Source organism: Carcharodon carcharias, chromosome 5 (assembly GCF_017639515.1).
Source record: "Carcharodon carcharias isolate sCarCar2 chromosome 5, sCarCar2.pri, whole genome shotgun sequence".
Taxonomy (NCBI): Eukaryota; Metazoa; Chordata; class Chondrichthyes; order Lamniformes; family Lamnidae; genus Carcharodon; species Carcharodon carcharias.
This window is the reverse complement of record NC_054471.1, coordinates 97,443,977-97,584,255: the sequence shown is the minus strand read 5'-3', so window position 1 is coordinate 97,584,255 and position 140,279 is coordinate 97,443,977. Positions and strand designations below refer to the sequence as shown.

Below are 140,279 nucleotides of genomic sequence, written 5' to 3'. Positions count from 1 at the left end.
AAATAAATGTTGACTGCCTGAATATTGAAATAAACAACACCAATACTGAAGTTATTCTATCCTTACTTAATTGATGGGTTTTGCAGAACAGAAGTTGCTGCTTTAATTTAAACCAATTGGGGAAAAATAAAAGTGGATGAATGTGAGAATTGTCGCTTTGTGATTTATAGAATCAATGAGATGGCTTGTAAAATCAGTACTACATGAGATTACTCATGATTGCTTAAGGACAGTATTCTATATATTAGCTAGAATATGAGCAAATGAACATCCTACTGTATCCTGGATTTCACAAAGAAAATAGTTTGTAACTTGTCCAATAATAGGTTTAGATATTAAAGTTATAAACTAATTGGAGAAGCTGCTTTATAAATATGCTACATGGGCCACTCTTAAATCCATTATTGGTGACAAGAGTTTTAAAAGCTGGGGGAATATCATTTATAAGCAACAGATGCAGAACCGCTGCACACTGATTCCACCCATTGTGGCAAAAAAAAATCTGGGTGTAAATATGTGGAGCTCTTTTGCAATTCGGACCATTAATTATACCAGCTATGTGGAATTTGATATTTGTCGGTAAGAACTCTCTAATTCTAATGTAAAATGTAGCACAATCTAAACAACTCACAGCTTTCAGATATGAAACAGCAGAAAGCCGATAGCTTGTTGAAGTTCAATGGTATCAAGTTATGTCTAGATATAGGAGTTGAGAAAATGTATGTAATATATGGTGGTACATTTTGGTACTAAAAATAAAAAATACAAAACTGAAGCAAGCAACACATTGCTAGATGACATGAGGGGGAAAATAGATGCAATAGTTGAGAGGTAGTTTAAGTAAGTTATATGTGTATTTGGGTATATTAGGAATAAGGTATATCTTTAAGTTTAAGTTTAATTTATATTTTTTCTATATTGGGTTAAAAAGATGAAACCTGGGATCTAGTTTCATTTTTGAATGGAGACAGTGGGCCCCAGGCTTTGTTTGTGTCCCTGCCTTTTAAAGAAGGTTTTACGACTCTTGAAGGGGAGGTAAACAAACACAAGGTAGAAAAATAACTGTGCTGTTGCCTAGCAACAAGAGGCCCCACAGAGACAGAAAAGTAATTTCAGTTCAGTTTTAGTGCATTGGTCAGTGGGCTCCAAAGTTGAAAGGGATTGCCAGCAGAAGCAGCATAAGAGAGGGACAGCAAGCAAGTCCATGAATAAAGTTGGAAGCAGTGGCCAGCGGAAGCAGTTTGCAAGGAGCAGATTCCAAAAACCAAAGAAGAAAGTCCCCAAAACCATGGAGTGGAACAGGAAAGGCCCCAAGAGGACATTAAGTCAAAGGACAAGGACAAGAACCAGGAAAAAGTCCTCTTAAGTGAAGTTAAGAATGAGGATCAGGGAAAGGCTCCAAGCTTAAAGGGAGAAGCTGCAGGACACAGGTTTTAAAGCAATATAGGCTTCTGAGAAGCCAGAAGATCCAAGGAGACAGCTGAAGGCATGTAACTATTTATTATGGGCATGTGTAGCTCTGGTGTTCTATTGGCATGGCTGAGCATTTAATAGAAAGTGCGGGGAAGGCAAAGCTTGAATGCACGTAGTGATCCAGGGCAGAGGGACATTGGAAGGAGAGTTTGAAAACCCTAGAGGTGGACCCTTCTGGAAGGCATCTGAGAGAAAGTTGTTTGGGAAAAGATTCCAAAAGTGGGTTCTTTGAGAGCAGAGATTGGAAACCCTCGAATGAAATATGGAGCCCAAAGTGAACAGTTGGCTCATGATGTGACAAGCATCTGGCGGGAGTTGATGAGAGATCCATAGCATCTATTTGGGGTGCCATCTGTCGCTTGGTTTCAGAGTGTGGTGTGCCTGACCATAGTCACCTATTGGTTTACATGGACTGTGTAGTTACTGTGAACATTAGAGCATAAGATAGTTCCTGTAACGTGTGTTATCCTTGCAAATCTGTATATTTCTGTAAAGATATAGTTGTGGGTGAAGGAGTATTACAATATAGTTCATATTTTAAGCAAAAATAGCTGAAAAAACTCAGCAGGTCTGACAGCATCTGTGGAGAGGAATACAGGTAACGTTTCGAGTCCGTATGATTCTTCATCAGAACTAAGAAATATAGAAATGAGGTGAAATATAAGATGGTTGTGGGGGGGTGGGACAGGTAGAGCTGGAAAGAGGGCCAGTGAGGCAAAGAAGAGATTGCCAAAGATGCCATAGACAAAAGGACAAAGGGGTGTTGACGGTGGTGATATTAGCTGAGGAATGTGCTAATGATGACATTAAAGGTAGAAAGCAGGACGAGCAAGGCACAGATAGCCCTAGTGGGGGTGGGGTGGGGGGAAGGAATCGAAATAGGCTAAAAGGTAGAGATAAAACAATGGATGGAAATACATTTTAAAATAATGGAAATAGGTGAGAAAAGAAAAATATTAAAATATTAAAAATTATAAATTATTGGAAAAGGGGGGATCAGAAAGGGGGTGGGGATGGAGGAGAGAGTTCATGATCTGAAGTTGTTGAACTCAATATTAAGTCCGGAAGGCTGTAAAGTGCCTAGTCGGAAGATGAGGTGCTGTTCCTCCAGTTTGCGTTGAGCTTCACTAGAACATTGCAGCAGGCCAAGGACGGGCATGAGAGCAGGGTGGTGTGTTGAAATGGCAAGCGACAGGGAGCTCTGGGTCATGCTTGCGGACAGACCAAAGGTGTTCCACAAAGCGGTCACCCAGTCTGTGTTTGGTCTCTCCAGTGTAGAGGAGACCGCATTGGGAGCAGCGAATGCAGTAGACTAAATTGAGGGAAGTACAAGTGAAGTGCTGCTTCACTTGAAAGGAGTATTTGGGCCCTTGGATGGTGAGGAGGGGGGAAGTAAAGGGGCAGGTATTGCACCTTCTGCGGTTGCATGGGAAGGTGCCGTGGGAGGGGGTTGAGGTGTAGGGGTGATGGAGGAGTGGACCAGGGTGTCCTGGAGGGAACAATCTCTGTGGAATGCCGCCGGAGGGTGAAGGGAAGATGTGTTTGGTGGTGGCATCATGCTGGAGTTGTTGGAAATGGCGGAGGATGATCCTTTGAATGTGGAGGCTGGTGGGATGATAAGTGAGGACAAGGGGGACCTTATCATGGTTCATATTTTCTTGTTTAATAAATGTTTTATTCTTTTATTAAAAGTTTATCAGCTGACTCCTGTGACTCTGTTCAGTAACCACTCTCCACATATCTAAACAAAAAATAAAAGCTAAATCTATTAAGTTGGTTTCCACCCTGGGATCTGGCTTGTCCAGTAGTAACATCAGCTGGAATCATAACAGTGTCACCATAGTGTTGGACAGCATTCAGAAGTGATAATGTGTACTGAGGTATACTTATGGTAGGAAGGTTGATTTGTGATGTGTGCTAAATTAGCTGATCTTAGTCAAAGCAGCAAAGCAATGCTATGGATGAGATAAATCAACAAAGGAGGCCAGAAACTCCAGTTAGAAATGCACAAAATGAAGTGAACTAGGATCAGCAATGAACAATCTGCTGGCAGTCACCGTGTAATTGCAACTTATGCGGTTCCTTAGCTGAGGTACTAAGTGAGCTTGCACTGCCCACAGAACTGTACCCAGTGTGAGTCTCTCAGGACAGGAAGGCTAAAGCCATTTTCACTGGAAAACTGATCAAAGTTTTCAATTAAGGAAAGGAATTGATGCAGAAGCATTTTGTTTTCAACAAGAATAGAAGGACACAGGATAAGAGTGAACTAATTTCTAGAGATAATTTTGGGTTTCGGATTTTTGGCTTACAGAATAGCATTTAGTTGAAACTTGAAAAAGGAAATTGGACCATATATCAAAATTGGTGAATTATTGGGGAAAGCCTGATTTTTTTAATCATCCCTGCATATATGATTATTCTGTTCGATTCTGTGGCAAGCACATAGATTTACATGTAAGGGGCGCATGAATACCAGGGATTTGTTAAATGTCATAATCCTGTGGCAAGCTTGTCGGTATCGATTCAATGTACAACTTCCAAAACAGCATTTGTGAATTCAACGTAAACTGGCAGGTGTGTGAAGCAAGTCAGGACCACTGCAAAGCAGACTAGGAGGATTGTGAAGCAGGTCAGGATCACTGTGAAGCAGACCAGGAGGAGTGTGCAGCAGGTCAGGATTACTGTGAAGCAGACAGGGAGGAGTGTGCAGCAGGTCGGGATCACTGAAGTGTGAGAGAGAAAAAAAATCAAACTGTGACATCATAGGAAATCGTGAGTTTATTAGCTGTTGAGTATTGCAACTTTATTTCCCTAGGAAGGGACTGGGATATTAAACTTTTTTTTTGATAAGGGTTATGTAAGGCATTTCAATTAACCTCCTATATTTCAGTGACAACAGTAGAAGAGGTGAGTAGCTGGTGAGTTTTTTTTAAAGTAGTCACTATTATTTTCTAATGGATAGAGGAATGGAAGGGCAGCTCTGTCTCTTGGAATACGTGTCCCATTCCTTGTGGGAACTGCAGGACATTTCCTCTGTCCTGGACAACCATATGTGCAGGATGTATCATTAGCTGCAGCAGCTCAAGCTCTGGGTTTCAGAGCATGAGCAACACCTGACGTCACTGCGACAGATCTGCAAGGTTGAAAGCTTTATAGATCTGGTTACCTGACAGATAAAGGGTATTCAGGGAAAGAGGGAATGGCAGTCAAGAAGAAATAGGCAGGTTGTGGAGGAGTCCCCTGAGTGTATCTCACTCTTCAACCAGTATTCAGTTCTGAATACAGATGAAAGTGATGGTTCATCTGGGCAGTGCAGCCAGAGCCAAGACCATGGCACCATGGCTGGCTCAGCTGTAACAGGGGGCACAAAGAAGAGCAATAGTAATAGGAGATTCAATAGTATGGGGAACAGATAGGTGTTTCTGTGACTGCAGACATGAATCCAGGATGGTATGTTGCCTCCCTGGTGCCAGGGTCAAGGATGTCACTGAACAGCTGCAGAGTACGTTGTGGGGGAGGGTAAAGAGCCAGTGGTCGTGGTCCACATTGGTACCAATGGCATAGGTAGAAAGAGGGATGTGGTCCTGTAGTTAGAATTTCGGGAGCTAGGAAGGAAATTAGCAAGCAAGATCTCAAAAGTGCTAATCTCCATATTACTCCCTGTGCCATGCACAAGTGAGTATAGATCCCTGTCCAGGTTTAACTCCTTCCCCACTGATCCCAGTCCAGTCTAACTCCCTCCCCTCTGATCCCAGTCCAGTCTAACTCCTTTCCCTCTGATCCCAGTCCAGTCTAACTCCTTCCCCTCTGATACCAGTCCAGCTCTCACTCCTTCCCCTAATCTTAATCCAGCTCTCACTCCCTCCCCTCTGATACCAGTCCAGCTCTCACTCCCTCCCCTCTGATCCCAGTCCAATCTAACTCCTTCCCCTCTGATCCCAGTCCAATTTAACTCCTTCTCCTTTGATCCCAGTCCAGCTGTCACTCCCTCCCCTCTGATCCCAATCCAGTCTAACTCCTTCCCCTCTGATCCCAGTCCAGCTCCCACTCCCTCCCCTCTGATCCCAATCCAGTCTAACTCCTTCCCCTCTGATCCCAGTCCAGTCTAACTCCTTCCCCTCTGATCCCAGTCCAGTCTAACTCCTTCCCCTCTGAGCCCAGTCCAGTCTAACTCCTTCCCCTCTGATCCCAGTCCAGCTCTCACTCCCCCTTTGATCCCAGCTCTCTCTCTCAGGCCGTCTCTCACCAGGTGTCTGCTCATTCTCTCTCTTATCCCTTTCCTGATCAGGGTGCACACTTCCTGCCCTCTGGTGGTTGACGGTAAAGGCAGAGGCAAAGGCAGAAGTATAGTATAATTTAAAATACAAATTAAATTCGACCTGAGGGGGAAAAAAGCAGCAGCATACAGAAATAAACCAAGCGGAAGAATAACCAAAAGAAAGTAAGACCGGGTGCAAAAATACCACTTTCAAAATAATGAATTTGTTGCCAATATGGCGCCGAACATGCGCTGAGATGTGGAAATGTTTATGTAATTTGAGGAAAAGATAGAATCAAACAGTGGATATCGGAAAAAGAGCGACTGTTTACCGGTGGTTGCTGCGGGTCGAAGGTGGGAATCTCAGACAGCGGAAAGCGGGAGATCAATCCAGGCTCAGGTTTGTCTTCTGCAGCAAGTAGGGGAGGTTTTCAAATTTAAACCCATCGTTGTGTTTGATGTAAACATTTATAAGAGGGAGAGAGTTAGAGAAAAATGTATAGGTTGCCTGCTGGCCCGCTCACCATATCTAATGTCCATATCAAATCTAACAAGATTGTTTTCAATGCATAATTCCATTGCCTGTCAAGGGTGAGGCTGCATTTTTAAAATATTTTGCCGTGCATTAGCGATGCTGCTGCCAGGGCATGTTGTGAATACAGTGAACTTGGCACCCGGAGTAAAGTTAACACCAGGGGCTGCAAACTGTTTCCCCTGTTCCTGCAACTGATTTTAAATCTGCTCAATTCAGCCTCTTTTTAACACCACTGCTGTATAAAAGTAGGGATGTGCTGCTGAGGCTTTATAAGGTTCTAGTCAGACCACATTTAGAATATTGTGAGCAATTTTGGGCCCCGTATCTCAGGAAGGATGTGCTGGTCCTGGAGAGGGTCCGGAGGAGGTTCAGGGGAATGATCCCAGGAATGTAAGGCTTAACGTTTGAGGACTCTGGGTCTATACTCGATGGAGTTTAGAAGGATGAGGGGGGGTCTGATTGAAACTTACAGAATACTGAAAGGCCTGGATAGAGTGGACGTGGGGAAGATGTTTCCATTAGTAGGAGAGACTAGGACCCGAGGGCACAGCCTCAGAGTAAAGGGAAGACCTTTTAGAACAGAGTTGAGGAGAAACTTCTTTAGCCAGAGAGTGGTGAATCTATGGCATTTATTGCCACAGGTTACTGTGGAGGCCAGGTCATTGAGTGTATTTAAGACCGAGATAGATAGGTTCTTGATTGGTAAGGGGATCAAAGGTTACAGGGAGAATGGGGTTGAGAAACTTATCAGCCTTGAATGACGGAGCAGATTCGATGAGCCGAATGGCCTAATTTCTGCTTCCATGTCTTATGGTCTTTGTCTGCTCCTGTCTTTTGGAAGGTGAACCTCCCTGCCAATTTTCTTTTATTCTCCCCTTAAGTTTAATGATTTCTGTCATCTGTGCTTGTAGCTGGTTGAATGTCGAAATGCCATGTTTCAATAGCAAGCCTCAGAAACATGATTGAAACCTGGTTGGCCCCCCGACATGGATTTTGAAGGCTCTGCATAAATGTGAAATGTCGCTGACTGATATGCTAGCCATGCTATAAGTTACTTGATAATCGGTGTGTTCTTCAGGTAGAGCATGGGCAGAGGCCCCCATATCTCTAAATTGTATTGTGAAGTTCCTTTGTAACAATTTTGAACTGAGTGTAGCTGATTGGAAATAGTATCTGTGCTGTGCTTCTTCTGATTGTTGCCTCTTCACAATAGTTCCTAAATGAGCCTTTTGAGTTCTTTACTGTGGCTATATTACAAAATGTAGGTGGGATGTTGGGTATATAACTCATGGTCACTGGGAACTCCTGGAATTTGTTTGATGGCCTTGGGGGCTCAAAAGGGACTTTTCCAGATTCTTTATCCCTGAATTTGCCTTTCCCAGAAGATTACAAAGCTACAGAGGGAAGAATACACTGAGATGCATGATGCTTATTTGTGTCATGACTGTTTGGAACAGGTTTGATGGACCACTACCTGGTCTTTTCCAGACTGTACTTTGACATGTTCTGAGACCCGGCTTTAAATATAACTCATGTCAGTGAGATGAAAGTGAGTTGACTGGACTAGTCTAATTTCAGCTCACAGTGAGTGAGAAACTAGCAGACTTCCTGATTCATGTCCTTCTGGGCTTCCCTGCATAGCTTGCACAGCTGTGGGATGTAAACAGAAGTTGGATTCTGTGCTGCTCCTGCTCTTTTACCTGGCTGTCCAATAAAAGAAAGCAATGAAATGCTGCCAGGAGGCAGGATTATCCAGTTCAGCAATTGAAAGGTCTACAATCTTGGACTGCCACAAAATACTCGATACAGTGGTATCAAACTAGTCTGAGCTTTTTAGTTTTGTAGAAATTGATGCATGTGGCTCCATAAATACTGATGCAATATTAGGACCCAGAGGTATAATGATAGTCATGTGATCTGAGCTGAATATTTGTGTTTTTCATACATGTACTTCCAAGGCAGACTAAGAAAACAGTTGATTATAGGGGATCAGGTACAAATTGTTAAGCTGCTCCATTTTGGGTGAGCATGTAAAACCATTATTATGAGCAGACTCTCAATTTATAGAGCTGAATCCATAGAGCTTAACTTCGTCTAAAATAATAAAGCAAACATCATACTAGCTCCAGTAAGTGGATTTTCTTAGTTGACAGAAACTATCATGTTTAAATGTACCCTTTGGCATTTCAGATTTGTTCTTTGCAACAAAAGCTGCCACAGCTTTCCCTTGAACATAAGTTGATTGCCCTCTCAGTCTTCCTATTTCAGTTAAGCTTGGCTGTCAGCCTGTGTTCCAGGCTCCAGCATTTTTAAAAAATCTCTTACTGTTTAGAAACAGACTGGCATCAAAGTGAGGGGTGTGAGGTGTTTCTCAATTACCCAGACAAGCTAGCAAATGGCTTATTTGATTTATGGAGCATATTTTCTACCTTTTGTTTAGGTGCCTTTCCGTAAAAAAAGGCACTTAAAAATATTAGAAGTAACTCCCTTTATCAGTCCTTTCTGAATAATAACAAATCTCAAATGCAGCAGGCCTTAATAAAGAATGTCCACTGTGCTATAATGTTGCTTCATCTTCCTGTAGGAAATACCTTTCCCCCAGTAACACTGACCACAGTGGCATGTCTGAAATCAGGAACTGACCTTCCACAGAACTGCTGATGAAATTCAGCCCCGTGTCGCACTCCTCTGGTGCAGCACATTGCAGCATTTTTGACAGGAACCGTTGAATACGATATTATTTGGAACGGTCTTGACAAAAAAATATCAAGTGCCATTTAAGGTTTCCAGCCCTCTAGGATTGTTCTGAAGTCTCTCGGAAATAAAGATTAATCTCCTGAATACCATTGCGAGGAACCCAGAAGAAAAATTGTAATCTTTTTTTCATTGAGCACTTGCTTTTATTAGTTAGAAAAATATTGGGGATGAGAAAAATTGTTGTTTGATTGGGTGAGATTGTTGGAAGCAGGAGGTCATGTAACTCACCTCCCAAGAATATATTCAACTAGATTTTGTAAACTTAATGTCATTGAACAAGATGCTGTCTGAGCTATAATTAGTTGCTGTGAGACTACAGAAAATTGCAGCCGTCTCCACAATATCTGTTCAGTCTGCCAGTCATGCACTGGCTAATTGAAGCAGTATGAATATACCATCCCACAGGATGATGGAGCTTGGGTGTCTTATCCGATTCCCGACACAGTATGTCCTTGGACCATTGATGGGGAGGTATTAAGCATTCCTGATACTTTCCCACAGAAAAAGTAAGGAAACTTTCTCCAGGCCATGTTTGTGCATCTCTAGTGATTGAGTGACATTGGCAGAGGCCTGGGAACAGGCCACCCAGCTGCCCTCTTGGGGAGACCTAAATAGAAAAGGAAGTAAAAACAGAATGCTGCTGTTTTCTGCTGCATTTAATCTTTTGTTTGCGTTTCTTTTTCAAAGTAAAAACTGCTATCAAAGATAAGATTTTTCTTTCTCTTCCCCCTCCCTCTTCCCCTGGCAGAATTGAAGAATGCCAGTCGATTGGATAAGCTATTCCTATGCTGCTATTGTGACAGTGGGTGGCATCCTAGGATACACTCGGAGAGGTAACACACTTATATGGATGTTGTTAACAATTCTTGGTGTTAGATATTTCCTAAGATGAGTACAGATAAGTAAGACCTTGCATTCTAGTTCATCCGCCCAAAAAGAACTACCTGCAGAATCTTTTGATTCTTGAATGACCACCTTTATAAGATTTTCACCTCTCATGCACTATTACCCTCAGCACTCTTCATGTGAGGAATTTCCTTCCGTGTCCCTAATTTGCCCTTTGCTGGTTTGATTTCTTGTCCAACTGTTGTCACTCAATTTAAAGCAGTACTCTGGATTTAGTTTATCTGTACCACTTATATCTCAAATACTTTGAAATTTCCCATCAGTAACCTTCTTTCAAGGGTAACAAACCCTAGTTCCTCTAGTCTTTGCAATTGTTTTTTTAACTGCCCTGCTCCATGTTATTTTGGACTGGGCTAAAGGGCCAGCCGCACCCTTACCCATCCTCAGAAAAGCATCAGTGTTCATTTTCCCATTGCTCATCAGTCGTTGTTACAAGCTCAGAGATTTGTCAGTCCACTACTGTTCGCTGCTGCATTAAAGAAACCTTTGTTTGATGCACTAGTTCCCACACAAAAAAACAATTTGAACTTAAGTTTACTCCAGAAATTGTGAAACCAGGAGAAGAGGTGGCTTGGTACTCATGTGTCAGAGGTGGAAGATTCTGATTAACCCACTGCACTATGCTAATGTTGCAAATACTGTGACAACTGCGTGCATGCTCTAGTTGCGATTAAGAGCAGCTGATACTAATTGAGGAAAGATTAGGGTATATAAGAACCAGTTTCACCTGTGATGAAGAGAAAAGTTGTCTACACTTCTGTGATAGTGGATTTCGTGAATAAACCTAGTTTGAAGGCAGACTGGCTCCAGCTTCTTCCTTTGTTGGATGGATGTTCAGTGACCTAACACACCATCCTGTTTTGTTTGGTTTCAAATTTATTTCACTTAATTTGTAAACTTCATAATCTTCATTCTGATTGTATTCCACATGCCCTCACTGCCGAATAAAGTACCAGTGTAACTTTGAGCAAAAGGCAATCTGAGTTTTACTATTGGTGAGAATAATCTTGTACTTCCAGTTAATTTAGTAGTGAGCTATCATGGAACAGCATTTGCCTGCTCTTGTATGACTGACTTGGATGCCTGGAGCCAAAGGCTTTGGGGTGGGGAGGGGAGGGGAGGGGTTGGAAAAAGGTAAAAGAAATAATTTGTACTTTTTTTTTCCCAGGGAGTGTGATGTCTTTAATTTCTGGACTGCTTTTTGGATCTCTAGCAGGATACGGTGCTTATCAAGTTTCAAATGACCCGCAAAATGTGAAGATTTCCTTGAGTAAGTTCCTGAGCTTAATTTTTATACATAAAAAGAATAGAAATTGCATATCTAAACTAAAGTTAATTGATAACATTTTTAGATAACTATTTATCAATGTTTTGCGGGGGCATTTGTTTCTGCATCCTCCTGTTTTTCCTGAATTTTGATGCAGAGCACTTACACTGAGTCCTTGTCTGAGTGACCATTTTGTATGTGAGAGCTGTTTGGTCTGATTTTGGGGCTTGCATCAGAACTGAGCTGAATCCTGGCCTCACCGAACTTCTGCTTACAAACTTTACTACACTGGATTGTGCACAGGAGCAGGAATCCACTGAATGGCATTGAGAATTGGAATAGGATAGAATCCTAACAGATGGATGAGTTAAAAATCACCTTCCTTGGCACCAAGCAGGGATTAAGACTGGCTCGTTCCCTGGTATTTAGGTCTTTATGACACAGTCCACACTGGAAAATGCATCTTCCAACTGTGCTGCAAAATAAATTTTCTTTTTTGCTTGAAATATAAATTCGTAGTCAATCCTAAGGAAAAACAAACCGGTTTCTGCTGTTTTTAATTGTCTCATACAGTGTATGTGTTTGATGTAGAATGGTGGTTTATATTTTCACAAAAATAAATTTAAGAATGGGATAACTCTGGTTTAAGTTCCTAGCGAGTGAGATTTTCATTTTGTTCCACTTTTCATGATGTCTCTGTTACTCTCTGGCCTCGTATAAAGCTTAAAGCTGAAATTAAAGTCAAATATAAATTTGAGTTCAAGCTTAGTTGTGTACATGCAGTGCCCATTAGGACTGATGGTTTGTTGAGAATAAAGCATGAGTCATAGCCAATATTAATCATTTGCCTCTGCAGTATTTCGTATTTATATAGCTGGCACAACTTAGAGCCCTTAAGTTTATCATCACCAGGAAGTTATTTGTAGTAATCAACACTCAAGACTTCTTCGAGTAAAGCAATTTGACTTGATTTTGTTAACTATCCCTGCATCTCAATAAATTGTCCAACTGGAAATTGAATTGCTCCATGCTGTATAATTTTTATTCTGGCTTAGTTAAAAAGTGATATACTTTATCCTGCTTAATGCAGACCATCAACAACAGTCTGCATTAGACCTAGCTTCAGATCATTACTCTCTACTGCATCAGTGTGACGATTTCAATTCCTTACAGTGGCACCTGGCAGCTTCACTCGATGAGCTTTCTGATTAGGGTCATATTAAGGGTAGTTGTTTTTTTTTTTGGCTCTAAGGAAATCGAGGGATATGGGGGGTAGGGCAGAAAAGTCAAGTTGAAGTAGAAGCTCTTATTTGAATGGCAGAGCAGGCTTGAGGGGGCATAAGGCTCTATTCCTGTGCTTATTTATTGTGCATTATTCCTGATGGGAACTAGATTGAGGCTGAGATTCATTTTGTGCTCGCAGCTCGCATTCAGAGGAGCCTTGCATACCAACAGTCTGGGACGGAATTAAGAGCAATTCCAAAGGTGCAAGTCCAGAGTCTAAGTGACTGCACCACCCATTATGCAGCAACCCTTCCCTTCTCCCCCGCCCAGCTTACTAAAGTAGTTACACATTTAAGGGAATGCTCAAAGTAAAATGTCATTTTAGCAAATATTTGAAAACTACTTTTAGGGTCGTGTGTGTTTTTTAAAAAGGGAAATGCTTTTGCTGGTGCTTTATATAGAGCATATACTTCTGAGAATGACACCATAACCAAAAGGAATCACAATGCAATGCAGTGCTTGAATTACCACAGCTGCTTTAGCCACTGTTTCTTTGTGCTTCTGTGTCCGTGGGAAAATGTGTTTGATATTTTTAAAAAACTTGTATGCAACTGGCTACAAACCAGAAAACAGGGTAAGTAGGGGTTAAGGGAAGTTACTCAGACTGGTGAAAAGTGAAGTTCCAGAGGGATTGATGCTGCGACCGTTTCAGATTCGGACTCTAAAATCAGGTGCACACTTTCAAAATTTGCCAGTTATACCAAATTTGTTGGTCTAGTTAAAACAAAGGAACAAAGTATCAAAACGCCAGAAGAAAATGAATAAGACAGAATGAACATGTAGTTGGAAAATAAATTCCATTATGGTGTAAGGTGGTGCATTTTAATAGAATAAGCAGACCAAATATCCCTTAGATAATAAGAGCCTAAATGGGATAGAGGAGCAAAGGAATACATGGGTTCAAAAACAAAAATCACAAAGTAGTGACACAGGTTAGTAAGGACATTTTTCTTTAAGAAAAGCAGATCAAGCCCTGGGGTTCATTTCTAGAGGGATAGAATTGAAATTTTGTTTAAATTCATATTGTTTCCACTTAGGGTGGGGAGAGGGGAGGCAGTCCAAAACTAGAGACAATAACTTTAAGGGTAGTCATCAATAAATCTAGCAGGAAATTCAGTAGATTCTACTTCACCTATGAAATGATTAGAATGTGGAATATGTAGGAAGTAACTGAAGCAAATAGCATAGATGCATTTAAGGGCAAGCAAGATAAGCACATGAGGGAGACAGGGATAGTAGGATAAGTTGATAGATGAAATAGGGCAAGAGGAAATTTATGGAACATGAATTCCAGAATGGACCAGGTGTGTTGATTGGCCTCTTTGCAGTACGGTTGATGTAACTTGGTGTAATTCATACTGTGTTTTTGCTGATTCTTCAGACAGAATCATCGTTGCAGTTGTGAGGCTATGGAATGGAAATGCATAAAAATGTTGTCAAGTAATCCAAAATCATCAAAAAGAAAGCAAATAATGTATGTCTATGAGCAGTGTGCAAAACAATCACACCACTCCTGCTTTGACTGAGCTGGGAGGAAGATTATAGTACTGTTATAAGCTGCTGTTACGAGAAACTGTGGAATTAGCCAATGAATATTCCAACTCAAGTCAACATGTTAACAGCATTTCTGACAAGTAGTGCTTCCAGAGTGTTGCTTTCTGTGTGGTGATGTCCTTTATGACAGGAAGATTTCTAATCATCAAAATTAGTATTTTTGGATAGAACTTGTAGATGAACAAATCAGTTGCTGCTTCTAGTTGCTTAAATAATCTTTTTTTCTATAACAGTAACTGCAGGAATTTTGACCACAGTAATGGGTGTGCGCTATAGAAGGTCTGGAAAGTTAATACCCGCCGGTCTCATCGCTGGTATCAGGTAATACTTCTAACCTTGTTTCGGACTTCAATGTAATGTGCAACAAATCAGCTGAAACTTAAACTATCTCATACCTAAGAATTTGCTGGTGACACAAAACTAGAAGGTTTAGCAAACAACAAGGAGTATTTATAAAACATAAAACTAACTTCAGGAGAACATAGGCATGTTAGAGAATGGGCAGACAGTTAATAAATGTAAATTTAATATAGAGAAGTGTTAAATAATGCACTTTGAGGAAGCAAAAATATTAAAAAATGGGAGTATAACTCGTGTGGCAAGATGCTGAGGGGTGTGAAAGAAGTGAGACTGTTGGATACAAATAGTTAATTCCTTGATCAGAGACTCGGTGCTTGGGAATTGTTGACTTTGATGTGATGTAACCCATCTCCCACCCTGTGAGTGGCTGAGGTACAAAGTCGAAATCTTTGGAAATAGATGTAGTTTACATTTGTTGCCCTTATCGCCATGCTATCCAACTTTATATGCAGTAAAATCTCTAAAATACTTTTCTTCCTTGCAGCTTGTTTATGGTTCTACGATTGGTAATTGTGATGCTTTAAATCTACAATCAACTCACTACAACGTAATACAGAATTGCTATAAATGTTTTTACTCTAGGATCATCTTTAGATGGTAACTACTCTGCAAAATAATTCTAGAGAAGTCAAAACTTGATACAAAGTAACAGTTCAATCAGAGATATCTACTGTAGCAATAATTGTTTGTATTTATATTACTTTGTGTACTAATGAAGTTGGGCCAAAGTTGTAACAAGCTGGCATGCATCCCCTTTTCAGATGGCATCACTGACAAAGTAATTCTTAGACTAATGTATAAAACAAATTTATGAACATTATTACCAGATGTGTAGGTGTACAGATATTAGGGGACCTTAATATGTTTTGCCCTTTCTAAATGTTTGAATCACTGTAATACATCCCACATGCAGTTGATTAAACTTTTGGACTTATTGGTTTATTTCAGACTTTGATTTTAAATCATAGTTGTGTTCTTTTGGTGATGAGTCTAAGTTAAAAGTTTAAGGTGAATCTTAAAAGGATTTATAGCCACAAGCTGTCTGGTCAGTAATCTATCAGTGGATGACAGAATTGCATTCACTTTTTTCACCAAATGCATGTGCCTGACCAAATGCTGTGTCCATGGGTAAGTGAAGTATCTTAAGCCCTGTCAGCAAATGTAGGATGAAGAAAAGATTAGAGCCTTTATCATGGCAACATATCTTGACTAGAACATTAATTACATCATGACAATTATTAAAAATAGAGATTTATTTAAAAATGGAAAATGAATGCAATGGTCTTTTATAAGTAGTTACTAATCCTAATCTCAGTTACAGCACACAAATCTCAATTATTTCACTTGGTTCAGGGAAGTGCATCAGGTTTCACCTTTGCGACTTGGCCAGACCCTGCTTCTGTATAGTACTCAGTTTTGGGTTTACACTCTCTGCAGGAGTTCACACACGCAGTGACCTAACACTTACTGTTGTATAATCAATAAATGGGACATGCAGGGAGTGAGGGGTGCAACACAATGCCACCTATGCTCTTCAACAAGATTGTTCCTACTCTTGGCAGTGCCCTGAAGCATGTGCACTGGGAAGTCACCTATAGAGGGTGCTGTGCATACATGCTCATGTAGAAAGATTGGGGCTCTAGTTATTGAAGAAAACTACATCATCTGGTGGTTGCAGTCAGCCAAATAAACTTGACCACAGTGTCCAACTGACCGAGAAGTTTGAGTTTACAATGCCCATACTTAAGACTAATTTCTGCATCCCAGACATTCTGAAGCACTTCAGGTTGTTGTATTGGTTGTAGCAGTCATAATGCAGTTGGAATGCAATTTCATAAACCTCCCAGATGTGGTGATTTACGATTTGGTGATGGTGTATGAATTTTACACTGACATAATTTCACTCCTTCATTTAAACCACTAAATGTAACTGAATAAATGATTCCTTCCAATGCAATTACTTCTCCTTGAAAGTCATACTCTGATAGCTTCTGAGAAATAAGCCTATTTTTTTTTTTCAATAAGAAACCACCACCTGTGTTTTCCTATCTGGATTGTTACTTGATCAGTAGTTGCATTGAACACAATTAAGTTTGGACTGGGACTGCAAACAAAATTAAGACCCTCAGGAGTTTTTAAAAATTCATTTATGGGATGTGGGCTTCGCTGGCTGAGCCAGCATTTTTATTGCCCTTCCCTAATTGCCCTTGAGAAGGTGGTGGCAAGCTGCCTTCTTGAACCGCTGCAGCCCGTGATGCAGGTACACCCATTGTGCTGTTGGAGAGGGTGTTCCAGGATTTTGACTTGGCGACAGTGAAGGAACGGTGATATATTTCGAAGTCAGGATGGTGAGTGACTTAGAGGGGAACTTCCAGGTGGTGGTGTTCCCATCTATCTGCTGCCCTTCTCCTCCTAGATGGTAGTGGCCTTCGTTTTGGAAGATGTTGTTGAAGAAGCCTTGGTGAATTCCTGTAGTGCATCTTGTAGATGGCACACACTGCTGCTACAGTGCCTCTGGTGGAGGGTGTGAATGTTTGTGGATGTGCCAATCAAGTGGGCTGCTTTGTCCTGGACAGTGTCAAGCTTCTTGAGTATTGTGGGAGCTGCACCCGTGCAGGCAAGTCGGGAGTATTCCATCACACTCCTGACTTGTGCTTTGTAGATGATGGACAGGCTTTGGGGAGTCAGGAGGTGGGTTACTCGTCACACAATTCCTAACTTCTGACCTGCTCTTGTAGCCATAGTATTTATAAGGCTAGCCCAGTTCAGTTTCTGCTCAATGGTGACCCTCAGTATGTTGATAGTGGGGATTCAGTGATGGTAATGCCATTGAACATCATGGGGTGATGGTTGGATATTCTCTCTTGTTGGAGATGGTCATTGTCTGGCATTTGTGTGGTGTGAATGTTACTTGCCACTTGTCAGCCCAAGTCTGGATATTATTCAGGTCTTGCTGCATTTGGACATGGACTGTTTCAGTATCTGAGGAGTCACAAATGGTGCTGAACATTGTGCAATTATCAGCGATCATCCCCACTTCTGACCTTATGATGTAAGGAAGGTCATTGAAGCAGCTGAAGATGGTTGGGCCAAGGACACTATCCTGAGGAACTCTGGCAGTGATATCCTGGAGCTGAGATGACTGACCTCCAACAACCACAACCATCTTCCTTTGTGTTAGGTATGACTCCAACCAGTTAGCTTTTTAAATTCTTGCATTTAATCCCTCCAAACAGCATGAGGACCAGAAGACAGATATTGCCTTTTAAAAAATTACTGAATGGGGAAAAAATAAATACTTGCATTTATTTAGTATCTTTTACAACCAAGGAATTTACATTTCAAAGTACGTCAATGTGACAAAATGTAGGAAATACAGCAGCTAAAGCAAACTCACACAAACAGCAATGGTGTAATGACCAGATTTGTTTGTTTTGAGGAATAAATATTGATCAGGACCCCAGGGCTAACTCCCCTACTCTTCGAAATAGATATCTTTTACACTTATCTGATAGGGCAGGTGGGGCCTCAGTTTAAAATCTGTTTTGGTGGACCAAGACAGAAGTGAAAGGGGTGACTGGTCTGTCTTTGGAATTGCCTGCTGTATAATCCTAACCATTTTATTGTCATTCAGCATTAGCCTGGGTATCGGTGCACAAATTGGGCACTCCCAACTTTCAGCTGAAGCTTTGCAACATGCTAAGTGTGAGTAAAGTGATCCTGTTTGCATATTACACCGCTCATCTTTGCTTTAGGGTTACTGAAAATTCAAAATACACTCAGGTAATTGTTAAAACATGAAGTCTGAATATAGCTGCAATGATATAACCATCAGCCACTCCTTGATTTGTATGACCCGCTCAGCATTTTATTGCACAAAGTACGTATAAGCTGCTGCTTTGTACGAAGCTGAAGTATTTGTGCTAGTATTTAGAATCATTGTATAGTACAGAACAGGAGGGCATCCAACCTATCTTGCCTGCACCCTCTTTTTCTAAGAGCCACCCCGTTAATCCCACTTCTCTACTTTTTCTCCATCAAGGATTTATTTAATCCCTTTTGATGGCTATTATTGAATCTGTCCACCACCCTATCAGGCAATGCATTTGTGGAAAAAAGACCTCATTTCACCTCTGCTCCTTTTGCCAGTAACCTTAAATCTGTGATCTCTGGTTATGGACCCTTCAGTCATTGGAAATGTTCTCTTTATTTATTCTATCTAAACCCTTCATGATTTTGAACTCTTCAATCAAATCTCTTCTTCGCTTTCTCTGCTGCAAGGAGAACAATCCTGGCTTTTCCAATCTATCAACATAACTTTAATTCCTCAGCTGGGGAACCTTCCTAGTATACTTCCCCTACCCTCTTCAAAGCCTTCACATCATTCTTGACGTGTGATGCCCATAATTGGACACAATACTCCAGTGGGGCCCAAAGTAATGTTTTATAGAGATTTGGCAAACTCTATACTATTTGTAAATCCCAGGATCCCATAGGCTTCTGTTAACCTGTCCTGTCACCTTCAAAGGTTTGTCCATGTCCCTCATTTCTTGCACCCTTTGTTAAAATTGTACCATTTACCAATCATTCTTGGGATGTGGGCATCGTTAACAAGGGCAACGTTTATTGTCCATCCCCAATGTGATGGTTGGGCAGCTCCCTGAAGTGCTGCAGTCTGTGCATTGAGGTACATAGCTCTCATTTAGCTGCATCAGCATCACTGTCAAGCACCAAGCGGAGTGGGGAGTGGGAAAATTAGCAGGGTTCAGACAGCACAGTTTGCTTACAAGTCACAATTGCCAGTGCCTGCTGATGTGAACTGTGCATGCAGGACTGTTTCTGCCAAGCCATGGCAGCAGAGCTTCGGAGATCAATCACTGGCCCAAATTTTCTGATCAGAATTGGAACCACCGAGTCCTGTACTGATCTGACAGAAAACAACCCATTTACTTGGATGCACTGAAAAAAGCCAGACTTGCGATTCATGATGCAGAAGAACTCCCTTAGTGCAGGAATCCATTCAGAGAGCATTGAGGGGAATCAGTGCAAAAGCCACACCCCTTTTTTATGGCACTAGCTTTTGTAAGGTAAGTTTAAATGTCAGTGTGAATGGGCAGTTAGGTGAGTTAAGTGGATAGGGTGGCAGGTTGGTAGTGTGAGAAGTGGATAGGGTGTTAGTTGGTAGGGTGAGATGTGGATAGGGTGGTAGGTGGGTAGGGTGGATAGTGGGTGAGTGGGTAGGTGGATTTAGGGGTAGACAGGTGGGGTTGGGAGTGGCTGGCAGATTGGGGGCTGGTCAGGTTGGGTCTGAGTTGTAGTCGGATGGTGGGAGCTAGTCAAGTTGGGTTGGGGGAAGTTGGGGCTCAGTTTGAGTGATTGGGGTATCTGTGGTATAGTTACCCAGAAGTTAGACTAGGCTTTTTCTGTCTAACATTTCCCAGGTAACTATCTAGGTAAGTAAATTGCAACTGCCCGAAGTCTCTGCCTCTAACTAGATGTTGGAGACATTCACGGAGAGAGAGAGAGGGGAATTGCCCATTGGAAGTTCAAACTTATCAGGAAATTTCCAAGGAGTCAACACATTGTGACTTCTGCAGGGCTCTGAAGTGCATCTTAGATCCTATGTTAGGTCGATCCGACAATCCATCAAGTTCTTGCCATTAATTCTGGTGGGCTCCTGCACAAACCTGGAGGGTTTGGGAACTGAATTCCAGAAACCTACTCATGGGAGGATCTGTGGGGCTTCTAGAGAGAGTCTGAAGAATTCCAGGAGATAAGCTCACTCTTCCAGTTTGGCGATAAGGCATTTAGCAACAAGCAACCTCAGAAAATCTAGACATCCATTCAATAGAACACAAATGAGTTTTATTTTACATTAAAATGACAATAGGCTGCACAGTCCTCTTTATACCATAACCTTTTGGACTTCTGTTTATTTTGGTATTTTTCTTTCTCATGTCCTTTTTATTCTATCACATGTAAACTTCTGGACTTAATCTATAAACTATCTACAGCTGGGGGAACTCTGACAGAATGAAGGGATCATTTTCTTCAAATATCAAGACAATCTCTAGCTCACTGAGATCAGCAATCCTGAGCTGGTTACCAACCAGATATTCACTTTGTTGAATAAGGGCCTACAAAAGTAAAACGCTGTTAGGATTTTATATTAGGTTTACAAATAAAACCTTGAAACTTACTTAATCTTATTCAAACTAAAACATCAGACTTCTCAGCAACCTGATTTGCTAAATTAATTTGTGACCTTGGCATCTGGAACAGAATTTGGTAGAACAGTGACAGAACCTAAGAAAATTTCCCCAGTTAATACCAGCTAAAGAACATTGCATCCCTCAATGGTATTAATCCTAGAATAGATTGTTGTGCACATATTCCTTAGAATAACGGAAGTGGCAATGGAACATGCATCCTCTAATGAAGCTGTAGTAGAGGGTTACACTGTCAATGTGTGCATCATATCAACTCAGGAAAGTCCAAAATTCAATGCCCGAGTTAGACTCATAGAATGATACAGCAGAGAAGGAGGCTATTTGGCTTCACATACATGTGCTGACTCTTTAGTAGAGCTATTCAATTTGGCCAGCGTTACTGCTGTTTTTCCATGTAAACTTTTTCCTTTCAGGAATTTTTAAAATTCCATTTTGAAAGCTACTATGGAATCTGCTTCCACCATCCCTTTTAGACTACAACAAACTGCTGTGCAAAACAATGTTTTCTCATCTCACCTCTGGACCTTTTGCCAATCACCTTGGATTTGTGCCCTCTGGTTACCGACCCTCTGCTAGTGGAATGTTTCACTGTATCAAAACCATTGATGAATTTGAGCACCTTGATCAAAATTACTCTTATCCTTCGGTGCTCTAAGGGCAGCAAACACAGCTTCCCCAATCTCTCAACATAACTAAAGTCCCTCGTCCCTGGTACCACTCGGGTAGATCTCTGCACCCTCTTCATGTACTTAATTGGTATCCTTCCTAAAGTGCAATGCCTAGAATTGAACAGGATGGGTGGAATTTTATCATTTTAATTGCTGCTGAAATGATGGGACATTTTCAGGCCTGGAAGCTGACTCTCTAAATGGTGCGCCCAGCAGTTGCTCTTTATCAAACAAACCAATTGTCATCCTGCCTCCAGGCTCTGCAAACTAATTATGTTGGGTGGTTGTGGAGGGGAAATGACCGTTCCATTCTGTCAAAGGACTTCTAATTAATAGCAGTAAAGACCCCATGGCCTGAGTACGAGGGCTCAGCAACACTTGGATTTTTGTGGCTGAAGCAACCACAAGAATGGAGAGGAGACCTTGGGAAATGGTTCCTTGGGTCTCTCAATCTTACCTGGAGATCCTGCTGTGGAATCTGAGGAGCTGCAGTGAGGTGAGCTCTACCAAGGATGGGAGGAAGAGGACAATGAAGGCAAAGATACATGGATGGAAGTGGCTGAGGAAACCAGCAGCAGGAGTGTGATCCCCCAACCAGGAGACAGAGCACCAAGAGGATCTAGGACCTTAGCTGAGTGGCATAACACTTTCAGGTGACCAGCCCCATACTACGGCCTCCTATTGGCCATCCAGCTTTGAGTGCTCGCTCACTGTCCTTATTTGGACATTAATTGGCCAGATGTTATACCTCAAACAAAACATTAAACTCTTGCTGCAATGCTACAGTATGATTCAGTCAGTGAAAAATGGAATTAATCATGCTGTCAAACTTCAGTAGTCAAATGATCATAGCTCTGATGTTAGCCTGCAGAAATCTCGTCAATCATTTAAATAAACAACCAACTTAATATCAGACTTACAGTATTAGATTGGGATGGAATAGAAATTAAAGCATTTAATAGACAAAAATATACAAACATCTTTATAGTCAAGTGCTACATAATATCACACAGGTGAACAATAATTACATTATGAAGCACCTTGGAAACTAGCAAATCTGGGATAATTCTTGGACAGACCACAATGAAATGAAATTATGCTAATAACACCACACAGGATAGAACATAGTGAGTTTAAATGTCTTGCAGCCAGAATGCCCAGCAATCAGAAAATATAAAACAACATGCAGGATAAGATCATCTATTTAAAAGGTATAATGATAGGAAATTATTGTACACAAAACCATCCAGATTTGTGAGAATTGGCATGCACAGATAACATTAAGTGGAGAATGCAGCATACTGAGAGATCATTACATGAAGAAGGCAGCAATTATTAAACAGGAATTAAACCTTGCAGTGATTCTACCATGCTCATACTGTATATCTTTCTGAACAGCAAGTGAGCTGACAGCTGCATCATGTTAGAGCAAACACTAACAGATGCACAGTCTGGGAATGTGATGAAGATAAAATACATTCTAATCATTCTTTCCTGAGGATTGCCACACGTTCAAACTGAATTACCTCATTAGTTATGTTAAAAATATGGTGACACCGATTCCACTGAGCTGACAAGTGCTGCGTTCCTCAGGATAGACAAATTGTTGCCAAGCTGCTATCTTGCACTTCCCACGGATTTTCTTTTCTTTTGTTTCTCTGCAAGTAGAGAATGATAGACATGAATATTGTCATAATAATGAGGGAAAAAAACACTGAGTTGCATCTGGAAATATTGGACTTTAAAAACTCAGGTTTTATTTTTTAAAAATGCACACAAGTCACTGGCTGGAATGCTGTAGGGTGGCTCCCAAAGAGATAATGGAACCCACCCTGTTGCCAGACAAGGTACTTCTAAAGACATCCAGAAACTAATTGCTCCCTCTGGTAGAGACAATGAGACATAATGGCAGGTGAATATTATCTCATCAAGAAATCCTGTGAGCAATGCCCAGTCAGATTCGTGAATTCGCTTCCCACTTGGAATATACAAAGAGGGGGTTAAAAGTGAGCTGAAAAGCTGCTGTGGTGTCTGTCTGTTGATGGGTGTTCTGAGAGAGAGCAAGTGCTGGATGTTTGACACAGAAGCAACAGCCACACACAGTACCCCTGCAAATCACCACTTTCTCTCTCCCTCTCCACCGAATTCAACACTACTGGAACTTCAAAATTGACTATTCATCTACTGCAGTCAACCCTACTGGAACCTTGAAACTGATTATTCATCTGCTGGAGACAGCTCTACTGGAACCTTGAACCTGACTATTCGTTTACCAGAGTCAGTTCTACTGGAATCTCAAATCGCAATGGCTGCAGCACTCAAACACCTACTTCCCCATATACCCTTTATATATATTCACTTACTTCAAGCTAAATTCTTACTTTCAATCTCTATGACCGTATATGCATGTGTTTTATCCTTTCTTGCCTTTAGTAGTTAATAAACTTCCTTTTACCTTTAACTCAAGAAATTCTGATCAAATTAGCTCCTTCAAAACCAGAATGATTGGGTCTGGGAAAAAGGTATTCACAAAAGGGATCCTTTTTAGTTTAAATCTTGTTGTGACCAGCAGAAAGTGGGGTTCTGAATAAAGACAGGGAGCCAGTTCATCCCTCTACACCTGGGGCATAACAACTTGGGGGTCTCCCAGCCATACTGAAAAATTGAGGGGCCTTGCCTGGATCAGCAACTTTGGGGAACCTCACCTGAGGGTGGGTCATAACAAACTGGAGTGCTCGTCCAGGATGTGAAAAAATTGGAGGCTCGGAGTCGGGAATATTTTTTCCCACAGACAAAAAAAACAAATTAGAATGGGAAAAGTAAATTTTCCTTTTGAAATCAATTTTTTAGAAACTGCAAAACAACGTTATTGATTCTGTACTACTGAAGCATTAAAATGTCTACTTTAATGCCAGTACCTTTCTAGCAGAACCAGAAGCAGTTACTTTTGAGGATCTAAAAATTCAGACCCTCGAACAGTTAAAAGAGCTAGCAAAGCATTTAAGATTAGAATTTTGGCCAAAAGCCAGAAAACCTGAAATTTTAAAAGGTTGGCTAATGGTCTACAGGTGGAAATTGACGACAATGAAATAGTAGCAGATAGCATAGCAGTAGAGAGATTAAAGTTGGAGAAGTGGAAATTAGAATTTCAGGAGAAAGAAAAGGAAAGGGAATTTCAGGAAAGGGCATGAAGGGAAGAGAGAGAATTTCAGGAGAGGAAAAGGAGTTTCAATTAAAACAGTTTGAACTGAGGAGCAGGCATCCTGCTAGGTCCCTTGAAGACACCACTAGCTCGGACTTAAAGATTGAGGTAACCTGGTTTGTTCCTTTAATCCCTAAGTTTGATGAAGCAGAGGTGGAAACCTTCTTTATATCTTTTGAGCCATTAGCACATCAGTTAAAGTGGCCAGTCCAAAAGTGGTCTCTATTACTGCAAAGTAAACTTTCAGGGAAAGCTCACGAGGTTTACTCCCTCCTGCCTGAGGAAAGTGTCACTGACTGTGAGGCAGTAAAAAGGACTATTTTAAGTGCGTACTAGTTAGTGCCAGAGGGGTACCATCAGAAATTCCTTACCCTCAGGAAATGGCCTGACCAGACGTACCTGGAATTTAAAAGGCTTAAGCAACTTGCTTTTGACCAATGGGTTTAGGCATTTGCAACAGAAGCCCCTTACAAAAGCTCTGTGAAATAATTCTCCTTGAGGAGTTTAAAAAGTCCATACCCTCCCCAATAAAAACACACCTGAAGGAACAGAGGGTAACAGGGGCCAGGCAGGCAGCCACACTGGCTGGTGATTATGAGTGATCCGCAAACCCTTGCCCCAGAAGAGACCTTCCTCTAGTCACCCCCAACCAACTGGAAAGGATAGTGGTGGAGAGAGTGATAGGAAACTGAGCACCCATGGGAGAGAGGGAAATGCTGGGGCTCTCCTCAGGACAGAAAGGGTGGTGCTGAGATGAAAAGTGAGGCCAAGAAGCCTGTGTTTTAATTGTCGAAAGGCAGGGCATCTCTGGGCAAATTGCTGGAGATTATGGGAAAACCAGGGGGATTTATTGGGGCATAAACCCTCCCATGCAGAGAATGGGAGTCAGTCAGAGAGTATGGCAGACCAGGCTATGGCTCTGGCTGCAGCTGTGAATCCCTGTAGAGGCACTCCTGAGAGTGCGGATGAGGTTAAATGAATCTCTGACATTACTGGGATTTTGTTTTTGTAGAAGGGGCGACCACATTTCCCCAGGGTAAGACAAGTAAACCTACAGTGATATTGAGGGATACAGGGGCCAGCCAGACTCTACTGCTGGGAAAAGGCACCAGAGAGTGCCATGAGTGCCAAGGTGTTGGTAAAGGGGATTGAAGGAGGGTACATGCCCATCCCCTATCTGCATCTGGAGTGTGACCTTGTGTCAGGACCAGTGACCGTGGGCGTTGTATCCAGTTTGCCTGTGGATGGGGTCGACCTGCTCCTTGGCAATGACCTGGTGGGATCAAAGGTAACAGCATCCTCAGTGGTTTCAGAGAAGCCCACTGAGGTCAGGGGGACAGAACAGCTGCAGGAGAAAGTGCCTGGCATTATCCCTGACTGTGTGGTAACACGGTCTGTGGTCTAACAAACTCCACCAGTGGAGGCTGAAGTGGCATTGCCGTCAGAAGACCCTCTGGTCTGGTTATCTGAAACCTTTTTGCAGGTGTCTGTAAGACCATAAGTGGGTAATAAATAGATCTTCCTTGGTAGCGGCCCAGCAAGCTGACCCACAGTTAATAACATTCGCTCAGACTGCCCACACTGAAGCAGAAACAGTCCCTGAATGATTCTACATTAAAAATGAGGTGCTGATGAGGAAATGGAGACCCCACCACAGACCTGCAAATGAGAAATGGACAGGTAGTGGTACCGCTGAGGTACTGTGGGGAAATATTGCAGTTAGCTCATGAAATTCCGATGGCTAGGCATGTTGGTATACGCAAAACCCAAGCCCGCATCAGCCAGCATTTTTAAAGGCCACATCTCCACAGGGATGTAGTAAGGTTTTGCAGAACCTGCCACACCTGCCGGGTTGTGGGAAAACCCCAACCTGCAATAAGACCTGTACCTATGATTGCCGAGCCAGCTTTTGGGGAACCGTTCAACAAGGTGTTAGTGGACTGTGTGGGGCCCCTTCCCAAAACAAAATGGGGGAAGGTATATCCTTACCATCATGGGCGTGGCTACCTATTTCCCAGAGGCTGTTCCCCTGAGAACCATATCTGCCAAGTGGTGAAGGAATTGACACAATTCTTTACCAGATATGGTCTACCCACTGAGATCCAGTCGGATCAGGGCTCAAATTTCATGTCCGCTATTTCCAGGAAGTCATGGGTAACCTGGGTGTGAGCCAGCTGAAGTCTTCAGGGTATCATTCGCTGTCTCAGGGTGCAGTGGTACGGTACCACCAGACCCTAAAAACAATGATCAGGACATACTGCCACGAGTACCCCCAAGACTGGGATAAAGGACTAGGAGCGGGATTTTCCACACCCGCCTGCTGCTGCAATCTTCTGGTCCCGCTGCCAGTTAATGGATTTCTGGCTGGGGCATGGCCTCGCCTGCAGTGGGTCCCACCTGTGACGGGGTCGGAAAATCCCGGCCTAGGTCTCCTGCTGGCTATCAGGTACTCACCCAATGAGTCCACCAAGTTTATGCCATTTGAATTAGTTCACGGACACCGAGTATGAGGGCCTCTGAAACTAATCAAGGAGAGGTTTTAAGAGCAGAAGGAGCAACTCTCCATGTTAGATTATGTAACCATGTTCTGGGAGCAGCTCATGAGAACCTGCAAGGTGGCCCAAGAGCGCTTGAAAATCTCCCAGACAGCTATGAAAAAACAGGCCGACAGACATGCCTAGACCTGAACTTTTCAGCCAGGAGACTACATATCAGTGCTCCTACCAATACCAGGCGAAACGGTACAGGCCCGGTTCAGTGGCCCGTACATAGTAGCAAAACAACTCAACTATCTAATTGAGACCCCCAGAACGGGGGGAAAAAGCAAAGGCTGTGTCACGTCAACATGATAAAGCAATGCCACAGCCAAAGGGGGGTCAATCAGGCAACGCTCTGTTCATTGCCACCGACCTGGAGGAGGAAGGTAGCAGTGGGGATGAATTGGAGGAAGATGTGCATGAGGCCCACACTGAGCCCCCTATTACCCAGCTAACCAACACAAAAATACTAGTGAACTTAGACTCCCTATTCATGCAAATAGGTGCAGAACATCGAGCAGACTTGAAAAGGCTGTTCACTATGTTTAAAGGCTTCTGCAGAGACAAGCCAGGCTGCACCACCCTAGCCCAACATGACGCTGATGCGGGAGAGGCCCCTCCCATAAGACAACATCCCTATCGTCTAGGCCCAGAAAAGCTGGCCCAGGTTCGGGAGGAGATTAACTACATGCTGGAGAACCAACTAATAGAGCCTAGCAGCAGTAACTGGAGCTCCCCAGTTGCACTCGTGCCCGAGCCGGATGGCCCCACAAGGTACTGTATTGACCACCGAAAAGTTAATGCAGTGACCCGAGCTGATTCCTACCCGATACCCTGGCTCGAAGACTGCTTAGATACAGTGCGTAAAACAGCCTGCAATACAAAGATAGATTTACTCAAGGGATAAAAACAAAAAAACTGCAGATGCTGGAAATCCAAAACAAAAACAGAATTACCTGGAAAAACTCAGCAGGTCTGGCAGCATCGGCGGAGAAGAAAAGAGTTGATGTTTCGAGTCCTCATGACCCTTCGACAGAACTTGCGTTCGAGTCCAAGAAAGAGTTGAAATATAAGCTGGTTTAAGGTGTGTGTGTGGGGGGCGGAGAGATAGAGAGACAAAGAGGTGGAGGGGGGGTGTTGGGGGGGTGTGGTTGTAGGGACAAACAAGCAGTGATAGAAGCAGATCATCAAAAGATGTCAACGACAATAGTACAATAGAACACATAGGTGTTAAAATTAAAGTTGGTGATATTATCTAAACGAATGTACTAATTAAGAATGGATGGTAGGGCACTCAAGGTATAGCTCTAGTGGGTTTTTTTTATATAATGGAAATAGGTGGGAAAAGGAAAATCTTTATAATTTATTGGAAAAAAAAAGGGGAAGGGGGAAACAGAAAGGGGGTGGGGATGGGGGAGGGAGCTTATGACCTAAAGTTGTTGAATTCAATATTCAGTCCAGAAGGCTGTAAAGTCCCTAGTCGGAAGATGAGGTGTTGTTCCTCCAGTTTGCGTTGGGCTTCACTGGAACAATGCAGCAAGCCAAGGACAGACATGTGGGCAAGAGAGCAGGGTGGAGTGTTGAAATGGCAAGCGACAGGGAGGTTTGGGTCATTCTTGCGGACAGACCGCAGGTGTTCTGCAAAGCGGTCGCCCAGTTTACGTTTGGTCTCTCCAATGTAGAGGAGACCACGTTGGGAGCAACGGATGCAGTAGACTAAGTTGGGGGAAATGCAAGTGAAATGCTGCTTCACTTGAAAGGAGTGTTTGGGTCCTTGGACGGTGAGGAGAGAGGAAGTGAAGGGGCAGGTATTGCATTTTTTGCGTGGGCATGGGGTGGTGCCATAGGAGGGGGTTGAGGAGTAGGGGGTGATGGAGGAGTGGACCAGGGTGTCCCGGAGGGAGCGATCCCTACGGAATGCCGATAAGGGGGGTGAAGGGAAGATGTGTTTGGTGGTGGCATCATGCTGGAGTTGGCGGAAATGGTGGAGGATGATCCTTTGAATGCGGAGGCTGGTGGGGTGATAAGTGACGACAAGGGGGACCCTATCATGTTTCTGGGAGGGAGGAGAAGGCATGAGGGCGGATGCGCGGGAGATGGGCCGGACACGGTTGAGGGCCCTGTCAACGACCGTGGGTGGAAAACCTCGGTTAAGGAAGAAGGAGGACATGTCAGAGGAGCTGTTTTTGAATGTAGCATCATCGGAACAGATGCGACGGAGGCGAAGGAACTGAGAGAATGGGATGGAGTCCTTACAGGAAGCAGGGTGTGAGAAGCTGTAGTCGAGATAGCTGTGGGAGTCGGTGGGTTTGTAATGGATATTGGTGGACAGTCTATCACCAGAGATTGAGACAGAGAGGTCAAGGAAGGGAAGGGAAGTGTCAGAGATGGACCATGTGAAAATGATGGAGGGGTGGAGATTGGAAGCAAAATTAATAAATTTTTCCAAGTCCTGACGAGAGCATGAAGCGGCACCGAAGTAATCATCGATGTACCGGAGAAAGAGTTGTGGAAGGGGGCCGGAGTAGGACTGCAACAAGGAATGTTCCACATACCCCATAAAGAGACAGGCATAGCTGGGGCCCATGCGGGTACCCATAGCCACACCTTTTATTTGGAGGAAGTGAGAGGAGTTGAAGGAGAAATTGTTCAGTGTGAGAACAAGTTCAGCCAGACGGAGGAGAGTAGTGGTGGATGGGGATTGTTCGGGCCTCTGTTCGAGGAAGAAGCTAAGGGCCCTCAGACCATCCTGGTGGGGGATGGAGGTGTAGAGGGATTGGACGTCCATGGTGAAGAGTAAGCGGTTGGGGCCAGGGAACTGGAAATTGTTGATGTGACGTAAGGTGTCAGAGGAATCACGGATGTAGGTGGGAAGGGACTGGACAAGGGGAGAGAGGAGGGAGTCAAGATAACGAGAAAAATTATAAAGATTTTCCTTTTCCCACCTATTTCCATTATATAAAAAAAAACCCACTAGAGCTATACCTTGAGTGCCCTACCATCCATTCTTAATTAGCACATTCGTTTAGATAATATCACCAACTTTAATTTTAACACCTATGTGTTCTATTGTACTATTGTCGTTGACATCTTTTGATGATCTGCTTCTATCACTGCTTGTTTGTCCCTACAACCACACCCCCCCAACCCCCCCCCCCCCCCCCCCCCCCCCCCCCCCCCCCCCCCCACCTCTTTGTCTCTCTATCTCTCCGCCCCCCACACACACACCTTAAACCAGCTTATATTTCAACTCTTTCTTGGACTCGAACGCAAGTTCTGTCGAAGGGTCATGAGGACTCGAAACGTCAACTCTTTTCTTCTCCGCCGATGCTGCCAGACCTGCTGAGTTTTTCCAGGTAATTGTTTTTGTTTACTCAAGGGATACTGGCAGGTTCCCTAGACAACCCGCGCGAAGGAAATCTCCACCTTCATAACTCTGGAAGGTTTATATCAGTGTCAAGTCATGCCCTTCAGACTCCGAAATGCCCTAGCTGCCTTTCAAAGGCCGATGAACCAGGTAATGGCGGGCTTATCCAATTCTATCATGTACCTGGATGACCTCCTAGTATACCTGGGAAAACCATGTAGAGCAACTAGAAGCCCTCTTCCAGAGAGTACAGTCAGCTGTCCTAATGGTCAATTTTGCAAAGAGCAAGTTCGCTAAGGCTAAAGTGACCTAAAGTGACCTATGCGGTCAAGGACAGACACTGCCCAGGGCTGCAAAGATACGAGCCATTGCCCAGTTTCCCATTCCCATCACAAGACGGGAAATCATGAGGTTCTGCCACAAGCTTGTCCCAAACTTCAGCACAGTAGCCTCCCCGCTGACAGACCCACTACAGAAAAAATCAAAGGTAATATGGACTGAGAAATGCCAGGCAGCTTTCGAAAAGCTGATGGCCATTTTAATAGGCGAGCCTGTGCTTGCAACCCTGGATTTTAATCAGGCATTTAAAGTAGCCATTGGTGTGAGTGACATCAGGGTAGGGGCTGTTCTCCTACAGGAGGATGAATCCAGAATAGAGAGACCAATCGAGTACTTCTCTAAAAAGCTCAACAAGCATCAGAAATGGTACTCCACATTAGAGGAATCCCTCGGTTTATTAGTGGTCCTCAGACACTTTGAGATATATGTTTGAAATGGGCACAGAGAGACCGCAGTCTATACTGACTACAATCCGTGAACTTTTGTGGAAAAAAGTTAGACCCAGAATGCCAGGTTATTCTATTGGAGTTTGTTCCTCCAGCTGTGCCATTTAAAGATCACCCACATACCTGGGAAATCAAATGTGATTGCAGTCGCCCTGTCCAGAACTTAAAGGAGCCCAGTTAGAACAGGAAAAGATAAATTGACCATTGCTAAAAGAATGAATCTCATTTCATTCCAGGGAGGAGGGGAAGTCTCAAGATAATGAAGGAAAAAACACCGAATTACGTCCGGAAACATTGGACGCAGGGTCATAATGGACTTGAAATGTTAACTCTGTTTCTCTCTCCACAGATGCTGCTAGACCTGCTGAGTTTTTTCCAGCAATTTCTGTTTTTGTTTCAGATTTCCAGCATTCGCAGAATTTTGTTTTTATCTTTTGCTCCAATCTTTCTTTCCATCATTTTATTTTCCTTTCTGTTTCAGATTTAACATTTAATTCACCATTCTAACTTGCATTTCTTCTTGTGTTGTTCATTTTAGAATCCTTCTGCTTGTTTGGGTAAGAAAATGCACAGTTACTTTCTCTGCTCCCTCATATTGCAAATATTATGGGGATTAAACAGGCAAGGGCAAGACTAACTAATTAACTGACTGGTTATAGAACTGCTAATGTCTTGTCAAAAGCTTAAAATTCATTTTGTTATGGTATGTCCTTGCAAACAAATGATTTAATGCCACCACAAGGAAATGTCATAACCAATGTCAACTAAATGGCATATGTACATTACCTTCTTGGAGATACTGAGAAAGGTTTTAGAAAGCTTTAAAATCTTACGTAGAGCTCAAATTATATATACTGATCGACACATGCCAATGAGTTCCATCAACACAAGTGGCTTATTATCCTGTGAAGGGGCCTTTCTGAAATGCAAACCTACCTTTCTCACTGAGGTGCTCAGTGGCCTATAGTGTATTTACAGTATTTTGTTTTTGTCTCCTGAATATTTATTATTTTGGATATATAACCAGTATATTTTTAGAATTGTGCATGGTGAATGTTAAGTCTGAATCTAGTCAGGATCCAGTCTTCATTGTTTTGGGTGTTGTCTGAATGTTGATTTATGCTGGACATGCAAAATAAGATTCTTCAAACTTGTTTAACATTATTCTCCTGCTCCAACAGTGGAGTACCTTCTAAAGAGGTGGAAAGTATCTATTTTTGGCCTTGATGTTTCTCAGTGTAAGATTACTGTTCTTTTCTGCAGAATGGATGGACGATGCATTGGAAGAGCCATCAAATCTTATAACATCTGCGACAATGCCAATTCGTGAAGAAAAGGATGTGTTGGTGTGTCACAGTTCACTCAGGGTTCACTCAGAGTTGCTGTGATACCATGCACTTCTTTTTCACAATGCATATTGTATGGATAGTGATGGGAGAGGCTCCAACTTTTTTTCCGTTAAGCAATGTCAGTGTGTGTGCGACTCCACCGCTTCTCTATGCTTCGCATCTGAAATTAAGGAATGCGAAATATGAATCTGAGTTAAAGCTGTGTTGTATACCTGCAGTGCTCATTAGAAGTGCTGGCTTACAAAGAACGAAAAAAAAACATAGCTGATATTAATCATTTGCCTCTGTAGCATTTAATATTTATGGAGCTGGCACAACTTAGAGCCCCTTAAGGTTATCATCACTGGGAAGTTATTTGTAGTCATCAACATTTAAGATTGTTCTTCCAGGGAAATCATTTTTCTTGATCTTGTTAAATACCCCATTCATCTCAATAAATTGGCCAACTCAAAATTGAATTGCTTAATGCTGGATAAAATTTATTTTCTTTTGAAAAAAGAAGCATTCAGTTTTTGCAGGTTAATGCAGATCATTATCAACATAGCTAGATACCCAATAGTCTGCTTCAGCCCTTGCCTCAAATCATTACTTCCTACTGCACCAGCATGATAATTTCAATTCCCCAGATGGGCATCCGGCAACCTCACTCGATGAAATTTTCAATTAGGGCTACAGTAAGGGCAGTTTTGTGTCAATAGAAACTATATTGAAACTGCTCAAACTCATTTCATGTTCAACCGTTTGCCAACAAAAGACTCTTTCATATCATCAGCCTGGAATAGAATTGAATCCAATTCCTTTGTTATTTGTTACTATGTTATTTTGTTACCAGCAGGTTCAATCAAGGCATTCAAGAGTGACTTGGATTATTAATGGAAAGGAAGAATGTGCAGGGCCAAGGGGAGAAGACGGGGAAGGGCACTAGGCGAATTGCTCCTTCACAGAGCCAACACAATCACGATGGGCTGAATGGCCTCCTTCCATGCATAACCATTCTTTGATTCTATTTTAAGATAAAACTGGTAAATGGACAATTTATTTGCTTCTGCTGTTTGCCTAAATACTCTTTTTCCTTCATTGACAGTAACTGCTCGAATTTTGACTGCAGTAACGAGTGTGCAATATCAGAAGATCTGGAAAGTTAACAGCCGGTCTTGTCACCAGTAACAGATAATGTTGGTAATCTTGCTTCAGCCTTTGATTAATGTGCAACAAATCAAGCAAAAAAGTAATTCGCTGTATCACGCCAAAGTAACAAATAGCGAGGCAGAGTGATTAACATAAAACAAATTCGAGGAAAACATAAATAAGTTAGAGAATGGGTAGAGTTGACAGATGGAAATTTAATGTCGCGAATGTTATGTAATTCACTTTGACGGGCCAAGAAAATAAATTGGAGCCTAACTCAAATAGCAAAATGCTGAGGGTTATGAAAGAAGTGAGACTCTGGGATCTAAATAGTTAATTCCTTGAACATGTAAGTGCAAGCAGTAAAAACTATAGAACTTGAAATTATAAATAGGTGTATAGAGCACAGGAGCAAAGAAGTAGTGATATATTTGTACAAAATAATCATCAGACTGCAGCTAGAGTACCATGTGCAGTTTTGGACATTCCTTACAGAAAGGGATGAAAGCAATAGAGATCCAATGGCATAGATTCTACAGGGTGATGCCAGGCATAGGAAAGTATAGTTGTGAGAATAGATATGAGATACTGTGACTATTTTGACAGGAGCCAAGGTGCTTTCATAGAGATTTTAAAAATTATAATCGGTTTCGGCTAAATAAGCAAAGACCATCCCCTCTGATTAGGTTGTCTGTGATAGGGATTCATCAATTTAAAGCTGTCACTGAGAGTGAGGAGAGTGGTTAGAAGGTACTTTTACCACACTGCTCTCTTTCTATTTCATATTTTCCTTCCACAACTCATACTGTGTAAAAAATTATAATGGTTAGGACTGTATAATAAAGCTGTAATTCATAATAATGGATTGCAAATTAATCTTCTTGTATAGGAAATTTCTTGTCATGGTTTATGATGATTCTTGCATGCCAACATTCATGAGTGAAGCTTCCTGTTTAAAATGGAAACCTTGTGTGTAAACAGTTGCATCTACTGTGACATCAGGCTCTGGCTAGTAGGTGCTGAGCTTCTGATATTTTTTCTACAAACTCTGTTGCTATCTGGTACAGAAAAAGAGATAATCGTCACCTGGTGGGAAATGCCATGATCAATTTACAAGAGCAGGGGTTCTCAACCTTTTTTCTTCTGATGACCTCCTCCCAATCAATAAAAATCCACAGATTTCTGTAAAACAAGTAACTTTCCTGTATAAAATTTGGTTATAAGGTTAAACACACACATTTATTATTTTTGTTTTACTTACTGCCCATTGCTGAGTAATAATTGTCAAGATATGGAAGTATCTTCAACAAGCACACATGCATGTCATGGTCAATGTTTATCCTGGTTCATGTATGCTTAGGTTAGTAGGCTATCACACTGAGGTTGGGAGACTGTTCCTGAGGCTGGTCGACTGTTATTGAGGCTGATCGACTGTTACTGAGGCTGACCGACTGTTACTGAGGCTGACCGGCTGTTCCTGAGGCTGGTTGACTGTTATTGAGGCTGATAGACTGTTCCTGAGGCTGGTCGACTGTTATTGAGGTTGATTGACTGTTACTGAGGCTGGTCGACTGTTATTCAGGTTGATCAACTGTTACTGAGGCTGGCCAACTGTTATTGAGGCTGATCGACTGTTACTGAGGCTGGTTGACTGTTACTGAGGTGGGTAGACTGCTGTTCTGAAGTTGGTAGATATGTTGGAATTTGAGGTACAGAGTCAATTAACCTTTAACAAATTTTCCCAAACTCTCAGACGAATCAAAATGATAACCCTTACTGGTGACAATGGCTGGTAGACTAACACTGTGAGCTTAGTAGACCACGGCACCAAGATTGATAGTCACAGAGGCTGGTAGACTCATTGAAGCTGTTAAAATGCTGATGAGGTTAATGGTGTTGATGCCCAAACAAGCTCTCACTTTTCCTTTGCCCTTTACAAATGACCTGAGCAGCACATGTCTTCTGAGACTTGATTCTGTCTCCTTGACACGACTTGGACTAATGAGCCTGAGCCTCTGGGGCTAAGCTGTAGTTTCCAGCACGTTCTTTGCAGGGTCAGGGTTGAGGATTGAAGCTGTGATGCTGTCAATCAGTGATTTGGGGCTGGAAGGTAAAACTCTTGCCCTGGATTTTGTAACCCTCCTGGATCTGCATTAAATTTACTTTACATTGTCTGGTGGCGACAGGTTGACCCTTAGGGACCAGGGACTCCCAATTGCAAACTTCTGATCTAGAGTACATCCTTCAAAATCCACGAAACAATCTGAAATTTAAAATGAGAAAGCCACACATTTTTTATCCTCGTTCATCTGACCTGGAACCTGAAATTTACACACAATTTATTTTCCTCTAATTGATCTCAGCAACAATCAGATGCAATTACTGAGATTCCCACTTCAGCAATAGCGTTAAAGGGGCAAACAAAGTTCACATTAATGGTGCAGACCTCAGGCTAATAGTGAATAATGGTGTGACAGATACATTAACACTTCTAAAAATCCAAAGGATTAATTAAAGCAGCATTTAGATTCTTGAGATGTTTTATTCCTAGTTACGGACAGGAGGGGGATTAATTTAAAATAGCCCTGATTTCTTCCTCACTACCAGTCCATAAACAGAAAGGTGTTTTTTTGTTCTGATTTCCCCCTTTATAAGTTGAGGCGTATTTTCCCCAACCCTTCAGTTTTGGAGTCATCCAATCCTCTACTAATAATCCCACAGCAAACTGGAGATAGGGTAAAATCAGAGGCTTAGTTTATTTTACATACATTCTAAAATGCGGGAGGCAGGTTTGCAACGATCCCCACTTTTGCATTCATATAATAAAAGAGGGATAAGGGAAGGAAAGGGGTTCAAGGCCAAGACCACAAATAAAAAAATAAGAATTTTGGTTTCATGTGCATTCAGAGTCGGGTAAGTCACTGTCCAAGGAAGGCTCTTTCAGGTTGGGCTTGTCTGGCAGAAGTCCTGTTTTTTTTCCCTTGGAGCTCGGTTGAAGGCTGAGGCAGGTGAAGATGCAGCAAGGTACTCATATTCTGGGAATTAGTTCACTTTGTAGGCGGAATGCAAGATTCTTTCTGGAGACTGTTATGACATGGCAGATGATGTGCACCAGGCGGACCAAATCCATGAGGGAAACTTGGTTGTGCTATCACAATGGTTTTGTAACTTATATTTAATACAAGATGTGTGCACTGAATTCAGAAGTAATAAGTCCACCAAGACCTTTAGAGATCTTTTAAAAAATAAACTAAAATATTTATTAACAAAATAAAAGATGTCAAGCACATACATAAGACTACAATTACTACTATAATAACTCTTAAAATTCGTAATTAACCTGATCCCCCAGTTACACTCCCTTTAAGGCAACAGTCCACAATAGATTTTAGATTTAAAATCAACTCAACAAGTTAACACAATACCTTCGACAGTGGAATTCCAAATGGATTTCCCCAACTTCAGTTTCAGTAGACAGCAGTCTTATGCACAAATGCTGGAAACTTCAGTATGACTTTTCACACACGTCTGTTAGATCTTACATGGCCTTCTGACACATCGCCTTTCATTCTCCTTTATGTTTCTCTCTTTTTGGTATGTAAATTCTATTGCTCCATATGTCTTTGAACCTATATCTTCCTCATAATATAAAAACTTTCATGTTGCCACTATATATTGTCAGTAACCTTTGGGAAAAATACACACATTCCTAGCTTTGCTGATCTGGCTAGTTGTAAACAGACTAAGATCTCTTTGAAATTCATGTATCCTTTCCTTTATCTAAAAATGTAAATTCCCTTCACACCTTACATGCAAAGCCAGCATCCATGTTTATTCATTAACATGTCAAGCACCTAGCTTGTTTTGATGATTTAACTTGTAGCCTACTTAACTCCAAATATAATTAAATCACACAAAGACTGAACTATACTTACCCCCCCATAAACCTACTTTACAATAAACCAGAAAAATATTGTGAAAATTATTATACTTTCATCATAAGTCCAGGTTTTGAGAAAGACGGAGGTCAGAGGCAGGCTGCTATAGCCTGAAGTCCTATTATCTCTTCTGAGGTTAAACAGCGACTGTAGATAAAACCCAAAAGCTGTATAATTAAAGCAATTCAAATAGCTCAAATAGTTGGTCATGTGACAAGGTGGTTTTGGGTCAAGCTATTCAGCTAATGAGGTATCTTGTTGAAACTCATTGTGTTTTGAGCAGGTAACTGTAGAACCATTAGCACAACATTGGAGGTGCGGAGTCACAAATAGCTCTTCCTTTGTCCATAGCTGGCTGGTGCAGATATCTCATCTACCATCCCTTTTTTTTGACTGGGCTGGAATGTGTATACAATGCAAGGAGTGTCACATTCCAGGAGTTTGAGGAGCTAACCTTTGTCCATTTTTAAAAAAATCTTACAATAAAGTAGCCAGGATGATATAGACATATATATTTTCCTTCATGTCTTCTGATCATGACAGGTAAGCTTAGTTCACACTAATGGTGCAGAGCTCAGGCTAATAGTGAACTTAATACTTCTAAAAATTCAAAGGATTAATTGAAGCAGAATTTAGATTCTTGAGTGTTTTATGCATACACCTAGTTTGACAGTGCTTTTTGTTTTTAGTTTGTTGGGCATATTACACTGGGCAATAAATGCTGGTTTAGCCAGCAATGCCCATATCCTGTGAACGAATAAAAGAAAACATTTTGACTCATGAAAGTCCAGATCAAAAATGCTCCCATTGTCCCTGAGCTATCATTGTATGTTGCCAATTTATGTGCAGCATTGTGAGGAAAATCCCCAGCATATCTTGAATTCAAATTATAGATCTGTTTAATGAACCAACATTTTGCTGGGATCATTCTTTTTTAAAAAACACGTGTTCATGGCATACGTACTCTCGAAAAATAAGTATCGGAAAACTTGATTTATCTTTCAAACATTAAGCTCTGTTAGGGAATTAAAAACCTGGTTCAGGCAAGTGCATCAGATTTTTTCTTTGAGACTTGATCAGCTTGTGCTCCTGTAGGGCCGCCTCAGCCGCAGCACTCAGTTTTCTGTTTACATGCTGCGCTTATCTTTAGTTTAGCGGTTGCTGTGCTGGCTGTAGCAGTTATACTTGAATTGGACCATACTTCCTTGAACCCTAGGTGTAGTGATTTGTGGTGTATGAATTTCATACTAACTGTAGGCTGATATAATTTCACAGATTCATTTAAACCATTAAATGTAACCGAGTAAATATTTCCTTCCAATGCAATCAGTCTTCAGCTCCTAGAAAGCCAGATAATTGTGCTTCTGAGATAACAATTGTCTTTGTGAGAAATAAACCTACTACTTGTTTGATGATAAACCACCTCCTGACTGTGTTACTGTGCTCAACAGACCAGCTGGAGTAAACACACTGTCAAGTTTACACTGTAACTTCTTCAAACAAGATTGATACCCGGAGGATTCATCTGCTTTTGATCTTAATTTCTCCTTGAGTCAGGAAGACCAGAAGACAGGTGTTGCTAAGGAACACCACTGAGCCTATATATTTTACTCAAGCCATGTTGCCAGCATAGAAAGTTAACAATACTCACATCCTTTCCCAGGAATGTATCAAAATCAATCTCAGTTGACAATGAAAGCTGCTGAATTGTTATTAAAAATCCAACAGGCTTATGAATGTTCTTCAGGGAAATGAAGAATCTCTACTTGTCTGGTCTTCAGTCCCAGACAACACTGATGACTCACTGCCCTCATGCCAACTAGGAATGAGTAATAAAAGCCACCTTGCCAGTGCCATCCACGTCAGAAGAGTTTTTTTTAAGTAACAGGTTTGAGCACAGAATTTGAGACATCTGTTGTCATTTTACTGTCCTATATATGTAAATGCTTGAATCTGGAATTATTTGTATTGCTGTTACATGAACAATCTGAGAACAAATTAATGCCAGCTTGAAAGTAAATTGATTCTTCTCAAATGAATACGCCTAGATTTCCTTTAGCTTCCAAAAATGAAGATTTGAGTGCACTTTCACTCTGCCAGTTTGCTGAAGACAGTCGCTAACGAGGCTAGCATCACTGTGATCAGGGGAAAGCAAACTGTGATAAAGTGTCAACAACCAGAAATATTAACTCTCTTCTTCTCTTCACAGAAGCTGTCAAACCTGCTGAGTATTTCCAGCATTTTCTGATTTTATATAAAGGTGAGCTGCACATCATTTACACTGGGTTACGACGCTGAGCAAATGAATAGTTGGTCTGTCAGAGAACACTTCAGAATTGTGTTGCAGTGTAATCCTAACCATTTTGTACCTATTCAGCACAAGCATGGCACCCCCACAATTCAGCTGAAGCTTTGCAAAATGCCAAGTGTGAATAAAGTGATGGTGTTTGCATATTGCATAGGATTACTGCTTTGCTCTTACAACAGCAAGAGGAAATTAAGTTAAAACTTACATAATTCAAAATACCCTCATGAAATGATTAAAACAGGAACTCTAAATACAGCTACTATGCAATATTTGTGAGCCACCCCCTGATTTGCATGACATTCTCAACATTTTAATGCACGAAGTAAATTTGAGCAGTTATTTGATATAGAGCTGAAGTATCTACTGCTGGTGAAGAACACTTATAATACTTGCACATAAATTGACAGCTGTTCTTCTTGGAATAATTCTGTTGGGTGCTTATCTCTGCTTATAACTGGGGAATGCATTTAAATCACGTTGTCATTAATGCCTTGCATGTATAATGTGCAGCACAAATTATGTTCCTAAGATGAGAGATAATAGTACATCAGACACTAATTATACAATCTGGGGTTTGGCTTTTCTTTACCCCAACATGGTAATGTTTTTCTTTCAGGGTTATTGTGCTGACAAGTACAGATTTGTGCCATGTTAATTCATGATCATAAAAGTGGATTGGGGAGTAGCATTTGCTATCACTCCCAATGAAGTTAAGAATTAGATACAAATTGCATATTTCAAAATTTTTATTGTGACAAGGGGTAAAATTGTAAGTAGATTATTTGCGAGATACTTTTTGGTAACTTTTAAAAATGTAATGGAGTTCAAAAAATTAGGATGCTTTCTGGTTACATAACATTGAAAAATAAGGTAAGAAAAACTAAATTATGGAGGCTATGGGCCATACATGTCAGTTCTGATTTGTAACTGGATCAGGCATTGGCTTTTATGGACCTTTGTGAATTGTGCATCTTGAATGTATACAACATTAGGAAGGCAGTAAATTTGGACAAATTGATAGGCCAAAGTGTAACCAGCATACAAATTTAAACCGAGACTGATTGAGAAGAGAATGAGATGCTCTAAGGGGAATGAATACGCCATTAATTTCATTATACTGTGTTGTTAAATCATTGTGCTAATTATAGTTTGGAACCATAAAATTGAAGGAGGCCATTTAGCCCATCAAATCTGCACTGGCTCTTTCAAAGAGCAAACCACTTAGCCCCACTACCCTGCTCTTTTCCCATATCCCTGCAATTTTTTTCCTCCTTCAAGCATTTACCTAATTTCCTTTTGAAGGTTACTATTGAATCTGTACTCACCACCCTATAAGGCAGTGCATTCCAAATCATAACCATTGGTTGTGTCCAATAATTTCTTGTCATGTCACCTCTGGTTCTTTTGCCAATCACCTTAAATTTTTGCCCTTTGGTTATCGATCCTTCATCCTTTGGAAACAGTTTCTCCTTGTTTACCTAAACCCGTTAGGTTACACAATCTATCAAATCTCCTCTTCACCTTCTTTGTTCTAAAACAATGAGCAGAATTGTCCCAGATTTGCACTAAGTCGGTAGCGGGCTGGAAAAAGAATGTTTTACCCGCCAGCTGCAATGGTGGTTTTTCATACCATAATGACCACTACCTGCCTCATTGGTTATGCAGCCTTCTCACTGGCAGGGGGCCTCTGAATTGCCCGCCATGCAGAAACCACATCATTTCCTCACTCTGGGTGCCATATCTAAACTGCAGCTGGGCACACAGTTCTCAATGCCTGTAGCCCAGGACTGCTCCAGTGAAGACATGGCCCCAAAAGCCAAGAAGAGTTCAGTGACTCATCACTGGAATGCCTTTTGGAGGCCCACCATGATGTCCTCCATCCTGGCTCTGGCTACAGGAGGTCCAGCAATCTCACTGGTTTGGGAGGCATTGGCAATGGTGGTCAGTGCCAATGCTGCACAGAAGAGGTTGGCCATCCAGTGCAGAAAGAGGATGAATGATCTCATCCATGCCACCATGGTAAGGCAACCATCTCATCACTCTAAACTCACCCACTCAAGCCCCCACACATTAACTGGCATCTCATTCACTGCCAGCTTAAGGGACATCACCACTCACTCTCTCTCCCGCACCGTTACATCTCCATCTGGCCTTATCTCCTCTGGAGACTGCCTCCTCAGCCCACACCATTTTGAGGCCACTTGCACAGATCAACGTGTGTCTCCACACACACCCTGGGATATCCTCCTTCCCCCGTACAGCCCTCATCCTGCACCTTCTTCCCTTGCCTGAGGCCTTCCCTCCTCACTTCCCCAAGCAAGCCCTAGCCCTGCAGCCATTGAAAAGCCACCCCCACCTTATGGCTGGTTTGGTAGGTAGATACTTGCCTGTGAGTCCCCAGAAAAGCGACATGGTGCAGCCTGTGAAGCCTGGCGCTGATGACTGAATGTTACCCGAAGTAAGGTAGGCAAACAAACCTCGAAGTCTCAAGTAAAGTGCAGCTCGCCAAGTGCACGTAACGTATGTACTGTTGTGAAATACGTCACCGTGCAATCATGTCAATGTGCCCAGATGATCCAGCGGGCAGGGATTATAATTATACGTAGATGTATTAAAATAAGTTCCTGACTCTGGTGCCATTGACAGGGGGAGCGGATGATGCTGTGAAGCCAACCACCATATTGTCCACTCACACCCGCCATCCGGCCAACCTCAGCTTCTCCAGTTTTTCCACATATCTGTAATACCTCATCTCTGGAACCACTGTTGTAAATCTCTCCCATACACTCTCTAAAGCCTCCATTTCCTACCTGAAGTGTGGTGCTCAGAATTGGGTACAATAGTCCAGCGGGGACCAAACTAGTGTTTTATATGGGTTTAGCATTCCTTCCCGTCTTTTGTATTTTCTGCTCTATTTGTAAAGGCCAGGATCCCATATGCTTTATTACCTGCTTTGTGGACATGTCCTTCCACCTTCAAACATCCTCCCATCTTCAAACGTAGAGGTCAATTCTCTATAATCCAGTCTCAAATTGGAAAGGACTATGTGAAGAATGAGGGAAAATTCAGGCAGTGAAGCCTATAGTCTATCCACCCCCACCAGGACTCCTGCTGCCTACTACTTCCCTCACCCTCACTACATGAAAACAGTAGAAGGGCTTCAGTTCCTGACCACCATTTCAGCTTTTTCTTGTTCCATAGGACTGATTTCTTCCTATTGCAACTCTATTTTTTCTCTCCTTGTTCAGTCTTTTTGCACCTATATCTGTGATTCTTCCAGTACCCTCTGTTACTTCAAATTTCCAGGTTCATGGTCCTAATGCTCTTCTATTCACCATGGACATACAATCTCTCTACACCTTCATTTCCCATCTCATGTCTTCCATGAATGGAAGCCCAACCTGACCGCATCCACCATCAACCCTCCTTTTCTGACTGAACTCGTTCTAATGTTGAACAGCTTTGCCTTTAACTCCATTCACTTCTCCCAAATTAAAGGTGTTGCTATGGGATCCTAGCTATGCCTACTTTTTGTGGGATATGGGGAATATTCTTTGTTCCAGTCCTCTCCGTCACCTCTTGTCACTGTATTGGTGCCATTTCCTGGAGTGAAAAAGTTAATCAAGTTTGCTTCCAATTCCACCCTTCCTTCACATTCACATGGTCTATTTCTGACTCTTCCCTTCCTTGATCTTTGGGTCTCCATTTCTGAGGCTAGGCTATCATCCAATACTTGCTATAAGCCCACTGATTCCCACAGCTATCTTGACTACACTTCCTCATATCCTGCTCCCTAGGGACTCTAACCCATTCTCCCAGTTTCTTCATCATTGGCACATCTGGTCTGACAATGCAAACTTCCATACCAGTGCTTACAATGTCTTCTTCAATTGAGAATTTCTCCTCACCGTGGTTGATGGGGTCCTCGATCGTGTCCGTTTCATTTGCCACACTTCTGTTATCACACCTTCCCCTCCCTCCCTGAATGATAAGCTTCACCTCATCCTCACTTCCACCCCACCAGACTCTGCATCCAATAGATCATCTGCTCCCATATCTGCCAACCCCAGCACAATGCCACTACCAAACACATCTTCCCTGCCCCTCTCTCTTCAGCATTCCAAGGAAATTGTTCCCTCTGTAAGAAATGATAGCTTTAAGAATATTATAGGATCAGCAGGCATAGAATTCTGATTGCCTAGCAGATGATAGTTTGTTTTTCGCTTCCAAAAATTGTCTCTTAGCAGCCAGGGACAGGGATAAAAGAGAGATAATAGCCAAGGAAAATAGTTTTCTCAGAGGTCTCACGTTGAGATCTCCTGGGACGAGCCTCCATGCTGACACTCCTGAGATCTTACTGAGACATATGTCTGACAACAAATGACATCCAGCATGAGATATCTGAAAGATGACCTCAAGACAAGTGATAGACAGGGGGACATTATGCCTTAGGCACCTGTTCTTCGGTCATTGGTCAGATGGGATCAAACAAGTGATTGACATAAGAACATTAAAAAAAATAGGAGCAGGAGTAGGCAATTCAGCTCCTCGAGCCTGCCCCGCCATTCAATATGATCATGACTGATCTCATTTCAGCCTCAACTCCAATTTCCCAACATCTCCCCATAATCTTTCAACCCGTTACTAATTAAAAATCTGTCTATCTCCTCCTTAAATTTGTTCAGCGTCTCGGCATCTTGAGGTAGTGAATTCCACAGATTCACAACCCTTTGAGAAAAGTAATTCCTCCTCATCTCTGATTTAAATCTACCATCCCTTAGCCTAAAACTATGGCCTCTCATTCTAGAATGCCCCAGAAGGGGAAACATCTGCTCCACATCTACTTTGTCTATCCCCTTTAGCATCTTATATACCTCAATTAGATCTCCTCTCATCCTTCTAAACTCTAGTGAGTATAAACCTAAACTACTCAATCTCTCCCCGCAAGACAAACCCCGCATCTCTGGAATCAATCTAGTGGACCTCCTCTGAACCGCCTCCAATGCAACTACATCCTTCCTCAAGTAAGGGGACCAAAACTGTGCACAGTACTCCAGTCTCACCAATGCCTTGTACAGTTGCAACAACACTTCCCTAATTTTATACTCTATTCCTTTAGCAATAAATGCCAAAATTCCATTTGCCTTCCTTATTACCTGCTGTACCTGCACACTAGCTTTCAGCGATTCATGCACGAGGACACCCAGATCCCTCTGCACTGAAGCATTCTGAAGTTTCCCTCCATTTAAATAATAAGTCGCCTTTTAATTCTTCTGACTGAAATGGATAACCTCAAACTTGTCCATGTTAAACTCCATCTGCCAAATTTTGGCCCGTTCACCTAACTTGTCCATATCCATTTTTAAATTGCTTATTTCTTCATTGCAACTTTCCCACCTATTTTGGTATCACCTGCAATTTTAGCTATAGTACCTTCTATCCCTGAATCCAAGTCATTAATATAGATTGTAAATAGTTGGGGCCCAAGGATATGACTATGTTATACGTGTATTATATATATCATTCAAAATTCAAGGGTTCAGTTGCATGGAAATATAAAAAATCAAAGTTTAAGGAGAGGGTAAGAGTGCAGGTTAGTGGCAAGGCTGATTGTTACCAAAAAGTGAAAGGAAGGGACAGTGTGTGTGGCACCTTATCAAAGCCCTTCTGGAAGTCCAGATATACTACATCTACAGGATCCCCATTATCTATTTTGCTTGTCACATCTTCAAAGAACACTAGCAAATTAGTCAAACATGATTTACTCTTCATAAAACCATGCTGACTCTGATGGATTGCATTTTGACTTTCCAAATGCCCCATTACTACTTCCTTAATAATGGATTCCAACAATTTCCCAACAACACACGTATATATATCATTATATATAGTATATAACATACATTATATCACAATAGTCAGGATTATGGCGTTGGGAATTATGATTGCCTTCTGAGTAGACTTTCTGAGGATGCCCAGAAATGCAATCATAAGCTAAGGAAGAGTTGGCAAACAGGGAACACAGTTAAGAAAAAGGCAAAGTAAAAGAAGCTTAAAGTTGAAACAGGCTATCAGCTTTAGAGTCAAGACAAATTCAACAAGAAAATTTGAATGAAATTGAAAGTGGAGTGAAAGTAAGTTACTGTTTCTTTTGTCTTAGGACTGTTTTTGAAACGTGTACGTGATTGATTGTTTCGATTGTAGTGCTGCCCATGATTTATGTAAAGAGCTACAAGTTGTTTGAGCCATTGTAGTCTCATCTTTAATGTCAGTAGTATGCTGACATGTTCTGTTTTAAGTTCATTACTAGTCCTCTCTGTGCTCATATACATTACTTGTTTTTGTCAACAACTTGAGTCAAAATTTGGCTTTCAACCAGTATTTTAAAGTTGTGTTAAAGTATGAAGATGTGAATGTGAGGCTGTCTATTTCAATTTAAGACTGTCCACCAAGATTTGGAAACCCATAAAAATTGAACTACATTTTAAGTTAAAGACGTTAGTGTGGATTTATTTTCACCGAAGTTTACTTGTGCAACCCTGAAAGGCATCAAAGAAGTTGTTTCACAAAATATAAGCTTCAGCTTTGGTGTTATGTTTGCTAGGATGTCTGGCAGAAATCCAATTTTAACTTCTCAAAACTTCTTTACTTCAACTGAACTTGAGATTTAAAAAAAAAACTGCTTTGGCTTTGTAGAGTGTAAATTAAAGATCCGTGGTCTTACTGACAGTTTTTACAAATGAGGTTAAGTATCAAACATCACTGACAACGCTACCTGCCCTGCAATGGTCAACAGGGATGTCACTCCACTGAGTCCAAAGACCTGTGGATGACTGGAGGCAGCCTTGCCTGTGGCTTGCTGGGGGTTTCTTCTTACCCGCCTACCACAGCTGCATGAATCAGTAGGCTACAACTGCAGCCATCAGCCATCCTGTGGAAGGGTTTCACAGGGGTGGCCTGTCAGCTGTAGCCACAGGTACATTTAAAAAAAAACACAAGCCCTCATGATCTCTGTCCTGCAACAGTATCGCCAACATCTACTGACGGGGCTGCTGTCCTTCCAATGCAGCAAGTCCTCTAATGGGGCCTTCAGCCTCACGAACCAATCCGGCATCCTTAACTGGGTGGCAGGCCTGGAGGCAGCGTCTTAATCGGCACCTCTGGGAAGATCTCACAGGTGGGTACACTGACTGCAAATGAAGGGTTCAGACCCAACATGATCCCGGCCTGCAATTATTTTTGAAGGGCATAAAATTCTGTCCTGAATGTGCCATTGCTAGCCAACTCCACAATTACCTTTCCAATTATTTCCTGTTCAAATCCCTTTAATAGGTTCTGACTTACCCAAAGAACCAAGAATGTCCCTCAGTACATAGATTTCAAAACCGTTGTTACATCTACAAAGCCATTCATGGACTTGCCTCACCCTACCTTTAGAACCTTTAGCTCTACAAAAATGTGGATTCCTAAAATGTTCTGTTGTATTGAGGAGTCAGTTTCTTTGGATTTAATACCGGCCTCCATGTTTGCATACTGAGTCTCTGCTTGACATGGCACAGTCCGGAAGGAGTAAAAAACTGCATCCTGACTTACAGTTAAAAACTTGAAGGACAGCTCACAGAGACATGTTCCTGAAATACCATCCTAGAATAAATGCAACAGCAAAAGCGACTCATGAGACCTAACATGATCTTGTATTGATAAGCTTTTAAAGTTTATTCTAGGCAATTAATTTTTCTTTCCTAAAATGCAGAGAAAATACTATTTTCCCGAAGACAGCAAGAGATACTGTACTAACTTCAATAATTTTCCAAACAAAAAGAGAGATAGACAATTAGCAAAGTATTCAATATCCAAAATAATTTGCTTTAGTGTCTGGAAATGATGTTGAATATTGCTAAACAATAGAAATGACAACCAAAAAGGTTTCAAACATAATTTATATATTTTTCCCCTGCCGATTTCACAATCATTTATCTATATGGTAGCTTGCAGTTAGAAATAAATATCTTTCTTAGGAAATACTAAGTACTGTGATTTACAAACTAAGCATAAAATTAATGTTCAGGTAATCAAAAATATTTATCATCTGTTAATATCGATTGACATTTAAAAAGTTAAAATTATATTTAGTTGTGCATTATTACGAAATGCATTTGACAGCCTAGAACCTCTTTAATATAAAATAATCTTTAAACTTGGGAATTCAACTATTTTTGTTAATATTTGAGATATACAACTCCTTTCATGGCATTCCTCTCAAAATCTGAGAACTTCTCTTACAGTCTGAATGTACTGATCGTCCGGTGGTGGCTTTCTGGGACTGCCAGGTTTTAGGAACTTTTGAATTCTTGGGATACTGCTGATTTTCAACTTGAATCTCTGGAAAGAATTGTATGAACACTCTTTATTAGGCAAAACTATTCACCCATTCCATTATAGCAGCACAAGCTGTTCAACAAGGCACATTGTTGGCATAGCTCAAACAAACTTTTGAATGAGAATCCCACTGCTTTGTCAACAAGCTAAAGGGCTGAAGACAAAAGTAAAATCACATGTGATACTGAACCATTAAAAATATCCATGTGAGTACTCTTACAATATTGGTACGCAATAATGTGACAAAGATGATCAAAATTCATATTCATTAAAACAAACAGGCAAGAGCTTTATTTGATTCTTCAACAACCTTATAACAACAGCGGGAGAGGGAAAGAGAGCCTAAGAGAGAACAGTGTCAAATTTTCAATTTTTCAAAAGAAATTCCCATAAATTGACCTCAAAATTTGCAATGAAAATGTTCAATTTATGTAACATAAACATTCATGACATTCAGGATACTATGCAAAAAATATGAAATGAACTGAATTTTAATCATATCCCAGTGTAATCATCTGACTGGAAATGATTTAGAAGAATGACCAGACAGACTAGTTCAAAAGGGAAATAAACTGGAACAGTTAGGAATTCACTTGCACTTCTAGCTGATCCTCATAACCCTTGTTACACTCTAAGACAGCAGTTTTAATAGTCCTGTGTCTTGCCAGTCCTTTGTGACCATAGGACCATAGAAAAGTTACAGCAGAGAAGGAGGCTATTCGGCCCATCTTGTCCATGCCAGCCTGAGGACACCCAGGTGCCCTTTCTATTCCCACCTTCCTGCACCTGGCCCATAGCCCTGCAGCTTACAGCACTTAAGGTGCAGATCCAGCTACTTTTTAAGAGTTTAGAGTTTCTGCCTCTAGCACCAACTTGGGCAGCGAATTCCAGACACCCACTACCCTCTGCATAAAAAAGTTCTTCCTCATGTCCCCCTTACACCTTCTGCCACTTATCGTGAATCTATATCCCCTGGTTCTAGAATTCTCCACCAAGGGAAACAATTTTATCCTGTCCAATCTCTTCCCCTCATAATTTTGTAGACCTCAGTCAAGTCACCTCTCAGCCTTCTTTGCTCTAAGGAAAATAACCCCAATCTATCCAATTTCTCCTAGTACCTACACTTTTCTAATCCTGGTAACATTCTTGTAAACCTTCTCTGCACTATCTCCAGGGCTATTACATCCTTCCTGTAATTTGGTGACCAGAACTGCACACAATACTCCAATTGTGGCCTCACCAGTGTTTTATACAATTCCAACATTATATCCTTACTTTTACACATGCATTGCTTTTGTCAGGGTTATTGGCTACACTCTGATCAAATTGATTTCCTATCAAATTGTTTGTTTCAACTGCCTTCTAATGAATTATCTTAATTGCACTGAAGTTCATTTTTAAATAGCACATATTGGTGACCATCTTTGATAAAAACTAGACAGTAATTGAATATTGTTTTGACGTGCACAATGTTATCTCAGTTATATCTATCAAAGATATTCCATCAAATGAGAAAACAATTCTAACGTCCTTTCCTCCAACATTCAAATTTTAAACTTAATCACTAAAATCTCTCCAGTATTGAAAATATACTTATACTGGCAACCCTTGCAAACAAGCCATCAGTTGGCCACCTTATGCATTTGTGGGCCACTGACTGCGAGATCCAGCAAATGTCTTCAATAGAGCCCTGGAAGGAGCCAGAGGCAAAGAATTTGAGGGCAGTGGTGACTTTGAGAACCACTGGTAAAGCACCAAGTCCGGTGGCAGTAGGCATTCTTTCAGCAGGTTGCGAACATCTGCCCCCAGCTCATGTGACACCAAGCCTCCATGATACATTGTGTTCAGACATTTCAAGGAAGTTTGTGTACCAGGTATGGCCTCCTGCGAGCCTCACCTCTCTGCAGTTTCCTTCTCTCTTGTGGAACAACAGGTCTGTGAGCAGCAGGCTGCTGCTGGTCATATTGATTCTCAACTGAAGTCCTATCTCAGGCAGAGTTAGTAGCACCCTTGCTGACCTGATAGACCAGAGCTCCAAAATGCAGATAAGACCATCAAACTTTCAAAGTGGTATTGAGACCGCCAAGGTGTATGTATTAACCTTATAATGGAACCCCTCAACACAAGTATTGTGAACAAACCCTTTCCCACAATCAGGTAAGCTGTGAGTACACAGTACTTATTGATATATTTCCCTGATATGGTTTCAGTCCGCTGAAGTGCCACTGTGCATTCTGTTTGCAAGTTCCAAGAAGCTGGGAAACCAGTGGACCCAAAGTTCAAGTTGAAAACCAATGTCAACATCACACTAATTGAGCGATTAACATGCGCTGCAATGAAATGCAGAAGTTAGCAGATTGGAGCTGGCTTCCCAACCCACTGTCAATTTTGTTGTTATTAACCTTGCACCCAGTACTCCCAAACCTGTGTGCTCCTGCAAGTCCAAATCCAGTCTTTTGCATTTAGATGAGGCAGGAAGGTAAGCTTCCAGCCTCAAACCTCATTCTTACTTTAGATCTGCTCAGTTGGATCCCCACCAAACAGGTGCCAACTGAAAGGACATGACTTGAAAGCCCTCCTAATGGGAGGTTCTGTGTGGCTTCCAGGGCCAGTCTGACGAAATCCAAGAGATATAAGCTCACTCATCCAGTTCTGGCACCAATAAGTCACTTAACAACATAAGCAATCTCAGGCAATCAAGGTATAATTTTGAAAATATTTATTCTTTGGAACAACCATGAACCTGAATGAATTTTATTTTAGTCTAAAAATCACAAAAAAGTTTCACAGTCCTTTCTATATCTTAATCTTTTCACTTTTTGTGCATTCATTTTTTTCTTTCATGTCCTTCCAGCTTCATCGCATAACGTAAATATTCTGACTTAATACGCAAAGCCTACCTGCAGCTGAGGGTAGTCAGCCAGAATGAGGGGAGCATTTTCTTCAATCATCAAGATAACCTCTAGCAAGTTAAGGTCAGCAACACTGAGCTGGTCACCAACCAAATATCCATTTTGTTGACTTAGGATCTACAAGACAAAAAAAATTGGTTAGGATTTTACATTAGAGCTGCAAATAAAACCAACGTCAAGAGGCCATTACTTTATTCTATTAAAAACTAAAACGTTGGACAGCTGAGTAGGCTGCTCTGTTAAATTAATTTGTGGCTTTCGGTTGCAGAACAGAATTTGGTATGACAGTGGCAGAAAACTAAGGCAATTTCCCAAACAGTATTTATTCCAAAATGTTGTATAGATATTCCCGAGAATGACTGAAGAGCTGGTGAAACATGTATTCTCTAACGAAGCTGCAGTAGAGGGTAAGACTGTCAATATAGGCACCTTAAAGATCCAGGAAGGTTGAAAGTTCATTGCCTGATTTAGCCCTCACTCCACCACAGGTAGACGTACTTGAATTGCTGTCTGGCAACCCCTACTGGAAGTACACAACTCCGGATGTCTGACAGAGTCAAGTTCATATTCGGCTTTATCTCTGGGTCCAGTACAGTAATGGTTACGTTCCTGGACTAGGAATCCAGCAGTCTGAATGAATAATCTGGAGGGGAGTTCAGATTGCACCATAAAAGTTGGGGAATTTAAGTTCAGTTACTTAAGTAAATCTGATATGAAATATAGCATTGGTAACGATCCCCACGAAACTACAAGATTGTCATCAAAAATGCAACTGGCTAATTTATTGCTCTTTAGGGAAGGAAATCTGCCATCCTTACCCAGTTTGGCAAGACCTAACTTCTGACCCACAGAAACATGCTTAACTCTAATTGCCCTCTGAAATAGCCTAGTAAACTATTAAGTTAGGTGACTCCTAGGACTAGGACAACTGCTTTTTCTGATATATATCAATAACGTGAATTTGCATGTACTTCAAGAGAACAGAGCCAGGATGGGCTAGATTGTTCCTGTCAGCTTTGGTACACTGATGCCAGGGTCAAATGGAGGTCAGAAGCTCACATTGTGGGGGAAACAGTCAACCAGTAGTGATTATCCACAAATTGGCATTTAGTGGCAGAGGGCAAGCTCATAGCCTAATTTCTGCTTTATTTAACTTTTTAATGGCCTTATTAAACTGCATTGTGTTTTGTACATCCTTACCCCTTGATCCTTTCAATCCTGTCATATTAAACTGTTACCTAAGAAGTCCGATCATCCTTATTCTAACTACCAAAATGCATCAGTTCGCAATTAGCTATGTTGAAATTCATTTGACAATTACATGCCCATTCTGTCAGCTTGTTAGAGTCATACTGTATTCTGTTGCATTTTCCTTTGTATTAACTATACCTTCCAATTAGGTGTCATGTTCAAATTTTGAAGTTGTATTTCCAATTCCCAGAATGCTTTAAAATCTTTATAGAGTTCTAAATACATATAATAATTAACATGTACCAATGAATTCTACCAGAATAAGTGGTTTATTCTCCTATGAAAGATTCCCTCTGAAACACAAATCTATTTTTCACAATCATGTGCTACGTGGCCTATGGTGTGTTTGTGGTATTTTCTGTTCTAGTCTCCTGACTATTCATTATTCTTGACAAGAAACCAATATACTTTTTAGAATTGTGAATGTTATAGTATATCCAAATTTACTCAAGAACCAAGTCCACATTGGTTATATGTTGTCTGATTATCAGTTAAGTTAGACACATAGGCCATTTAACCCCTCAAACCTGTTCTGTCACCCAACAAAATCATGGCTGATTCGTGACCTAACTCCATATACTCTCCTTTTCCCCTTTCTCCTTAATATCCTTGAAAAACAGACATTTATCAATTTCAGATTTAAAATCAAGAATTGATCCAGCATCTGCTATTTGTGGAAGAGGGTTCTAAACTTCTACCAACCTCCTATAAGTATTTCCTAACTTCACTTCTGAAAGATCTGGTTCTAATTTAAGCTATCTGGCCTAGTACTTGATGCTCAAACTAACAGAAATAGGTTCCCTTCATCTATGTTATCATCTCCCCTTAATATCTTGAAAACTTCAATAAAATTACTCATTTACATTTTAAATTTCAGGAAATACAAATCTCATCTGCATAACTGCCGCCTATCTTTGAGTCATCAGTAAATTTGAATGTCTATCTTCCCATTATTTAAATAGGTAATAACTAGTTAAGGCCCCGAAGAACCTTGTGGGACACCATTCTGTCAATTAGAGTACCTGTCCATTATCTTCACTCTATGGGCAGAATTTTCTGCCTGTTGGGTGGGTGGGCCCAACCCAATCTCCTGCAGGAGAAGTGGGCCAGCCAATTAAGGCCCGCTCAGCGTGACGCCCAGCGGGAAGCGCTATGCGCTTCCTGTGCGAGGGGGGGGGGGGGGTGGTGTCCCCAAAACGAAAGAGCGCACATCTCCCTGAGGCAAAGATTGCTTCCACTTTGAAAATGATTAAAAATAGAATATTAAAAAATTCCCTAACATGTCCCCCCCTCCCCCTCATGTGACAATATCACATGAGATGGGACATGTTCATAATTTACACTATAACTTTATTAACTGTTTAAAACCCTGCATGAAACTTCATCCCGCTGGTGGATGAGGTTTCATGTTTTTTCTATTTGCCGCCGGGGCTCCTGGCCTGCCCACCAACCTTAAGGTTGGACGGGCAGGTCCTTTATTTGTTTAAATGATCCTGTCAATGGCCTCAATTGGCCACTGACAGGTAGCCACAGCTGATTTTGCTGCGCCCCCACCTTCCTGAAAATTTAAATGGGGCGGGATGACGTCGGGGGTTCTGGCCGATATCATCCCGCTTCATTTCACACATCGGCGAGTGGGCCCCACCCCCCGATAGCAAAATTCTGCCCCATGTCTTCTGAAACACAGCCAATTTTCTAACCAAGGCAACAGTTTGCCTTTAGTTCTATGAACTTCAACCTTACTTAACAATCTCTTCTGAAGGACTTTATCAAGTACCTTCTGCAGATCCATATAAACAACATGCATAGACTTTCCCCGTCCCCTATTTTGGCCCCTCTTCAAAAAATTTAAATCAGTTTCATCAGCCATGACCTACCCTTTAAAAGTCCATGTTGCCTTTCTCTAATCTACTGAAAATTTTTAAGGTGTTCAGTCACTGTCCTTAATTATAGGTTCCAACAAAAAGAACAGATGTTAAGCTAACTGCTTTATAATTCCCCATTTTCCTACCTCTCTCCCTTGTAGCACCATGTAGAGGCATACCCCAAGAGCTACTGCAGCCAGTATAGGTTTTGAACCCACACTGTTGGCATTTTTAAGCACTATATTCTTAATCAACTGAGCTAACCAGCCCTACAAATTTCCCTCCCTCCTTTCGTAAATAGTGGTGTGACGTATGTGATTTTCCAATCTAAAGGGAAGATTCCTTTATTGAGAGAGCTTGGAAAGATTACATTTAAGGCACCTACAATGTTCTCATCTACTTCTCTTAAAGCCGACAATGGAAACCATCTGGTCCTGAGACTTTTCACTCTTTAATCCCATTATTTTCTTTATTACTATTATAAATACATTAATTTTTCTGATTCATTATTTGTTTCCTTGGGATCTTTGGCATGCTATCCTCTTCCTCAACTATAAATACCTCCGCAATGCAATTATTCAACATGTCCGCCATTTTAATTTACAATATCACCACCATCAAGGAGCCCCCACAATGCCCCTGACCACCATCTTTTTCTAGTATAATTGTAAAAAAAATGTATTTACTTCTTTCCATACTCCCTTTTAGTAGCTCTTGCTACCTAATTTGTCATGTTTTATCACGTATCAGTTGCCAGGATCCATGTTATTTTTCACATTTCTGTATGTTTTAAAAACATTTTATGCAGTCCCTTCCTTCTTCTACCATCTATTGCTTTTTTTGACAAGCAAAGCTCTTTCCCCTTAGGGATATAAACTGGCTCCGAATCACCAAATTGTTTTTTGAATCCCTGCTGATCTTCTGTCGACTTACCCAGTTTACTGTGGACAGTCGCTGTCCTAGCCAAATCTAAAATCTTGACAGCCATTTTGCATTCCTCCCCTTCAAACACAAAGCTGAACTCAATTATGACAATTGTTTAGATAACTGTTCATGCACTGTTAGACTGATAACTAAATCAGCTTTTTATTAACTCTAATATGGCCTGCTCCCTTGTTGATTCTAGGTCATACTTTTGCAGAAAACTAGCCTGAATGCACTCAAGAAATTCTCTACCTTTCTAACATGAGCCAGTGTGCTTATCCCAACCTATGTGAAAGTTACAGTGCCCCATTAAAAGCTCTTTGCCTTTACTATGTGCTTATTTAATTTCTGCATTATATATTCTACCACTTCATAGCTGCTACCAGGGGCCCATATGCAACTTCCACTACAGAATTAAATTCTATTTATTATTCCTTAATTCTACCCATTAATCTCCAATGCCTCCTTATGTTTCTTATCATGAAATAATTCCATTCTTATTCACTAAGGCTACCTCACCCTCTCTACCAGTTTGCCTATCATTCTTCTAGACCTTATGAGCTGTTAGTTTCCAATCCTGGCCATTCCACCCATATTACTTACTCTAATGCCCCTATAATTTTATATATGTCTTGATGGTAGTGGTAGCAGGTCATTTGTCAGCCAGGCTGTCCCTCAATTCGAGGATGATGTCTACTCGGTCACAAGTTTCTACCATGGGTCTTCATGGGAAAAATTTTCCCCCCCGTTGGGGAGAAATTTGGGAGCGCACCACCATTTTCTGTGGGTGGGCCAATTACGGACCGCCCAGCGTGATGTCCACTCAGAAGCGATATGCGCTCTCTGTACAGGCAGGGTGTGGGGGTGATTCCCTCAGCCGGGAGAGCGCTCTTTCGCGCATGCGTGCAAAAGAGCACACTGATCTTCCTGAGGCTAAGTGCTGCCTCAGGGAGGTTGGCTCCAAATTAAAATTTGCAATAAAAATGATATAAAAATTTCCCTGACATGTCCCCGCATGTAACACTGTCATATAAAGTTATGGACATGTCCCAACTCAACTGAAACCTTCATTAAAGATTTAAATACTGTCAAGAAACCTCATCCCATCCGTGGATGGGGTTTCATGTTTTTTCTGAAGTCCGCCAGGGCTCCCAGCCTGCCCGCCAACATTAAGGCTAGACAGGCAGGTCCATTAATGATTTTAATTAGTTTCTCAATGGTCTCAAAAGGCCGTTAACAGGTCGTTGGCACGCAGCTGGCTCGGCTGCACCCCCGCTGACCCGAAAATGGAAATGACGCGGGGTGGCGTCGGGAGTTCCACCTGACATCATCCTGTGTAGTTATACGCATTGGCAAGCAGGGACAGGGCCCACTCGCCGACCAGAAGATCCTGCCCCATGTGACTAAACAGGCCAATTTTTGACCTGTTATTTGTGCAGCACAATCAAAATAAGATTAAGTGATCTTGTTTAACAATATCTTCCTGCTCTAACACTGCTGTACCTTCTCAAATGCTGGAAAATATCTATTTTTGGCCTTGTTGATTATCAGTATAAGATTTCCGTCCTTTTCTGCAGAAGGAAGGAATACATGACGCATCACAAGAATCATTAAATCTCTGGCTCCCTCTGCATACATGTCAATTCTGTGATGAAAAAGAAAAGTAAATAAGTCCAAATAGTTTCCATGTAACAATAGTGACTGAAGTTTTTAAAATGTTGCTTTTTTTTCCCATTAAACAAAGGTACATTATTACAGGGCACATTCTCCTGTATTGGTTGTTTGAATAGGCCCAGGACCCCCAAACCTGTTTGAATGCATCCCAACTACATTATCGATGATCTTCAGAAACATGCATATCACTAAAGTAAACAAGAAATTTTCTTTTTATTCATTCATGGGATGTCAGTGTCTCTGGCTAGGCCAACATTTATTGCCAATCCCTAAATGTCCTTGCAAAGGTGGTGGTTAGCTGCCTTCTTGAACCGCTGCAGTCCATGTGGAGTAGGTACACCCACGGTGCTGTTAGGGAGGGAGTTTCAGGATTTTGACCCAGCGACAATGAAAGAACGGCGATTTATTTCCAGGTCAGGATGGTGTTTGGCTTGGAGGGGAACTTGCAGGTGGTGGTGTTCCCATGTATCTGCTGCCCTTCTCCTTCTAGAAGGCAGTGGTCATGGGTTTGGAAGGTGCTGTCTAAGGATACTTGTTGAGTTCCTACAATGCATCTTGTAGATGGTGCACACTACTGCCACTGTGCGTCGGTGATAGGAGGGAGTGAATGCTTGTGAATGGGGTACCAATCAAGTGGGTTGTTTTGTCATGGATGATGTCAAAGCTTCTTCAGTGTTGTTGGAGCTGCAGTCATCCAGGCTAGTGGGGAGTATTCCATCATGCTCCTGGCCTGTGCCTCGAATGTTACTTGCCGCTCACCAGCCCAAGCTTGGGTATTGTCTAGGTCTTGCTGCATTTGGACTCGGACTGTTTCAGTATAACACATTCTCAATTATCAATGCTTTTGCTATCAATATTCTTGAATAGCTTTGAGATTTCTTGTCAATAATGGTGGCAGTGGGAGTCAGGCTCCCATTAATTATCATCTTTCACTGACCTAGAGAAAACAGAAACATAAGCCTGAATTTTCCTGTCAGTGATTTGGGGAGGGGCCCGCACGCCGATGGGAAAATGACACGGGATGATGTTGGGAGGAGCCCCTGACGTCATCCTGGTCCCTTTAAATTTTTAGGAAGGCGGGTGGACAGCGAAATCAGCTGTCCACCCACTGACCTGTCAATGGCCAATTGAGGCCATTGACAGGCTAATTAAGATAATTAAAAGCCCTGCCCGTCCAACCTTAAGGCAGGCCAGGAGCCCCAGCGGGCTTCTGATAATACATGAAACCTCATCCACTGGCGGAATAAGGTTTCATGTCCGTTTCTAAAAACTTTAATACATTTTATCTGATATTTATTAACATATCCCATTTCGTGTGACATTGTCACATGAGGGGGACATGTTAACAATTTTTTAATTTTTCTATTTTTAAAGTTTTTTGGACTGTCACTAATCTCCCTGAGACAGCGCTTAATCTCAGGGAGCAGTGCGCTCTTTCATGCGCATGCGCGAAAGAGCGCACTTTGACAAATGGGGAATTCCCCTCACACCTCGCCCCCGCAAAGGAGCGTTGGGCAGGCCGCTGGGTGGGCCTTAATTGGCTTGCCCACTCAAAATGGCGGAGGACCCCTTTTCAGCAGCAGAGTTTGGCTGCCCGCCTGCTGCTGAGCCAGTGGGGTCCGCCTGCTAACCAAGGGCAAAATTCTGCCTATAACCTACATCTTAGAAAAAAGGAAACTGAATGGGGTACAAGATCAGAAGAATCTAGGGACACAGATTATAAAAAGGAAATAAAAACGCTAACAAAGCTCTGGAATTTATTTCTGAGGGTACAGAATTCAAAAGTAGCGAAATTATGTGAAATGTGTGTAGGTCCCTGGCAGGTCGCAGTGCTGATCTCCATACTATAAAGCGACATAGAAGCACTGGAGAAAACGCAAAAAATATTTGTAAGGATCACACCAGAACCAAAAGATTACAACCATTAAGAAAGATTGAACAGCTTGGTGCTTTTTCCACTAAACAGGGAGTGCAGGAGGGCACGCCAAGAGCAGCATCAGGCATACATAAAATTAAGGTGCCAGGTTACAACACAGGAGTACATGCATGCAAAGAAGTGGAAGCAACATAAGATAGGGCGATGCAATCCCTCAACCAATGGATCAGATCAAAGCACATCCAATCAACAATGTTGGTGGACAATTAAACAACTAACAGGAGAAGGCTCCAGAAACATCACCAGTCAGTGTAAAAATTGGGCTGAAGCATTTGCAACCATCTTCAGCCAGTGGATGATCCATCTTGACTTTATCCTGAAGTCCCCAGCATCGCAAATGCCAGGCTTCAGCCAATTTAATTCACTTCACATATCATCAAGAAATGGCTGAAGGCACTGGATACAGCAAAGGCTAAGGGCTCTGACAACATCCCAGTTGTCTTACTGAAGACTGTGCTCCCCTAGCTGTGCCCCTAGCCAAGTTGTTCCAGTATAGCAAGGTACTGGAATCTACTTGACAATGTAGCAAATTGTCCAGTTTTGTCCTGCCCACAAATAACAGGACAAACCCAACCTGGCCAATTACCATTCCAGTCAATCAATACTGTCAGTCACCAGCAAAATGATCAAAGGTGTCATTGTCAGTGCTATCAGGCAGCACCTATCCACCCCCGATGATCAGTTTGCGTTCTGCCAACCTCATTATAGACCTCATTACAGCCTTGATCCAAACATGGAAAAAAGAGCATATGACTGAGTGTGGCATCAAGGAGTCCTAACAAAATTGAAGTCAATGGGAATCAGGAGGGAAACCCTCCACTGCTTGAAGTGATACCTAGCACAAAGGAAGATGGTTGTAGTTGTTGGGAGGCCAATCATCTTGGCCATAGGATATTGCTGCAGGAGCTCCCCAGACCCAACTATTTTCAGCTGCTTCATCAATAGCCTTCCTTCCATCATAAGGTCAGAAGTGGGGATGTTCACTGATGATTGCACAACGTTCAGCACCATTCATGACTCCTCAGATATTGAAGCAGTCCGTGTCCATATGCAGTAAGACCTGTACAACATTCAGGCTTGGGCTGACAAGTGGCAAGTAACATTCACGCCACACAAGTGTCAGGCAATGACCATCTCCAACAAAAGAGAATCCAACCATCACCCCTTGACATTCAATGGCATTACCATCACTGCATCCCCCACTATCAATATCCTGGAGGTTGCCATTGACCAGAAATTGAACTGGACTAGCCATATAAATAATGTGGCTACAAGAAAGGTCAGGGGCTAGGAATTCTGTGGTGAATAACTCACCACCTGACTCCCCAAAGCTTGTCCACTTTCTACAAGGCACAAGTCAGGATGTGATGGATTACTCCTCACTTGCCTGGATGAGTGCAGCTCCAACAACACTCAAGAAACTCAACACCACCCAGGACAAAGCAGCCTGCTTGATTGGCACCCCATCCACCATTTCCAACATCTACTTCCTTCACCACCGATGCACAGTAGCAGCAGTGTGTACCAGCTACAAGATGCATTGCAGCAATTCACCGAGGTTCCTTTGACAACACCTTCCAAACACACAACCACTACCACCTGGATGAACAAAGGCAGCAGATGCATGGGAAGACCACCACCTGCAAGTTCCTCTCCAAGCCACCCACCATCCTGACTTCAAAATATATTGCCGTTCCTTCACTGTCGCTGGCTCAAAATCCTGGAACTCCCTCTCTAACAGCACTGTGGGTGTACCTACACCACATGGACTGCAGAGGTTCAAGATGGCAGTTCACCATCACCTTCTCAAGGGCAAATGGGGATGGGCAATAAAAATGCTGGCCTAACCAGTGACACACACATCCTGTTAAAGAATAAAAGAAAAGAAACAGAGTTCACGCTTCAATTTTTGACCTTTCATCAGAAAGGTCATGACCTGAAATGTTAACTCTGTTTCTCTCTCTACAGGTGCTGCCAGACCTGCTCAGTTTTTCCAGCATTTTGTTTTTATTTGCTTGGATGGTTCGCAGGATGAGGGATCACAGTTACATGGATGGACTGGACAAGCTGAGGTTGTTTTCCTTAGAACAGAAAAGACAAGGATGACTTGATTGAGGTGTTTAAAATTGTGACTGTTAAGCTGGATTTAAAAAAAGAAACCCTTTCCAAATGCTGAGGAAACATGTGATTGACAAAAGAGTAGAGGTCACATGTGGGAAAACAATTTCATGCAATGAATGGTTATGATTTGGAATGCACTGCCTGCTAGGGTAGTGGAAACAGATTCAATGGTAGCCTTCAAAAGGGAGTTGGATAAATAATTGAAGTAGAAAAGTTTGCACAGATATGGGAAAGAGGTGGGATGTAGGACTAACTGGATTGCTCTGTGAAAAAGCTGCCATTAACTCAATGGGACAAATAGCTTTTTTTTGTACTGTACTATTCTATGATCCAATAATTTATGCCCAATTCCCACCTGGCCATACCTGGTGTCAATAACGTGGTGATGGTGGATAGGACTGAGAGAGAGTGGCAGGTTTACACCACTGGGGTCCCATGGAAATGGTTACTGGAAACGTTAAGTCATGGGCTTCTGAATGCAATCAATCACAGAATCTCACAGTGCAGAAGAGGCCCTTTGGCCTAATGAGTCTGCACTGACACGTGAGAAATACCTGACCTACCTACCTACCTAATCCCATTTACCAGCATTTGGCCCATAGCCTTGAGTGTTATGACGTACCAAGTACCAGGTACTTTTTAAAGGATGTGAGGCAACCCGCCTCCACCACCCTCCCAGGCAGCGCATTCCAGACGTCACCACCCTCTGGGTAAAAAAGTTTTTCCTCACCACCCCCCAAACCTCCTGCCCCTCACCTTGAACTTGTGTCTCCTCGCAGCTGACCCTTCAACTAAGGGGAATAGCTGCTCCCTATCCACCCTGTCCAAGCCCCTCATAATCTTGTACACCTCAATCAGGTTGCCCCTCAGTCTTCTCTGCTCCAACGAAAACAACCCAAGTATATCCAACCTCTCTTCATAACTTAAATATTTCATCCCAGGCAACATCCTGGTGAATCTTCTCTGCACCCCCCAACAATCAATGGGGGTTGAAGGGGTGGGGGGGCTTCAGTTCCCTTGTGGGTCCGAGGGGCACTCCAGGTTGTGGCTCACAAGGAAATCAAAAGATAAACTTTTTTACATTTATCTTCCCAACCTTTTTTCTGGACCTGCTGCGCTTTGGCGACAAGTTTCCCAGGTGAGATTGGCACCAGCGCCAATCTCACAATACAATTTTTAAAATAGTGTCAGGGCCTGGTGGATGTCTTCTGACCTGCCTTTGTCTGTGAAGCATGGAATAAGAAGAGAGGCATAAACATTAAAAAGACAGGCAGTGAAGTACCGCAAGAAAGAGACAGGTAACTAGAAGGGAGGGAAGATTCTGTAGACAATTGGATAGAATGAAGGGGAGTTCTGCTATTTTAATTAGGAACACAGCCACTTGCTAAAATTGAGTATTTTTGTATTATGCAAAATTAACTTTTACAAGCTCAACTGATCATGAGAAGCATCAAGAGGGAAATGGCACTGAGAAGACTTGATTATCAGCCAATTTCCATTATCCAACAGGGAAGACCTCCAAGACTTGGTAACTACCAAAAGACGCCATGAATAACACGTGACTTGTAGTCTGGAATTGAAGAGATCATGGGATAGAAATATGCCTCTGGAGCTATCACAAAGTGGGCAGTATTGTACTGGGTGCCCCGCTCCCCACCCCCCATCCCATACACTCCATCTGATATTCAGTTCCACCCTGAGATGGAATGGAGTATTGGGTGGGAAATGCAACAGGCGGCTCAACTGATATTGTCTGTCTTGTGTTACTTAAGAATTTCCTCTTCCATGTCTTCCAAGTGTCCCAAAGCACTTTATATACTGTGGATTACTTTTAAACGTAGTCACTGTTGTTGTTGTTATGTTATGAAATGGCAGTGAAATGAATGATCAGTTAATCTGCTTTTGGTGGTATTGGGATTACTTCTGCAGAGATAGAAGAACATTTTTCTTCTTTGTGACAAAATAAACTTGCCAAAGCAAATCAGAATGAAGATTAAAGCCACAGCATTCTTATGACCAGTTCTTTTCATGCTGTTCTCATAGACAAATGTAAATTTACTTATTGTGAAATGTTGCTAAGGAAGCAATTGGCAACGCTTTCAATGCTGGATGTCATCTCAAATTGCTGCAAAAACAAACTTAAAGATGGAAGAACATTGAAAATTAGAGGGACGTTATACAGGAACCAGGTGCAGGTTTTTGTACTACAACAATGGTTTATTATTTTATTTTGTCATTACACATAAAATATTAGGATAGACTTGATGAATTGGCACTCTCTAATTTTAATACTAAAGTGGCTCACTGACCTCTGTACGTGAAGCCCTGCTATTCAACCCTGGTAAAAAATTTTAAGGTGTACAAACAAATCAGTAGAACACAAGTCTGATGCTGAAGCTGCACTTTGCTCTGGGCAGTGTTGCACTATGTCCAAGTTTGATCACTAAGCCATGAGAAAGCTACAAGTCCTGGAAGCTGCCCTGAGAATCAGGAATCTGATGCCAAATAACAGAAGAAAGACTGTAAAAGCTCGAGCTCCGCAGCCTTGGAAAGAAGAAAATGTGTGAGAATTTTAGAAAGATAATGGTCTGAATTTTTCGGATGGCAGGGTCTCACTTTCCGCCATCCGAAGACTCAGTGAAGAACACATCTCCACCGACTCCTGGCGCCCTGCAGGTATTTCACACTCAAATGATTGTTAAGTGGCTGCAGGCAGGACTTTCGCTCCTCACTTGGGAGGAAGCCCCGCCTTAGAGGGCTGTCATCCAATCAAATTGGCCAGCAGCTCTCTAGTCCCTGGAGAGACAGCGTTGCAGTGGACAGAAGAAGAAATGCAAGAGGATATCAGAGCCTAAGTAGGAGCACTGGAGGCCTATGCAAGTTCAAGGGTCCCAGGGCAGGGAGGGTAGGGAAGGCCTGGGAGAGGTTGTGAAGGGGATGATTGGGGTCTCAGGGGAGAGGCGGGGGTGGGGGGTGCTGCCCGACTTCAGAAGAGGGTTTCTGATGGAGGCACACCCCCCACCCCCCCACTTCCTGCCTGAGATGCAAATCTTTTGATTTTCTGCTTTCCCCCATACAACTTTAATCCTCCTGCCAGCCTAAAAATTGAGGCTGGGCAGGAGAGGGCCCTGAAGTGGCCACTTGAGGGCCTCAAATGGGGCAAGGGCGGGCTTCCCATCCAAGGCCTTGCCCACCCTAGCATAAAAATTACTGTGTGATCAGGATGGGCGGGAACCCAGAGGAAATCCAGTCTCCTTAATTGCATGCTCCTCCCATCACCTAAAAACCCGCTGGTGGGGAAGCATAAAATTCTGGCCCAGAACTTGGACCACGATTTTCAAGTTCAAGCACAACTGCAGGACAAGGGGCAGAGTTATAAACTGGTAGGTAATAGGCTAGCTCAGGACTGGTGTCAAAATGCACTAATAGCATTGATTAATAGTCCTCTGGGTAGATGTTGGAGGCACAAACTCGAGGGTCATTAATGAGATGATTAATTGTGAAGGGGTTGGATCGCAGGTTTCTATACAAGGCTGGGCTAAATGAATCAAATGGCCTCCTTCATTCGTTTTTGTCTTTTGTGATGAACTGTTATATAAATACCATGCTCTCTATAAAGATTAACATTGCTCTATTATATTTCACAGTCACCTCAAAGATTGACGGACTATTTCCAACTTATCCATTCAACTCCTTCAAATTTAATATCCACCTGAACCATTGCTTTCATTTTCACATTAATCCTAAGGATAACACCTCGAAAATGCAGCACTCTGAGTACTGCACAGGTTATTGGCCTAGACTAGATGCTCAAATCCCTGAGTGCTCTTGAGCAAGATTCATGGTATAGTTCTGTTTTCACTTTTAACATGAACTTTTCAAATGAAAAAGGAAGAATTGTACTAGTTTGACGTACAGTGCTCTTTCCTGGATATCTTTTCCATAAAGATTGTATTTTGCCGCTATGTAGTTCATAATAGCATTGGTCTGGACCAATTTCATTCCATCAATTTCAACCATAGGTACCTGTTCATATAAGAGAGCTCCATCTGTTGAGAAGAACAAAACCAAATACATTTTCAGGGCTAATTTTAATTTTTTGTTTCCATAAAATGTTATAGACATTCAAAGGTACTGAAAATAAATTTTAATTAAAAATGTTACTCACATTGAAACAAAAATTGCATGCAAAATAAAATACTGCAAGTACCAACTGTGAAACGTGCAAAAGAAACTTTCCTGAATTTGAGGTGATTTTCATCTGGGCTTAAAGGCAGAGGTCCCAGGATTACTGGAAATTGGCTCATGTTTGTAGAGACTGAACTTCCCAGGCCACCTGGCATGTCTAAATATAAAGGGCTTCACAAACTTAACAACTGAATCAAGGTCTGCACATATTAGGCGCAATGCATCCATGACTAAACTGGTCAGCTTTGATGCCCAAAGACGCACAAAGTATGCCAATTGCTACCCCATTAACTTTTAATAGAGGCTTCATACCTTTCAGTAGTTTTTCATACTGTTCCCTGGTCTCAAGGTATTCTTCCTCAAACTGAAAAAAATAATCAGCACACGATACTTGGTAAAACGTCAAAAACATGCTGGTTATCAGTTTTGTTTGCAATGTTGTTCATGTTTTCTTTCCCAAGCTGTGTGGATGTATAGTGAACACTATGAATTTTATATCCAAGCACCTAAGGCTGACAGCTTGCACTGCCAAAAGGTTATCTAACATTTGCTGTGATTCTGAAATCCTGAAACTGTGTAACTTACAGCCTAATTATGAGATTCTTCAATTATTAACCATTTCATTGTGGGAGCCATCCAATATGCATCACGATTCCCCTTTACTGTTGACTTCAATGGAATGGAAGATCAGGACAGATGTATAACAGGCAGTCAATCCAATCAGATATCACCTATATAACCCATTGCCAAAGTTAGAACTACCCCCATATCACAATTAGCGTTTAGACAATACTAGACTGCCCGCCCAACATTCTCTTCCCCATCTAAAATTAAAATCAGCCCCACAAAGCCATGATCACTGTGACATAGAACACAGTCGAAAAAACTGAATTAAATACCTTAGGGTTACAGTGAAAGAATCACAGTTCAACAGGACAGATCTTTAGAAAGAAGCTTTTCATAACAGGCTGGTAATCTTAATTATTTCTTTCACCCCAGTAGAATGTCAATAGCAGCTCCATTCACATGGAAAGACGGTACTTATGGTAGGTCAGAAGCAAAGTCTTTCAGATTACATTTCGAGGGTTAGGCCTTTATTTCAGTAGGTTGCCTGATAGTTAGGCTATTACACTGTCTTAGAAGCTGAATCATGCCCAAATCATGCTGTGCCTAATGAGGCTGGCAGCAGGACCATTGCAAAGGGGTCCACCAGCCACTGGTGAGCCATGGGTGGTAGAAGCCCCAGAGATCGCACAGCTTGCCCAGTCCTGTGAGAAGCAGGGGCAGGATTCGCCAGCTGAGACATTAGCTGAGGTCCTCAGGATAGTCAAGCAAGGGGTGGGGACAATTATTGTTAGCTTTCAGGTGGTAACCTCCAGCAGTACCTTTAAGCACCACCAGTTTGGCCTTTGAGCACCTAAGAAATGGATTGCTGTGTGCATGGCAGGTCCTGTGGTCACCCACAATGGAACTTCCCAAAGGAGACTCGAGCATAGGACTTAGGAGCAGGAGTAGGCCATTTGGCCCTTCAAACCTGCTCCATCCTTCAATATCATGGATGAACTAGTTGGTCTCAATTTCACATTTTTGTCTGCCCCCCCCCGCCAACAAACGCCCACCCCCCCCAACCAATAATCCTCAACTCCCTTGTCTATCAAAAATCTGAATTTATTCAAGACAGAGTTAAACAACAACCTTGAATAGCATATGCAAAGGGCCTAACGCCTGCTTCAGATGCAACACTCTGGTTTGCAAAGGAGACTAAACTAATATGGAGGTGAGTACCTCCAGCACAGAATGAAGGCACACAGGCCAAACTAGACTCTTAGGTGCCTGTTTTATGCCTGCAAAACCAAATGCAGCATGATGTATCTTTTTAGGCCATTGGCTTCTGCCTGCTTTCTCAGTTCGCCCACATGCATACATACAGCATTCAAATGTCCGAGTCATTTGGCCAAATAATCTTGACGTGAAATTAAAAACAAAAAATACTGGAAGCATGCCATCATTACTCAAACAAAAAAAAACAACAGGTTAATGCTTTGGGTCAGAAATGAAAGACAATTTTTAAGATAAACCTGCAATAATAGGCCTAATGTCAATGATGGAGAAACTTGAGGAAATGACCCTGGTCAAAATTAATGAGAATTTGGAAAAGAATGGACTATTAACTTCAAAGTCAACACTGATTTGTTAAAAACATCATGTTTGACTGACTTGATTGGTTGATGGGGTAGTGCAGTTGATGTTGTGTATGTGGACATTCAAAACGTCTTTTGCAAAGTACCACATGATAGACCTGTTAGCAAAATTGAAAGGGAGTGGTATTGTGGATACAAAATTGGCTAAGGGAAAGAAAGTAGAGGAGAGTAATGATGAATGGGGGTCTGCTACCTTGCTTGGTTAGATGGCTGGTGCGTGGTTCAGAATAATGGCAGCAGCACAGGTTTGATTTCCGTTTTGGCTGAGGTAGTGTTTGGACCTGCCTCCTTGCCCTGCCCCTGTTAGTGGAAGGCAATGGCAAACTGCAACTGATAAAACTGCCAAGAAAATGGCTCAGGATGAAGCACCAGCAGACAATAAGCCAAGGACCTGCCTTCGGCCAGAGCACATATGACTGATGGGTGGTAACTTTTCAGACTGGAGGGAAGTAAACAGTGGTGTCCCAGGATAGATATTAGTACCACTGCTATTTTTGATATATATTGATGACCTGGGCTTGGCCATACATGCATAACTTCAAAGTTTACAGCTGGCACAGAACTCAGAAATATGGTCAAACGGGGGAGGATAGTTACAGACTTCAGGGGGACAAACAGCTAAGATGATTGGAGAAATTTAATGCAACAAGTGTGAAGTGATACATTAGTAGGAAAAATGAGGAGAGGCAATATAAATTATATGGTACAATTGTAATGGTGGTGCCAGAACAGAGACCTCCAGATACGTACACAAATCTTTGAAGGAGCAGCACAAATCAGGAAGACTGTTAGACATGTATATGAGATCTTTGGCTTTATGAGGCATAAAGTACAAAGCATGGAAGTTATGCTGAACCAATATGAAACGCTTGTTAGGTCTCAGTTGGAAAACTGTTGTTTTGTTCTGGGCACCACACTTTATAAAGGTTATCAAGGCATTAGAGTGGATCTGGAAGAGGTGTATTAGAATGGCACCCTGGTTGAGGGTTTATCCTCTCCCTCCTCTATCCATTATTGTACATTCACTCTAGCCTCAGGCTGCTGAAGAAAGGAAACATTGTCTGAAAGCAGCTAATAAACTTTAAAATATATTATGTTTTCTAAAAATACATATTAAAAGAATACACAACAGAACCTTTATGATAAGCAGAACAAAGAAGCACATCCACCATACTGTGTATACCACTCATCTCCCTTTAATGATGACACTTTATTAACCTGACCAGTCCCATACTCACTCAGAACTTCTTGGGTTTTGATTATCATGAACTAGCAATTTTATAAACACTGACATATTAAAAGTTTGATACAATGCATAAAAATATAGGTTCTTCTCATACACAACCTCAACGCCGGCAGCTGCCAAAAGCCAGCGAATAGACTCCATTTTCCCTCTTCCATTAAAATAATGTAGCTTGGGTTTGGACATGTTGATATACTTTTCTAGAAAGGAGGAAAAAAATAAGCAACATGAATCAGTTCTGCGATCCACCTCACCACCCCAGCCTCCTCAACATAATAAGCTGGGTATAGTGGGGCATAAATCTGAATCTAACAGCAGCTCTGAAATACAAGCTTTGTGTGCAAGTCTGAATATAGGTTGTCAGTAGATTACTTAGCTGTTGGGGCATTGAAGTACACAACTTCCTGCAGCGGTTATTAGTTCACAATGTGTGGAAAGAACACACCTTTTCCTGGTACAAATGTAAACTGAATACTAATTAACTCTTCAATTGCAATTAATGACATTGCCTTTATATATGCTTTCTTTCTTTCTATTCACTCAAACAATCTTTTATTTTTTACTGGTTGTATGTTTATTTACAAATTTTAAAAAATGTCAAAAATGTATTTACATTTGGTGTACTCCACATTTACTCTCTGATTTGAGGGGACAGGTGACCTTGTTGTTGTTGAGAACAATGGGCAGAAAGCTGGGCTTGTTCCAAACCAATGAGTAATGAGGGAAAAACAGCAGCTCTAATGGAAAGGCTGGTCACCTGGTAAGGGTCTAAAACTTCCACATCAGCACTGAATGGTTTCTGTACAGAAGGAGGCCATTTGGCTTGCCATGACCGTGCCAGTTCACTGCAAGAGCAACTCAACTGGACCAACACCCAGCCCTTTTCCCATAGCCCTGCAAATTTTATCTCACATAATCATCCAATTCTCTTTTGAAAGTCACAATTGAATCTATCCCTATCACATTCTCAGGCAATGCATTCCAGATTCTAACTATTTGCTGCGTAAAGAGATTTTTTCCACAGGTCGTCTTTGGTTCTTTTGTCATTCGCCTTAAATCAATGTCCTCTGGCTCTTGACCAATGGGAACAGTTTCTCTCTATCTACTCTGGTCCATCCTCATGATTTTGAATACCTCTATTAAAGCTCTTCTCAACCTTCTCTTCTCCAAAAAGCTTCTCCAGCTGATCTACATAACTGAAAACACTCACCCCTTGGAACCATTCTCATATATCTTTTCTGCACCCTCTCCAAAGTCTTTCCATCCTTAAGGCTGGTGCCCAGAATTGGACACCATACTCCAGTTGAGGCTGAAGAAGTGTTTTATAAAAGGCTCACCATAACTTCCTTGCTTTTGTATCTATGCCTTTATTTATGAAGGCCAGGAACCCGAATGCCTAAAAGTTACTTTCTCAATCTGCCCTGCCACCTACAATGATTCATGCACCTGTGCCCCCAAGTCACTTTGTTACTGCATCCCCTTTAGAATTGTGCTCTTTATTTTACATTGCCTCTCCTTATTCACACTCCTCTGCATTAAATTCCAGCTGTCATGTGTCCACCCATACCACCAGCTTGTCTGTGTCTTCTTAAAGTCTATAACCTCCTCACAGTTCACTATACTTCCGAGTTTGGTGTCATCTGGAAATTTTGACTTGTGCCCTGTACATCCAAGTCTAGGTTATTAATACAGATCAAGCAATTGTCCTTGTACCGACCCCTGCGAACCCCACTGTATTCCTTCCTCCAGCCCAAAAAGCAACAATTCACCTTTACTTTCTGTTGGCTGTCACTCAGCCACTCTGTATCCATGATGCAATTGTCCTTTTGATCCCATGGACTTTGACTTTACTGACAAGCCTGTTACATGACACTCTTATCAAACATCTTTTGGAAGTTCATTCCCTCTCTCCATACACACCCTTAAGCTATGGGGTGACCACATCACAAAATACAGAGAATGCCAGAACAGGGACACTATCACAGTCCCAACATATTAGTTATAATTTTGTACACCCCACCCCACTGGGGGCCTTTAATTGCAGGGTGAGCCTGCAGTTAAGTACACTGAACGACACTTCAGAAATTCTTGCAAACCCGTAAAAGTTGTTTTAACACTGAAACAAAAAAAAACTCGGGAGGATATTAAACTTTAACATAACACAACTCTGCAACTGTAAAATCTCAAAGCAATTTCAGACAATGTATTTCGTTTAACAACTAAAGGAAAATATTCATTTTATAAAAGAAACCAAGGACATTTAAGCTGTACCATCACAATTACAGCACTCACCAACTCCAATGATGAACCCTATTAACAAAGAACTTGGATACAAATGTTGCACAGTGCAAACTCTGCACAGCAGAAGGGCATTGATTCCACCAATAGTAGCGCAGTGCTTTGCATATCTCCAGGGCTGATGGGAATCAGTTAACTCAGCGTGCCACCATCACCAAGAAGAGTACTTAATCCTGTTCTTTTATATACCGAGCAGTATCGCATTCTTCTATGGGTGTGAGGGCGATCTGGCTGCGACATCTGTCACCCCATTGATCGCTAGGGTTGATTCGGCTGATCTGGCTGGCTAGGCGGGTGTCCCCCTTCCCTCACAGCTCCAAGTGCGTCCCTCCCGAAGCTCAGCGCTCGGTCGTAGAGGATGACCCCCTAGAAGAGGACCGCTCTGCCGGTCTAGGGTATATGACGTAGCTACACTCCCCTGCTAGGCTAAACCTCCAAGACCATTTGTAGGATGATGTAGGGAAGTCAAGCTCCAAGACTTCAGACACATCCAAGTCAGGCACTGCACGTGGCAGTTTGCCGTTCTTTTCACGTTTTAATGCATTGCAATTTTTCTTTTCTACCTTTCTGCCCTATCCCCATTAGATTGCATTAATACTGCATGCAGTATTTTTTTTTAAATTCCAGCATCACTTTGCTTTTAGTAAGGACAAATGAATCACAGCTATAAATAAAGCTATATAAATTATGCTATAAAGACAGAGGAATAAGTACATTCACGCTGCAAAAACACGCTTCAAAAATACCATGTTTTGCAATTGTTTCTAATTTTCCATAATGTTTGGTTTCTCTTTTGACCCAGTAACTTGCAACAAAATGATTTATATTCTAGCTAGCCCAAAATTTCCTTTATGATAAAAACTGACCAGGGATTACTGATGGTGGAACTGGGCTACAAAGGACGCTGTACAGGGTCTCTTGTGGGGAAACGCTTAGTGCATGCCAAATGTCTCCTAAATTTGAAGCACTCTATGAAATAATCAATTTCCATTAGTGTATCACAAATGGACAAAATAGAAAATAAGGTTGCCTCAAACGCTCAGCAAATTTTCCCAGTCCCAACCCAAGATGGATGGACCAGGAAAGTCCCTGTTATGACCCACACCCAGGTGAGGTTCCACAAAGTTGTTGATCCAGGCGACACCCCCCTCAATTTGTCACTGTCTGGCTGGAACATGCCCAAATTGTTATGCTTGGGTGAGGAGGGATGAACTGGCTCCCTGAATTTATTCAGCACTGCCCCCCCCCCTCCCCCCTCACTTCTGTTGGTTGCAACAAGACCTAATCTAAAAAGGATCCCTTTTGTGGATACGTTTTTCCCAGACCCAATCGTTCTGGTTTTGAAGGAACCTATCTGATCAGACTTTCTGGAGTTAAAAGTAAGAGGAGGCTTATTAACTACTAAAGGCAGGAAAGGATAAAACGCATGCATATAAGGTTATACAGTTTAAAGTAAGAATTTAGCTTGAAGTAAGTGAATGTACAAATAATATATGTATATATAGGGTATACAGAAAAGTCCTTGACTCGTAGGGAGTAGGCCCTGCAGCCGTTGTGATTCGAGATTTCAGTAGAATTGACTCCAACTGATGAATAGTCAGATTTGAGGTTCCAGTAGAGTTGACTCCAATAGATGAATAATCGGTTTCAAGGTTCCAGTCGTGTTGAATTCGGTAGAGAGGGAAAGAGATCGAGATACCTGCAAAATGGCAATTTGCAGGGGTGCTGTGTGTGGCTGAGTCAAACTTGCAGCACTTGCTCAGAACAGCCACCAACAGACAGACACTAGGCAGCTTTCCAGCTCACTTTTAACAACTTTCTTGTATATTCCAAGTGGGAAGCGAATTCACAAATCTGTCTTGGGCATTGGCCACAGGATTCCATGAACAGATGATGATCATCTCCCATTATGTCGCATTGTCTCTACCAGAAGGAGCAATTAGTTTCTGGATGTCTTTAGAAGTACCTTGTATGGCAACAAGGTGGAGTCTATTACCTCTTAGGTAGTCACCCTGCATCTGGGCCAGGATTTTCCGGTGGTTGGGCAGGTTTGCTGGGCGATCCCGGGAGCGGTCAGGAAGCTGCGCACTGCCCGCGATCGGGCTCGACCGCAATTTCACGCTGACTTGCCAACCGAAATGTCGCACGAGTGTGCGATGACGTTGGGACAACTGCGCAACGTCATCGTGCATCATTTTACGCTCGTTCATGTTAGGTGCACGCCCACCTGACGAGCACAATATTCTGCCCCCGAGTCTTTAAAACTCAGCCAGTGAATGTGTGGGTACCTTAGAAGCAGCCTCCAAGAAAGAGACTCTTCCTTTCCCTCTCCCTGCGCCACTTTTGTGTTAAACCTTCCTCAGAAACGTCTCATCAGGATAACTCATCTGTTTTTTTGAAAGTCTGCAATGTTGTGATAAATAAGAGTATTCAAGATCAGTTTCATCAAAAAAATCCACCTGAATGAACTTCCTGACCCATTGTGACCACATTTCTATTAGATCAACAGCGTCGAGATCTCTCCAAAATTTATCCTTTGAAAAGAAACATTCCCATACTCCAACCTCTGCAGGGGACTGTGTTTGTTTTGTCCTGTTTTTGTTTGTGTGTGAGTTTATGGTGGGCGGGGGTGGTTCAAATTTTTTTTTTAGAAAAAGGGGGAAATTGTTATACTTCTAAACTAAAACTTTTATGGTTACCAGTGTTTTTTTAAATTAGTGTTTTAAATAAATCAATTATTTCTTTGTGTTTACTGAAAGTATCCTGGTTAGAGCCTTTTTATGCTGGGAATTACAGTATCAAAGGGTAACAATTGGCCTCCAGTAGTACCTTTAAGGGAGGGATTTAAATATAGGGATGTGAGTTTTAAAACTGAGATGTCGCTTAATCAGGAGCTACTGGACGTCAGTGAGCACAGTGATGGTGGGTGAATGGGAATTTGTGTAAGTTAAGGCATTGGTAGTTGACTTTGGGTGATCTCGGGTGTGAGGTTGGGAGGGGGGAACGATTGTGTTGGTGGAGAGAGGCTGGGAGGGAGGGAACAAAGGTGTCAAAGGGGAGTTGGGATGGGGGGGGCACTACAGGGGGAGGAGGGGTAATGGGGGAGAAGACAGCAACTAGGGAGGTAGTGTTAAGGGATGTGGAAGATGTAAGGGGAAGGAGTCTGCGGAGGGAAGGAAGGAGTGTGGAGAGGGGAGGGAGTAAGGGTGGAGAAAGAAGTAAGGGTGGAGGAAGGAGTCGGGAAGTGGGGAGTCTGGGGGTGCCAGAAGGACGGGGGAAAGGAGTTCCAAGAGTGGAAGGAGTCTTGAGGGGAGAAGGAGTCATGAGGGGGGTGGGGGGATGTCCAGGTGAATGTGCAGGGGAGGACTCTGATGGGTCCATGACTGCCTCCTGGAGAGTGAACTGAGGATGGGCATGGTATGAGGGAATGGTGAGAATGACCAAGGGCAGAGTGAGGGGATAGGGTCGGAGGGTGAAGGTTCAATGGCATCTGTAGAATGGACGGCAAGTGTGGTTGGTGGGAACTCAGAGGCAAACACAAACACTGAGAGTGGGAAGGAGGAGGTCAGGGAGGTGCTTGTGAATGGGGGATTTTTCGGAAAGAAGGGAATGTGCACATTCACCTGGACAACCCTGAAAGAGAAAGGGAGGGGAGGTGGAAGGTGATGCCGGGGCATTCGACATGATGGGCGAAGGAAATGGGTGACTGGGGGAGGGGGAAGGAGGGGCGTACGAAAGAAAAATTGAACCACCACCATGCTGAATTGTAAGTGAAATGAGAGTCATGGTGGATGAGATCAAGTGCTGCATGGGAGTGTGATCATTAGGTGGGCGGAGATGCAGCTCAGCTCAGATGGGCAACTGGAAGGAACCCCAGCAGGCAGCATTCAAAATGCTCAGCACATTGAGGTGAGTGTGATACATGAAGGATCTGTGTGAGTGGGAGAGTGCTTGCACGAGGCTCCGACAAGCCCTGCCACACACACTTCTCCCTCCAGAATCACTCGTGGGCCGGCTGCGAGCAAGCGAACTGCTAGAGGGGGAGTGGCAGGTGGATGCAATGGGAGGATGTGCAAAGCCTGTCAATGAAGCTGAAAAACACCATTATACGTTATTCAGTGACAGTGAATAGATTTCCAGATTGACAAAATGTGTTCATCTGTGCAACCAACTGTGATCAGAATTTCTTAACATTTGAACACCTTAGACTTCTAGGTGCTGCCCTGATATCCACAGCAAGGGTGGAGACAGTCTGTGCAATGGTTGGCTCTGATGCCTCTGGAGAGCTGAGGCGTTGGGGGCCCCGGCTTGCTTTGACTGTTCTCCTGTGGGCCAGCTGCTCACTCTGCAGTGACAGAGGATGAGACCTGGCAAGGGAGAGACCATGATCATGGTTGCTTCTGCATGTGTGAAAGTGTTGTTTTTGTGGGTATCATTTCTTTTGTTGGGGGGTTTCAGCAAAAGCTTTGGCCTTTTTGCCCTTTGGTATTGGAGGCTCCCTCTCCATTGCAGGTAAGAACCTGGTCATCAGGTGTGAGGCACTCTTGCTGTTGCTGTACATGGCACAGGTCAGGCCCATTCCTGACTCCTGCACGATGGTGATCACCCAAGTCATCTTTAGCTTTATCTGGAGCACGAAAATGGATTGTGTTCACAGGGACATGATGTACAAGCCTTTAGATAAAGGCAGAAAAAACATGCCCAACATTGCCCTCATCTGATGGTCACCTTTGTGTGCGGCTGCATCAAGCTGTGTGTAGACCCTCAGTACGCAAACACCAAGTGTCACTACGTGCTTAGGTTCTACCTGTCCCCGGTGTTGTGAAGGATGGGTCTGGCCGAGCTGCCGCAGAACGCTCCAAGTAGTTGGACCGTGCCGTACCACCTGTCCCTCGTGGAAATATTTATGCAGAGAAAACCCTTTGGCCACAAGTCCATCAGACAGTGGTCAGTATGTAACGTCCTAGAGACCCTATAAGGAAAGGAAATGGTGGATCCTATCAGATGGTTCCCTAAGCAGACTGTCAAAGTCATTTGGCAGAATGCCTCATCGCCAGAACTTTACAACAACCACCAAGATTTAGCTTGGCTAGTGGTGAAAAAGGCACTCCCTGTCAGATCCTTCCTACACGCCAGGAGTCTCACCCCCTCTGCATGTTGCCTTCGAGGTGGTTGTGGTGGGGAAGAGACCGTTGTTCACCTCCTTGTGGATTGTGCCTTTGCAAAGAAGGTCTGGAGAGAGATGCAATGGTGTTTCTCGAGGTTCATCCCGAGCAGTTCTGTGACACAGGACTCTGTGCTCTACGGGCTGTTCCCAGGGACACACACTGAGACAAACATCAACTGCAACTGGAGGATCACCAACTCGATGAAAGATGCTCTTTGGTCTGCCCAAAACTTGTTGGTCTTCCAGCGCAAAGAATTGTCCCCGACTGAGTGTTGGAGACTGGCACATTCCAAGGCCCAGGGCTATGTGCTGAGAGACGCACTAAAGCTTGGAGCAGCCACCGCAAAGGCGCAATGGGGAAAGGTCACTGTCTAAGACCTTTCTGCCATAGTGCACCGAGGGGCTGGGAAAGGTATAGACGCCTCAGGCTGAATGACTCACAAGAAATGTATGCGGTGAATACTAAATGTATCATAATTGTACTGAAACACCTCAGAGTGCAACATGATTTATGTCGATAACTTGAATACCATTGCACTGTCTGACTGTCTGTAATGACCATGTTGAAATGTTTGTAATGTTCATTGATTGTATTGAAGCACCTCATGATCCATGTGGAAAAGTTGAAATTGATTGCACTGTTTCTGATGGCCATTTTGAAATGTTTTGCAATGTTCTTTCAGATATTTTATGAATAAAATATATTTTTCCCAAACTAAAAAGGGACAGAGGATGAGGTTGAGAGGGTCACGGGCAAAGGGGACTCGGAGGGAATGGACAGCCTCTGAGATGCCCGAGTGGATGACCCAGGGGTGTCCAGCTGCCACTTCACCTCCTTTCAGGTGCCTGAGGGCCCCAGCCTGACTCCTTGAGGGGAAGGAACACCTAGAGGGGTGTCGAGATGCCCTATTTCCCTCTCGTGTTGCCACTGCAGAAACTCACACATGGCCCCCGCGATGGAGTGCAGGTCTGTGCACATCAACGCATTCTGTTGGACCAGGGTCTCCATACACACACATGTGGGCACCACTTTATCAGAGAGCAGGCAGACGTACTCCTCTGACTTGCGTGTCACTCTGTTGAGGGTTTCCAACAACTATGCATAATGTTCCCACGCCTGCTGCTGACTCTCCTAGCGGTAATAAAGGCATGGGACAACAACAAATGAACTGAAGTTGGGAGACAATACAGAGGTGGAAATAGGTGGCCATGCATAATCTCTTGGTTAAATACAACCCTAAGCTTGTGCATGTCAGGTCTGGTTCAGTCTCAGAAGGTTGCCTGGAAGAGGGATGAAATCCATGACAAATGATTGGAGTTTGTGTTGGGGCTGAAGAAAAAATGACTTCAGTCTTCCTAATATTTAATTAAAGGAAATTTCTGCTTGCTCAGTGTTGATAAATGCAAGCTTTTTCTTTGAATTATTTTATGCAACAATTCCAGTAAAATTAGATGTTGAACATATTGTCTGTCAGAGTTTTGTTGTTCTGTTGTGAAAATTATTCAGCAGCATGAGGAAGCTAATTCCTAACAAGTTATTTTTTTCCCAGCACCAGCATCTACCACAATTTTTTCTGAAAAACCATTATTAAGACCTGAACATCATGAAGTTGAGGAAACATAAGCGATAAATTTATCCTAACGTGAGAAAGCTAAGAAAACATGAAGTTTGGGTATTCACCAAGCTGCAATGCCTTGTCTCAATTGGGGGAATGGATGATTGGAGTTGGGTTTTACTGGAGGTTGGGAAGACATAGGAACATTGGACTTGAGAGCAAGAATGGGCCATTTGGCTAGTTGAGCCTGCTCCACCATTCAATCAGAACATGGCTGATCAGATAAAAACAAAAAAACTGCGGATGCTGGAAATCCAAAACAAAAACAGAAACAGAATTACCTGGAAAAACTCAGCAGGTCTGGCAGCATCGGCGGAGAAGAAAAGAGTTGACGTTTCGAGTCCTCATGACCCTTCAACAGAAATTGAGTTCGAGTCCAAGAAAGAGTTGAAATATAAGCTGGTTTAAGGTGTGTGTGTGGGGGGCGGAGAGAGAGAGAGAGAGAGAGGTGGAGTGGGGGTGTGGTTGTAGGGACAAACAAGCAGTGAAAGAAGCAGATCATCAAAAGATGTCAACAACAATAATACAAAGGAACACATAGGTGTTAAAGTTAAAGTTGGTGATATTATCTAAACGAATGTGCTAATTAAGAATGGATGGTAGGGCACTCAAGGTATAGCTCTAGTGGGGGTGGGGAGAGCATAAAAGATGTAAAAAAATAAAATAAATAATTTTTTTTTTTTCTTTTTCTTTTTGTAATGGAAATAGGTGGGAAAAGGAAAATCTATATAATTTATTGGAAAAAAAAAGGAAGGGGGAAACAGAAAGGGGGTGGGGATGGGGGAGGGAGCTCACGACCTAAAGTTGTTGAATTCAATATTCAGTCCGGATGGCTGTAAAGTGCCTAGTCGGAAGATGAGGTGTTGTTCCTCCAGTTTGCGTTGGGCTTCACTGGAACAATGCAGCAAACCAAGGACAGACATGTGGGCAAGAGAGCAGGGTGGAGTGTTAAAATGGCAAGCGACAGGGAGGTTTGGGTCATTTTTGTGGACAGACTGCAGGTGTTCTGCAAAGCGGTCGCCCAGTTTACGTTTGGTCTCTCCAATCTCACCGTCCAAGGACCTAAACACTCCTTTCAAGTGAAGCAGCATTTCACTTGCATTTCCCCCAACTTAGTCTACTGCATTCGTTGCTCCCAATGTGGTCTCCTTTACATTGGAGAGACCAAACATAAACTGGGCGACCGCTTTGCAGAACACCTGCGGTCTGTCCGCAAGAATGACCCAAACTTCCCTGTCGCTTGCCATTTTAACACTCCACCCTGCTCTCTTGCCCACATGTCTGTCCTTGGCTTGCTGCATTGTTCCAGTGAAACCCAACGCAAACTGGAGGAACAACACCTCATCTTCCGACTAGGCACTTTACAGCCATCCGGACTGAATATTGAATTCAACAACTTTAGGTCGTGAGCTCCCTCCCCCATCCCCACCCCCTTTCTGTTTCCCCCTTCCTTTTCTTTTTTTTCAATAAATTATATAGATTTTCCTTTTCCCACCTATTTCCATTATAAAAAGAGAAAAAGAAAAAAAAATTATTTATTTATTTTATTTTTTTTACATCTTTTATGCTCTCCCCACCCCCACTAGAGCTATACCTTGAGTGCCCTACCATCCATTCTTAATTAGCACATTCGTTTAGATAATATCACCAACTTTAACTTTAACACCTATGTGTTCTTTTGTATTATTGTTGTTGACATCTTTTGATGATCTGCTTCTATCACTGCTTGTTTGTCCCTACAACCACACCCCCACTCCACCTCTCTCTCTCTCTCTCTCCGCTCCCCCCCCCCCCCCCCCCCCCCCCCCCCCCCCCCCCCCCCCCCACACACACACCTTAAACCAGCTTATATTTCAACTCTTTCTTGGACTCAAACTCAAGTTCTGTCGAAGGGTCATGAGGACTCGAAACGTCAAGTCTTTTCTTCTCTGCCAATGCTGCCAGACCTGCTGAGTTTTTCCAGGTAATTCTGTTTTTGTTTTTGTTATGGCTGATCAGATTGTGGTCTCAACTCAACTTTCCTGTCTGTCCCCCATAACCCTTGACTCCCTTGTCTATCAAAAATCTAATTAACTTTGCCTTGACTAAATGCAATGACCCTGCCTCCACTGATCTCTGGGGAAGAGAATTCCACAAACTAACAACCCTCCAAGAGAAAAAATTCTCCTCATCTCAGGCTTAAAAGGGAAACCTCTTATTCTTAAACAGTGTCCCCCTAACTTTAGTCTCCCCTGACGAGTGGAAACATCCTCCTGGTATCTACCCTCGAAATTTTCCCTACTTTTACATTCCATTCTCCTTGCAACAAACACCAACATTCCTAATCTCTTGGGCCACAATTTTGCCCTCGCCAGGTGGGCTCAGCAGGGGCAGTCAGGAAGCCAAACCAATTAAGGCCCACCCAGCATGAAACACATACTTTTCTTTATTCATGGGATGTGGGCATAACTGGCTAGGCCAGCATTTAATGCCAATCCCTTCAGAGGGCATTTTTTAAGAATCAACCATATTGCTGTGGGTCTGGAGTGACACATATGCCAGACCAGGTAAGGACAGTAGATTTCCTTCCCTAAAGGGCATTAGTGTCCAGCAGGCTTTTAATTGCATATTTTTATTGGATTCAAGTTTCACCATCAGCCATGGTAAGATTCAAACAGAGCATTGCTTTGGGTCTCTGGAAAGCTAGTCCAGCAACAATACCACTATGCCACCGCCTGCTCAGTGCTGCCTCAGGCCAATTCGCGCAACAGGCAGGTGCATGTAGGAAAAGCTCCCCGAGACACAGAGCTGCCTCAGGGAGATGAAGATTTTGAAAAATAAAAAAGAAAGATTTTAAAAATGTTAACAACATGACCCCCTATGTGACAGCTGCAAGGTTGGTCAGGCAGCGAAAAACTTAATTCAATTAGACCTTTAATGGCCTTAATAGGCCTGTTAATTGTCAGCAGGCACGCTGCTGACTCACGCACGTGCCCGTCGACCGAAGTATCGTGTGAGGGTGCAATGACGCAGGGCGCTCGGCCGATATCATCATGTGTCATTTCATGCTCATTCTGGTCGGGCACACACCCGCCCAACAAGCGCAATGTTCTGGCCTTACTGTACATGCATTTTAACTTTTTGGCCAGAATTTTCAAGTCAGCACGTGGGGGCCAGCCCCACTCGCTGACGCGTAAAATGACACGGGGTGATGTCGAGCGTGCATCCCAATGTCACTGCGCATCATTCAGATCTTTCGTTTGGCAGCCGTGCACCAGCCAAACTGTCAAAGGACTTTTAAGGCCATTAAAAGACCAATTAAAGTAATTAACAATGCTGCCCGTCCAACCTTGAGGTTGGTGGGCAGGCGAAAAGCCCAAGTGGCCTTTGCATTTTTCAGGAAACCTCATCCACCGGCGTGATGAGGTTTCCTGAAGGTTTTATTAAGTAAATAAATTTTCACTTCATAAACATGTCCCAGCTGTCACATGAGGGGACATGTCCAAATAGTTTTTATCTTTTTTTATTTAAAACATTCAATACGAACTTAATCTCCCTAAGGATATTTATGCGCCCTTTTGCGTGCATGTGTGAAAGGTTGCAGCCCCCGACTCTCCCTCCTTCCCCTGCCCGCTAAGTGCTACTGGCCATGTGTCACACTGGGCAGGCCTTAATTGGCCTGCCCACATAAAATGGCAGCACGCAGCCAATCACGGGTGACGATCAGCTCCGCGCCCACCTGCACCCGCTCCCGACCGGCACACCCGACAGGTCGCAAATTTGCCTTTTGTGATTCATGTATCAGTACACCCAGATCCCTCAGTACCACTGAGTTCTGCGCCCTTTCTCTATTTAAATAGTATACTGCTTTTTGGAGGGCTCGTGGAAGTGTTTTATTTGAGGACAATTAGTAGGATTCTTTGCAGCAACTTCAAAGGGTTCTTTGCAGTGGAGTTTTTAAAGAAGTCTTCAGGTGACAGCTGTGCTTTAGTCTTTTTCTTCTCACAGTATCACAGTATCTTTACAATGCAGAAGGAGGCCCTTTGGCCCATCAAATCTGGCTCTCTGAAAGAGCATTCCACCTAGTCCAACTGCAGACTTCCCTGTAGCAGTTAATGCCTACCACTACCAGGGAATCAACAACTGCTGCTATGTCATTTGCATTGCCACAGGACTTGTTACAGATCGACAATGGATGACAGATGATAGAAAAATTATGAACATTACTTGTGGGTGAATTGGATTATAGTGAAGGAGAGTTGTGCATCGTCAGCTTTACTCTCTCATCCTGACCTATCCTTTTTTTTTGGAAAAATATACTTTATTCATAAAATATCTGAAAGAACATTACAAAATATTTCTAAATGGCCATCCTGACCTATCTTAGTCCAGTTGCCAGCCCAGTCTAGATAGCCGGAGCTAGACCTGGATGCAGTGGGTGACCAAGATGTCTTCTTGCTGACCAGCCATCAAGGTTGTTGGGCTGTAGATTTGTCTCATCCACCCAAACCTCAGGAATCAGTCATCACATGCCAGGGTAGACAAACCCCTGAGTTGCTGAAGGTAAGACACCCGACGGCTGCCCTCACATGGCTTGGGCTGCCTGTCAATGTGTTTAACCAGGGTATAGCTGCTGCCACATGCTGACAACTACTTGGAGCCACCGCTAAGAGCTGGATGAAGGTGAGGACCAATACAGGATGGAGCCACTCTTAAGAGTGTGGCAAGCCTGCCTGTGAGAGGTGCTACCCTTTCCTTACACCCCATCAGAGCATATACAACATGGACGGGGAAGAGGAGTGAAGTTGTGGAAGTTGGCGATCTTGAAAACTGTCAGTGAAAAGTCAATCCTGAAGATAGTGAAGTCCAGGGAGTTAAGTCAGATGGCTCACAGAACTGAGAAAGTGAGGTGAAAAGTTAAAGCTCAAAGAAAAAATTCTAATCAAATAATCTCATCAAATAATTAAATAAATTCTCTAGAGTAAATCGTCAACATACCAGGAAACACAATCAGGGAGGGGACATCAGTACGACTGGAAAAAAATGTGCTCAACACAATCTACAAAACAAAAAGCTCAGCTGTGTTACAGACCGAGATGGGAGGAGTTCGCAGTTAATTCTAGCCCCACTTCTCCACAGGTCGTAACAATAGTGTAAATGTTTAATTCAGTCACAAAACTGGCCAATTGTTACCCTTTGATACTGTAATTCCCAGCATAAAAAGGCTCTAACCAGGATACTTTCAGTAAACACAAAGAAATAATTGATTTATTTAAAACACTACTTTAAAAAAATACTGGTAACCATAAAAGTTTTAGTTTAGAAGTGTAACAATTTCCCCCTTTTTCTAAAAAAAAATTGAACCATCCCCGCCCCCCATAAACTCACACACAAACAAGAACAGGACAAAACAAACACAGTCCCCTGCAGAAGTTGGAGTATGGGAATGTTTCTTTTCAAAGAATAAATTTTGGAGAGATCTCAACGCTGTTGATCTAATAGAAATGTGGTCACAATAGGTCAGGAAGTTCATTCAGGTGGATTTTTTTGATGAAACTGATCTTGAATACTCTTATTTATCACAACATTGCAGACTTTCAAAAAAAACAGATGAGTTATCCTGATGAGACGTTTCTGAGGAAGGTTTAACACAAAAGTGGCGCAGAAAGAGGGAAAGGAAGAGTCTCTTTCTTGGAGGCTGCTTCTAAGGTACCCACACATTCACTGGCTGAGTTTTAAAGACTCGGGGGCAGAATATTGTGCTCGTCAGGTGGGCGTGCACCTAACACGAACGAGCGTAAAATGATGCACGATGACGTCGCGCAATTGTCCCAACGTCATCGCGCACTCGTGCGATATTTCGGTTGGCAAGTCAGCGTGAAATTGCGGTCGGAGCCCGATCGTGGGCAGTGGGCAGCTTCCTGACCGCTCCCAGGCCCGCCCAGCAAACCTGCCCAACCACCGGAAAATCCTGGCCCAGATGCAGGGTGACTACCTAAGAGGTAATAGACTCCACCTTGTTGCCATACAAGGTACTTCTAAAGACATCCAGAAACTAATTGCTCCTTCTGGTAGAGACAATGCGACATAATGGGAGATGATCATCATCTGTTCATGGAATCCTGTGGCCAATGCCCAAGACAGATTTGTGAATTCGCTTCCCACTTGGAATATACAAGAAAGGGGTTAAAAGTGAGCTGGAAAGCTGCCTAGTGTCTGTCTGTTGGTGGCTGTTCTGAGCAAGTGCTGCAAGTTTGACTCAGCCACACACAGCACCCCTGCAAATTGCCATTTTGCAGGTATCTCGATCTCTTTCCCTCTCTACCGACTTCAACACGACTGGAACCTTGAAACTGATTATTCATCTATTGGAGTCAACTCTACTGGAACCTCAAATCTGACTATTCATCAGTTGGAGTCAATTCTACTGAAATCTCGAATCACAACGACCGCAGGGCCTACTCCCTACGAGTCAAGGACTTTTCTGTATACCCTATATATACATATATTATTTGTACATTCACTTACTTCAAGCTAAATTCTTACTTTTAATGTGTATAACCTTATATGCATGCGTTTTATCCTTTCCTGCCTTTAGCAGTTAATAAGCCTCCTCTTACTTTTAACCCCAGAAAGTCTGATCAAATAGGCTCCTTCAAAACCAGAACGATTGGGTCTGGGAAAAACGTATCCACAAAAGGGATCCTTTTTAGATTAGGTCTTGTTGCAACCAACAGAAGTGAGGTGGGGGGGGGGGGGGGGTGGGCAGTGCTGAATAAATTCAGGGAGCCAGTTCATCCCTCCTCACCCAAGCATAACAATTTGGGCATGTTCCAGCCAGACAGTGACAAATTGAGGGGGGTGTCGCCTGGATCAACAACTTTGTGGAACCTCACCTGGGTGTGGGTCATAACAGGGACTTTCCTGGTCCACCCATCTTGGGTTGGGACTGGGAAAATTTGCTGAGCGTTTGAGGCAACCTTATTTTCTATTTTGTCCATTTTTGATACACTAATGGAAATTGATTATTTCATAGAGTGCTTCAAATTTAGGAGACATTTGGCATGCACTAAGCGTTTCCCCACAAGAGACCCTGTACAGCGCCCTTTGTAGCCCAGTTCCACCATCAGTAATCCCTGGTCAGTTTTTATCATAAAGGAAATTTTGGGCTAGCTAGAATATAAATCATTTTGTTGCAAGTTACTGGGTCAAAAGAGAAACCAAACATTATGGAAAATTAGAAACAATTGCAAAACATGGTATTTTTGAAGCGTGTTTTTGCAGCGTGAATGTACTTATTCCTCTGTCTTTATAGCATAATTTATATAGCTTTATTTATAGCTGTGATTCATTTGTCCTTACTAAAAGCAAAGTGATGCTGGAATTTAAAAAAAAGTACTGCATGCAGTATTAATGCAATCTAATGGGGATAGGGCAGAAAGGTAGAAAAGAAAAATTGCAATGCATTAAAACGTGAAAAGAACGGCAAACTGCCACGTGCAGTGCCTGACTTGGATGTGTCTGAAGTCTTGGAGCTTGACTTCCCTACGTCATCCTACAAATGGTCTTGGAGGTTTAGCCTAGCAGGGGAGTGTAGCTACGTCATATACCCTAGACCGGCAGAGCGGTCCTCTTCTAGGGGGTCATCCTCTACGACCGAGCGCTGAGCTTCGGGAGGGACGCACTTGGAGCTGTGAGGGAAGGGGGACACCCGCCTAGCCAGCCAGATCAGCCGAATCAACCCTAGCGATCAATGGGGTGACAGATGTCGCAGCCAGATCGCCCTCACACCCATAGAAGAATGCGATACTGCTCGGTATATAAAAGAACAGGATTAAGTACTCTTCTTGGTGATGGTGGCACGCTGAGTTAACTGATTCCCATCAGCCCTGGAGATATGCAAAGCACTGCGCTACTATTGGTGGAATCAATGCCCTTCTGCTGTGCAGAGTTTGCACTGTGTAACATTTGTATCCAAGTTCTTTGTCAATAGGGTTCATCATTGGAGTTGGTGAGTGCTGTAATTGTGATGATACAGCTTAAATGTCCTTGGTTTCTTTTATAAAATGAATATTTTCCTTTAGATGTTAAACGAAATACATTGTCTGAAATTGCTTTGAGATTTTGCAGTTGCAGAGTTGTGTTATGTTAAAGTTTAATATCCTCCCGAGTTTTTTTTTGTTTCAGTGTTAAAACAACTTTTACGGGTTTGCAAGAATTTCTGAAGTGTCGTTCAGTGTACTTTTTGGTCTGAAATAAGAACAGAAAGTGCCGGAAATAGAGTGCTTCCACACCTGTTCAGTAGTTAAGGCATTTTCTGTTTTTACTTCAGACATCTAACACCTGCAGTATTATATTTTTGCTTTTTGGTCTGGTTGTGACTGTGTTTAAAGGTCCTTCTGGTCCATTGATTCTGAAATGTGAGGAGCTGCCGGGGAAATCTGACATCTGTACCTGGTGGCTCACCTTGCAGTTAAAGGCCCCCAGTGGGGAGGGGTGTACAAAATTATAACTAATATGTTGGAACTGTGATAGTGTCCCTGTTCTGGCATTCTCTGTATTTTGGGATGTGGTCACCCCACAGCTTAAGGGTGTACATGGAGAGAGGGAATGAACTTCCAAAAGATGTTTGATAAGGGTGTCATGTAACAGGCTTGTCAGTAAAGTCAAAGTCCATGGGATCAAAAGGACAATTGCATCATGGATACAGAGTGGCTGAGTGACAGCCAACAGAAAGTAAAGGTGAATTGTTGCTTTTTGGGCTGGAGGAAAGAATACAGTGGGGTTCGCAAGGGTCAGTACAAGGACCATTGCTTTTCTTGAGCTGTATTAATAACCTAGACTTGGATGTACAGGGCACAAGTCAAAATTTCCAGATGACACCAAACTCGGAAGTATAGTGAACTGTGAGGAGGTTATAGACTTTAAGAAGACACAGACAAGCTGGTGGTATGGGTGGACACGTGACAGCTGGAATTTAATGCAGAGGAGTGTGAACAAGGAGAGGCAATGTAAAATAAAGAGCACAATTCTAAAGGGGATGCAGTAACAAAGTGACTTGGGGGCACAGGTGCATGAATCATTGTAGGTGGCAGGGCAGATTGAGAAAGTAACTTTTAGGCATTCGGGTTCCTGGCCTTCATAAATAAAGGCATAGATACAAAAGCAAGGAAGTTATGGTGAGCCTTATATAAAACACTTCTTCAGCCTCAACTGGAGTATGGTGTCCAATTCTGGGCACCAGCCTTAAGGATGGAAAGACTTTGGAGAGGGTGCAGAAAAGATATATGAGAATGGTTCCAAGGGGTGAGTGTTTTCAGTTATGTAGATCAGCTGGAGAAGCTTTTTGGAGAAGAGAAGGTTGAGAAGAGCTTTAATAGAGGTATTCAAAATCATGAGGATGGACCAGAGTAGATAGAGAGAAACTGTTCCCATTGGTCAAGAGCCAGAGGACATTGATTTAAGGCGAATGACAAAAGAACCAAAGACGACCTGTGGAAAAAATCTCTTTACGCAGCAAATAGTTAGAATCTGGAATGCATTGCCTGAGAATGTGATAGGGATAGATTCAATTGTGACTTTCAAAAGAGAATTGGATGATTATGTGAGATAAAATTTGCAGGGCTATGGGAAAAGGGCTGGGTGTTGGTCCAGTTGAGTTGCTCTTGCAGTGAACTGGCACGGTCATGGCAAGCCAAATGGCCTCCTTCTGTACAGAAACCATTCAGTGCTGATGTGGAAATTTTAGACCCTTACCAGGTGACCAGCCTTTCCATTAGAGCTGCTGTTTTTCCCTCATTACTCATTGGTTTGGAACAAGCCCAGCTTTCTGCCCATTGTTTTCAATAACAACAAGGTCACCTGTCCCCTCAAATCAGAGAGTAAAAGTGGAGTACACCAAATGTAAATACATTTTTGACATTTTTTAAAATTTGTAAATAAACATACAACCAGTAAAAAATAAAAGATTGTTTGAGTGAATAGAAAGAAAGAAAGCATATATAAAGGCAATGTCATTAATTGCAATTGAAGAGTTAATTAGTATTCAGTTTACATTTGTACCAGGAAAAGATGTGTTCTTTCCACACATTGTGAACTAATAACCGCTGCAGGAAGTTGTGTACTTCAATGCCCCAACAGTTAAGTAATCTACTGACAACCTATATCCAGACTTGCACACAAAGCTTGTACTTCAGAGCTGCTGTTAGATTCAGATTTATGCCCCACTATACCCAGCTTATTATGTTGAGGAGGCTGGGGTGGTGAGGTGGATCGCAGAACTGATTCATGTTGCTTATTTTTTTCCTCCTTTCTAGAAAAGTATATCAACATGTCCAAACCCAAGCTACATTATTTTAATGGAAGAGGGAAAGTGGAGTCTATTTGCTGGCTTTTGGCAGCTGCCAGCATTGAGGTTGTGTATGAGGAGAACCTATATTTTTGTGCATTGTTTCAAACTTTTAATATGTCAGTGTTTATAAAATTGCTAGTTCATGATAATCAAAACCCAAGAAGTTCTGAGTGAGTATGAGACTGGTCAGGTTAATAAAGTGTCATCATTAAAGGGAGATGAGTGGTATACACAATATGGTGGATGTGCTTCTTTGTTCTGCTTATCATAAAGGTTCTGTTGTGTATTCTTTTAATATGTATTTTTAGAAAACATAATATATTTTAAAGTTTATTAGCTGCTTTCAGACAATGTTTCCTTTCTTCAGCAGCCTGAGGCTAGAGTGAATGTACAATAATGGATAGAGGAGGGAGAGGATAAACCCTCAACTAGGGTGCCATTCTAATACATCTCTTCCAGATCCACTCTAATGCCTTGATAACCTTTATAAAGTGTGGTGCCCAGAACAAAACAACAGTTTTCCAACTGAGACCTAACAAGCGTTTCATATTGGTTCAGCATAACTTCCATGCTTTTGTACTGTATGCCTCATAAAGCCAAAGATCTCATATACATGTCTAACAGTCTTCCTGATTTGTGCAGCTCCTTCAAAAATTTGTGTACGTATCTGGAGGTCTCTGTTCTGGCACCACCATTACAATTGTACCATATAATTTATATTGCCTCTCCTCATTTTTCCTACTAATGTATCACTTCACACTTGTTGCATTAAATTTCTACAATCATCTTAGCTGTTTGTCCCCCTGAAGTCTGTAACTATCCTCCCCCGTTTGACTATATTTCTGAGTTCTGTGCCAGCTGTAAACTTTGAAGTTATGCTATGTATGGCCAAGCCCAGGTCATCAATATGTATCAAAAATAGTAGCGGTACTAATATCTATCCTGGGACACCACTGTTTACTTCCCTCCAGTCTGAAAAGTTACCACCCATCAGTCATATGTGCTTTGGCCGAAGGCAGATCCTTGGCTTATTGTCTGCTGGTGCTTCATCCTGAGCCATTTTCTTGGCAGTTTTATCAGTTGCAGTTTGCCATTGCCTTCCACTAACAGGGGCAGGGCAAGGAGGCAGGTCCAAACACTACCTCAGCCAAAACGGAAATCAAACCTGTGCTGCTGCCATTATTCTGAACCACGCACCAGCCATCTAACCAAGCAAGGTAGCAGACCCCCATTCATCATTATTCTCCTCTACTTTCTCTCCCTTAGCCAATTTTGTATCCACACTACCACTCCCTTTCAATTTTGCTAACAGGTCTATCATGTGGTACTTTGCAAAAGACGTTTTAAAAGTCCACATACACAACATCAACTGCACTACCCCATCAACCAATCAAGTCAGTCAAACATGATGTTTTTAACAAATCAGTGCTGACTTTGAAGTTAATAGTCCATTCTTTTCCAAATTCTCATTAATTTTGACCAGGGTCATTTCCTCAAGTTTCTCCATCATCGACATTAGGCCTATTGTTGCAGGTTTATCTTAAAAATTGTCTTTCATTTCTGACCCAAAGCATTAACCTGTTGTTTTTTTTTTGTTTGAGTAATGATGGCCTGCTTCCAGTATTTTTTGTTTTTAATTTCACGTCAAGATTATTTGGCCAAATGACTCGGACATTTGAATGCTGTATGTATGCATGTGGGCGAACTGAGAAAGCAGGCAGAAACCAATGGCCTAAAAAGATACATCATGCTGCATTTGGTTTTGCAGGCATAAAACAGGCACCTAAGAGTCTAGTTTGGCCTGTGTGCCTTCATTCTGTGCTGGAGGTACTCACCTCCATATTAGTTAGGTCTCCTTTGCAAACCAGAGTGTTGCATCTGAAGCAGGCGTTAGGCCCTTTGCATATGCTATTCAAGGTTGTTGTTTAACTCTGTCTTGAATAAATTCAGATTTTTGATAGACAAGGGAGTTGAGGATTATTGGTTGGGGGGGGTGGGCGTTTGTTGGCGGGGGGGCAGACAAAAATGTGAAATTGAGACCAACTAGTTCATCCATGATATTGAAGGACAGAGCAGGTTTGAAGGGCCAAATGGCCTACTCCTGCTCCTAAGTCCTATGCTCGAGCCTCCTTTGGGAAGTTCCATTGTGGGTGACCACAGGACCTGCCGTGCACACAGCAATCCATTTCTTAGGTGCTCAAAGGCCAAACTGGTGGTGCTTAAAGGTACTGCTGGAGGTTACTGCACTCCTTTAAAGGTAACTGCACTCCTCTGATTTTGGCCCCTACACAGAATCACACAGTGCAGAAGAGGCTCTTCGGCCCATCGAGTCTGCACCGACATATGGGAAACACCTGACCTACCTACCTAATCCCATTTACAAGCACTTGGCCCATAGCCTTGAATGTTGTCACATGCCAAGTGCTCATCCAGGTACTTTTTAAAGGATGTGAGGCAACCTGCCTCACCACCCTCCCAGGCAGTGAATTCCAGACCATCACCACCCTCTCGGTCAAAAGGTTTTTCCTCACATCCCCCCTAAACCTCCTGCCCCTCACTTTGAACTTATGTCCCCTTGTGACTGACCCTTCAACTAAGGGGAACAGCTGCTCCCTATCCACCCTTCCTGTCCATGCCCCTCATAATCTTGTACACCGTGATTAGGTTGCCCCTCATTCTTCACTGCTCCAACGAAAACAACCCAAGTCTATCCAACCTCTCTTCATAACTTAAATGTTTCATCCCAGGCAACATTCTGGTGAATCTCCTCTGCACCCCCTGCAGTGCAATCACATCCTTCCTATAATGTGGCCACCAGAACTGCACACAGTACTCCAGCTGTGGCCTCACCAAGGTTCTATACAACTCCAACATGACCCTCCTACTTTTGTAATCTATGCCTTGATTGATAAAGGCAAGTGTCCTGTATGCCTTTTTCACCACCCCACTAACATGTCCCTCTGCCTTCAGAGATCTATGGACACACACGCCAAGATCCCTTTGTTCCTCAGAACTTCCTAGTGTCATGCCGTTCATTGAATACCTCCTTGTCAAATTACTCCTTCCAAAGTGTATCACCTCACACTTTTCAGGGTTAAATTCCATCTGCCACTATCTGCCCATTTGACCATCCCGTCTATATCTTCCTGTAGCCCAAAACACTCAACCTCACCATTAACCACCCGGCCAATCTTTGTGTCATCCGCAAACTTACTAATCCTACCCCCCACATAATCATCTATGTTGTTTATTTAAATGACAAATAATATGGGACCCAGCACAGATCCCTGTGGTACGCCACTGGACACTGGCTTCCAGTCACCAAGGCATCCTCCTGTCATCACCCTCTGTCTCCTACAACTAAGCCAATTTTGAATCCAACTTATCAAACTACCCTGTATCCCATGTGCATTTGCCTTCTTTATCCATGTGGGACCTTGTCAAAGGCTTTGCTGAAATGCATATAAACTACATCAACGGCACTACCCTCAGCTATACACCTGGTCACCTCAAAAAATTCAATCAAATTTGTTATGCATGACCTCCCTCTGACAAAGCCATGCTGACTATCCCTGATCAAACCTTGGCTCTCCAAGTGGAGATAGATTCTCTCCTTCAGAATTTTCTCCAATAGTTTTCCTACCACTGGTCTGTAGTTCCCTGGCTTATCTCTATAACCCTTCTTAAATAGCAGAACCACATTAGCTGTTCTCCAGTCCTATGGCACCTCCCCTGTGGCCAGAGAGGAATTAAAAAATTTGGGTCAGAGCCCCTGCAATCTCCTCCCTTGCCTCTCTCAGCAGTCTGGGACACTAATCGTTTGGACCTGGAGATCTGTCCACTTTTAAGCTTGCCAACACCTCCAATACCTTGTCATTCCCTATATCAATTTGCTTAAGAACCTCGCAGTCTCGTTCCCTGAGATCGATACCTTCATCCTCATTCTCTTGGGTGAAGACGGATGTGAAGTATTCATTCAACACTCTAGCGATGTCCTCTGGCTCCACCCATAGATTGCCCCCTTAGACCCTTATGGGCCTTACTCTTTCCCTGGTTATCCTCTTCCCATTGATACACTTATAGAATATCTCTTCAGCATCCCTGATTTCCATTGAACCAGTGTTCACCATGTCTCAGCAGTCAAAGCCCTAATCTCTGTAATTCCTTCCTTAAACTAACTCTTCCTCGCTACCTCCCTTACCTCCTTTAAGACACTTCATAAAACCTACCTCTTTGACCACGTTTTTGATCATCTGCCCTAATACCTCCTTATGTAATGTGGTGTCAGAGTTTTCTTTATAACACTTTGTGAAGCACCTTTGAAAGTTTTAGTACATTAAAGAGGTTATATAAATGGAAGTTGTTGTTGTTGTTTGTATCACACATTTCACAAACTCAGGATATCCCTTTACAGCCAATGTGGCAATTTGAAGTATAGTCATAGTTGTAATGTAGATGAGTATTGAAGTTGGTAGTAGAGCACACTCAGGAGTTGGGCCTCACTAGGACTAATCACCTCTCTTCCAATTAACACTGAGGCTTTTAAACAGTTTTGCTTACACAAGGGGACAATTATCAAATCTTGAGTTGCAGTTTTCTCTTTCTGACTTCAAAATTCAGAGGTTGGTTACATGCATGAAGAACAATACTTTGCACCCAGTGCCTTCACCTGAATAAAACCAGAACTTATTGTGAGTGAATTGCCTGCACCAATCATGTGCTGTGTCTCCCTTCCTGCCCTCTAAAACTGATTTACATGTCTGGCCATCACTACATTCATTAACTGGCTGATCAACCACTTGAGGGCAAGAGCATGAGCTTTATTGCAGGCAACTCCTGATCGGCTAGAACTGGTCAATATGCTATTGAATGGACTTGCCCTTGTAGAAAACTGAAATAAGAACCATTTATATTTATTGACTTTCAAATAAAAGAAAAAGAGAGATTAACATCTTAGTTTCTACAAATGGAAACCAAGCACCGTGGAGCTAATATTCCCATAAGTGAGTTTGGCAAAATAAATGTAGGGCAATAAACCAAGTACTGTTTAATGATCATTTGGGATCAACTAATTTAGGACTGCTTAGAAGGGTGGTGTAGTGGTAATGTCATTAGACTAGAAACTGAGGCAGGTGCTCTGGGGAGATGGGTTCAAATCCTCCTATGGCAGCTGGTAGAATTTAAATTAATAAATCTGGAATTGAAAGCTAGTCTTCCGGGTAACCATGAAACTGTACCACTATGTGATGTGTCTTTCTGGCATATGTAGAGCTGAAAGGATGATCTGTATTTTTAGATGAATTCGAGGGGCAGCTTCACTATTTTCCTTTTCCATAATAAACTCCCTTAGTCAGTTTCCTCTTATCACGTACCATTTTCTGGTGAGGAATTGTGCATGCAGCTTGCTTTCAGCTTGTGTCCAGGGCTACATCTGAATCAGCTGTGGGAAAATATGTAAAATGAGGTGGGTTAACATAACATCTGATTTCCATTCTGTCTTTCAGTGGCTCTTCCTTAACTCCTGTCAGCTTTCTCCCCAGTGCCTGGTGGAGAGCAAAAATTAATTCACTGGAAAATTGTGCTGAGGAACTCTTGTCTCACAGAATCAACATGCTATACCTCTGAGTTGCCTACGGTACTCTTAAATCCATCAGGAAGACCAAGTCACAAATTGGATTTCAGAGTTAGGAGGAAGTCACTTTAACCACTGGCTATTGTCACAAGGGAATCACTGAACTCTGGTGAAATTGTGTAGGGTTACAATTGGACAAACCTATTACTACTTTTTAAAGGGGCAACAATTCTGATCTAGGCAACAAAAGGCCCTATGGCCTAACTCCAATAACAGATAAAATAATGGTAATTATTGAAGGATTCCCTGGAGGAGCACTCTATAACAATGATGAAGAAACGACCAGCAGGAATTTCAAACAGCAAACCTCTTCAACTTCTTTGAGAGAACTACAGATACAATAGACGTCAGGAATCCTGATAATATCACTTGTTTGAAATTCCAAAAACATTTTGGATGTGTTCCATGTGGGAAGCTTTTCAATAAGCTAAAAGCCATGGATATCCAGCATGGAGCATGGATTGGATAAGAAGTTTGTCAAAAATAAGAAAGAAGCAGTTCATAAAGATTAAAATATCAAGTAACATATTATTGAAAATAAATAAATTTAAACATTTATTAATGTACACAGGGAGGTTTATATTTAACAGACTTTATTCAATGATATATGATAGCAGGAAGTTGAAGTTATCTATCAATAATGAAGTCATGTACAATACAACCTCCTAAATTTAATACAAATGGTGCAAAGTTAAGAGACAGCTTAATGAGCTTTGGAATGATTTGATGATATAAATACTTTAAATTGTCCTGAGTTCGACGCTGTAGAGCAATAACTTCACATCAGGCCAACACCTGACATCAGAAAATCCATGCCCAAAAAAGCATCATTGCAATAATTTGATGGCATTCTCCGAGAATGCTTTGTTGATTTTGGTTATAGTCAGTAGGAAATGGCACGTTTACCGATGTTCAGAAGCAGTCTAATCTGGTGGGAGCAGTGGGAAACCAGGGGATTGGGAAGCCTACAGAGGACAACTAAAAAGAAATAAGGAGGAAGAAGATTAAATATGAGGGTAAACTAGCCAGTAATATAAAAGAAGATTGCAAGAGTTTTTTAGATATATAAAGGGTAAGAGAGAGGCAAAAGTGGACATTGGGCCATTGGAAAATGACGCTGGAGAAGTAGTAGTGGGGAACAAAGAAATGGTGAAGGAACTGAATAGGTACTTTGCATCAGTCTTCACAGTGGAAGACACGAGTGACATCCCCAAAGTTCAAGAGAATCGGGGGGCAGAGGTGAGTATGGTGGCCATTACCAAGGAGAAGGTGCTAGGAAAACTGAAAGGGCTGAAGGTGGATAAATCACCTGGACCAGATGGATTACACCCCAGGGTTCTGAAGGAGATAGCTGAAGAGATAGTGGAGGTGTTAATGGTGATCTTTCAGGAATCGCTGGAGTCAGGGAGGGTCCCAGAGGACTGGAAAATCGCTAATGTAACCCCCCTGTTTAAGAAGGGAGTGAGGCAAAAGATGGGAAACTACAGGCCGATTAGCCTGATCTTGGTCGTTGGTAAGATTTTAGAGTCCATTATTAAGGATGAGAATTCAGAATACTTGGAAGTGCATGGTAAAATCGGGCAAAGTCAGCATGGTTTCATCAAGGGGAGGTCATGCCTGACAAATCTGTTAGAACTCTTTGAGGAGGTAACGAGTAGGTTAGACAAAGGAGAGCTAATGGATGTTATCTACTTGGACTTCCAGAAGGCCTTTGACAAGGTGCCGCACAGGAGGCTGCTCAGTAAGATAAGAGCCCATGGTGTTAGAAGCAAGGTACTAGCATGGATAGAAGATTGGCTGTCTGGCAGGAGGCAGAGAGTGGGGATAAGGGGGTCCTTCTCAGGATGGCGGCCGGTGACGAGTTGAGTTCCGCAGGGGTCAGTGTTGGGACCACAAATTTTCACTTTATACATTAATGATCTAGATGAAGGAACTGAGGGCATCCTGGCTAAGTTTGCAGATGATACAAAGATAGATGGAGGGACAGGTAGTATTGAGGAGGTGGGGAGGCTGCAGAAGGATTTGGACAGGTTAGGAGAATGGGCAAAGAAGTGGCAGATGGAATACAACGTGGGCAAGTGTGAGGTCATGCACTTTGGTAGGAAGAATAGAGGCATAGACTATTTTCTAAATGGGGAGAGAATTCAGAAATCTGGAGTGCAAATGGACTTGGGAGTCCTAGTCCAGGATTCTCTTAAGGTTAACTTGCAGGTTGAGTCAGTAGTTAGGAAGGCAAATGCAATGTAGGCATTTATTTTGAGAGGACTAGAATATAAAAGCAGGGGGCATTTGTTTCGAGGGGACTAGAGTATAAAAGCAGGGATGTGCTGCTGAGGCTTTATAAGGCTCAGGTCGGACCACATTTAGAATATTGTGAGCAATTTTGGGCCCCGTATCTCAGGAAGGATGTGCTGGCCCTGGAGAGGGTCCAGAGGAGGTTCACGAGAATGATCCCAGGAATGAAAGGCTTAACAAACGAGGAACGTTTGAGGGCTCTGGGTCTATACTAGATGGAGTTTAGAAGGATGAGGGGGGATCTGATTGAAACTTACAGAATACTGAAAGGCCTGGATAGAGTGGACGTGGGGAAGATGTCTCCATTAGTAGGAAAGACTAGGACCTAAGGACACAGCCTCAGAGTAAAGGAAAGACTTTTTAGAACAGAGATGAGGAGAAACCTCTTTAGCCAGAGAGTGGTGAATCTATGGAATTCATTGCCACAGAAGGTTGTGGAGGCCAGGTCATTGAGTGTATTTAAGACCGAGATAGATATGTTCTTGATTGGTAAGGGGATCAAAGTTTACGGGGAGAAGGCGGGAGAATGGGGTTGAGAAACTTATCAGCCATGATTGAATGACGGCGCAAACTCGATGGGCCGAATGACCTAATTTCTGCTCCTATGTCTTATGGTCTAAGTGCGCAGGATCGTTCAACTAAACATTTCAAAATAATACAGCTGGACTGAATCATAATGCCACTGCAACATTCACTGATTAACTTTGACAGTCAAATCAGGTGACAAAGTGACTGACCATTGGCGGCAATTCTAATTTCTCTGTTTCTGTCAGGGGTTTCTGCACTTCAGCAGCCTTTAACCTGTCCTCTGGAAACTTGGCCTTAGTTTCCTGAAAAGCAACAAAGCCATGGAAGATGCCACTAAAATTAAAGATTTAACATGCTAATAGGAGTATCGTTCCATGCCAGATGGAGCAGCACAAGTTTTGCTGTGCTCCATGCTAATTTCTAATGGCTACACAACTTTTCATCTGCAAATGTTAGGCATGGTTCCAGTCCATTGACAGTAGGTCCTTTTAATCTCATGATACCTTTCCTGATTGGATACATGCAGATCTGGAATTGGAGTCATCTGTCCCAATGACAGCATTTAAAAGTTAGACATGCGCCAGAATTTTGCAGTCTGTGTGCGGGGGCGGGTCAGACACACCGACGTGTAAAATGACACACGGTGCGGACAGTGCGTGTCATTTAGATATTCGTTCTGTTGAAGGGTCATGAGGACTCGAAACGTCAACTCTTTTCTTCTCCGCCGATGCTGCCAGACCTGCTGAGTTTTTCCAGGTAATTCTGTTTTTGTTTTGGATTTCCAGCATCTGCAGTTTTTTGTTTTTATATTTAGATATTATGTTCAGCGGGTGCGTGCAGGAGGCAGCTGTGCACCCAGCGAGGTGCAAATTTATTGAAGAACCTATCTAGGTAGATAGGTCATTTGAGACTTCAGATGATGGGGGTCACAGCTGCCATTTTGTGAGTTGCTCCAGAGTTTTGAGCCATGACGAATGGCCAAACCAGTGAATTTTCAGTGGTGACGGCGGAGGAGCCAGAACCTCGAGACAACAGCTGTTTCCAGGTCGAGGATCTTTCAGGAAGAGGGTTTGTCTTTCCTTGAAGTATACATGAGCAAGACAGTGGAAAACCACTTCATGTATTCTTTTCCCTAATCATATTGCTCATTGAAATTGAAAATGGGAGATTCCAACAAAGCAACTGATGAGGAAAGTGGACTGTGAGGCATGGAGTAATGAACAGAGGACCTACCCTTGGGCAGATCACTACCACTGCCATTGAATTGTCCAAAATAAGCCGTGTCATTCTTATTGATTCCAATGGTGCTGAAAATGGTTAACCATAATGGTTATTATAGCCCAATATAAATGACTTCTCATGATAAATGTCAGGACCATGCAGTTAATTTAAACTTGCCAATTCTGGTTGGATGTATTTTTAGAGGTTTCACATGGGGCCCTGCCACCACCCCCTCACCCCAGTCAAAACGACATTTTTCCCCATCTGCAAGTTTTTTTGTACAACCAATGAAGAAAAATGTTCAAAAGTTGGAATAAAACATTTTTTTAACACCCCTAAGCATTTTCTCTTGGGTTGCTTGGAGCACTGTCCAGAACATTAATCTTTAACTACCGATAACTTCAGGGCACCTAAAAATTAACCTGCGAGGGGAGGAGCAGGTCAAAGCTTAAACTGGAACTGTAGAACCTAGAGTGGAACAACCAACGATCCAAGAACGTGTGGCAAAATCTCACCCGGAGTGTTTGGGCTCCAGGTTGGTGAGAACATGGAATATATTGGTAGATCTGGTGCTCTCTACGGAAGGGAGACAGTACACCTAGAGTCAAGGCTATAGTCGGAGTTGACAAGGGGTGCAGAAGTTGGGGACAGGCTGTTGTTTGAGTGATCAGTGCAATCTGATTGAGCAGAAATGTTTTTGTTGGGAAGAAAGTTTTGATTGGCAAGATAACAATAGTGAAAAGGAACCAATTAGAAAACAGAAAATATTGAACTTACCTAGGTAAATGTAGAAAACAGAATTTACATAAGTATATCAACCAATCAGACAGCAGAGAATAAGACTATACACTAACCGATTGAGGCAGCATAGAATGAAGATTACAGAAAATATGGACATAACATTCACAACTGTCATCAGATACAAGATATTTTATTATACAGATAAATAAATAGCTATTAGTTTTAATAACGACGGAGCCATGATTTTTCAAATTCTGACAGACGATTATTAAATTTTCAGAGATATTATTTTTGAGACATTAAAATATATAAGCAACATGGACCATTATAATGTTCACCTTTGAGTATTCCTCTTAGCTGTTAAACCAACTACTGATTTTAAAACATCAGCAACTGTTAATGTTTGCAAATGGTGGGCAGCATGCATTCAGATCCCTGGTACATATCACTAGTGGGTGAGGTTAACTGCAGACAGTATGTACTTGGCAACTTAAGCCTGACATAGGTTACAAATTGAAGATCAAACAGATTTGTTTGCTTCTGTATGCTATTTTTGATTTCTTCCAATTTCTTCAAAACAGCAGTATATGAGCGCCATCTGCTGGATTTTATTAAGAGTACAAAGAGAAGCACAATGTTCATTTGCTGTGCTTTTTAACTTTATAAAACTACATTGTATATAGTTAATGGCATGCCATCACTCTTGAAGTTCTAAAGCTCAATTCCCTTCACCCACATGCTTGAGAAATTTGTGCAGTAGGCAATAGATGATTATTAAAAAGAGCAATTGGAAAACTGTGCCCTTTGATCTATAAGAGGCACACTTTACTTTTATTGATTTTTAAAAACCCTTTACAACATTTTGAAAATATGATTTGTAAAATTTGTAACTTGCATTAAATCCTAAAGTATAAATAGGAAATACGTTGGAGGACATTGAATGTAACACATATTCCGTGGAAGAACTGACTGACAGATTTGTTTCTGCCCTAGTGGATATGGTCAGGGATGTGGTCAGAAAAATACTTGCTAGGTTACTGACATCTGCCCTTAACTCTATGCAATTCAGTGGGTTACTGCCAACAGAGCCACTGATTACGAGTGCATTCACAGGACTTTCTCAATCATGTAAATATTGCTTATGTTCTATGGGAGGGCCTTGATTTGCTTCAACGTGAATTTGCATTCTGAAGCAGATAATGGCTTGTTTCAGTAGATTCCCAGTACAGTCCTGTGTGGTGTACAGTGAAGCAATTATTTATATATTTACATGTATCTAATAGAAAACTGTATTTAGTAGGACAGGAAATCAAGCAGGTGCATAATGGACTGCTGGTTTGCTGTCGCCTGCTTTACAGTACCACCCAAGAAACATTACACCACCGTAGAATTTTACCACATAGAAGGAGGCCATTTGGCTTCTTGCACCCATGTTAATCTTCAGATAGAATAATTCTATTCCTTATACCACATTGTATTTTTATATCCACTTGCCTCTTAAAAACTATCATGGATTTTTTCTCCGTCACTCTTCTAATCACAGCATTTTGTGTTCCCCGCCCTCTGCATTTTAAAAGAATACCTGGTCCCTCGGTTCCTTTGGGATGAGCTGCATCACATCCCGAAACCAGTAATTAAGACCGGCCTGCTGAATGAAGGTCACACATCTAGCCAGCGCTGGAGGAAAATTCGAGGCACAATAGCTCCCACAGCAAAATCCCACGCTGTATCAGGATCATGATTTTCCCAAGGAGAGATCCGACCAAGGCAGTGGTCACAGTAGCAGCAGGAGAGCGCTAAAATTGAGAGATGTTCGTGAGCTAAGCCGTAAAGCAGCCGGACTGCAGAAGGCCAAAGGTAGAAACAGCTGAAATAGGTTAAAAGCAAAGTGAATCCTACAAAAAGCCAAAGTCAGAACTTCTGAGACCTAAATGGTATTTGTATGAAACTAAGTGATATGTGGTTAAGCAGTCATTTGAGGCGATATTTTCAGGTCTACTACTGGAAGCTAGTTGATATCTTTGCCACCTAAGTTCATGTTTTGTCATACACAAAGTCTTCCATTTCACCGATGATTGAAATATCAAATCATATTAAACTAGCATTCTCAGAGATGCAGCTGGAAGCTTCAATTCTTTCAAAGTGCAATCTAGGTGCAGAGGGAAAGAGCATCTAAACACAACTGTAAATATCTGACTTTACATCATCTGCATTCATAGTTGATATGTTTTCACATGGTGGCTCCTTCAATTTTGTACGGAGGGATGCTTGTTATATCTATGCAATTAGTTCAATGGGTACTTTATTTAATTCAAATGCATGTCATAATATAAAAAGATGGTGGTGGATGTTCTCTCTGGTCTCGAGGGAATGGAATTGTCCTTGGAATTCAAATGACAATTTATTGCCAGCTGTAAAACCATCCTAAGATTGTGAGTGTTACCTTCTCTAACAGGCAGCTATTATGTTTTTGGACCCTTTTTGCTTTTTTTATATTCATTCATGAGATGTGGGTGTCACAGGGTAGGCCAGCATTTGTTGCCCATCCCCAATTGCCCCTTGAGAAGGTGGTGATAAGCCACTTTCTTGAACTGCTGAAGTCTGTGTAGTGTAGGTATGCCCGCAGTGTTGTTCGGAAGGGAGTTCCAGGTTTTTGACCCAGCATCAGTGACGGAACAGAGATATAGGCTGGGCTGTTCTGGCCCTGCTGTGGGCGAGGCTGCGGCCCAGCCAGAAGTCCCTTGACTTGCAGTGGGACCGGAAGATCCCGGTGGCAGGCAGCTCGGAAAATCCCGCCCATAGTTTCAAGTCACACTGGTGTTCTTTATACTTTCATGTGATGTGGTTGTTGTCCATCCCTAATTGCCCTTGAACTTGGTGACTTGCTAGGGCAATTAAGATGCACATTGCTATGGGTCTAGAGCCATGTGTAGGCCAGACCAGGTAAGAATGGCAGATTTCCTCCACTGAAGGGCATTAGTGAACCAGATGAGATTTTTACAACAGTCTATGATAGTTTCATGGTCACCATCACTGAGATTAGTTTTCAATTCAATGTTTTTACAAATTGCAAATTTGCAACATGGTGGATTTGAAGCCATGTCCCCAGTGCCTGTGTCTCTGGATTACTAGTCCAGTGACATTACCACTACACCACCATCTCCCCATGTATGTAGCGGAGGGGAATTTGCAGGTGGTGGTCTTCCCATGAGTTTGCTACTTTTGTCCTTCCAGGTGGTAGAGGTCGGGGGTTTGAAAGATGCTGTCGAAGGGGCCTTAGCGAGTTGCTGCCATGTATCTTATGGATGGCGCACACTGCTGCCAATGTGTGCTGTTGGTGGAGGGAGTGAACGTTTAAGGTGGTGAATGTTATGCCAATCAAGCAGGCTGCTTCATCCTGGATGGTGTAGAGTTTCTTGAATGTTGTGGACCTGTACTCATCCAGGCAAGTGGACAGTATTCCATCACACTCTTTCCTTATAGATGGTGGACAGGGTTTGGGGAGTCAGGAAGTATGTTACTCGCCACAGTTGCTCTTACTTCGTATTCCAGTTACATCAGCATTTGTACTTTACGTAAAATGTGTCACACAGGAACAGACCATTAGCCTATCTGACCTATGCCAGCATTTATGATCCACAATCCTCTCATAGGTGAATCTCAATTTCTCAAATTCTTGAGAGCCAAAGGAACACTCTGACACAAAATCAAGACAAAAACATTTCACTTTTGTCTCAGCGAGAACCAGAAAAATTAAAATAGGGAGATGACCACACAGCCTTCTGCCAGGCTTAGATCAGCCAAGTAACAAGATGGTAGCCATGTTAGGGAGGTAGTTTATTTTCTGCAGCATTTGAATACACAGGGATAGATATATATGGAACCTACTGGACAGAGTGCGTAGAGGGAAAGGATAGATAATAGTAAAATACTGAGGATGCTCGAAATCTGAAATATAACCAGAAAGTGCTGGAAATGCTCAGCAGGTCTGAGAGCATTGGTGGAGAGAGAAACAGAGATAACGTTTTGAGTCAAATATGACACTTCTTCAGAATTGGAGGAAAAGGATTGGGCGCCCATAAAGGAACCTGCTCAATTTTCACCCAATATCTAAAAGTGATGAGCAATTAGGTAAGATTCCTTATGGGGATACAGATCTCACCATCCAATTTTTCTTCATGCCTTGTTGCCTAGTGATCCAAATATACTCAAGCACAGAAACAGGAAAACCTGAAGACAAAAGACAAACTCCAGGTGTGCCTAAGAGTAAAAAGGACACTTGACAAAAAAGGAATCTCTTGAGGCCAATCTCTGGATGGTCTTATCAATACTACAACAGTGACTACACTTCAAAAAGTAGTTCATTGGCTTTAAGATGCTTTCAGACATCCAGTGGTCACGAAATGTGCTATATAGATGCAAGTCTTTCTCTTTTCTAACATTTGAAAAAATGAAAAACTCTAGAGCACTTTTTCTGTTCCAACTCCCAAATATCTGCTTTTATCCCTACCTGCTGGGAGAATTGGATATCTCCAATCAGAACATAATTTCCCCAACTGCGGTAGCCATTGGTAGCAGATCAGCACCGTTCACAAGTCAAAGAGTAAATATTGCCATTTAGAAACTCTTGGGTTTAATGACTTACTGCATTCTTCACAGAAAATATGAGGAAAAAATTGCTGTAATTTATTTTCTTAGGTGGTAGAATGAGTTTATTTCTTCATAACTTCATGATATCTGATATTGCTGGCTATCAAAGCTTTCCATTTTCTCTACCATACAGTAAATGACCACCATTTATCTAACTTCATCAATGTGGTTTTTTATTTGTTCTCATGGTATGGGTGACACTGAGAAACCTGCTTTTATTGTCTCACTGCTGGTTGCCATGACAACTGAATGGCGTCCTAGAAGGCATAAGAGGATATTAGGCCTGGATTTTCACAGAATTGTGGAGATCCTATTTTCGCCAGGAGGAGGTGGTGGGGTGGGGGTGGGGATATGTGCGATGGGGAAGGTGTGTGAGGGATGAGGGCTAGATGGCATAACTTTTTATTACAACTGGGACAACATCCCAGAGCATGAGGTGGGCCTTTTAAAAAGCCTACCTTGATACTTGGCAGCCCCTGTGGCTGCCTCTGCACCATTTCCAGGAATTTTCCCGACTTCGCACAAAAATTCGGGCCTAAGTGTCAAACATACTAAGGTTAATTTTAACCTTCCTATCCAGCAAGATTTGGGCAGGATACATTCACCACGTCATTCCGGCTCCTTTTCTGCCCATCATCATTTTCCCGTGAACCTCTACATGAGCAGCCTCTTGTTTCAGATGGGAACCTAATTGTGGTATGATAACTGTGATCCTCTTACTTAGAAAGGACCCTGGCCTAATTTTGAAGTAACAATGAGTCCACTATGCGCTGTATCCACTCCCTGCAGGAGGACCAGGCAGCCTAACGAATGGGCTTTAAAAAGGCCATTACATGAAGCTCTGGATCAGGTAAGTATTTTTTTTTTATAAAGGCATTGGTGAGGCCAAGCAATTGATGAACAACTCATGAAAACATCGCCTATTGCAGGTAAACAGCAAACCCCATCGCTTTGGCTTAATATCAGTGATATATTAGAGTTCATAAGAGTTTCAGTCACTTTAGCTGAAAGTCCCATGATCAAAGATCATTGATGCTGTAAAGCGTTACTGCAGTAAAAACCAATAAAATATCCAAGACATTTAGAGCACTGAGCCACCATTAAAAGCTCGCTAATGAATTGCAACAAAACATCCATAAAAGCATTGTTTGTTTGCAAAGGGTTATGTAATCCAGGACACAGATGTGAGAAAGGAGAAAGTCCAAGATGGGCAAGAAAAAGAGTTTTCTGCAGCATCTCAGATTATGGCCAAAGTCTGGTGTTTTCACTGATTGTATGGGGTATTTTTCACCTTAAACTTGTGCAGTATAGCAACAGAGCATATGTCACCTCCCCTACCCCTCCCCATTATAGAACTCCCTGATTACTGCTGCCATTGAACTGAATGGAAATTAAAACAACTTTCTCGTGTTCCAGTATTGCCTACTGCTGATGTAATCTTTTAGTTTAATGCCTAGCCCAATATAAATTAAACCAAAACCATTTCCCTTTCACTCAGATTGTTCTCAAGGTTAGGACAACAGTAAGCTGCTGTGAGCCCAATGGAATAGAAGATCCCTTGTCTGGCTGTGGAAGCAACAGAATGTTCAACGTTTCTGACAATCTCGAGCTCCTTCTATTGAGAAAGGAGTATTGAGGGCTGTGGTGATATGGACCTTGAAGTGCTCTTGATGGCAGAAGGTGTGGGGGAATCTGCTGCACACAAGAACTTCCATCCAGCCACTTTTGATATCCCTAGCTCTGTGCAATTCTCATCCTTTTTTTCAAATCCTTCCAAAGCCTCACCCCTCCCTATTCACAAGCCCTCCAGGATATCTGCATTACTCTAATTCTAGCCTTTTGAGTATCCCTGGTTTGAATCACTCCACTATTAGTGGTTGTGTCTTCTGTTGCCTGGGCCCTAAGCTCTGGAAATTTCCCCCCTAAACCTCACCCCCACTCTCTCCCCCTTTAAAACACCCTTAAAACCTACCTCGTTGCCCAAGTGTTTGATCATCTGATCTAATATCACCTTATGGTTTGCTTTATAATCTTGGGGCACTTTGTTGGGTTAAAGGTGCTGCGCAAATGTGTATTGTTGTTATATACAAATACAAGTTGTTGTCATCCGAAAACCCACAGTTAGCAGATACTTAAGTGTGCTTGAGTTGAAGTAAAGGCTGGGCGCGGTTCCTTGTTATAGTGTCAGCTGGTTCACAGGCTCTGGTAATGTAGTGAAATTGTTCATTAGCTTCTTTGGCTGTTAATCCAAAACTAGTTTTTTAATTGGCAAACTCCCCCTTCCCCCTTCCACCATGGGCCTCGCAATGCTGGATACTATGGATCCTCAGGCCCCCCCTGGTGCCCTAAGGATGTAATTGAGGTGTATATACAGTACGGTGTATTTCTTTTATGCACATTTTTTAAACAGGCTGATGTATTTGTGAAACAAAAACAATTACCTGGAAAAACTCAGCAGGTCTGGCAGCATCGGCGGAGAAGAAAAGAGTTGACGTTTCGAGTCCTCATGACCCTTCGACAGAACTTGAGTTCGAGGCCAAGAAAGAGTTGAAATATAAGCTGGTTTAAGGTGTGTGTGTGTGGGGGGTGGAGAGATAGAGAGACAGAGAGGTGGAGGGGGGGGTGTGGTTGTAGGGATAAACAAGCAGTGATAGAAGCAGGACTGTCACTGACCTCATCTCCTCTGGGGATCTCCCTCCCACAGCTTCCAACCTGATAGTCGCCCAACCTCGGACGGCCCGCTTCTATCTCCTACCCAAAATCCACAAACAGAACTGCCCCGGTAGACCGATCGTCTCAGCTTGCTCCTGCCCCACAGAACTCATTTCTCGTTATCTTGACTCCCTTCTCTCTCCCCTTGTCCAGTCCCTTCCCACCTACATCCGTGATTCCTCTGACACCTTACGTCACATCAACAATTTCCAGTTCCCTGGCCCCAACTGCTTTCTCTTCACCATGGACGTCCAATCCCTCTACACCTCCATCCCCCACCAGGATGGTCTGAGGGCCCTTAGCTTCTTCCTTGAACAGAGGCCCGAACAATCCCCATCCACCACTACTCTCCTCCGTCTGGCTGAACTTGTTCTCACGCTGAACAATTTCTCCTTCAACTCCTCTCACTTCCTCCAAATAAAAGGTGTGGCTATGGGTACCCGCATGGGCCCCAGCTATGCCTGTCTCTTTATGGGGTATGTGGAGCATTCCTTGTTGCAGTCCTACTCCAGCCCCCTTCCACAACTCTTTCTCCGGTACATCGATGATTACTTCGGTGCCGCTTCATGCTCTCGTCGGGACTTGGAAAAATTTATTAATTTTGCTTCCAATCTCCACCCCTCCATTTTCACGTGGTCCATCTCTGACACTTCCCTTCCCTTCCTTGACCTCTCTGTCTCAATCTCTGGTGATAGACTGTCCACCAATATCCATTACAAACCCACCGACTCCCACAGCTATCTCGACTACAGCTCCTCACACCCTGCTTCCTGTAAGGACTCCATCCCATTCTCTCAGTTCCTTCGCCTCCGTCGCATCTGTTCCGATGATGCTACATTCAAAAACAGTTCCTCTGACATGTCCTCCTCCTTCCACCCACGGTCGTTGACAGGGCCCTCAACTGTGTCTGGCCCATCTCCCGCGCATCCGCCCTCACGCCTTCTCCTCCCTCCCAGAAACATAATAGGGTCTCCCTTGTCTTCACTTATCACACCACCAGCCTCCGCATTCAAAGGATCATCCTCCGCCATTTCTGCCAACTCCAGCATGATGCCACCACCAAGCACATCTTCCCTTCACCCCCCTTATCGGCATTCTGTAGGGATCGCTCCCTCCGGGACACCCTGGTCCACTCCTCCATCACCCCCTACTCCTCAACCCCCTCCTATGGCACCACCCCATGCCCACGCAAAAGATGCAACACCTGCCCCTTCACTTCCTCTCTCCTCACCATCCAAGGACCCAAACACTCCTTTCAAGTGAAGCAGCATTTTACTTGCATTTCCCCCAACTTAGTCTACTGCATTCGTTGCTCCCAATGTGGTCTCCTCTACATTGGAGAGACCAAACGTAAACTGGGCGACCGCTTTGCAGAACACCTGCGGTCTGTCCGCAAGAATGACCCAAACCTCCCTGTCGCTTGCCATTTTAACACTCCACCCTGCTCTCTTGCCCACATGTCTGTCCTTGGCTTGCTGCATTGTTCCAGTAAAGCCCAACGCAAACTGGAGGAACAACACCTCATCTTCCGACTAGGGACTTTACAGCCTTCCGGACTGAATATTGAATTCAACAACTTTAGGTCGTGAGCTCCCTCCCCCATCCCCACCCCCTTTCTGTTTCCCCCTTCCGTTTTTTTCCCAATAAATTTCCCACCTATTTCCATTATAAAAAAAACCCCCCACTAGAGCTATACCTTGAGTGCCCTACCATCCATTCTTAATTAGCACATTCGTTTAGATAATATCACCAACTTTAACACCTATGTGTTCTATTGTACTATTGTCGTTGACATCTTTTAATGATCTGCTTCTATCACTGCTTGTTTGTCCCTACAACCACACCCACCCTCCTCCACCTCTCTGTCTCTCTATCTCTCCGCCCCCCACACACACACCTTAAACCAGCTTATATTTCAACTCTTTCCTGGACTCGAACTCAAGTTCTGTCGAAGGGTCATGAGGACTCGAAACTTCAACTCTTTTCTTCTCCGCCGATGCTGCCAGACCTGCTGAGTTTTTCCAGGTAATTCTGTTTTTGTTTTGGATTTCCAGCATCCGCAGTTTTTTTGTTTTTATGATGTATTTGTGATCTGGCTTATTATGGACCAATCTCAGAAACTACTGTTAGAGACGTAGGCACTACAAATTCTGGGTCCCTTGCCTGCCAATGCATTATTACTCTCACTCCATGTAAGAATATCAAGGACAGTAACAGCAATGATAACAACTCAGATTTATGTCAAGCATTTAAAATACACAAAAAACCTGAAGATAAGGTGACAGGGCTCAGACCTGCAATGGTTGGGAATCTGTGGGAAGGTCTGGGACAGAAAAGGTACGAAGCAGCAGAACGAGCTGCATGGCTGTTGTCAGTCTTAAGAATCAAAGGAATCCCTGAGCTCTTGCTGTTTGCTATTGGAAGTGAGGCTGGATGGGGCAGGGGAGCGTGTTTGAGGGGATAATTAATCATAATAAACAGGAGTCTTGGGTCATCATTTCTCTCCAGGATAATTTATTCCTTGTTCCTTGTCACTGGCAATAATTAATGTCTCTCAAATACTGAAAGTGTGTATGGTATAGTTATAAGCAGTTTTCCTAACTTCACTGCAATTGCAGAACCAAAAGAATATGAGCGCACAGTTAAGACATGAGTTTGTAAGAATTATTTTTCTCCATTGTTTCAAGGAACAATGAATAAGAAATATTTTTCCTAATATAACTGCAGAACACTTTAAAGCAGGCTTCTGTTTGTGTGTGTGCATGGTTCTGTGCTAATTTAATTAACCTAGAGATGTTTAGACTGCTAGTTTAAATTATCAAAGGAGTTAGGTGTAAAATAGGCATTTGAAATAGAGATGAGTAAACGAGGGTGAGGTCTCAGCAGAGATGGTATGAATGGAATTTGCATGTTTAGAAAAGTGGAAAAGTGTTTGATTTTCAAAGGGACATAGAAAATATTCACAACTGGCAACATAAATAAGGCAATAAGGTTATTATGCTGATTTTTCCCAAAAGTGCTGGCCATAATGATACCATGCAAGATTTTTATATTCTGTGAAAAGTAACTTCTAAAGACAAGTTGAAGCAATGGGTTTTACAGCTCAAAAAGGGAGAAATATATTTAAAGAAGGATGGGAGGCTGTGTGAGGTGTGGCCATGTGAGATCTTGAAAGGCGACTGTGTGAAACAGACTTGGGGAAAAGCCTCCAGCCACCCTGCAGAAGTTTACTATTCCCGTAACCAAAGTTGTGCTAAAAGCCTTTGGAATTCCATTGTCCAGTGGGTGTTTATGGTAATATTGCTGGATTACTTTATAAATTTGGAATCTGTTTGGACTGTTGCCTTGAAGGGGGTGTGTAGCTGGGAGTCTGGTTAAGTAGAAATTTTGATAACTGTTATAACTGTGTTACTGTAATCTTGTGTGTGTTTAAGTTTGTTCTTCTTTTGTTAATAAATGTTTTAATTTAATCTTGAAATTCCCTAAAACTGATAATGGTAGTGGGCTTGTTACTTTTGATTTCAGTGCACAAGCCTTCTCGTAATTAACACAAATTGCAAAATCATTGTGGCTAAGTTTCCAAAGTGAATTTGGTCAGCCTGGCAAATACCACCTGCCATATCATAACAGTTGAGCCAAACGAATGTGGCATGCAATCCTGGCAAAAGTATTTAGTATTCTGTCAAATAACTCCAATTAAAAGAAGCTGGGCCAGTGTTATACAAAGAATAAAATTACAGGCTATATGGAGAGATATTGAGGGATCTTATGTGATGATGAAATCAGAAGCTTCTGTTGAATGCTGTTAGTGATGGTTGGATAGCCCTGGACTTTACTCAATTTCTGAATCCAGTGAGAAATTTTGCCTGCAAATGAAAGTGTTTAATCATATTAAAAGTTTAAGGGATAACTTTTCATTACCCTCAAGTAGTTAGAGAAAGACTATGACAGTACAGGACTTAGACATTGGAATAAAACAGCAGAAGTAGGCCATTCTGCCCATTGAGCCTGTTCTGCCATTCAATCACAAAATGGCTAACTCATCCATCCGCCTTGGTACCTTAACTTGTAACACTCCTTGCACAACAAAAATCTATTAATCCCAGTTTTGAAACTTTCAATTGGCCTAGCTTCATCAGCAATTTGGAAGTAAGCGAGTTCCAGATTTCCACAAATCTTTGTGTGAAGAAGTGTTTGTTGACATTGTCATGTTTTTATAATGATATAAGAGCACCAATTGATCATAAGGGATTGTGTAAACAGGTTGTATGTTCACTTATTGAGAGTAGATACATGGGAGCATTTATAGAGGCATAAAGCTTGAAGGCACATCAGCAGCAAAAATGTTTGTGCTGTGCACTGTCCAAAAGCAAAAGTGAAACCAAAACTAGATCACATGACACTTCCTTTCTAGTGATGTCATGCTGTAATCCCTTAAAGGCATATTACAACAAACATCATGCAAAATGGCCTAGCTCTAATTTTAAGGCCGTGCCCTCTTGTTCTGGACTCCCCAGCCAGAGGAAATAGCTTCTCTCGATCTACCCTATCAAATCTTCCAATCACGTTAAACAACACAATTAGATCACCCCTTAATCTTCTATATTTTATAGCTTGTGTAACCTGTTCTCATCATTTATTCTTTTAGCCCTGTTCTCATTCTAGTGGATCTGTACTGCACCTCTTCTAAGGCCAATATATTCTTCTTGAGATAGAGATCAGACCAGGGATGGCTGAGGATGTATGAACTAGTGTGTCCACTAGTGTGACTGCTACCTCACCTTTGTAGCGGAGTAACATGTTAGGACACTATCAAGGAAGGCATTCCTGAATTGTGCGGTCTTTTGGAACCAGGCCTGCAAACAAGGAGCAGCATCTGCACCACACTGTCAGCAACAGTCAGAGTAAGGACCCTGTGCAACTTATGTTTTTTGCTCTATACAAATAATGGCAAGAAATTTGGCAAGGATCAATCAGTTGCTATTCAGGTTATTCAGGTATTACTATGGTCAGAATTGGAGGAGTGCAAATGTCTCAGAGGTCTGTAGGGCTGGAGGAGTTGACAGGGATAGGAATGATTGAAATTATGGTGGGGTTTGAAAACAAGGATGATAATTTTAAAATCAAGGTGTCGCCATACTGGGAGCCAAAGTGAATCAGTAAGCACAGGTGTGTTGTGTGAATGGCACTTGGTGTGAGTTAGAATACAGGCAGCAGAGATTTGGATGAGCTCAAGTTTATGGAGGATACAAGGTGAGAGGTCAGCCAGAAATGCATTGGAATAATTGAGTCTAGAGATAACAAAGGCACGGTTGGGAGTACCAGCAGCAGTTGAGCTGAGACAAGGACAGAGACATGAACTATTGCAAAAATTGGAAAGCAGTTACATCCACAGAATTCTTATATCATCCAGCATCAAACCTTACAAAAGCATTGATGGAAGCTTGGAGTGGAATAGAGAATGAGAAACATGGCAGAAAATAATGAAGCTAGTAAGTAATGAGGGAAGAGGCAGCTTTGGTTCAGCTATTATACCCAATCTCATCAATAAAGCCACTCTTGAAACTGATGGGGTTGTGTGTAGTGGAGGGGTAAGAATTAATAACAGATACCAACTTAAGCCTCGGGCGCATACTCTATGCTAAATCTCTTCTTTCCTTCCCCCTTCCACATTGCTAATATAAAAATGTTTATTTTTAGGAAGCCTCCTAAAGTAATTGATTAACCTGCACCAAAAATCCAATGAACACAAATCAATGCCTAAATGAAAAATGCTGCACAGGCGTTATACATGTACTCTGTGTAATACTGTGGAGACAAGTTAGTTTTCTGAAGGATGGCAAGTAGAATGGTAAGGACCTATTTTCTCCTAATTAGATTATTAATTCCCCTCAGCATTCAAGGGGATTTCTCTGATATAAGTAATTTAAATGTTGAGCAGAACTGCTCGCTTCCTAGCAGATCTTTGGCTGTACGCCAGATCTCTACTTTATCAAGAGACTATCTCTGGGAAGTTAAGACTCTTTAGCCCTGATGTTTTCAATATGTTCTAAATACTGGTATGGACTTCATTATGTGAGGAAATTACCATCCTTGCATGCCCTGGCCTCAACTCCTTTTCATGTAATGCCTCATGTTGTATTGTCACCTTACTCAAAGTCACTACTCGTCTCAGTCATGACTGCTGTCCCTGGAAGAATTTCACCCTTCAAATATTTTAGGAAATCAATCCTTTCTTGAACCATCAGTCATGCAGCTTGATTACCTCAACTCCATCTGACCTATACTAGAAACTCAGATATGTTCCCCCACATCTGTGACTAACTGCCTTTGCACATGTGTCGTTTTTAATTATCTGAAAGCATCTTGGTTATTCTTAGCCAATTTTTGACTCTTCCTCTCATGAAGGGGACAATTCGATTAGCATTGGTCACCCTCTGTTTTCTTGGCCAAGTGTTGATTATTTCATATGGCCATTACTCTGCAACCTGTCTCAACAGTGAAACACAGGAATCGTATGTTTCAGTACGCCCAGCTCTCATGTCTAAAAGGCTCTGCATTGGCAGTAGCTCCTTGTGATTTCTCCACTCAAACAGCACAATGCTATTGTGGTCAATCGAGGCCATCACAACAAAATTTGATTCTGTCCTCACACAACGTTGACACATCCAACCAGCAGGAGTTATTGAGCCACTGGGAGTGCGATGCATGACCAGCTTTACTTTCTTGAATCCGGCAGTACTGAGACCAACCTTGACGTCCTAACTCAATTGTGGCTGAGGTCAGCTGACTCAGCACAGAATGGAAATTGAGTCTGGAACTCCTGTCTCCAGAGTTCAGTTGGACAAATTCATTGAGCCAGTGAGGGCACTATCTTTGTCCTTGCTGTACTCCTTTTACTTTGAAGTTTACTTCACTATGATTCAAAACTAAAGTTGTTTATTTGGTGCCATAGTTTGGTAGTTTGAGGTAGTACTTAGTTAATAATTGATTATTTACGAGCATTAAAGCCATTCTTTAAACACTCTTTTGGTCATCTAGCCTAATAATTCCTTGCTCAAAGACCACTTTGTGCTTCTTAGCACTTTGTCAGTGACAGATGTATGCTTACCGATCCCCAGTTTTACTGTACAGTATCTTCTTAAGCAAACTTCTTCTCATCAGAGAGACTTTGTTCCCTCCTGCTACTACTAATGACAGCTAATAGGATGCATCAACATGTTCCACTCTAACACACACTTCACCTAACACTGGATTACTGTTATTGGAATAGCCATTCAGTTTCACACCAGTTTTGTGTAAGGGAATGTGACTTAGTGACTTCCTATACCCTCCTGAGATGCAGACACGTCTGCAGCTGTATCAACGATGAAAGTAAATTGTGAATCTCCAACTTTTATTTTTGCTACGGGCACTGGAATTGTTTCTTCAGCTCTTTTACTCTCATCTTCCGTGTGCTGTTATTCTTGCTCTCTGACTGAGCACAGTCTTGATCTTCCTGCTCGATAACATCAGCTTCTTTTTTCCATGTCTATCATATGCAACAATGATGAGACCATCGCACTGGCCAGACGAGGCAGGCATGCTCATGAGGCCCTCATACCTGCTAGATTTGTGGAGGATGATGACGACATGCAGTGAGGTGACACCATAGTTCCTCACATCACATCTATGAACATTTGACACCTGTCTGGCTTATGGCAGTGCACATACCCTCTGTGATAAGGCTCCTGTCATGGAGATGCAGCGGAGGCCCTAATAGTTGCTCGATTCCAGGAGGATGATGATGATATGCAATGAGGGCACTCCACAGGTCTTCACTTAGCCTCTGTGGATGCCTGATTCCTGCCTGGCTGAGAGCAGCTTGCTTGCATCCCGTGATCAGGGTCATATATTAGAGACATAGCCGTGAAACTTTAAACGCACCTGATCCTTTGTCAGCCTTCAGCACCTGGCCCCTTCAGGAGCACAGCATCACTGTCGCAGATGGTGCCGAGATGAGGGCCAGCCCCAATTCAGAGCTGCTGAGAGCACACAGAGAGAATGACTGAACTCTGTGGTGCCTGCCCATGACATTCTGGCAGCAATGACAAGCACCATCGAGGTACAGGCATCAGTAATGTTTCTAGGAAGCGTGAGGCCGGACCATCACTTTGGTCTGAAGGCTGCACAAAGCACAGGGAAGAGGCCCTGGACCGAGACACCTGCCTTTAGCTTGTGCAGGAGCCAAAGTTTCACATCTGACTGACATGAACACTGATCATCAGAATAAGGAGCCATAGGCAGGTAGACATTCTTGGGAGTTTATTGACAATAGTGAACATTATTACAAGTGATTAACACCCATGCCCAGGCTATCCAACTACATCTTCTCCGCTTGGCCTAAATAGCCAAGTGGTTATGGTACTGGGTTTGTAACCCCAAGATTAAGAGTTCAAATCTCACAATGGCAAACTATGAAACAATGTAACTTCATCTGAAACAGATGGAAACAGGTTTGTACTCGAAAGAGTTACATCTTCTCCGCTTGGCCTAAATAGCCAAGTGGTTATGGTACTGGGTTTGTAACCCCAAGATTAAGAGTTCAAATCTCACAATGGCAAACTATGAAACAATGTAACTTCATCTGAAACAGATGGAAATGTGTTTATACTCAAAAGAGTTACATGTTTGCATAGGTTCACGGACTCTCAGGACACGTGCCCTTTGGGGCTTGGCCTAAATAGCCAAGTGGTTATGGTACTGGGTTTGTAACCCCAAGATCAAGAGTTCAAATCTCACAATGGCAAACTATGAAACAATGTAACTTCATCTGAAACAGATGGAAACATGTTTGTACTCAAAAGAGGTACATCTTCTCCGCTTGGCCTAAATAGCCAAGTGGTTATGGTACTGGGTTTGTAACCCCAAGATCAAGAGTTCAAATCTCACAATGGCAAACTATGAAACAATGTAACTTCATCTGAAACAGATGGAAACAGGTTTACTCAAAAGAGTATCAAGAGTTCAAATCTCACAATGGCAAACTATGAAACAATGTAACTTCATCTGAAACAGATGGAAACGGGTTTGTACTCGAAAGAGTTACATCTTCTCCGCTTGGCCTAAATAGCCAAGTGGTTATGGTACTGGGTTTGTAACCCCAAGATCAAGAGTTCAAATCTCACAATGGCAAACTATGAAACAATGTAACTTCATCTGAAACAGATGGAAACAGGTTTACTCAAAAGAGTATCAAGAGTTCAAATCTCACAATGGCAAACTATGAAACAATGTAACTTCATCTGAAACAGATGGAAACGGGTTTGTACTCGAAAGAGTTACATCTTCTCCGCTTGGCCTAAATAGCCAAGTGGTTATGGTACTGGGTTTGTAACCCCAAGATCAAGAGTTCAAATCTCACAATGGGAAACAATGTGACTTCATCTGAAACAGATGGGAACGGGTTTGTACTCAAAAGAGTTACATCTTCTCCCCAAGGGCTTGGCTTAAATAGCCAAGTGGTTATGGTACTGGGCTTGTAACCTCAAGATCAAGAGTTCAAATCTCACAATGGCAAACTATGAAACAATGTAACTTCATCTGAAAAGGAACAGATGGAAACGTGTTTGTACTCGAAAGAGTTACATCTTCTCCCCAAGCTTGGCCTAAATAGCCAAGTGGTTATGGTACTGGGTTTGGAACCCCAAGGTCAAGAGTTCAAATTTCACAATGGCAAACTATGAAACAATGTAACTTCATCTGAAGCAGATGGAAACATGTTTGTACTCGAAAGAGTTATATACAGCTCTGATGCCTTCAAGCTTTGGGTTTGGCTTGGCCTAAATAGCCAAGTGGTTATGGTACTGGGTTTGTAACCCCAAGATCAAGAGTTCAAATCTCACAATGGCAAAAGTATGAAAAAATGTAACTTCATCTGAAACAGATGGAAATGGTTTGGCTTGGCCTAAATAGCCAAGTGGTTATGGTACTGGGTTTGCAACCCCAAGATCAAGTGTTCAAATCTCACAATGGCAAACTATGAAACAATGTAACTTCATCTGAAACAGATGGAAACAGGTTTGTACTCGAAAGAGTTACATCTTCTCCGCTTGGCCTAAATAGCCAAGTGGTTATGGTACTGGCTTGGCCTGAATAGCCAAGTGGTTATGGTACTGGGTTTGTAACCCCAAGATCAAGAGTTCAAATCTCACAATGGCAAACTATGAAACAATGTAACTTCATCTGAAACAGATGGAAACAGGTTTACTCAAAAAGAGTATCAAGAGATCAAATCTCACAATGGCAAACTATGAAACAATGTAACTTCATCTGAAACAGATGGAAATGGGTTTGTACTCGAAAGAGTTACATCTGCTCCCCAAGGGCTTGGCTTAAATAGCCAAGTGGTTATGGTACTGGGTTTGGAACCCCAAGATCAAGAGTTCAAATCTCACAATGGCAAACTATGAAACAATGTAACTTCATCTGAAACAGATGGAAACGGGTTTGTACTCAAAAAAAAAAGAGTTACATCTTCTCCGCTTGGCCTAAATAGCCAAGTGGTTATGGTACTGGGTTTGTAACCCCAAGATCAAGATTTCAAATCTCACAATGGCAAAACTATAAAACTTCACCTGAAATGACAGATGGAAACATGTTTGTAAGCTTGGCCTAAATAGCCAAGTGGTTATGGTACTGGGTTTGCAACCCCAAGATCAAGTGTTCAAATCTCGCAATGGCAAACTATGAAACAATGTAACTTCATCTGAAACAGATGGAAACAGGTTTGTACTCGAAAGAGTTACATCTTCTCCGCTTGGCCTAAATAGCCAAGTGGTTATGGTACTGGGTTTGTAACCCCAAGATCAAGAGTTCAAATCTCACAATGGCAAACTATGAAACAATGTAACTTCATCTGAAACAGATGGAAACGGGTTTGTACTCGAAAGAGTTACATCTTCTCCGCTTGGCCTAAATAGCCAAGTGGTTATGGTACTGGGTTTGTAACCCCAAGATCAAGAGTTCAAATCTCACAATGGGAAACAATGTGACTTCATCTGAAACAGATGAAAATGGTTTGGCTTGGCCTAAATAGCCAAGTGGTTATGGTACTGGGTTTGTAACCCCAAGATCAAGAGATCAAATCTCACAATGGCAAACTATGAAACAATGTAACTTCATCTGAAACAGATGGAAATGGGTTTGTACTCGAAAGAGTTACATCTTCTCCCCAAGGGCTTGGCTTAAATAGCCAAGTGGTTATGGTACTGGGTTTGGAACCCCAAGATCAAGAGTTCAAATCTCACAATGGCAAACTATGAAACAATGTAACTTCATCTGAAACAGATGGAAACGGGTTTGTACTCAAAAAAAAAAGAGTTACATCTTCTCCGCTTGGCCTAAATAGCCAAGTGGTTATGGTACTGGGTTTGTAACCCCAAGATCAAGAGTTCAAATCTCACAATGGGAAACAATGTGACTTCATCTGAAACAGATGGAAATGGGTTTGTACTCGAAAGAGTTACATCTTCTCCCCAAGGGCTTGGCTTAAATAGCCAAGTGGTTATGGTACTGGGCTTGTAACCTCAAGATCAAGAGTTCAAATCTCACAATGGCAAACTATGAAACAATGTAACTTCATCTGAAAAGGAACAGATGGAAACGTGTTTGTACTCGAAAGAGTTACATCTTCTCCCCAAGCTTGGCCTAAATAGCCAAGTGGTTATGGTACTGGGTTTGTAATCCTAAGATCAAGAGTTCAAATCTCACAATGGTAAACTATGAAACAATGTAACTTCATCTGAAACAGATGGAAATGGGTTTGTACTCAAAAGAGTTACATCTTCTCCGCTTGGCCTAAATAGCCAAGTGGTTATGGTACTGGGTTTGTAACCCCAAGATCAAGAGTTCAAATCTCACAATGGGAAACAATGTGACTTCATCTGAAACAGATGGGAACGGGTTTGTACTCGAAAGAGTTACATCTTCTCCCCAAGGGCTTGGCTTAAATAGCCAAGTGGTTATGGTACTGGGCTTGTAACCTCAAGATCAAGAGTTCAAATCTCACAATGGCAAACTATGAAACAATGTAACTTCATCTGAAAAGGAACAGATGGAAACGTGTTTGTACTCGAAAGAGTTACATCTTCTCCCCAAGCTTGGCCTAAATAGCCAAGTGGTTATGGTACTGGGTTTGGAACCCCAAGGTCAAGAGTTCAAATTTCACAATGGCAAACTATGAAACAATGTAACTTCATCTGAAGCAGATGGAAACATGTTTGTACTCGAAAGAGTTATATACAGCTCTGATGCCTTCAAGCTTTGGGTTTGGCTTGGCCTAAATAGCCAAGTGGTTATGGTACTGGGTTTGTAACCCCAAGATCAAGAGTTCAAATCTCACAATGGCAAAAGTATGAAAAAATGTAACTTCATCTGAAACAGATGGAAATGGTTTGGCTTGGCCTAAATAGCCAAGTGGTTATGGTACTGGGTTTGTAACCCCAAGATCAAGAGATCAAATCTCACAATGGCAAACTATGAAACAATGTAACTTCATCTGAAACAGATGGAAATGGGTTTGTACTCGAAAGAGTTACATCTTCTCCCCAAGGGCTTGGCTTAAATAGCCAAGTGGTTATGGTACTGGGTTTGGAACCCCAAGGTCAAGAGTTCAAATTTCACAATGGCAAACTATGAAACAATGTAACTTCATCTGAAGCAGATGGAAACATGTTTGTACTCGAAAGAGTTATATACAGCTCTGATGCCTTCAAGCTTTGGGTTTGGCTTGGCCTAAATAGCCAAGTGGTTATGGTACTGGGTTTGTAACCCCAAGATCAAGAGTTCAAATCTCACAATGGGAAACAATGTGACTTCATCTGAAACAGATGGAAATGGGTTTGTACTCGAAAGAGTTACATCTTCTCCGCTTGGCCTAAATAGCCAAGTGGTTATGGTACTGGGTTTGTAACCCCAAGATCAAGAGTTCAAATCTCACAATGGCAAACTATGAAACAATGTAACTTCATCTGAAACAGATGGAAACAGGTTTACTCAAAAGAGTATCAAGAGTTCAAATCTCACAATGGCAAACTATGAAACAATGTAACTTCATCTGAAACAGATGGAAACGGGTTTGTACTCGAAACAGTTACATCTTCTCCGCTTGGCCTAAATAGCCAAGTGGTTATGGTACTGGGTTTGTAACCCCAAGATCAAGAGTTCAAATCTCACAATGGGAAACAATGTGACTTCATCTGAAACAGATGGGAACGGGTTTGTACTCGAAAGAGTTACATCTTCTCCCCAAGGGCTTGGCTTAAATAGCCAAGTGGTTATGGTACTGGGCTTGTAACCTCAAGATCAAGAGTTCAAATCTCACAATGGCAAACTATGAAACAATGTAACTTCATCTGAAAAGGAACAGATGGAAACGTGTTTGTACTCGAAAGAGTTACATCTTCTCCCCAAGGGCTTGGCCTAAATAGCCAAGTGGTTATGGTACTGGGTTTGGAACCCCAAGGTCAAGAGTTCAAATTTCACAATGGCAAACTATGAAACAATGTAACTTCATCTGAAGCAGATGGAAATGGTTTGGCTTGGCCTAAATAGCCAAGTGGTTATGGTACTGGGTTTGTAACCCCAAGATCAAGAGTTCAAATCTCACAATGGCAAAAGTATGAAAAAATGTAACTTCATCTGAAACAGATGGAAATGGTTTGGCTTGGCCTAAATAGCCAAGTGGTTATGGTACTGGGTTTGTAACCCCAAGATCAAGAGATCAAATCTCACAATGGCAAACTATGAAACAATGTAACTTCATCTGGAACAGATGGAAATGGGTTTGTACTCGAAAGAGTTACATCTGCTCCCCAAGGGCTTGGCTTAAATAGCCAAGTGGTTATGGTACTGGGTTTGGAACCCCAAGATCAAGAGTTCAAATCTCACAATGGCAAACTATGAAACAATGTAACTTCATCTGAAACAGATGGAAACGGGTTTGTACTCAAAAAAAAAAGAGTTACATCTTCTCCGCTTGGCCTAAATAGCCAAGTGGTTATGGTACTGGGTTTGTAACCCCAAGATCAAGATTTCAAATCTCACAATGGCAAAACTATAAAACTTCACCTGAAATGACAGATGGAAACATGTTTGTAAGCTTGGCCTAAATAGCCAAGTGGTTATGGTACTGGGTTTGCAACCCCAAGATCAAGTGTTCAAATCTCACAATGGCAAACTATGAAACAATGTAACTTCATCTGAAACAGATGGAAACAGGTTTGTACTCGAAAGAGTTACATCTTCTCCGCTTGGCCTAAATAGCCAAGTGGTTATGGTACTGGGTTTGTAACCCCAAGATCAAGAGTTCAAATCTCACAATGGCAAACTATGAAACAATGTAACTTCATCTGAAACAGATGGAAACGGGTTTGTACTCGAAAGAGTTACATCTTCTCCGCTTGGCCTAAATAGCCAAGTGGTTATGGTACTGGGTTTGTAACCCCAAGATCAAGAGTTCAAATCTCACAATGGGAAACAATGTGACTTCATCTGAAACAGATGGGAACGGGTTTGTACTCGAAAGAGTTACATCTTCTCCCCAAGGGCTTGGCTTAAATAGCCAAGTGGTTATGGTACTGGGCTTGTAACCTCAAGATCAAGAGTTCAAATCTCACAATGGCAAACTATGAAACAATGTAACTTCATCTGAAAAGGAACAGATGGAAACGTGTTTGTACTCGAAAGAGTTACATCTTCTCCCCAAGCTTGGCCTAAATAGCCAAGTGGTTATGGTACTGGGTTTGGAACCCCAAGGTCAAGAGTTCAAATTTCACAATGGCAAACTATGAAACAATGTAACTTCATCTGAAGCAGATGGAAACATGTTTGTACTCGAAAGAGTTATATACAGCTCTGATGCCTTCAAGCTTTGGGTTTGGCTTGGCCTAAATAGCCAAGTGGTTATGGTACTGGGTTTGTAACCCCAAGATCAAGAGTTCAAATCTCACAATGGCAAAAGTATGAAAAAATGTAACTTCATCTGAAACAGATGGAAATGGTTTGGCTTGGCCTAAATAGCCAAGTGGTTATGGTACTGGGTTTGTAACCCCAAGATCAAGAGATCAAATCTCACAATGGCAAACTATGAAACAATGTAACTTCATCTGAAACAGATGGAAATGGGTTTGTACTCGAAAGAGTTACATCTTCTCCCCAAGGGCTTGGCTTAAATAGCCAAGTGGTTATGGTACTGGGTTTGGAACCCCAAGATCAAGAGTTCAAATCTCACAATGGCAAACTATGAAACAATGTAACTTCATCTGAAACAGATGGAAACGGGTTTGTACTCAAAAAAAAAAAGAGTTACATCTTCTCCGCTTGGCCTAAATAGCCAAGTGGTTATGGTACTGGGTTTGTAACCCCAAGATCAAGAGTTCAAATCTCACAATGGGAAACAATGTGACTTCATCTGAAACAGATGGAAATGGGTTTGTACTCGAAAGAGTTACATCTTCTCCCCAAGGGCTTGGCTTAAATAGCCAAGTGGTTATGGTACTGGGCTTGTAACCTCAAGATCAAGAGTTCAAATCTCACAATGGCAAACTATGAAACAATGTAACTTCATCTGAAAAGGAACAGATGGAAACGTGTTTGTACTCGAAAGAGTTACATCTTCTCCCCAAGCTTGGCCTAAATAGCCAAGTGGTTATGGTACTGGGTTTGTAATCCTAAGATCAAGAGTTCAAATCTCACAATGGTAAACTATGAAACAATGTAACTTCATCTGAAACAGATGGAAATGGGTTTGTACTCAAAAGAGTTACATCTTCTCCGCTTGGCCTAAATAGCCAAGTGGTTATGGTACTGGGTTTGTAACCCCAAGATCAAGAGTTCAAATCTCACAATGGGAAGCAATGTGACTTCATCTGAAACAGATGGGAACGGGTTTGTACTCGAAAGAGTTACATCTTCTCCCCAAGGGCATGGCTTAAATAGCCAAGTGGTTATGGTACTGGGCTTGTAACCTCAAGATCAAGAGTTCAAATCTCACAATGGCAAACTATGAAACAATGTAACTTCATCTGAAAAGGAACAGATGGAAACGTGTTTGTACTCGAAAGAGTTACATCTTCTCCCCAAGCTTGGCCTAAATAGCCAAGTGGTTATGGTACTGGGTTTGGAACCCCAAGGTCAAGAGTTCAAATTTCACAATGGCAAACTATGAAACAATGTAACTTCATCTGAAGCAGATGGAAACATGTTTGTACTCGAAAGAGTTATATACAGCTCTGATGCCTTCAAGCTTTGGGTTTGGCTTGGCCTAAATAGCCAAGTGGTTATGGTACTGGGTTTGTAACCCCAAGATCAAGAGTTCAAATCTCACAATGGCAAAAGTGTGAAAAAATGTAACTTCATCTGAAACAGATGGAAATGGTTTGGCTTGGCCTAAATAGCCAAGTGGTTATGGTACTGGGTTTGTAACCCCAAGATCAAGAGATCAAATCTCACAATGGCAAACTATGAAACAATGTAACTTCATCTGAAACAGATGGAAATGGGTTTGTACTCGAAAGAGTTACATCTTCTCCCGAAGGGCTTGGCTTAAATAGCCAAGTGGTTATGGTACTGGGTTTGGAACCCCAAGGTCAAGAGTTCAAATTTCACAATGGCAAACTATGAAACAATGTAACTTCATCTGAAGCAGATGGAAACATGTTTGTACTCGAAAGAGTTATATACAGCTCTGATGCCTTCAAGCTTTGGGTTTGGCTTGGCCTAAATAGCCAAGTGGTTATGGTACTGGGTTTGTAACCCCAAGATCAAGAGTTCAAATCTCACAATGGCAAAAGTATGAAAAAATGTAACTTCATCTGAAACAGATGGAAATGGTTTGGCTTGGCCTAAATAGCCAAGTGGTTATGGTACTGGGTTTGTAACCCCAAGATCAAGAGATCAAATCTCACAATGGCAAACTATGAAACAATGTAACTTCATCTGAAACAGATGGAAATGGGTTTGTACTCGAAAGAGTTACATCTTCTCCCCAAGGGCTTGGCTTAAATAGCCAAGTGGTTATGGTACTGGGCTTGTAACCTCAAGATCAAGAGTTCAAATCTCACAATGGCAAACTATGAAACAATGTAACTTCATCTGAAAAGGAACAGATGGAAACGTGTTTGTACTCGAAAGAGTTACATCTTCTCCCCAAGCTTGGCCTAAATAGCCAAGTGGTTATGTTACTGGGTTTGGAACCCCAAGGTCAAGAGTTCAAATTTCACAATGGCAAACTATGAAACAATGTAACTTCATCTGAAGCAGATGGAAACATGCTTGTACTCGAAAGAGTTATATACAGCTCTGATGCCTTCAAGCTTTGGGTTTGGCTTGGCCTAAATAGCCAAGTGGTTATGGTACTGGGTTTGTAACCCCAAGATCAAGAGTTCAAATCTCACAATGGCAAACTATGAAACAATGTAACTTCATCTGAAACAGATGGAAATGGGTTTGTACTCGAAAGAGTTACATCTTCTCCCCAAGCTTGGCCTAAATAGCCAAGTGGTTATGGTACTGGGTTTGGAACCCCAAGGTCAAGAGTTCAAATTTCACAATGGCAAACTATGAAACAATGTAACTTCATCTGAAGCAGATGGAAACATGTTTGTACTCGAAAGAGTTATATACAGCTCTGATGCCTTCAAGCTTTGGGCTTGGCCTAAATAGCCAAGTGGTTATGGTACTGGGTTTGTAACCCCAAGATCAAGAGTTCAAATCTCACAATGGCAAACAATGTAACTTCATCTGAATAGGAACAGATGGAAATGTGTTTGTGTTCAAAAGAGTTACATCTTCTCCCCAAGCTTGGCCTAAATAGCCAAGTGGTTATGGTACTGGGTTTGGAACCCCAAGGTCAAGAGTTCAAATTTCACAATGGCAAACTATGAAACAATGTAACTTCATCTGAAGCAGATGGAAACATGTTTGTACTCGAAAGAGTTATATACAGCTCTGATGCCTTCAAGCTTTGGGTTTGGCCTAAATAGCCAAGTGGTTATGGTACTGGGTTTGTAACCCCAAGATCAAGAGTTCAAATCTCACAATGGCAAACTATGAAACAATGTAACTTCATCTGAAACAGTTGGAAACGGGCTTGTACTCGAAAGAGTTACATCTTCTCCCCAAGCTTGGCCTAAATAGCCAAGTGGTTATGGTACTGGGTTTGTAACCCCAAGATTAAGAGTTCAAATCTCACAATGGCAAACTATGAAACAATGTAACTTCATCTGAAACAGATGGAAATGTGTTTATACTCAAAAGAGTTACATGTTTGCATAGGTTCACGGACTCTCAGGACACGTGCCCTTTGGGGCTTGGCCTAAATAGCCAAGTGGTTATGGTACTGGGTTTGTAACCCCAAGATCAAGAGTTCAAATCTCACAATGGCAAACTATGAAACAATGTAACTTCATCTGAAACAGATGGAAACATGTTTGTACTCAAAAGAGGTACATCTTCTCCGCTTGGCCTAAATAGCCAAGTGGTTATGGTACTGGGTTTGTAACCCCAAGATCAAGAGTTCAAATCTCACAATGGCAAACTATGAAACAATGTAACTTCATCTGAAACAGATGGAAACAGGTTTACTCAAAAGAGTATCAAGAGTTCAAATCTCACAATGGCAAACTATGAAACAATGTAACTTCATCTGAAACAGATGGAAACGGGTTTGTACTCGAAAGAGTTACATCTTCTCCGCTTGGCCTAAATAGCCAAGTGGTTATGGTACTGGGTTTGTAACCCCAAGATCAAGAGTTCAAATCTCACAATGGCAAACTATGAAACAATGTAACTTCATCTGAAACAGATGGAAACAGGTTTACTCAAAAGAGTATCAAGAGTTCAAATCTCACAATGGCAAACTATGAAACAATGTAACTTCATCTGAAACAGATGGAAACGGGTTTGTACTCGAAAGAGTTACATCTTCTCCGCTTGGCCTAAATAGCCAAGTGGTTATGGTACTGGGTTTGTAACCCCAAGATCAAGAGTTCAAATCTCACAATGGGAAACAATGTGACTTCATCTGAAACAGATGGGAACGGGTTTGTACTCAAAAGAGTTACATCTTCTCCCCAAGGGCTTGGCTTAAATAGCCAAGTGGTTATGGTACTGGGCTTGTAACCTCAAGATCAAGAGTTCAAATCTCACAATGGCAAACTATGAAACAATGTAACTTCATCTGAAAAGGAACAGATGGAAACGTGTTTGTACTCGAAAGAGTTACATCTTCTCCCCAAGCTTGGCCTAAATAGCCAAGTGGTTATGGTACTGGGTTTGGAACCCCAAGGTCAAGAGTTCAAATTTCACAATGGCAAACTATGAAACAATGTAACTTCATCTGAAGCAGATGGAAACATGTTTGTACTCGAAAGAGTTATATACAGCTCTGATGCCTTCAAGCTTTGGGTTTGGCTTGGCCTAAATAGCCAAGTGGTTATGGTACTGGGTTTGTAACCCCAAGATCAAGAGTTCAAATCTCACAATGGCAAAAGTATGAAAAAATGTAACTTCATCTGAAACAGATGGAAATGGTTTGGCTTGGCCTAAATAGCCAAGTGGTTATGGTACTGGGTTTGCAACCCCAAGATCAAGTGTTCAAATCTCACAATGGCAAACTATGAAACAATGTAACTTCATCTGAAACAGATGGAAACAGGTTTGTACTCGAAAGAGTTACATCTTCTCCGCTTGGCCTAAATAGCCAAGTGGTTATGGTACTGGCTTGGCCTGAATAGCCAAGTGGTTATGGTACTGGGTTTGTAACCCCAAGATCAAGAGTTCAAATCTCACAATGGCAAACTATGAAACAATGTAACTTCATCTGAAACAGATGGAAACAGGTTTACTCAAAAAGAGTATCAAGAGATCAAATCTCACAATGGCAAACTATGAAACAATGTAACTTCATCTGAAACAGATGGAAATGGGTTTGTACTCGAAAGAGTTACATCTGCTCCCCAAGGGCTTGGCTTAAATAGCCAAGTGGTTATGGTACTGGGTTTGGAACCCCAAGATCAAGAGTTCAAATCTCACAATGGCAAACTATGAAACAATGTAACTTCATCTGAAACAGATGGAAACGGGTTTGTACTCAAAAAAAAAAGAGTTACATCTTCTCCGCTTGGCCTAAATAGCCAAGTGGTTATGGTACTGGGTTTGTAACCCCAAGATCAAGATTTCAAATCTCACAATGGCAAAACTATAAAACTTCACCTGAAATGACAGATGGAAACATGTTTGTAAGCTTGGCCTAAATAGCCAAGTGGTTATGGTACTGGGTTTGCAACCCCAAGATCAAGTGTTCAAATCTCGCAATGGCAAACTATGAAACAATGTAACTTCATCTGAAACAGATGGAAACAGGTTTGTACTCGAAAGAGTTACATCTTCTCCGCTTGGCCTAAATAGCCAAGTGGTTATGGTACTGGGTTTGTAACCCCAAGATCAAGAGTTCAAATCTCACAATGGCAAACTATGAAACAATGTAACTTCATCTGAAACAGATGGAAACGGGTTTGTACTCGAAAGAGTTACATCTTCTCCGCTTGGCCTAAATAGCCAAGTGGTTATGGTACTGGGTTTGTAACCCCAAGATCAAGAGTTCAAATCTCACAATGGGAAACAATGTGACTTCATCTGAAACAGATGAAAATGGTTTGGCTTGGCCTAAATAGCCAAGTGGTTATGGTACTGGGTTTGTAACCCCAAGATCAAGAGATCAAATCTCACAATGGCAAACTATGAAACAATGTAACTTCATCTGAAACAGATGGAAATGGGTTTGTACTCGAAAGAGTTACATCTTCTCCCCAAGGGCTTGGCTTAAATAGCCAAGTGGTTATGGTACTGGGTTTGGAACCCCAAGATCAAGAGTTCAAATCTCACAATGGCAAACTATGAAACAATGTAACTTCATCTGAAACAGATGGAAACGGGTTTGTACTCAAAAAAAAAAGAGTTACATCTTCTCCGCTTGGCCTAAATAGCCAAGTGGTTATGGTACTGGGTTTGTAACCCCAAGATCAAGAGTTCAAATCTCACAATGGGAAACAATGTGACTTCATCTGAAACAGATGGAAATGGGTTTGTACTCGAAAGAGTTACATCTTCTCCCCAAGGGCTTGGCTTAAATAGCCAAGTGGTTATGGTACTGGGCTTGTAACCTCAAGATCAAGAGTTCAAATCTCACAATGGCAAACTATGAAACAATGTAACTTCATCTGAAAAGGAACAGATGGAAACGTGTTTGTACTCGAAAGAGTTACATCTTCTCCCCAAGCTTGGCCTAAATAGCCAAGTGGTTATGGTACTGGGTTTGTAATCCTAAGATCAAGAGTTCAAATCTCACAATGGTAAACTATGAAACAATGTAACTTCATCTGAAACAGATGGAAATGGGTTTGTACTCAAAAGAGTTACATCTTCTCCGCTTGGCCTAAATAGCCAAGTGGTTATGGTACTGGGTTTGTAACCCCAAGATCAAGAGTTCAAATCTCACAATGGGAAACAATGTGACTTCATCTGAAACAGATGGGAACGGGTTTGTACTCGAAAGAGTTACATCTTCTCCCCAAGGGCTTGGCTTAAATAGCCAAGTGGTTATGGTACTGGGCTTGTAACCTCAAGATCAAGAGTTCAAATCTCACAATGGCAAACTATGAAACAATGTAACTTCATCTGAAAAGGAACAGATGGAAACGTGTTTGTACTCGAAAGAGTTACATCTTCTCCCCAAGCTTGGCCTAAATAGCCAAGTGGTTATGGTACTGGGTTTGGAACCCCAAGGTCAAGAGTTCAAATTTCACAATGGCAAACTATGAAACAATGTAACTTCATCTGAAGCAGATGGAAACATGTTTGTACTCGAAAGAGTTATATACAGCTCTGATGCCTTCAAGCTTTGGGTTTGGCTTGGCCTAAATAGCCAAGTGGTTATGGTACTGGGTTTGTAACCCCAAGATCAAGAGTTCAAATCTCACAATGGCAAAAGTATGAAAAAATGTAACTTCATCTGAAACAGATGGAAATGGTTTGGCTTGGCCTAAATAGCCAAGTGGTTATGGTACTGGGTTTGTAACCCCAAGATCAAGAGATCAAATCTCACAATGGCAAACTATGAAACAATGTAACTTCATCTGAAACAGATGGAAATGGGTTTGTACTCGAAAGAGTTACATCTTCTCCCCAAGGGCTTGGCTTAAATAGCCAAGTGGTTATGGTACTGGGTTTGGAACCCCAAGGTCAAGAGTTCAAATTTCACAATGGCAAACTATGAAACAATGTAACTTCATCTGAAGCAGATGGAAACATGTTTGTACTCGAAAGAGTTATATACAGCTCTGATGCCTTCAAGCTTTGGGTTTGGCTTGGCCTAAATAGCCAAGTGGTTATGGTACTGGGTTTGTAACCCCAAGATCAAGAGTTCAAATCTCACAATGGGAAACAATGTGACTTCATCTGAAACAGATGGAAATGGGTTTGTACTCGAAAGAGTTACATCTTCTCCGCTTGGCCTAAATAGCCAAGTGGTTATGGTACTGGGTTTGTAACCCCAAGATCAAGAGTTCAAATCTCACAATGGCAAACTATGAAACAATGTAACTTCATCTGAAACAGATGGAAACAGGTTTACTCAAAAGAGTATCAAGAGTTCAAATCTCACAATGGCAAACTATGAAACAATGTAACTTCATCTGAAACAGATGGAAACGGGTTTGTACTCGAAACAGTTACATCTTCTCCGCTTGGCCTAAATAGCCAAGTGGTTATGGTACTGGGTTTGTAACCCCAAGATCAAGAGTTCAAATCTCACAATGGGAAACAATGTGACTTCATCTGAAACAGATGGGAACGGGTTTGTACTCGAAAGAGTTACATCTTCTCCCCAAGGGCTTGGCTTAAATAGCCAAGTGGTTATGGTACTGGGCTTGTAACCTCAAGATCAAGAGTTCAAATCTCACAATGGCAAACTATGAAACAATGTAACTTCATCTGAAAAGGAACAGATGGAAACGTGTTTGTACTCGAAAGAGTTACATCTTCTCCCCAAGGGCTTGGCCTAAATAGCCAAGTGGTTATGGTACTGGGTTTGGAACCCCAAGGTCAAGAGTTCAAATTTCACAATGGCAAACTATGAAACAATGTAACTTCATCTGAAGCAGATGGAAATGGTTTGGCTTGGCCTAAATAGCCAAGTGGTTATGGTACTGGGTTTGTAACCCCAAGATCAAGAGTTCAAATCTCACAATGGCAAAAGTATGAAAAAATGTAACTTCATCTGAAACAGATGGAAATGGTTTGGCTTGGCCTAAATAGCCAAGTGGTTATGGTACTGGGTTTGTAACCCCAAGATCAAGAGATCAAATCTCACAATGGCAAACTATGAAACAATGTAACTTCATCTGGAACAGATGGAAATGGGTTTGTACTCGAAAGAGTTACATCTGCTCCCCAAGGGCTTGGCTTAAATAGCCAAGTGGTTATGGTACTGGGTTTGGAACCCCAAGATCAAGAGTTCAAATCTCACAATGGCAAACTATGAAACAATGTAACTTCATCTGAAACAGATGGAAACGGGTTTGTACTCAAAAAAAAAAGAGTTACATCTTCTCCGCTTGGCCTAAATAGCCAAGTGGTTATGGTACTGGGTTTGTAACCCCAAGATCAAGATTTCAAATCTCACAATGGCAAAACTATAAAACTTCACCTGAAATGACAGATGGAAACATGTTTGTAAGCTTGGCCTAAATAGCCAAGTGGTTATGGTACTGGGTTTGCAACCCCAAGATCAAGTGTTCAAATCTCACAATGGCAAACTATGAAACAATGTAACTTCATCTGAAACAGATGGAAACAGGTTTGTACTCGAAAGAGTTACATCTTCTCCGCTTGGCCTAAATAGCCAAGTGGTTATGGTACTGGGTTTGTAACCCCAAGATCAAGAGTTCAAATCTCACAATGGCAAACTATGAAACAATGTAACTTCATCTGAAACAGATGGAAACGGGTTTGTACTCGAAAGAGTTACATCTTCTCCGCTTGGCCTAAATAGCCAAGTGGTTATGGTACTGGGTTTGTAACCCCAAGATCAAGAGTTCAAATCTCACAATGGGAAACAATGTGACTTCATCTGAAACAGATGGGAACGGGTTTGTACTCGAAAGAGTTACATCTTCTCCCCAAGGGCTTGGCTTAAATAGCCAAGTGGTTATGGTACTGGGCTTGTAACCTCAAGATCAAGAGTTCAAATCTCACAATGGCAAACTATGAAACAATGTAACTTCATCTGAAAAGGAACAGATGGAAACGTGTTTGTACTCGAAAGAGTTACATCTTCTCCCCAAGCTTGGCCTAAATAGCCAAGTGGTTATGGTACTGGGTTTGGAACCCCAAGGTCAAGAGTTCAAATTTCACAATGGCAAACTATGAAACAATGTAACTTCATCTGAAGCAGATGGAAACATGTTTGTACTCGAAAGAGTTATATACAGCTCTGATGCCTTCAAGCTTTGGGTTTGGCTTGGCCTAAATAGCCAAGTGGTTATGGTACTGGGTTTGTAACCCCAAGATCAAGAGTTCAAATCTCACAATGGCAAAAGTATGAAAAAATGTAACTTCATCTGAAACAGATGGAAATGGTTTGGCTTGGCCTAAATAGCCAAGTGGTTATGGTACTGGGTTTGTAACCCCAAGATCAAGAGATCAAATCTCACAATGGCAAACTATGAAACAATGTAACTTCATCTGAAACAGATGGAAATGGGTTTGTACTCGAAAGAGTTACATCTTCTCCCCAAGGGCTTGGCTTAAATAGCCAAGTGGTTATGGTACTGGGTTTGGAACCCAAGATCAAGAGTTCAAATCTCACAATGGCAAACTATGAAACAATGTAACTTCATCTGAAACAGATGGAAACGGGTTTGTACTCAAAAAAAAAAGAGTTACATCTTCTCCGCTTGGCCTAAATAGCCAAGTGGTTATGGTACTGGGTTTGTAACCCCAAGATCAAGAGTTCAAATCTCACAATGGGAAACAATGTGACTTCATCTGAAACAGATGGAAATGGGTTTGTACTCGAAAGAGTTACATCTTCTCCCCAAGGGCTTGGCTTAAATAGCCAAGTGGTTATGGTACTGGGCTTGTAACCTCAAGATCAAGAGTTCAAATCTCACAATGGCAAACTATGAAACAATGTAACTTCATCTGAAAAGGAACAGATGGAAACGTGTTTGTACTCGAAAGAGTTACATCTTCTCCCCAAGCTTGGCCTAAATAGCCAAGTGGTTATGGTACTGGGTTTGTAATCCTAAGATCAAGAGTTCAAATCTCACAATGGTAAACTATGAAACAATGTAACTTCATCTGAAACAGATGGAAATGGGTTTGTACTCAAAAGAGTTACATCTTCTCCGCTTGGCCTAAATAGCCAAGTGGTTATGGTACTGGGTTTGTAACCCCAAGATCAAGAGTTCAAATCTCACAATGGGAAGCAATGTGACTTCATCTGAAACAGATGGGAACGGGTTTGTACTCGAAAGAGTTACATCTTCTCCCCAAGGGCATGGCTTAAATAGCCAAGTGGTTATGGTACTGGGCTTGTAACCTCAAGATCAAGAGTTCAAATCTCACAATGGCAAACTATGAAACAATGTAACTTCATCTGAAAAGGAACAGATGGAAACGTGTTTGTACTCGAAAGAGTTACATCTTCTCCCCAAGCTTGGCCTAAATAGCCAAGTGGTTATGGTACTGGGTTTGGAACCCCAAGGTCAAGAGTTCAAATTTCACAATGGCAAACTATGAAACAATGTAACTTCATCTGAAGCAGATGGAAACATGTTTGTACTCGAAAGAGTTATATACAGCTCTGATGCCTTCAAGCTTTGGGTTTGGCTTGGCCTAAATAGCCAAGTGGTTATGGTACTGGGTTTGTAACCCCAAGATCAAGAGTTCAAATCTCACAATGGCAAAAGTGTGAAAAAATGTAACTTCATCTGAAACAGATGGAAATGGTTTGGCTTGGCCTAAATAGCCAAGTGGTTATGGTACTGGGTTTGTAACCCCAAGATCAAGAGATCAAATCTCACAATGGCAAACTATGAAACAATGTAACTTCATCTGAAACAGATGGAAATGGGTTTGTACTCGAAAGAGTTACATCTTCTCCCGAAGGGCTTGGCTTAAATAGCCAAGTGGTTATGGTACTGGGTTTGGAACCCCAAGGTCAAGAGTTCAAATTTCACAATGGCAAACTATGAAACAATGTAACTTCATCTGAAGCAGATGGAAACATGTTTGTACTCGAAAGAGTTATATACAGCTCTGATGCCTTCAAGCTTTGGGTTTGGCTTGGCCTAAATAGCCAAGTGGTTATGGTACTGGGTTTGTAACCCCAAGATCAAGAGTTCAAATCTCACAATGGCAAAAGTATGAAAAAATGTAACTTCATCTGAAACAGATGGAAATGGTTTGGCTTGGCCTAAATAGCCAAGTGGTTATGGTACTGGGTTTGTAACCCCAAGATCAAGAGATCAAATCTCACAATGGCAAACTATGAAACAATGTAACTTCATCTGAAACAGATGGAAATGGGTTTGTACTCGAAAGAGTTACATCTTCTCCCCAAGGGCTTGGCTTAAATAGCCAAGTGGTTATGGTACTGGGCTTGTAACCTCAAGATCAAGAGTTCAAATCTCACAATGGCAAACTATGAAACAATGTAACTTCATCTGAAAAGGAACAGATGGAAACGTGTTTGTACTCGAAAGAGTTACATCTTCTCCCCAAGCTTGGCCTAAATAGCCAAGTGGTTATGGTACTGGGTTTGGAACCCCAAGGTCAAGAGTTCAAATTTCACAATGGCAAACTATGAAACAATGTAACTTCATCTGAAGCAGATGGAAACATGCTTGTACTCGAAAGAGTTATATACAGCTCTGATGCCTTCAAGCTTTGGGTTTGGCTTGGCCTAAATAGCCAAGTGGTTATGGTACTGGGTTTGTAACCCCAAGATCAAGAGTTCAAATCTCACAATGGCAAACTATGAAACAATGTAACTTCATCTGAAACAGATGGAAATGGGTTTGTACTCGAAAGAGTTACATCTTCTCCCCAAGCTTGGCCTAAATAGCCAAGTGGTTATGGTACTGGGTTTGGAACCCCAAGGTCAAGAGTTCAAATTTCACAATGGCAAACTATGAAACAATGTAACTTCATCTGAAGCAGATGGAAACATGTTTGTACTCGAAAGAGTTATATACAGCTCTGATGCCTTCAAGCTTTGGGCTTGGCCTAAATAGCCAAGTGGTTATGGTACTGGGTTTGTAACCCCAAGATCAAGAGTTCAAATCTCACAATGGCAAACAATGTAACTTCATCTGAATAGGAACAGATGGAAATGTGTTTGTGTTCAAAAGAGTTACATCTTCTCCCCAAGCTTGGCCTAAATAGCCAAGTGGTTATGGTACTGGGTTTGGAACCCCAAGGTCAAGAGTTCAAATTTCACAATGGCAAACTATGAAACAATGTAACTTCATCTGAAGCAGATGGAAACATGTTTGTACTCGAAAGAGTTATATACAGCTCTGATGCCTTCAAGCTTTGGGTTTGGCCTAAATAGCCAAGTGGTTATGGTACTGGGTTTGTAACCCCAAGATCAAGAGTTCAAATCTCACAATGGCAAACTATGAAACAATGTAACTTCATCTGAAACAGTTGGAAACGGGCTTGTACTCGAAAGAGTTACATCTTCTCCCCAAGCTTGGCCTAAATAGCCAAGTGGTTATGGTACTGGGTTTGTAACCCCAAGATCAAGAGTTCAAATCTCACAATGGTAAAATATGAAACAATCCCATTGTCTGGTTGACATGGCCAGGCTGTTATTTTGGCCTAAATAGCCAAGTGGTTATGGTACTGGGTTTGTAACCCCAAGATCAAGAGTTCAAATCTCACAATGGCAAACTATGAATCAAGAGTTCAAATCTCACAATGGCAAACTATGAATCAAGAGTTCAAATCTCACAATGGCAAACTATGATGCTTGTCCTGGTGAAGTCTTTAATGTCAAGTAACAGCTGAAGACACTGAATACTGCAAAGGCTATGGGCCCTGACAATATTTTTTGCTTGGCCTAAATAGCCAAGTGGTTATGGTACTGGGTTTGTAACCCTAAGATCAAGAGTTCAAATCTCACAATGGCAAACTATGAAACAATGTAACTTCATCTGAAACAGATGGAAATGGGTTTGTACTCGAAAGAGTTACATCTTCTCCCCAAGGGCTTGGCTTAAATAGCCAAGTGGTTATGGTACTGGGCTTGTAACCTCAAGATCAAGAGTTCAAATCTCACAATGGCAAACTATGAAACAATGTAACTTCATCTGAAAAGGAACAGATGGAAACGTGTTTGTACTCGAAAGAGTTACATCTTCTCCCCAAGCTTGGCCTAAATAGCCAAGTGGTTATGGTACTGGGTTTGGAACCCCAAGGTCAAGAGTTCAAATTTCACAATGGCAAACTATGAAACAATGTAACTTCATCTGAAGCAGATGGAAACATGTTTGTACTCGAAAGAGTTATATACAGCTCTGATGCCTTCAAGCTTTGGGTTTGGCTTGGCCTAAATAGCCAAGTGGTTATGGTACTGGGTTTGTAACCCCAAGATCAAGAGTTCAAATCTCACAATGGCAAAAGTATGAAAAAATGTAACTTCATCTGAAACAGATGGAAATGGTTTGGCTTGGCCTAAATAGCCAAGTGGTTATGGTACTGGGTTTGTAACCCCAAGATCAAGAGATCAAATCTCACAATGGCAAACTATGAAACAATGTAACTTCATCTGAAACAGATGGAAATGGGTTTGTACTCAAAAGAGTTACATCTTCTCCCCAAGGGCTTGGCTTAAATAGCCAAGTGGTTATGGTACTGGGCTTGTAACCTCAAGATCAAGAGTTCAAATCTCACAATGGCAAACTATGAAACAATGTAACTTCATCTGAAAAGGAACAGATGGAAACGTGTTTGTACTCGAAAGAGTTACATCTTCTCCCCAAGCTTGGCCTAAATAGCCAAGTGGTTATGGTACTGGGTTTGGAACCCCAAGGTCAAGAGTTCAAATTTCACAATGGCAAACTATGAAACAATGTAACCTCATCTGAAGCAGATGGAAACATGTTTGTACTCGAAAGAGTTATATACAGCTCTGATGCCTTCAAGCTTTGGGTTTGGCTTGGCCTAAATAGCCAAGTGGTTATGGTACTGGGTTTGTAACCCCAAGATCAAGAGTTCAAATCTCACAATGGCAAAACTAAGCTTGGCCTAAATAGCCAAGTGGTTGTGGTACTGGGTTTGTAACCCCAAGATCAAGAGTTCAAATCTCACAATGACAAACTATGAAACAACGTAACTTCATCTGAATAGGAACAGATGGAAACGGGTTTGTACTCGAAAGAGTTACATCTTCTCCCCAAGGGCTTGGCTTAAATAGCCAAGTGGTTATGGTACTGGGCTTGTAACCTCAAGATCAAGAGTTCAAATCTCACAATGGCAAACTATGAAACAATGTAACTTCATCTGAAAAGGAACAGATGGAAACGTGTTTGTACTCGAAAGAGTTACATCTTCTCCCCAAGCTTGGCCTAAATAGCCAAGTGGTTATGGTACTGGGTTTGGAACCCCAAGGTCAAGAGTTCAAATTTCACAATGGCAAACTATGAAACAATGTAACTTCATCTGAAGCAGATGGAAACATGTTTGTACTCGAAAGAGTTATATACAGCTCTGATGCCTTCAAGCTTTGGGTTTGGCTTGGCCTAAATAGCCAAGTGGTTATGGTACTGGGTTTGTAACCCCAAGATTGAGAGTTCAAATCTCACAATGGCAAACTATGATGCTTGTCCTGGTGAAGTCTTTAATGTCAAGTAACAGCTGAAGACACTGAATACTGCAAAGGCTATGGGCCCTGACAATATTTTTTCCTTGGCCTAAATAGCCAAGTGGTTATGGTACTGGGTTTGTTACCCCAAGATCAAGAGTTCAAATCTCACAATGGCAAACTATGAAACAATGTGACTTCATCTGTACAAACAGATGGAAACGGGTTTGTACTCGAAAGAGTTACGTCTTCTCCCCAAGCTTGGCCTAAATAGCCAAGTGGTTATGGTACAGGGTTTGTAACCCCAAGATCCAGAGTTCAAATCTCACAATGGCAAACTATGAAACAATGTAACTTCATCTAAAACAGATGGAAACGTGTTTGTGCTCAAAAGAGTTATATCTTCTCCCCAAGCTTGGCCTAAATAGCCAAGTGGTTATGGTACTGGGTTTGGAACCCCAAGGTCAAGAGTTCAAATTTCACAATGGCAAACTATGTAACTTCATCTGAATAGGAACAGATGGAAATGGGTTTGTACTCAAAAGAGTTACAGCTACTGAAAGCTTGGCCTAAATAGCCAAGTGGTTATGGTACTGGGTTTGTAACCCCAAGACCAAGAGTTCAAATCTCACAATAGCAAACTATGAAACAATGTAACTTCATCTGAAACAGATGGAAACGGGTTTGTACTCGAAAGAGTTACATCTTCTTAATGCTTGGCCTAAATAGCCAAGTGGTTATGGTACTGGGTTTGTAACCCCAAGATCAAGAGTTCAAATCTCACAATGGCAAACAATGTAACTTCATCTGGGCTTGGCCTAAATGGCCAAGTGGTTATGGTACTGGGTTTGTAACCCCAAGATCAAGAGTTCAAATCTCACAATGGCAAACTATGAAACAATGTAACTTCATCTGAAACAGATGGAAACAGGTTTACTCAAAAAGAGTATCATGAGTTCAAATCTCACAATGGCAAACTATGAAACAATGTAACTTCATCTGAAACAGATGGAAAATGGGTTTGTACTCGAAAGAGTTACATCTCAAGCTTGGCCTAAATAGCCAAGTGGTTATGGTACTGGGTTTGTAACCCCAAGATCAAGGGTTCAGATCTCACAATGGCAAACTATGAATCAAGAGTTCAAATCTCACAATGGCAAACTATGAATCAAGAGTTCAAATCTCACAATGGCAAACTATGATGCTTGTCCTGGTGAAGTCTTTAATGTCAAGTAACAGCTGAAGACACTGAATACTGCAAAGGCTATGGGCCCTGACAATATTTTTTGCTTGGCCTAAATAGCCAAGTTGTTACGGTACTGGGTTTGTTACCCCAAGATCAAGAGTTCAAATCTCATAATGGCAAACTATGAAACAATGTGACTTCATCTGTATAAACAGATGGAAACGGGTTTGTACTCGAAAGAGTTACATCTTCTCCCCAAGCTTGGCCTAAATAGCCAAGTGGTTATGGTACTGGGTTTGTAACCCCAAGATCAAGAGTTCAAATCTCACAATGGCAAACAATGTATGGCCTAAATAGCCAAGTGGTTATGGTACTGGGTTTGTAACCCCAAGATCAAGAGTTCAAATCTCACAATGGCAAACAATGTATGGCCTAAATAGCCAAGTGGTTATGGTACTGGGTTTGTAACCCCAAGATCAAGAGTTCAAATCTCACAATGGCAAACAATGTATGGCTTAAATAGCCAAGTGGTTATGGTACTGGGTTTGTAACCCCAAGATCAAGAGTTCAAATCTCACAATGGCAAACTATAAAACAATGTAACTTCATCTGAAACAGATGGAAATGGGTTTGTACTCAAAAGAGTTACAAAGCAGTATTTTCAGCTTGGCTTAAATAGCCAAGTGGTTATGGCACTGGGTTTGTAACCCCAAGATCAAGAGTTCAAATCTCACAATGGCAAACTATGGAACAATGTGACTTCATCTGAAACAGATGGAAAACAGGTTTGTACTCGAAAGAGTATCAAGAGTTCAAATCTCACAATGGCAAACTATGAAACAATGTAACTTCATCTGAATAGGAACAGATGGAAACGGGTTTGTACTCGAAAGAGTTACAGCTACTGAAAGCTTGGCCTAAATAGCCAAGTGGTTATGGTACTGGGTTTGTAACCCCAAGATCAAGAGTTCAAATCTCACAATGGCAAACTATGAAACAATGTAACTTCATCTGAAACAGATGGAAACAGGTTTACTCAAAAGAGTATCAAGAGTTCAAATCTCACAATGGCAAACTATGAAACAATGTAACTTCAAGCTTGGCCTAAATAGCCAAGTGGTTATGGTACTGGGTTTGTAATCCTAAGATCAAGAGTTCAAATCTCACAATGGCAAACTATGAAACAATGTAACTTCATCTGAAACAGATGGAAACGTGTTTGTACTCGGAAGAGTTACATTTTCTCCCCAAGCTTGGCCTAAATAGCCAAGTGGTTGTGGTACTGGGTTTGTAACCCCAAGATCAAGAGTTCAAATCTCACAATGGCAAACTATGAAACAATGTAACTTCATCTGAAACAGATGGAACCGGGTTTGTACTCGAAAGAGTCACATCTTCTTAACGCTTGGCTTAAATAGCCAAGTGGTTATGGTACTGGGTTTGTAACCCCAAGATCAAGAGCTCAAATCTCACAATGGCAAACTATGAAACAATGTAACTTCGTCTGAAACAGATGGAAACGGGTTTGTACTCGAAAGTGTTACATCTTCTCCCCAAGCTTGGCCTAAATAGCCAAGTGGTTATGGTACTGGGTTTGTAACCCCAAGATCAAGAGTTCAAATCTCACAATGGCAAACTATGTAACTTCATCTGAATAGGAACAGATGGAAACATGTTTGTACTCAAAAGAGTTAGATCTTCGGGCTTGGCCTAAATAGCCAAGTGGTTATGGTATATGCTTGGCCTAAATAGCCAAGTGGTTTTGGTACTGGGTTAGTAACCCCAAGATCAAGAGTTCAAATCTCACAATGGCAAACTATGAAACAATGTAACTTCAAGCTTGGCCTAAATAGCCAAGTGGTTATGGTACTGGGTTTGTAATCCTAAGATCAAGAGTTCAAATCTCACAATGGCAAACTATGAAACAATGTAACTTCATCTGAAACAGATGGAAACGTGTTTGTACTCAAAAGAGTTACATTGAACATGGTGATATTTTGCTTGGCCTAAATAGCCAAGTGGTTATGGTACTGGGTTTGTAACCCCAAGATTAAGAGTTCAAATCTCACAATGGCAAACTATGAAACAATGTAACTTCATCTGAAACAGATGGAAACATGTTTGTACTCAAAAGAGTTACATCTTCTCCCCAGACATCCACAGTGGAGGTGGAGGCAGCCTGCTGACTGCGACACCCTGTCTGTGATGACCTTGGTGGGCGTCCTCTGGAGGGCTGAGACTTGGTGAGCCTCGGCCTGCTTTTGGGGTCCTGCTGTGTGGCAGTGGCACCTTCCTTAGCCTGTGGAGCTGGAGCTGCTGAGGTCACAGTAAGAGGGGATTTGGATGGGCTGGTCATTCCCAGAGTCACCTGGGTGGAAAGCCCCAGGGTGTGCACCCGCTGATCCTCCTCCCTGTGGATGTCCCAGGGCCCATGACTGACTCCTTGAGAAGCAGGGGAAGCTGGAGTGAGATCAAGCTGCCCTGCTCCCTGTTCACTTTGACACTGTTGGAGGCCAACTATGGCATCAGCGATGGAGTTCAGTCTGTGCAGCAGTGCAGGACCGATGTCCTGGACCAAAGTCTCCATGACGGCTGCCATCCTACCAGTGTTGACCTCGATACGTTGGCATGCTGGCACTTTCACTTCAGACTGAAGGTGGACGGACTCTTCCATCATGCCTTGCAATAGTGGAGGATGATCCTTTTAATGCGGAGGCTGGTGGGGTGATAAGTGAGGACAAGGGGGACCCTGTCATGTTTCTGGGAGGGAGGAGAAGGCATGAGGGCGGATGCGCAGGAGATGGGCCGGACACAGTTGAGGGCCCTGTCAACGACCGTGGGTGGAAAACCTCAGTTAAGGAAGAAGGAGGACATGTTAGAGGAACTGTTTTTGAAGGCAACATCATCAGAACATCCCTTCCTGATGTTCCTGAGGTTGTCTTTGCAGCTTCAGCAACTATGACATGACTGAGTCCAGAGGGTCATCATCTGACTCGGACTCAGCAACATTCGGGCCTCCAGCAATCCACCGAGTGCTGGGGACGTGGGAAGTCCCTGCAACTGTGGAGAAGAAAAGAGTTGACGTTTCGAGTCCTCATGACCCTTCAACAGAACTGAGTGAATATTAGGAGAGGGGTGAAGTATAAGCTGGTTTAAGGTGGGAGGGGGAGTGTGGGGGGAGAAAAGTTGGGGGGGGGCCTGGTGGTGTGTGGTTGTAGGGACAAGCAAGCAGTGATAGGAGCAGATAATCAAAAGATGTCACAGACAAAAGAACAACGAGGTGTTGAAGGTGGTGATATTATCTAAACGAATGTGCTAACTAAGAATGGATGGCAGGACACTCAAGGTACAGCTCAAGTGGGGGTGGGGTGGAAAGGCTAACAGGGCATAAA

General features: G+C 42.1%; 2 protein-coding genes and 1 long non-coding RNA gene across 5 annotated transcripts; 2 read left to right on the top strand and 1 right to left on the bottom strand.

Moving 5' to 3' along the window:
- The first annotated feature begins 5,757 nt into the window (after positions 1 to 5,757).
- zgc:163080 (uncharacterized protein LOC799515 homolog) lies at positions 5,758 to 15,328 on the top strand. 2 transcript variants are annotated; one of them, XM_041188059.1, is made up of 5 exons: positions 5,758 to 5,914; positions 9,772 to 9,856; positions 11,098 to 11,199; positions 14,268 to 14,355; positions 14,879 to 15,328. In XM_041188059.1, the coding sequence occupies exons 2-5, from the start codon at positions 9,781 to 9,783 to the stop codon at positions 14,916 to 14,918; spliced, it is 306 nt and encodes a 101-aa protein (XP_041043993.1). In that variant the 5' UTR covers positions 5,758 to 5,914; positions 9,772 to 9,780; the 3' UTR covers positions 14,919 to 15,328. The 2 variants fall into 2 exon arrangements, with proteins under 2 accessions (XP_041043993.1, XP_041043992.1); XM_041188058.1 differs by lacking the exon at positions 5,758 to 5,914 and adding an exon at positions 5,933 to 6,131.
- A 7,018-nt stretch (positions 15,329 to 22,346) lies between these two features.
- gsta.1 (glutathione S-transferase, alpha tandem duplicate 1) lies at positions 22,347 to 70,998 on the bottom strand. 2 transcript variants are annotated; one of them, XR_005943042.1, is made up of 9 exons: positions 70,893 to 70,997; positions 68,703 to 68,800; positions 65,469 to 65,520; positions 64,885 to 65,017; positions 56,741 to 56,882; positions 51,186 to 51,314; positions 48,190 to 48,288; positions 34,747 to 34,842; positions 22,347 to 22,950 (listed from the first exon to the last, which is right to left on the bottom strand). XR_005943042.1 is itself a non-coding variant. In XM_041188057.1 (8 exons), exons 2-8 carry the CDS (start codon positions 68,784 to 68,786, stop codon positions 22,882 to 22,884), a joined length of 708 nt encoding a protein of 235 aa, XP_041043991.1. In that variant the 5' UTR covers positions 68,787 to 68,800; positions 70,893 to 70,998; the 3' UTR covers positions 22,349 to 22,881. The 2 variants fall into 2 exon arrangements, 1 of the variants encoding a protein (XP_041043991.1); XM_041188057.1 differs by lacking the exon at positions 34,747 to 34,842 and having other exon boundaries at positions 22,349 to 22,950; positions 70,893 to 70,998.
- A 14,591-nt stretch (positions 70,999 to 85,589) lies between these two features.
- Positions 85,590 to 94,146, top strand: LOC121278329. Its single transcript, XR_005943114.1, has 3 exons — positions 85,590 to 85,671; positions 87,977 to 88,074; positions 93,516 to 94,146. It is a non-coding gene; the product is annotated as an uncharacterized LOC121278329 (long non-coding RNA).
- Positions 94,147 to 140,279: the final 46,133 nt, after the last annotated feature.

Excerpts from the sequence above, each read along its gene's own strand:
- zgc:163080 (XM_041188059.1), top strand. The coding sequence starts at position 9,781 with ATGCCAGTCGATTGGATAAGCTATTCCTATGCTGCTATTGTGACAGTG. Across the intron at positions 9,857-11,097 it reads CCTAGGATACACTCGGAGAG|GGAGTGTGATGTCTTTAATT; the intron begins GTAACACACTTA and ends TTTTTTTCCCAG. Across the intron at positions 14,356-14,878 it reads GGTCTCATCGCTGGTATCAG|CTTGTTTATGGTTCTACGAT; the intron begins GTAATACTTCTA and ends TCTTCCTTGCAG.
- gsta.1 (XM_041188057.1), bottom strand. The coding sequence starts at position 68,786 with ATGTCCAAACCCAAGCTACATTATTTTAATGGAAGAGGGAAAATGGAG. Across the intron at positions 65,018-65,468 it reads GTATGAAAAACTACTGAAAG|ATGGAGCTCTCTTATATGAA; the intron begins GTATGAAGCCTC and ends TCTTCTCAACAG. Across the intron at positions 56,883-64,884 it reads GATATCCAGGAAAGAGCACT|AATTGACATGTATGCAGAGG; the intron begins GTACGTCAAACT and ends TTTTCATCACAG.